This window comes from Solea senegalensis, linkage group LG5 (genome assembly GCF_019176455.1).
Source record: "Solea senegalensis isolate Sse05_10M linkage group LG5, IFAPA_SoseM_1, whole genome shotgun sequence".
Taxonomy (NCBI): domain Eukaryota; kingdom Metazoa; phylum Chordata; class Actinopteri; order Pleuronectiformes; family Soleidae; genus Solea; species Solea senegalensis.
In genome coordinates, this window is record NC_058025.1 from 27,401,812 (window position 1) to 27,527,977 (window position 126,166).

A 126,166-nucleotide genomic window follows, 5' to 3' on the forward strand; every position below is an offset into this window, starting at 1 on the left:
TGCAGAAACATGTAAGATCTCTCTCCAAATTCTAAGAGGGGAGTATGGGTCAAGGACTTTTCTTTAGATGGGTTTGGAGAGAGTTTGGCAAGGTTTGTGGCAATATTTGTAAACTTGCATTTTTTCCCCTTGACAGTATACAGAATACTCATAAAAACAGGTGATGAAAGAATGGACTGTGCTCCACAAACAGTTGAAACACACCAGTGAGCAAAAACCCAGTCCCAAGGATCATATGCTCTGGAGTGTCTGTAAACCACAGATGGGTGTAAGCTCATTAACACCAGCCTGGGTTAGTGCAGTTAAATCAAACCCTGGAGCAATTCTCCTTCAGTGTGGTTTGTTTGGATCCAAGTGGTCCAATACCTCTGATATGGACTAAACAACCAAACTCTGGTCCGCTGAAAAGAGATGGTCTCGAACAAGTGCAACTTCATGACTGGTGTGAACTCTATCCGCACCTTTCACTGGAAGCATATTTAAATGGTAAATGGTTTGTATTTGTATAGCACTTTTCTAGTCTTGATAAACACTCAAAGCTGATTTACACTCCAGGTTTTACATCCATTCACTCATGCTTACATACAGTGCATCTATGTTCGGTGCAGTTTCTAACACTCATCTTTCAAACCCACTCAGTTTCTCCAGTAAAAACTTAATATTAAACATTTAATATTTTATTTCATTCCATCTTATTGCCTATGGTCTTTGATGACCACTACACAAGCCATTCACCCATTCACACCGATTTACTCACACATTCATACAGTATCTATGTGCCATAGCATTGGCGGATCAGTGGTAGAGCAAGTCGTCTTTCAACTGGAAGGTTGTGGGTGCATGCCCAAGACATCTGAATGAGTATGAAAGATGTGTGATAGAAAATGTGCTGTACATAGATGCGCTTGATGAAAGGATGTGAATATGTGAATGGCAAAACTGTAATGAAGACGAGAAAAGCACAGTATAAATACAGCCCAATTACTTGTCTTGCCCAAGGACACATCTGCACATAGACCAGAGAAGCTGGGAATGGAACCCACAACCTTTCAGTTAAGAGACAACTTGCTCTATCATTGAGCCACTGTCGCTGTGATTGACTTATGAACTGGTTTTCACATCCTCATCCCTTCTTTTAGCACGGTCTATCATCTACAATCCTCCACAAACTCTGACATTGTCCAAAGCTGGTCACAATTGTTAAGGTCACGCGTGGATGCTGCATTTAACCTAAACAAACACAACGCATTCATTTTGCATTATTTTATTTTAATCCAAATATTTTATGCTCACAACTGCCTAAGTCGTCACTGTGTCAAACAGAGAGCCTTAAGTGAAATAAACACCAGTCTGTTCCTTTACAAGCAGTGACTGTTTTACACATGTGAATTCACTCCGCAGCAGCTGCACACAGTGATGGATTCTTATACGTGAGATATATTTAAGCGCAGGGAAGGTTGCATTTGAGTGTGGCCTTAACTAACAGTGTTTTCTTATTGTTGCACGAGCACAAAAGCCAATATCTGAAAGCAGCGCTGTCAAGAATAGGAACTGTTCAAAATCAGCCTTGTCAAGGCCAATAAGTGGTGGTAATTTATTTCTACCCGCCCCCCCCGTCCCCACACACATACACACACACACATCTGGACAATGAATTTAACCATTGGAGATGCATTGTGACAACATTGAACACAAGTGTAAATGCAACAAATCTCCACCCACAGTAACAACGTGAGCGAAAATATGTTTATGAAGGTATTTTGGTAGTAAAACTTCTGCCTATTCAAGTAAATATTCAATAATATTTGATTTGTAAATACAACACAGAAGTTGCAAGTTGACAAATTATTACAACCACACAAATCCCACACTACACCTCACTAATGAAAATCTTCCTACGTTGCTACATATACATATATACACACACACACATATGTTTATATACATAATTATACACACATATATATACATATACACATATATGTATATATATATATATATATATATATATATATATATATATATATATATATATATATATATATATATATATACACATACACACATACACACATACGTATAAAATTAAAGATTTGTGATAAAATTAAAAATAAGGCACCGATTTTAAAAATTGAGACATTGAGTACCTGAAGTACATGCAACAGTAACGTGACTGCTAATCACATTATCCGAGTTTGTCCCACTTTAAGAAGTTAGTGTGCTGGAGACCAAAGTTATTAACATCAACTGAAATGAAAATTAAAACTGGAGATACAAACCCCCCCCCGATAACTGAAACACGTATATAAAACTAACTAAAATGAATTAAAATGTAGCGAAAATGTGCTACGTTGTATCTAGAGCTTCCAGCTCTGTTCTTCAGACCACGTCTCCCTGGACGCAGTCATTTTCGAAGCCCACTTTGTCAGATGCAATCTTTTTTTCCTCGTCATGTAAACGCTCATGACATTTGAATGAATCAGGCTCAAATTGAATGAATTGCAGAAAGAGAATTTCACATTTATACGATTATTAGGATAGATGGTGTCACTTGCTGTACAGACTGTTAAGGCCTTCATGGCAAATTGTGTTTGTGATGTTGGGCTCCACAAAGACATTTGACTTGAATTTACCATTATTGTTAATAGTTGTAGTTCAGTGATGAAAAAGACAGTGGTATCTGTCACTCAGTGTTTAAGATGTACCAGCAGGGGGCATGAGTCAAACAAGTTAATGTTAGTGCTTTATTGTCCCCACTTCTTTCTGTGCAGTGTTAACAATTACCATCCGTTAAGCTGATTTGACTAATTATGCACAATTCTTTTAAAGGAATCATTAATTTGTGTCCTTGTCAGATGATTTTTTTTCCAAATAACTGAAACAGAAGGTATTCATTGTTAAGTTGTGTTCTGGGTTGCTTTTTGGGTTATTTTAGTTCTGACCTTGTAGGATGACACTAAGGAAAACCCCTGCCATGTCTGCTTTCTCGCACTGCTATTGTCGTTCTATTTAATTTCCCTTTTCTAAGTGGTTTGTTATGGTTGAGCCCTGGTTTGGTCAAGGACAGACATGAGGACACTGAATGCAGACTGTTAAGCACAAAATCGCCATTATTTATTTTTTAATTGTGAAACATGAAGAGCTCGTATCTCTCACCTGTTCGCGTCGCTCGCTCTTCTGTGCGTTTTAGATTAACCAATTAGTTCAATAAGAGGTTGTGAGTGTGTATCACAGGTGAAAGAAAGACACAGCATTGTTGAGGCTTTATCTTTTAATGGCTGAGACGAATAATGGTATTTTATAATGTATATCATATTAGCTGACATATGGAAAATAAAGTCTACAAAAATACACACACACATAAAGATTTGAATTGCAAGTTCTCTGTATTTGATAAAGGTTGATAAACAGATTTACGTAAAGCGTAAATTCTAAACATTGTACAGTGGCTGCCCATTAGTTTCATGACACTAACCTAACAATTACAAATATTAAAGGCGACATAGAATGCTTGTATCACACATATGTTAGTTATGGAGGTCTACTTACATATATTAACTTGTTTTCATGGTTAAAAACCTCCTAATCGCTGCAAACGAGCCGATCAAAATATCTCCTCACTGACGCTCTCGTCAGCCGTGCTGTTTCAGACCAAAACCACACCCCCAGAACGTGGACTGTGTTGTGATTGGCCAGCCAACGAGAGCTTTCCTATGGTCCTGTGATTGGCCAGGTACCTGGAAGTGACGTAATAGATAGGCCAGCTCTCAGATATACAGCTCCCCCTCTGGCACGGTGGATGCTCTGCATCTCAGCAGCTACAACGAGAGTAGTTCTTCTTCTGTGGTTGAATGTACGCAACCGGATGTGCCCAGACTAGTGCCCGCACCAGGAGGCGCTACGGTGGTGAGGATTTCTGATGACGAAATCAAATTAAGGAAGTGCCGATCCGCTTTGCAGAGCCCAGGAAAACAATAAAACACTATTTTCTCAGCAGTGGCTGAACTGTTGTCCTGAAACGTTAGGGTTTCATAAACGAGGTAATGACACAGATACACACACACAAACGCAGCGTTAATTGGAGCTTCCGGTCTATATTGCCTTTAAGGACTAAGAACGTCACCCATTTGGTCATTTTTCAAAAGTTTCCCGTAAACAGTGTTACACCGCGGCATAGTGGTAACCTGAGCATAACACAATAGTGTGCTCCCTTTTCCCCCAACTCCCACAGACCAAGACGACCAAATTTGCAGTCCAACATAAATTTATTTTTAACACGGTAGTTTAGGTTCAGGGTGAGGACAAAAGGACCAAATAACAAAAAAAAACAAAAAAAACTTAACTATCCACAAATAAATAGTAAAAGAAACTACAGAAATTGTACCTGCCTCTAACATAAAATAGGAGAAAAAAGTTCCCAAACAACAAAATGGTTACTCACCACTACATACCAGGACTGCACTAAATAATACACTTTCTTTGTTGACAAACTTTTAACAAAGATTCTCACCAATCAAAACAACATGTCACGATGCAGGTCAGCATGGTCAGAGGCAGAGAGTGAGACACCTGCAGCAGGAGTCCTTTTGAAGCTGGCCTGATCAGCATCTTCACTTACCACCTGCAAAAATCAAAAGGGAGACACAACACAACATGAGCAGCACCTCCCTCTGGCAGGGAGGATTAACTACATAAACACACTCAAAATACACATGATCATAACAACAGCATAGTTTGAAGAACTGTGTCCACCCACACGGCACAGAGGTCAGTGTGACACACTGATATTAACTGGACAATCCTGTAAAATGTGATATGTTTTTGTTTCAGTGCTGTTAGTTAGATGCAGATGGAAAGAAGTGATCTACACTGGTCCACTCTACATCAACGGGGTCTGTGTGGAAAGAGTAAACTCAGACAGACAGACAGACAGACGACTTTATTCCTCTTTCAAATTCTTGCGGGTGCACATCTCTGAAGACCTCTCCTGGACTGCTAACACCACGGCGGTGGTGAAGAAGGCCCAGCAGTGTCTCCACTTCCTGAGAGTGCTCAGGAAAAACAACCTGGAGGAGAAGCTGCTTGTCACCTTTTACCGAGCAACCGTCAAGAGCATCCTCTCATACTGCATTTCGGCGTGGTATGCCGGTTGCACAGCAGCAGACAGGAGAGTGCTGCAGAGAGTGATAAACACAGCCCAAAGGATCACAGGCTGCTCTCTGCCCAGCATGGACAACATCGCCAGCTCTCACTTCCTCAGCAGAGCTGCCAACATCATTACATCCCGGCCACCACCTGTTTGACCTGCTGCCCTCCGGCAGGCGCTACAGGTCATACAAAACACGGACAAACAGACTCAGGGATAGCTTCTTTCCTCGAGCTATCACCACAATAAACACGCACAAGAAGATCCACATAACAAATTGGTTGCTGTACTACAACTACTCTGCATACAAATCCCTGCAGAAGAATGATCACAATGTCAGCACCAACAACAATAAAAGCTACAAAGTGATTTTCAACGTGGAAATGGAGCAACTTCAGCAACCCTGACATGGGATTCCAAGATGACTGCCACCATACAAACACTGCTACTTTTATAGTTAATAGCAGTTCTATTGTATTTGTGTCAAATCAAATCAGCCGTACACGCAGTATTGTTTAAAGTTTAACTGTAGACATTTTGTTGTAGTTTGTGTGTGTAAAATACCATGTAGAGCATTGTTATTGACTGTTATTGCTAACAATGGCTAGCCCAAGATATGTTTTTATTCCCGACCTCTGGAACGGGGTGAATTCCAGGTCTAATTTCCGATGTAAATGGTAGGCAGCACAAACAAGAAACACAGTCAAACACAGTAATAGGTTGGAGCACGTATGAAACCAGTGTTTCTGTGCCCCAGAGAGCAGAAAGTTTAGGAAATTACAGTTTGCAGCTTCAATTCTCCATTATATTGCATCTTTTTATATTATCAAAGTTTTTTTTCTGTCTCAAATGACTCATGGCTTTTCTTTTTTTGTACAAATTCAAGTTATTTCATATGGAAAAAGCATAAAACATCAAAAAATATCCTTCTCCTTAACCTCAAACCAAATAAGTTGTATTTAACTTGTAGCAAGATTTAATCGACTGTGTTTCTTTATAGTTTAATTGATTATTATCATTTTCTTTTACTGGCATACTACCTAGTATCGCTGTGTATTCCTCATGAGGACAAGGATCAACAAGTTCATGATCTGAAATTATCTGCAAATGGTGCACAACACACAAACAGCGTCATACTGCTGCTTTTTACCCAGAGTGATTGCTTCACTATCTCCTTTTATCAATAGAGATCCTGCCATTCAAGCAGAAAATGTTTGTGGGCGGGAGGAGGGCACAACATATAACAAAATATAAATGATGAAGTCAAAACATGAGTGGGGCCCTGGTCCTTCCCCCTTTATTTATTGTACAAATATATCTGGGAGACAGAGCTTGTCTGACGCTGGGGCTCTGCTGACCTGTAGCCACAGCACACTTGCAAAACAAAACTGTGCCAGAGAAAAAACAGCAGATAGGCCATATTTCTCAGCCCTGGTGACAGTCGGGTTCCCCCTCCTCCAGACAGTCAGTCAGTCTGTCTTGTTTTCTGCTCTGTGCTCCCTAATAGTGAGCTGAGCAGACGTAGGCTAATCGAGGACCTTGCAATTACTCTGGGAGGTCAGGGGTGAAACAGATTGATAGATAGAAGCTATCTGCCTGTGTGAGCACCTTCTGCTGAGCAAACAGTCTGATGGCTCAGATTTGCTGTGTGTAGGTTTAACAGGACAGGAGTGTGAGTTCATGAAGATTACTAATCATTACATTAAAAACTGCTTTAAAGGTTCTACATCCAATATCATTTACGACCATGGTTCGAATTATAAGAGAAAATGAAGGGGAGCTTGTCTATCCTGAATAGGACACAAGCTCCCCTAAAAGTCTACTACCCATTTGCTTATGTGTCAGTGTCTCCACTACTAAACCTAATGCTATTCCTGTTGTTGCCAACCATGTGTGGCGGCAACTGCACCCAAATCACCTACATTTAATGTTGGAAAATGATTGTTAAGAGGGAAATGAGAGAAGAGAGTGCCATGACTCTCTTGAGCCCACAGAGGTTTTTCAACAGTTGAGGCTGAATTAAGTACCAAGACTCACAGTTTTCCTTCTGTAGTACTTTTGCTGAATATACTGTACATATTTATACATGTGTGTATATATATATATACTATAAATGCATATATACTCATATCTTCAGTCATCACCACCACAGCCCAGCAGCCTATTTCAGCAACACAGTAGCATTCTGTTCCTCTCTTGAAAGTGTTTATAGCAGAGGTCAGGATGGATAGAGGAGCACACATAGCACACTGATGTCAACACTATGGCCAGAATTCAGAATCAGAATACTTTTATTATCCTAAAGGAAATTGTTTATTTAGTCAACATTTTCCACGGTATGATTGTAAAATAGCAATGTTTCTATTCAGTAAACCCAGCCTCATGTAAGAAACACCTGATAAATGAGTGTTTTACTCTTGATGAGAATATTCCCATATTCTGGGAAGCTGAAGAACATTTATGGGACCTCATACTCATGGACAGCGAATGGTCTGGAAAGTCTTCCCCAGCTGATCATGAGGAAGGGGAGACTGGATCCAGTTCACTGTCCAAAGAGCAACATGACAACACTTGGATGTGAGTTCGCATTCATGTTTCCTGCCTTCAAATTTGTGCCGTGGCCCTCGGCTTTGTTCGCACGTGTCCACACAATGACCCTACAGGAGCCTTTACGGATCCAACAGCAGCCACCCACTGCTTCCTGCCTCACCTAACAATAGACACTCTGACGCTTCATATACGCTTACCAAGCAAAATTCCCTGCCACACTCAATTGTTATTAATGCCAATATGAGCAGGAATCACTGAGTATGCATGTACTGTACGTGCAGATAAATATAGAATTTCACAGAGTTTTTCCAGTCGGCTTAAAAATAAACCCAAAGAAAGTCTATGATAATCTAAACAATAGCTCTGTTCCAGATAGAATACTGGAATGAACACCAAATTACTATACTATTTATTTCCGATAATTGTAACTAATAATAAATAAATAACTTATAAATAGTTATATATACATAATCTGATGTGCACATATTGTCCTCAGGAGATGGTCAAACCCCTCCCACTTTGCCCTCTGTCTGGGTAATGTTAGAAAACTCACAAACGTTTGCTCAGTCATGGTGAAAATTTAATTCACACGGTTGGTGTAGTGGTTAGTACCTGGGTTAAGACCCGGGTCTCTGACCTGGTCAGAACAAATTACCTTTCTGCATGGAGTTTGCATGTTTTTCCCCGTGTGTGTGTGTGTGTGTGTGTGTGTGTGTTGGTTTTCTCCAGTCAAAAAACATGCAATATGGGGATTAGGGATAAGGGTAAAATTGGACCCTCTAAATTGACTGAGATCGGCACAGCACCCCCACAACCATCATGTGGAGGATACAGTGGTAGAAGATGAATGGATGAAGTGGTGTGGTGAAAAGGAATACTTTTGTGATGTGTTACATGAACAGAAATCGGTAATTTTTTTTGCTATTGTTTGCTGTTAAAAAAATAAAATACTTTATAAACTTTAAAACATTATATATATTAGCTATATGAAAACAACATGAATGAACTTCATTTGTTCATCATATTTCAGATGTGTTTATATGCAATTGATAGCATTTGTCCGATCAGCTTGCACACTCTAAATAACTGGACGTTATCATGCTAACTAGCTAAAGTGTTTTGTATTTGACTGTGTTAGCTAAACTCGTGTGCACACCTTAACTCTGGTTTGTGTTTTAAGTTATGTTTGATTTGAGGTGTAACATACTATTTCTCACCAGCTGGCAGTGATTGTGTGCATTATAACTGTGTATTGAGCAATTATGTTGGTTGTGTCACAATCCTGACTCCTCAGTAAGGAAAATAGCTATTGGCTGTTCTAAAAATCACTAGAAGTCGTTCAAAGACGCCATCACCCATTGCATAATTAAAGTGATGTGTATGTAATTGTAATTGTTGCTGTAGTAGAGAGGAATATGTAGAGAGTTTGATTCGTTTTGAATTGGTAAGTAATTTCCCAGAAACGTTTTGCTAAATTAATTTCAATTTCATTTTATGCCTGTTATTTAAACATAGACTAATAAAATCTTTAATAAAAGGTTGAGAATATTGTGACCCATCTGTGGGCCTCGACCCAGTATTTGGGAACCACTGTCACTAAACAAATCCATCATTTGTCTAGTCTAATGTACATTTGGTAGTCTGGATTAATTTAAACTAAATTAACAATTAAATAACTTTTTGTTTATTACATCTACTGAGTTTGATTCATTTTGAAATGCAATCATTTCCAAGAGATGTTTCCTAAATTCAATATAAATTAATTTTAGGCCTGTTATTACAAACATATATTCATAAACTCTGTACTAAAGGCTGGAAAATTCTGCAAAAAAACCGAGAGAGAGAAAGAGAAAGAGAGAGAGGGAGAGAGAGAGGGGGGGAGAGCGAGCGAGAGAGAGACCTCCATCACACACCGCTCACTGCTCCTCTTCAGTACAAGCATTTTTCAACAGAGGAAGCGGCCACGTCACTCGGCCTCCACCAATGGCAGCGCAGCCGCTTAACTTTAGTGATAAGAGATAAACCGTAAAGGGAGAGCGGACTGAAGGAGTTTCACTCGGATCTCCTCAGTGTTCACACACAGTGTCTGTCCAGGATTGGAGTGTTTTATTTCCATCACCTGGGCAGTTCATGCGAGGCTGCGGCAGCAGCAGCAGCAGCAGCAGCAGCAGCAGCAGTACCTCCAACACCACCACCACCTCCACCTGCTCCCCGCTCTCCTCATCACACTGCTGTCAGTGAGTGCGTTGCACTGCTGGTCAGATGTTGGGGGACAAGGCTCACGGTAAGTGTGTGCATCTTCATCTACTGCTCTCTATGCTCTCTACACTGTAGTATACAGCTCTTTAAAGCATTTATATATGTAAGGCACCCGCAGATCTTTAAAAAGTCTTAAAATCAAGATAATAATGTTATTTTCTGATTTGAAATGAAACTGAATGACAGTTTTGTGAATCAACAACTCAACTACAGGCATTTTGAAGAATAATTAAAACAAATCAAATGACACAAGAATCTCGAATTATTTGCTTTATTTTAAACGATAAAAAGTAGCGCCATATCGAGTATTTTAATTTTTTACTTATAACTTAATATCATTTCTAGCCTATATGGTGTTTTGAATACTGTAGAATACAAATAATAATAAACGGTTTTATTATTTAGGAATGTTAAGAAAAAAGAAAAAAAAACGAAAAACACGGGCGCGCATTAATTGTTGTAATAGATTTGTTTTCTTTTTATGTTTTCATGCACAGCTGTTTTGTAAATCGTGCGCGCGGCATCACTTGTTCATTCTCCGCTGCGAGGGCCCGTGGAACAAGCGCGTGTAAATCTTTGATTTGCGCCGAACTGTGATCGACATCGATTCATATATAAATATGTCATGAAAAATAAAATAAACATGGGGACTTAAAGAACATGGTATTAAAAATATAAGTAAAGGTATTTAAATAGGTTTTTTTCTGCCTACGGCGCATATATACATTAGCATTGTATGTCGTGTCATATCAAATCGTCACATATCTCGTGTGTATTTCTAAAACTATTATTATTATGTTATTAAATTGTCCCCTTTCATGAATAAAGCACGCACACAGAAACATTCCTTAAGGCTGTTACAGGCAGATCCACGTAGTTAAAATAGGCTTTTGAATTTAACTTAAATTTCACATTTCTTTTAATAAACTTTTATAAATTAATGATATTGATTACCTCTTCTTTTTCTTTTTTTTTTAAATATGATCATATAGTGAAATGTAATTCACGAGTGTTATTACCATGTAATCTATGAGGCCATATTATATTTTTATACATACATTCATCCTCTGAATTTATAAAAAAAAAGAAAAACGTTTAAATGTACAGGGACAGTTTCGAATCAGGGACAGTTAAATTAGAATGACTACATACATTATTGTTGTTGTTGTAGCATTGCTATATACATATATTATAAATATTCATTCGATTTTTGTGCATATTTGCTTGTGGTTGAGCACTGAAAAAAAAACAATTTAGACATAGTCGTTCATTTGAATTATAAAACATTAAATTATTTGTATAATTTACACTAATGCCATAATACATTGCATCGCAGTAAATATAATAAAAAAAAAATCAGGAATACAATCAAATAGCGAGAAGAATAAGAAAGAAATACTTCAATCACACCCAAATTTAATAACTCACAATATATGGCATGTGATTTATGCTTTGTGTGTGTGTGTGGCGTGTGTGTTAAGGTGTGACGCTGAAGGTGATGGAATACACATATGATGAGGACCTGGAAGAACTGTGTCCTGTGTGTGGAGACAAAGTGTCTGGATACCACTACGGTCTGCTCACCTGCGAGAGCTGCAAGGTATAATGACACGTGAATTTCCACTCAACAGTCAAACACAGACAGTCCCACCCCGCTATCTACTAATGATTGTTCCAAATAGAAAAAATACAATGATTCATATTATTATAAACTCTTCTGAGCCTCTGATGTGTGACTCGTGTGTTTCCAGGGCTTCTTCAAGAGAACAGTGCAGAACAACAAGAGGTACACGTGTGCAGAAAACCAAGAGTGTAAAATAGACAAGACCCAGAGGAAGAGGTGTCCATTCTGTCGCTTCCAGAAATGCCTCAATGTCGGGATGAGGCTAGAAGGTAAACATGGCTGCATGGACCAGTACTTCAACAATTTGCCCTCATGGGTTCATTTTTTCAGAATATTACAGTGCTGTCTCAAGCCTTTATGGAGGCCCTGAGCAAAATCGCCTCTGCAACCTATGCTTGACTATTATTGATAGAAATGTAACTATAAATTCAATTAATTATAGTTTTTATTTACACCAAACCTATGTCACTCTTGTTGTTTTTTGAGCCTTTTTCTTGTTGCACGTTCATATTCAAAGTGAGGTGACATTTAATTGAAAAATGACAAATAATATAACAACCGCAGATGTTGCATTTGCTGTAAACTAATAAATCAGTTTAATGTCTTTGGTTTTTCAAACTTGGAACACATGTACACATGTGCACTAAGTGTGGAATCTATACTCTAATACCAACATGCAGTTTATATGCATAATCAGAATAATCTTTACTATCATTATACTAAGTACAATGACATTTCTTGAGCTTTCTCCTCATGTCTTCAGTCCTTATTCACAGACAACAGCACACTAGAGAATAAAAGAGCAGCTATTTTTATATTTTAATCAATATATCTACATGATTACTGTAGTAAAAAACAAAAAAAAAAGTCTCAACATTTCTTGATTTGTGGCCTTGTGCATGGCTCTCATGCTGTTTCCATACACATGGGATGGTGGGATTAATTCCCAGACAGCAATGCAGGAAAACACCTGCTTCCGTAGCAGAGAGAGGACACATTCTTGACTTACTGATAAAACCCCGGAGCCTCCCCTGTTTTAAATCAAAAGCTCTATTTAGGCTACAAGAAGGAGTGGAGTTGCGCACGCTGTGGATTCTTCTCAAGCCTTAAAAAGGCAAGCTAAAAAAATATGACTCAACAAGTGTTCAGGGATAGTTTGGATTTCGTTGGGAAAACATGTAACATTGTGACAAAATGTTGGATGTCTGGTTGTGTATGGGAAATTCATGGCGTGCAAATCTGTTCTTTACCTCTTGTCCTCTGTGTGACAGCGGTGCGAGCAGACCGCATGCGTGGGGGAAGGAATAAATTTGGCCCCATGTACAAGAGAGACAGGGCCTTGAAGCAACAGAAGAAGGCTTTGATACGATCCAACGGCTTCAAGCTGGAGAGCGCCGCTGCCCCGCCGGCCTCACCGCTGCAGGCTGACTACAGCTTCACCGGCACTCTGCACACCCTGCCCGCCATCTCCAAAAGTCTGCTCCCCTCCACCCCGAGTTCCCTCACCCCTACAGACTACGAAGCCAACCTGTATGGACCCCCCTCCCTGGGTATGGCCATGCAGTCCCATGTGCCCCTCACCACACAGTACCAGTACACAGCCTTCCCCAGCAGGGCCATTAAAGCTGAGTGTCCTGACTACACCAGCTCCCCCGAGTCCCTCACAGGATACCCCTATCCAGACATGTACCCGTCCACCTCACCGCAGCCGCCCAACCTGCCGCCGCTCGTGCTGGAGCTGCTGCGCTGTGACCCGGACGAACTCGCGGTGCAGAACAAGATTGTTGCGCACCTGCAGCAGGAGCAGGGCGGCCGGGCCCGACTGGACAAGCCCAGCACCTTCAGCCTCATGTGTCGCATGGCGGACCAGACTCTCTTCTCCATAGTGGAGTGGGCTCGCAGCTGCATCTTCTTCAAGGAGCTCAGGGTGAGTAATAGCAAGGTCTTTATCGCGCGCGCGCGCACACACACACACACAGACGGACAGACAGGGATACTCATTTATTATACTCACATCAAGAGTATAAGGCATCAGCATGTCGCCCCCGACAAATGTTCACCAAATGTAATCTCTAAATGAAAAAAAAGTAGAAAAAAAAACTATTATACTATAATATACTAAACTATAAAACGATTTATGTACTATTAGATCTTAGGAAAACGTTGCTAATGTGATATTTGTTTGATTATTATTACATACATACTATTATTATTATTATTGTTATTATAATAATAATACTACTATTACTATTATTGATATCTTCATCTAACAAACAAACTGCTGCAACTTTTCATTGGGAGTGTTCAGCCTTCTCTTTTTATATTGGATATTCATTGAAATTATTTTTTTTATTCAATGTTTTCTTTTTTAAATCTCTAATTTTCACTCTCATTTAGTAAACCTTTCATATATTCAGACAATGAGCATTTTTGATGTATCATAGTTAGCTGTAAAATAGGATTTGGCACAGTTTAAGGACATAGTGATTGCCATAGATTACAGTTTTGTGTGGGTTATGAAGACCAAGCGTAATATTTATATCTATACTCTATATAGGCTAACTCTCTCTCTCTCTCTCTCTCTCTCCATATATATATATATATATATATATATATATATATATATATATATATGTATATACATATATATGTATATACATATATATTTATTTGTCCATCTTTTATACATATTCTAAAATATCACTATATTTTTTATATTACATTGTATAAAATCCATGTCTCTGAATGTTCATGTGCCAACACAGCAACTCACTATATTCAGTAATCATTTTTTTCTTTTGCTGCACTTCACTGAAAGAAGTAATGACATGAAATGAATGAATTGAATGAATGTTGCAAAGAAAGAAATGAGAGCCTGCTGCAACGTGCTTCTTTTTCCCCGATGTCATTGCCGTCAACATCAATCCCTCTGATTTTACTCATTAATAAGTCATATTTGAATAAATGAGCTGGCTCAGAACACAAAGCTCCGGAGACCTGAACACCGCATTCAGTGTTTCTGCTTTTTGTGAATGATAATGTCATCTCCTAATGTTTTTAGGGAAAGATTCACAAATTAAAACAGAAATCTGAAATATCAGAAATAGCACAAAGCCCAAAGAGAAACAACAGAGAATAAACACGTCTTCCATTTTTTTTTAGTCACATCTTCTAATAAACAACATATGGAAACAATATAACACATTTACCCATGCAAGAATACTGAAATCATCATAAATAATAACTTACTGGATAGATTTCTGATTTTGAACATCATGTTCTGCTATTTTGAAGATATTGTGGCTCTCCCATTGATTCAAGCTTTGGCAAGGACATGTCACCTCGCTCTCCTCTCCTTTTGTCAATGCACTTTTTTCTGTTTTTCATTTGCAAGTAACGTGTTAGGGTGCTAAAAATAAATGGAATTATATAACGTTTTGAAAATGTGCTTTTTAAGATGAGCTGGCTTGTTTTCAGATCTGGGATAATAGAGCTCACAGAGTTTTCAGTGGCAGTTAAGGTGGGGGAAAAAAGGCATTTTAAATAGTTGACTCATACACTCAGTGTTCACACATCACAGAGAATACATCTGAACCTGCCCACGTTAACACACACACACACACACGTTCCTGTGCAGCATTCGTAATGAGGACACTCATAGATATAATGCATAACCCTAACCCTCTAGCACCTTAACCTTAACTTTAACCGTCACAACTAAATGCCTAACGCTTAACCTAAACCTAACCCTAACCCAGTTCTAACCCAAACCCTAAAACCAGGTCTTAACCCTCCAAAAAGTCCAGACAAAAAGTCTTAATTTTCCAAAATGTCTTCACTCCCTCTGGTTTATATGTTGTTATTGTGTTGTTGTGTTGTTGTTTCTTGGGTCCTCACAGAGATACACATAGAAAAACACAGACACAAAACATGGTCTGTTTGAAAATAAGAATGCTTGAGTTTATTATATCTATTGCTGATATGTTAAATTAACCTTCATCATTTAATTTATGTAGATTTTTGAATGAAAAATATCTAAATATAATGGACAAATACAAATATGGCATATCATCCTGAAGGTCACTGTAATACTAAGTCATTTCCTTAACACTTGGGCTCTATGAGACAAGATATGCTCTTTTTTTTGGATATCATCATATTGCGATCTGTGAAGACTTTTCCTGGTTTAAAAGGCTGTTGCACTGGTAATCATCATATTTATTATATTGAATACCTTTCTGAAGTACAATAAATATTATACATATCCATTAAAAAATACATGGGATCGGCAAAATTATATTAAACAGAAAGTCACTTAAAAAATCTTAACTAACTACCTGTGTTTTGAATTTGACCACATTTCTAGTTAATTTCATTGTTTCTAACAAATGTAAATATCCTTCATTTAACATTAAAAAGCCAAAGTAATAAAGCAGGTATTATCTGAAGTGAAAGGTAATGACAGTATTTTAAGCATGTAATACAGATATTCAACAGTAGATATTATCTGGTATATAAATATATGCCTAAAAATATCCAGACATTACATATAAGCCATCGCTCAGCCTGAGTATATTCAGCCTTTTCTAAACCACTCCTTCTCCCCAGCATCAAAGAGAAAATAGTCTATAGAGAAAATCAACAATTTTAAACAGCATAAACCAGTTGTTGATCCAATGTGTTGTCATGCACTGTGTGTATGAATGATCAGTTGACTTTGTTGCTTAATGTTATGAAAATCATTACATTTAAACAACAACAGGGGGAAGGCAAACCAATGACCTTTGGCCCCTGAACTGAAGAGTCGTCTGCTCTCACCAAAGGGCTAAAAATGACAAGTGCATTCTTTATGTGAGAACATCAGCTAGGACTCCTTAAAGGATTCATATTTTCATTAGTTACTTTTCTTCCATCGCTTTCACACAAACAAAGGCCACATTGTTGTGACAGCATGCTGTTGCATCCAGCAATAACAAGTTATCAGCCTCAGTGAAAAGGATACTTAGTTCAAAACTTTCTCTCCATTACCTATAGAGGAGAGGGGAGCGCATCTTTAATTATCTTAAAACCACACTGAAGTTAATTTATACGGCTGGGTATCGCTACCCATTTCCTGAAACAGTTTCATTCACAAGGTCTCAATTCGATTCGATTCATAATTCAATTCAATTCAATTCAATTCAATTCCGATTTGATTTCAGTTACAATACCACTCTCAGTTGGTTGGAGAATTAATACTGTTAATTATACAAAGATTCCTCACAACTGGCACTTGTGTGTTTACATTAACAACAGAACGCAAAGCTGTTACTTTAATGTACTTTTTATTTAACATGACCAGCACACTGATCATGTGACATTCAGTGCTACCTTTAGTACCGAGGTAGAACACTTCATAAATTCCATTACCTGTATTTAACAAAATACATGTCACTAAATAAACGTGAGCCGCTGTCCAGTCCCTGAGAAACAGTAGAATTCCGAAAATGGAAATAAATGACATATTAACCAGCACATACATTTACAATAAGTAACAAACAGCAACTAGTCATCATTTGCGACTATTTCACATAGATCAGCCAATCAAAAAATAGTATTTGCTGTTGCTGGGTAAAGTCTGAAAATGGGTTTCCACTGCAGCATCAGTGTTAGTCTTGCAAGATTAATGAGATTAAGATAGTTTAATATCACATTTGAATTTACTGACGGATAAACAACTCTGGTGTGGAGAAAGAGTTTCACTAACTGTAGATTCCAGTCAGAAAATGCAGTCTGATGCACAAAAAAAGCTTTATAATAGTATAATTAATATTTTTAAGATATTAAAAATATGATTCTACAGAGACTATTGCAGAGTGATTTTATTAGGTGTGGCTGAAATATGTTTTTGACTGTGTCCCCATCAGCAGCCATGTTTTCAGTGATAGCCTGCCTTTGCATCTCAGTCATACAACAATTCAAAACTCTTCACTTTAAACTGATTCTGCCACATTCCTTTTTTTTTTATTTTTTTTATTAAAACGTAGTCCAAGTTGGCAGAGAAGGTCAGATATAACATAGGCTAACTTCTCTGTTAAATTAGGATCACAATGGCCCCCTATATGTCTGATTGCTGCAAGTACCAACACAAAATCACATATGAAAGTTGAATCATGCTGTCATTGCTGTGAGCTGACACTGTGTTGTAAAGGCTATATCTGATATATGAAGTCGATTTAAAGTTTCCTCATAATGTGGCTTCAACTCAAATACAATTACAAATTGTCTGACAGAGAAACCATTAACAGCAACATTTTGTGACTTTGTCATAATGTAAACATATTTTCAGGTTCACTTCATCAATGATGTCACTGTGAGTTATTTGATTCCATTAAAAGACGAGTTTGTGTTTGTGAGAAATGGAAGTGAATAGAAATGATGGTGAAAATTAACCTTGTACCCCATAAATTATTTTGACACACAACTAAACTGAATTCCTAACCAAGTTTCGTAGGGGACATATTTTCTGAATCAAAATCCAATCCACTTGATTTATAAATCAAATTTGAAAACTACATAGATGACGGAAGTGCTGTACCGTGATAAAGCAAATTCAGATACAACTAAGACAGGAGCTGAGGAAACGCTGTCTCACCAGTCTGCAGATGAAGAAGCACTAGAGGAAATAATAGGCAGTTAGAGAATTAAAAGTATGTGGTAAATGATCTAATCAAATACACAATGCTCAAATAAATAATTAAAAGTAAAATGAATAAATAAATACATAAATAAATAAATACCCAATACATGAATGAGCTTAAATAATTGAAAATGATGTCACTTATGTATACAAAATCGACATAAAACATATGAATCATTTCTGCAAAAGAATATAATGGAATTTCTTTTTCGAGCACAGGATGTACAAACATAAAACCCCCACACTATACTGCCAACACATTCATCACAGACTGTGATCAAACTGGATGTGTAGGTTACAAAATGATTTGATTTTGCAAACTGCAGACTTTTAGAAGATTTGTTCTCCCTGAGTGCTTTCTTAGAGAGAATTTTATTTGTGAAGACAGGAAATAAATATCTAAAAACCCTCAGGGATTGAGCAATTCAAAATTTTAATTTGCATAATTATTGTATGCAAATGACACTGTATATAATAATCTCTACGATATATTTATAGCACTCGTTTATATTTATACTCATATTTATACTAAGAGCATCCCATTAATCCTTCTTGCACTTTCTGCTTGTTGCACTTCTGGTGACACGCAAACCTCATTTCCTTACCCACAACTTATTTGATTAATGACAATAAAGTTGAATCTCATCTCATCTCTCATCTCATTACTTCTTGCATCAAATATACAGAGACAAGGAAACAGACTAAGAAAGCAATTAGCATTTAGTTTTAAAGTTTTACACGTTTTATACACCTGATGTTTCTGTATTTCTGCTGCCAGCTGCAATTTTACCTACAGTGGATGGCTAACATGCACAGTGAGAACAAAGCTGAGCATATTTTTGCCAAGAAAGCCTCCCTGCTGAAAGAGCCTTTTCCCTGGGCTGGATTATGACATTCCATGCAGACGATAACGGGGGAATGTCAATTCTTTCTCTCCACTGCAGCTCTGCACTGAGCTTGTCTACATTGTTATTAAATAGTGTGCAGAATGGAAGCTATTGATTGCTGCAGTCTCTCCCAGAGGTGGCCCTTTGTCGTGCCTCATGTTTGACCTTCCATTCATCTGCTGGATGTGTAAGCTGTTGGCACACAACAGACATCATAAATGTGCTGCTACTAGAGACAGCTCAGTGGATACCGTCATTAAATCTTCAAGTAGCATGTCCAAGAAGATTGTGAAGAGTTCCACTCAAATTAAATGGAACATATTCACTCAGCGCCATGAAACAGAGATGCACGATCTGAGACACATTTGAAGAAACAGTTTTCAAAAGAATGCACTTTTAATACACTTGGAAATTACGCAATGTTTTTTTTTTCCAAATATTTTTATTGAAAAAGATACCGTATTATACTTCAAAGAATCAAAGAACTACAATTACCTTTTCCTTTTTTTAAAAAAACATATGCATATGGACACAGTCACATATACACATCCAAAAATGAAAATAACAAAAAAACAAAAACACTGAACACTGACAAGCATGTAAGAGAAAATAACTAAATTAAAATACAGAATACAGTATAACAAACAATGAACAACCCTCCACCCACGCCCCACCCCAGCTCAACACGACCAACACACATATTAATAGTAATTTAAGCAATATGAAAGGTACAACAATAACAGGCACACATTCATTCGGGTAGTACCTCTAAATTAGTGAAATAAGAAATAAAAGGTTGCCATGGAAAAATTTGACTGTACATTCCCCATCGTAAATTTAATTTTCTCAAGTTTTTAAAAAAAAAAAAACATGATGTCTTTCAGCCACCGAGCGATAGAAGGATATTTAGCAGACTTCTAATGCAACAATAAGGAATGTCTGGCTAGTAAGGATGTGAAAGCTATTATGTCCTTTTGTGTAGAGTTAAGTGCAAGTGAGGGGTCAGGAATCCCAAATATAGCAATCAAAGGACAAGGTTGGAATGTACCCCAAGAACAGTGGACATAGTTGTAAAATAATCCGCCCAGAAACCTTCCAGATTAGGAGAAAGAAAAATCAGGTGGTTAAAATGACAAGGAGAACCGTGGCATTCACCACATTTAGCTTCCACTTCCGGATACAGTTTAGATATTCTAGACTTAGAGAAATGCACCCTAAATAAGACCTTAAATTAGATAAGTCCAAGACGAGCACAAGAGGTGGTAGATTGTATCCTCGCTATGGCCTGTTCCCAGGACCTCTCCCGTATTTGTATTCCCAGTTCCTCTTCCCATGTACACTTAAGTTTAGCATTTGAGTGGTTGCCAAAACCCAAGATAATATTGTACAACTTTGAAATTATTGCTCTTTGATGAGGGACAAATGATAGCATGGTTTCTCATCGCTGTTCTGGAGGTAAAGAGGGGAAATTAGGGAAACAGGTGAGTAACAGGGAGGGCATAGCGAGATGACAAATTGGAAAAACTATCAAAAACACCATCTACATACAAATGGTTGAATTGTGTAATACCGTTACACAGAAAATGTCAAGTCCGAAAGTGATGGAGGAAACAAATGGTTGTTATTTAAAGAACCCAAGGAAGATGCAGCTACAAATTTAAAATGCCATAAAATTGATACCAGATCTTGAGTGTGTTAAGAACCACCTGATTATCAGTATATAGAGAGGGTTTTGTAGGTAAAGAGGAATAAAGTAGAGCAGGAATAGAAGATCCTCTATGGGATGATAGTTCCAAATTACACCAAGAGGATTCAGGAGATGTTAACCAGTAGCAGAGTTTATGGATGTGAGCAGCCTAATAGTAAGAAGTTAGTTAGAAAATTAGGTAATGCAAGTCCTCCACTAAGTCTGCATCTCTGCCGTAAAGTTTTACGAATCCTAGGATATTTCCCACCCCAAATAAAAGAACAAATTATCTTGTCCAATGAGTCAAAAAATATTTTGGCAGAAAAAGAGGAATTGACTGGAATAAAAATTTTAATTTTGGTAAAATATTAATTTTAACAACATTAATTTAGCCAATTAATGAAAGGGGGAGGTTACTCCATCTCTGAATATCGGACGTAATCTTTGAGATAAGGGGAGTGAAATTAGCAGATGCAAGGGTAGGTAAAGAACAAGTCACGTTAATACTTAAGTATTTAAACCCTGATGGACAAAATTGAAAAGGTAAATCTGAATGTTGATGATGACAAGCTGCAGTATTAATGGGAAAACACTCACTTTTCCCCAAATTTAATTTATAACCTGAAAAGGTGCTGAAGTTCTCCAGAATACCTAAAACAGCAGGGATAGAACGTGTAGGATTAGTTATATAAAATAACAAATCATCCGCATATAATGCTAATTTATATTCAATTCCATTATGGGTGATTCCTTTGAATAAGGGGGAAGACCTTAATGTAATAGACAGAGGCTCTATAGCGATGGCAAAGAGCAAAGGTGACAAAGGACAACCTTGGCGACTTCCACGTTCAAGGGCAAAATAATCAGAATAAACATCGTTAGTATGGACACTGGCTTTAGGGGACTGATAAAGAAGGCAAATCCAAGAAATACATTTATCACCTAATCCAAATTTCAATTTTCACTGCAAACAACCCGTCAGGGCCTGGGGATTTGCTAGACTGCATAGCTTTAATTGCATTTACAACTTCTTCAAGGAAGAGTGGGGAGTCCAGTTGTCCGGCAGTATTAGTATCAATGACAGGATTCGAAAGGTTCTGAAGAAATGTGTTCATTTTAGTGTTAAATTACTCAATTTTAATTAATGACTAAATTACTCGAAATGTTCACAAAATCAGCAAGAGATCATATTCACATGGCCACACTGAATCCATTACATTTAATCTTTTCTAGGGACTTACACACACACACATTTACATCACACACTTTGTAGAAAGAACACTCATAATAGACAATATGAATTCCCGAGCCCCTTACCTTTACATCCATAACTATCACAAATAAACCTTAACCTAAATCTATTTCTAACCCTAACCCTCGAGTCATAACCTTCAACATGCCTTTTAACGGATGACAGAATGTGAGGACCAGCTAAAATGTCCTCACTCCCTATGGCTTATAAGTGTTTTGGTACTCAGTAACAGGCCAGCTGACAGTCTGTGGCATTCTCAGTCTATTAAGAAATAAATTAATATTTACCATTTACTCTATTCTGTTTCCTCCTCCACTCTGCTCCTTTGTGTTTTAGATTTTTGATTTTTCCTCCTTCCTTCTCTCATAAGGCCTTTTTTGATCTGCTATATATTATCCAGTCTCTATCGATTTTGTCCCATCCATTTTGGGAATATGTCAAATACATGGGTAAATTTGGCCTCTGCATCTGCTCTGAGAAATGTGTTTGTTTTGCCATCACACTTACGAGGTTCACTCTATCAGTGTCTGTCATTTTAGTTGGCCATAATCCCGAATCACTGAAATTAAGTGTCTTTGATCCATCCTCTGGGCTGTAAAATATTTGTTTCAAAATCAGAATCAGAAATCTTTAATCTCATTGTATGAGCACATTAACCAAATTAAAGGCAGTCACTCTCGAGGTATTCATAAAAACAAGCAACACACAACCTCTGTGTCTCATAGCCTAATTCAATAAAATGATGTATCAAAGAAACCAGATGTTTTTGCCTCCAAGTCATTTAAAAAACTTTTAAAGTGTCCAGTGAGACCACATCTTTCATTTTTGGAGACAGTTTTTTCGGAAGTGGGAGCATAACAGGTTTGTTGAAGAGGTGCAACACACGTCTTTGTTTGCCTATACAGTAGCACATGTGTCAAATTCAAGGGCCCGTGGTCCACATCCGGGCCGCAATGCAAGTGCATTCGGCCCACGAGATAATATGTTGTCTGTCCTCCTCCTCCACTGACTCGCTTATCAAGTTACCTCGCCCGTTAAAGAATTAAACATAAGAAATGTGGACTTTGAAAACATAGAGCCGGAACCAGAGGGTTATAAGTAGGCTCAGCCCCTGATTTATTTTTCTGCTCTTGTAGCTTTGTACATCGAGTTAAAATCATTGAGTACAGCAAATTATTGGCCTAGATACATGTGACTAGTGTTCTACTTAAATACAGCAGAGGACAAGCTTGATTTGTTCTGAATTATATATTATTTGACCTCATTTGGCCCTTGACTTGGACACAGTTTTTAATTCCGGCCCCCTCTGACATTGTTTGACAACCCTGGCCAAAAGCAAGTCTATACGTTTCCCACTGATCCCATGTGGTGAGTTTTAGTGTCAGGATGTTTTCAGCAGTTCACAGTGACCGACTGCAGCTGTTTCATGTGCTGTTTAACAACATCTACTGCTGCTTGACACTGTTGTGTCTGCATTAACATGATCATCCCTCTGACAACACTATAAACACAGACACCACTTCATATAAAACATGTAAAACTGTCAATTATCCAAATGAGGAAGCATGCTGAGTGTATAAATGGATTAAAATGGCTTTTCCTGGCTCTAATGAAGTCAGTGTTTTTAGGTCTGCAAAGGTATTATCATGATCAAATGTAACTTCTTTGTACGTCTTTAAGCAAATATTCATACCAAATCAGAATACTTTATTATTCCCCATGGAGAAATTGTGTGCGTTACATGTGCTCCTTCTGAATTAAAATGACACTTATGAATGAATGAATGAAGAACAGAAGGAATAAGATTAAGAAAACACATTAGCAGCAGATAAAACAGGAAATATAAACATGACATACTGTAGGTATTAAGTGACATTTACGTTGACAATAAATATACAGTAACTGAATAATAAATAGATTGTGTGAATATAAAGTATGTTGCAGGATAAGTAGTTGTTGAACATTTTATTCAAATCAACTCAGTGGAATTTATAATCCCGATGGCAAAATACCAGTGCCAACAACCCTAACCCTAACCCAGTGCAACAACAAGACTAAAATTAAAAATTGCTTATTTTGTCCAACTAAACGTTTTCTCAAAAATCATGGAAAAGTACAAAGAATAATTTGGGGCAGTGATATACACTGTATACATATACACTGACCACTACAATCTAACCCTTACTTTTTTCCTCTGTGCTCTAGCCATTCCACGTTTGCAACAACAGCAGACATGTTGAATGAACATGCCCCTTCCTTCCTTCCTCCTCCAGTGCTGTCAACAGCTGCTGTTTCATCTCTGAAGCAGGAAAATGATGCCTGCTTTTTTAATCCCACTGATCTGTAAGTCACAGCTGTGAGATACAATGTGGCTCTCGTGGGTAAATCATTACCACGACGTGTAGTATATAACCTGACACTGTGTGACACTTGGTCAACCCACTTCCATATACTCTGCTAATGACACAGACGGGCAGGAACAGTGAGGTCTAAAATTCTCTGGCAGCAGCTGAGTGTCCGACTCCTGCTGAAGAGGAAGTGAAGGAGGTCGCTGAGACCTCTTACTCCATACCCCTTCCTTTATCACTGCAAATCCAAACCCTACCAAGTCTCTCTCACTGTGTATGTGTCTTTGTGTGGTCACCAACACTGGAACACTCTCCTCATGCACTGATATATAGTTTCATTCAGACGCACAGTAATTCTGTCAGCTCCGTGTCAGACAAATGCGTTTGTGCCTATTAGCACCTGCGGAAAGAAAATTACTGATGGCTGCATGTCCTTCGGTTCACTGTGCGGACAATATTACACCCCCACCCCACCCCCATCCAGAGCAGAGCAGATGGGGGGGCATTATTGGGAGAGGTGAACAGGTCCCAGACGATGCTCATAAATACACAACATAGGACAGGACACACACACATGTGGGAAACACACACACACACACACAGACATAAACATACCTCCAAGCATCACTTCATTTGTCTCCTCTCTTCTTATCTTACAATAGTTTGAGAGTAGGGCGGCTTTGTGAGGCAAGACAGTTTTATTTATAAAACGTTTCTCATACATGGAGATAGATTCAAGCAAATATATTTAAAAGATACAAAGATAAAATAATACAAATAAAACAGATACAATTATATAATGGAAAAGATAAAACATCGTATGACCAAACACAAAAACAGGTTAAGAAAATGCATTGACAATTGTAAAATGATTAAAGTGAGCAGACTTATAGAACATAACACAAGAGATAATAGAAGCTGATGGAGACAGTGAGAGAGGAATAATCACAATTATTAACTGCTCTGAAAAAACATTGTCTTTCAGTGTTAAACCCTAACCCTCAACAAAACGAGGAGGGGGACATGTACGTGTATGTGAGTATGACTTTAAGATGAATCTGTTTTCACTTGTGTTCTCTCTCTGTGAAGGTCGGCGATCAAATGAAACTACTTCATAATTGCTGGTCAGAACTTCTGGTCCTGGATCACATTTTCAGACAAGTGCAGCATGGAAAGGAAGACAGTATCCTGTTGGTGACCGGCCAGGAGGTAACAACGCTCCATCAATACAGACACACACACACACACACACACACACACACACACACACACACATTTATAGCAGTACTAATATGTTCATACTCAGTGATTTGTGTTTGCGGACAAACTCTCAAGAGAATGAACATGTGTTGCTTTCTTCTTCTTTTTCTTTTGGCTTCTCCCTTTAGGGTTTGCCAAAGCAGATCATCTGCCTCCATCTTGTCCTCTCCCTTGTGTCCTCTTCTGTTACAACTCTCCTCATGTTGACCATGATGAGAGAGCAAATTATCTTATTTGGAATAAATCTGCCTCCTGCTGACTTTGCTCGGCCTATTTACACCTAATGGTGTTACTTTGAGAACTCAATATTTTCTCAGGTGGTACTTGGTATAAAAAGTTTGTTTATACAATATTAAGCTATGTCTTTCTGTTGATGCTATTGCTATTTTGAGCTTTTGTGTGTGTAAAATGTCCTTTTATTATTGCAAACCAATTTTGAGGACAAATTATTGGGGACAATTGATATTGGATTTCTGCTGATATTCAATATATTAGCCGTACAGCTGTCAAGTCAGTCTCTTCTGCAGTGGTAGTAGTCAAGTCTGTAGTGAAATTAACACAATATTTTTCATTCTTATATCTTAGCAGACAGATTTTCTTCATTGTGCAAAAAAAAATAAACATGAAAAAAACAAAAAAACAAAAAACAAAACAACAGATAGAGAAGGATGCAGCCACAAAAGCTTATTCAACCTACCAACATTACCAAAAACACAGAAGGGAGGAATTCACAACAACAATCTTCAAGTTTACAAACTGGGACGGAATTTCACGGAAGTGCTTCACGTGAGAGGGTTCACACCCAAGTCTTGTAAACACAGTAAAAAAAAAGTTAATGATAAATAACCGCGAGTCTGTGTTTTGCAGGTCGAGCTGTCATCCATCTTGTCCCAAGCCGAGGCGACTCTGTCGAGTCTGGTACAGAGAGGTCAGGAGCTGGTGACGAGGTTGCGGGCTCTGCAGGTTGACCGCAGGGAGATAGCGTGTCTAAAATTCCTCCTCCTCTTCAACCCTAGTGAGTTCACCTTAAGTTTACTCTCCACAGAAATACCGCCATCTTGTATCAAACATATCACAGGGTCAGTCAGGCTAAAACATTCAAATAAGGAAAACATAATTAATATTTCATATACAGCCTCTGTAATATTTTAAGTAAGACTGATCTATCCTTGACTGACCAATTAAAAACAAAATATGCTTTGAAAGGCGTGGGGCCTCTACATGTATGGGATGCTAAAAACCCATCAAGTCTGTGGTGCCGCTGCATGCGGGGGCATATTGATGCTGTCTTTTGGAAACATTTGAATAGCGACAGTGACATTTTAATGAAAAAAAATGTCACAGTTGCAGATTATCCGCAGTGGCAATTTATCTATAAGGTTACAAGCATTTTTCAAACTGGCCCTTTTTCACTCCAATAAATTCACTTAATTAAATTTCTAGGGTTGACAAAAGCCAATATTAACAAAGACATCCTCCTCCATTGTCCACTAATGGCATTCAAAGGAAGCGTAATGGATGGCTCTGTCACTCGATGGTGCGACCAACATTCATGTAGCGGCTTGTGCAGATGGAGAGAGCATAGATGTAGCTTGCCCAGATTCCCAGAAGTGTTTGCTGTTTAGTGCTGGCAGAGCAGGGAACAAAGAGCTTTTGAATTGTGAGAGCACTTGTCATAGGCAGAAAATATTTGCTGTCTTTGCTGGCAGCTTCTTTGCTCGCACTCTCCCTCTCCCTCAACCTCATCTTTAGAGTCAGGTTTGTTGGGGGGTAATTTAATTGCCCTTAAGCAGTTTGAAAAGATGATTCAGAACATTGATTCAAAACATTTAATTACTGTCTGAATGGATTCGCCAAGATGGGCTCAGCTGATGCTGAATGCCGGTCCATCCGAGGGCTTGCCTATTGTCTCACACATGCACACAAACACTCAGCCTCCCACACACCACAGAAGCATAGATACAACATACAGTATGTAGCTGGCATTTAGAACATTACTGAATGCAACTGTCAAACTGATTTCTTTCTTCTGTCTCATATATTTGCACATAGACCTTTTCTAAACATGTAATACTAGAACAAACCGTCTCTGAGAGAAATTGAATACTGAATATTTGCTCTGAACGGCCTGAGTGCAACTATATTGTCTGCTTGACCCCATTCTGACATTAAGCCTAACTAGTTTCCATTCAGAGGTACAACCAGACAAATCTACAAAAACAAACTGATCTTAACTCAAGGTTAGATCCAACTGTGGAGATTTCAATAGCTACTTATGCTCCGATATGATACTCAGTATCAGTATTGGTCAAATAATGGTCAAAACCACTGAATCGGATATCAGAAAAAGGAAAATGCTATTCCAAAAACCCTAAATGCATCACAAAGCACAGTCTATAAAAATGTTTATTTCTACTTTATGGAAACAGAACATTTGCTAAGCTTTAAGTTTTTCAAATGGCCAGGGAGGAACCAGGACACTCTAAAACTCACATATTAAATTAAATTGACCTTTTTGACAAACCAATCTAATATTTCAAGGAGCTGCCATGTGTAATTTTAGCTATGGGTTTCTTTTGATATTATTCTGCCTGTATTTGGTGTATGTCAACAGAAACAATGTAACTTTATTGCATGTGTGTGTGTGTGTAGATGTGAAGCTGCTGGAGAACCAGGCGTTCGTAGAGGGCGTCCAGGAGCAGGTGAACGGGGCTCTGCTGGAGTACACCCTGTCCAGCTACCCTCAGTTTCAAGAGAAGTTCAGCCAGCTGGTGGTGAGGCTGCCTGAGCTGCGCTCCCTCAGCACGCAGGCCGAGGACTATCTGTGCTACATGCACCTGAGTGGAGAGGTGCCCTGCAACAACCTGCTCATTGAGATGCTGCATGCCAAACGAGCATGCGTGTGAGAGAGGGACATGCTGTGCAGGATGTCAAGCCCACCCACCATCATGACGTGTTGTTTGTCTAGGTGAGACTGAGTTGGTGAGGGAAAGTTTGACTGAGATATGGTAAAAAATCTAAATGGTTGACAATGGGTTATCTTTGTTTGAATTGGAGAGGAAGAAATATTCTTTTGAGTTTTTTTTTGATATTTTATGTCCCACAGAACTGTCCTGTAAACCCAGCATCCTGCATTATGTGTTGCCATTGTACATTTCTACTAACCACACATTCATTTGAGCTCATGTCTCTCATTTACATGTCTACAGATGTACATACAGTATCAGTGTTTTCATAGAGAGTGAGAGTGTTTCCCAAACTTTCTCTATGGGGACCCACTTTTTACAGATGCCAATCATAACACAATATAAATCATGATATGAGCAGACATGTGCATCAGCCTAATAGCATAACATCAGCCTGAATATCATAATGAATCAGTAAACAAAGCGATCTTTGGTAAATACATTAAAACATATTTTTATGTGTGTTATTAAAAGCATATAGACCAAAATATTAGGAGATTGGGAACATTCTGCAAATTTATTTGGAGACCCCCCAAAAAATCTCCTGCAACCCATGTTTGAGTTCCAACCCACTCTTTGGGAATCACTGGGATACGAGCATACCAGTCCCTTCAGTGCTCAAACTCGCGGTCCCCAAATTGATTTCATGTGGTCCGCCACTCAATATCAAGTTATAATGGCTGAGTTTCTTATTTAAAGAGGAATTCTTCATCATAAATATATTTTTTATCGTGAACCATGTAGTTCCAAATCAAAACAAGTTATTTAATTGTGGAATTCTGTGGAATATTGTCATGATATCATTATTGAGATTGGGATATGGAATACTGGGATATCATTTTAAGTTCATATCACTCACTCCTTCTGAACAGTTATTTTTTCCCCGAAAACCTTTTAAGTTTTATTTTAACTTGACGTGCCCCCTCCTGACCACACTAGACAGTCATTGCCCCCAGGTCATTTAAGTTTGACACCACTGCTTCAGTGGAATGATTGTTACACCAGCACCAGCAACTGCCTACTGCCTAGGCTATAGTAAAGATAACCTCCTGCCATGTGTTGTGTATGAAATGAGTCTCTGCGTGTTCATGTGATGATCGCAGCTCAGGACAGAGTGGCAATCACCCAAACATATTTAAATAATAGCAGTCAGAGAGCACAATTGTGCACTTTTTCTTGTGATTCTGCTCACACAGCCTTTTTAAAACATGCACATAATCAGTACCAACTGAACTTTGTAGATGTCTTGAAGATGTTTCACTTCTCATCCAAGATGATTCTTCAGTTTTTAAAGTTAGTGGTGTGAAATGTGGGCAGTGCACACTGTAAATCCAGTGTGTCCTAATGACTGAAACTGCCCTTGAGAGTCAACTACAGTCGGTGGAGAGCTACAGGTTGTTAACAATGTGCTCTTTTGCAGAATGGTGAAATAGCAACATTTTCTGGAAGGCCACGTTTGCCCTGCAAAATATTTGACTTAGGTCAAGAGTCCACCAGTGCAGAATCACAACATGGGCTGTCCATAGCTGCTACCTGCATACAAAAGTGATAGGAATTTTAATGCTATATCTGGTCCTCAGTGGGCTGACTTTCCTGTCAAAGCACAGAATGTGACTATTTGCATGGGAACATCAGTTGTGTAGTTGCCAGGTGAGCTATTGTGCACTTTTCATTTTCAGATGAAAACAAAGTTTAGGGTAAAGATTGATAATTTGTTGGTGCAAACATCAGATGCAAAACAATGACTCCAAGATTATCATTATTTTAATTATTATCTATGTACTATTTAGATGAAGACAGACAACACACTGTGGCCTGAACTAGCTCTGCTTGTATCCCTGCACTTCTTTTTCTAAACGTTCACCATAAAAGAAAATACAAGAAAAAAATAAAAAACAGAGCAACGCCAGAGATGCATCTGTTGACATTTATTTTCAAGTGTCTTTAGAGAAGAAAACAAAGGTGCCATGTCACTCTGACATTTGTGTCACTTTTCAACACATTTTCAACAGTGGTCTGGTCATTACTGCTGCAGAGACAGTGTTGTTCTTTGTTCTTGTCAGGGGGATTCATATAACCATCACTGGCCACTGACATATTGAATAGATTTTATATGAAGCTTCATCAGACCTAGGCCTTTACCAACCCTACACACCTGATACCAAACCTGAAGTTACTGGTGCCTTCAAATGAGGTGTTGTTTACCGTGATCACATGATGAGTACAATTAAATACTTCCCTTATGTCATATTCATAACATTTAACGTAGGACGTTTTTGAGTTGTGGCTTTTTCTTTAAAACCTTCTTTTCCAGTGTGCCCAGAGGCTACTGGCTCATATTCTGTCCCAGCTCATGCCTATCCCTAGTTGACGATTCTCATTTGAAGGCACCCAATACAACTACACTGCACTGTGATTTTTTTTTAGCAGTCAGTGTTTATCTATGGCTGCAATGAGAAGTAGCATCAGTGTATTTTGTCCCCACATGTATGAAATCCCTTTGTAAAGGCTTTTCGCCTCCTCCTGATGATGACAATGATGTTCAATGCCACTGGACAAACTGTGACAATATTGTGCACACTGTGGACATTTCTATGCTCATCCATCAACCTTGGCACATTTAGACCATCATTTGAAGGTTTCGTAGACAATCACTCCACTGGCCTTAAATTAATGTCTGTGTCTCTCTGTCAGACACACAGTTGAGAGAGCTATGTTATCACTCTGTACAGTATATTTATGTTGTGAAGTGAATATCTACTGCAAGACGAAGATACATTTCAACCCACAAAAAAGTTCTCCGCTTTCTGTCGAGGTCAAAGTGCTACTGTATGGAACTGATTCTCTTGATATTGCCTTTGTTTTTGTTCACCTTTTTTCCTTCCTGTAAGTTTACAGTATGTCCAATCTTAACCTGACGTGAAGAGACAGTGACCAAGCTTTTTTGTTTTCTTTAAATATATTTTATTGTAATAGCATCAAACCAATAAAACTCAAAGAAATAAAGCTTCACATGTGTCAGCAGTTATTACTTGACAATTAATAACCTTACAAAAGTTAACTTTGAATTCTCTGGAGCAGCAGGAACATTCACTTATCAGTTTACATTGTCTCATTCTTATTTAGTTGTGTCCAAATCTGTGCTACTTTAGCTTCGCTTTGACAATGACAGGGGATAAAATTGAGGAGAAACAGGTGGAACAGGTGAAAGCAATCAGGGGCGGGGCAGACAATCACAATGGTGTGAAGGAGGTCAGTCTCTGAAACGTGTGGGAAAGGTGAATACAAAATAAAGAGGAAGTGCATATAAAAACAAAACATGAGTGAGTAAACTTAACAAACTTAACAAAAATAAAATATCTTCATGGACGCAGAGCCATCAAATCAAATCAAAAATCTAAATTGGTATGACAATTTTTTTCCGTCCATTTCTTACACTCATTTGACAGAGTTCCACAGCCCAGTATAAATCAGGATTGATAATGTGAACATACACTGAACAACAGCTGAAATCAAAGATCTAAAACATTTTCTATTTACACAAAATCACCATTTCTCTTAAATATTGTTCACAAATCTGTCTAAATCTGTGTTAATGAGCACGAGATAATCCATCTCACCTCACAGGTGTGGCATATCAAGATGCTGATTAGACAGCAGTCAGCATACTGACTGCAGGAATGTCCACCAGAGCTGTTGCCGGTGAATCGAATGTTGCCATAAGCTATCTCCAAAGGCATTTCAGAGAATTTGGCAGAACATCCACCACATCACAACTGCAGACCACACGGACAACTGCTGCAACAATCGCTTTGAAGAACCAAATAATTTCTACACAAACTGTCAAAAACCATCTCAGGGAAGCTCATCTGCATGCTTGTCGTCCTCATCAGGGTCTCGACATGACTACAGTTTGTCGTTGTAACTGACTTGAGAGAGCAAATGCTCACATTCAATGGCGTCTGGCACATTGGAGAGGTGTTCTATTCACGGATTAATCCCAGTTTCCAGTGTTCAGGGCAGCACAACATTCCACAGGCCACAATCAACAACCTGATCAAGTCTATGCGAAGGAGATGTGTTGCACTGCGTGAGGCAAATGGTGGTCACACCACATACTGACTGGTTTTCTATCTCATGCTCACTAACACAAATTTAGACAGATTTGTGAACAATATTTGAGCGAAATGGATTCATTGTGTATATAGAAAATGTTTTAGATCTTTCTTTGAGTTCAGCTCATGAAAAATGGGATCAAAACAAAAGTGTTGTGTTTATATTTTTGTTCAGTGTATATGATTCTGAGCTCATAGTAAGACGATATAAATAAAGATTCAGCACAGTTATGCAATGTCACGTCAAGTTTGTTAAGTTTAGACACTCATGTCTTGTTTACTTATGCACCTTCTGTTTTATTTTGTATTCACCTTTACCCTCTCGTTTCAGAACCTGACTTCCTTCCCTTGTTTGATTTCCCGCCACGGTGATTGTCTGCCCCGCCCCTGATTGTATTCACCTGTTACCACTGCTTAAATAGTCCTGGTCTTCCTGTCATGTTGCCAGTTCGTCTTGTTTGGTTGTTGTTACGTTGTCAAGTTTGTTCATAGCTAGTTGTTCATGTTTCCCTGGTTTAATTTACTCGAGTCGAGATTTGTTTGACCCTCCTTGTGAGCGTTTTTTGTTTATATTCTTATGAAATAAACTTTTGTTAAACTTATCAATGACTTTGAGTCGTGCATTTGAGTCCTCCAGCCTCGTGCCTAAAAGCATAACAAGTTAGTGACTGTACTGCTGCAACTCAGTCACCAGGATCATAATGTATGTTAGATATAGATGCATGTGAGCTCATTTTTCGGGACAAAAAAAAAGGTTATTCATATGTGTAAAATCAATATGATTGGGGCAGAATTCCTAGAAAATGAGAATTATGATAACCATTGACTGGGAAGGTTCAGGCATATGCAGATTAGAGTTAGGAAACAATCCTGTTTTTTCTCTCATAGTATCGCAATCTAACGTCCAGAAAAACACTGTACTCAACAATTTGATCTTTACGGTGGTTCATTGCTTGGCAGACATCTCACATTAATGATTGTTGCCATCACCAACCAATATACAGCAGATGAGAATTTGGTCTCAAATACAAAAGTGTTGATATGCATGTTATTGTGCACATAATGTACATAATAAGATTTGCAGAAAAGCAAAATAGCAGAAAACAACAAACAGGCTGAATGTTATCTATAAGTTGGAACAATGAACCCATTGCATTTTCATATCATTCACAGACAAACAATTGTGTCACAGAAATTATTCCCAACAGCCTTGAACGTGGTATATAAAACAGCTGTCTAGGTAGCTATCAATTGGCTGTTTTGTTTAGTCTGACTTTAGCAACATCACAAATGTAAAAACATGTTGATATGACACATGTGCAACTATCTTCCAGAACTTGTGATTCAATCATTTTATTTGGTACATAATGTACAGAAATATTTTGCAGATAAGTAAAACAGCAACATTTGTTTTCTGGCAGACTACCAGCGTTCAGGTAGAGCAACAATGAACTCAACTTTCCATGTTCATACCATACATTGCAATATAATACAATTCATCCATTGTAGCTAAGAACTCGAGCTTAGCCTTCAACAGGTTTTATAAAAGACCTAGCTAGCTAGCTAGCTATCATTCAGCCATTTTTTTTAGCCGTGTCTGACTTTAACAACACTGTAGGAGATCAGTGTATGTTTTTTTCTTTACACATCATCACTTCATGCGTGCAGCAGAGGCACAGAGACGTATGTACTGCTGTTTTGCTGAGTTTAACACAGGGCTTTTACAACAAGAAAAGCAAAGCAATTGCCTCGGTCTATGAGCTGAATAACCCACAACCATCACACTCACACCTATGAATAGTGTCCAGTTAACTCAGTTGTCCAGTTAACCTAATCCCCATCTGCAGGTTTTTGGGCTGAGAGAGGAAGCCGGGGTGCCCATGCGCATACATGGAGAAACAAAACATGCAAACTCCATACAAAAAGGCCTGGTGACCTTCTTGAGAGTCAAAGACGCTTTCCAGTAAGGCCTAAAATCTAAACGATGACTATAGGACAATATGTCATTAACCATTAGTTTGAAAGCATGAGGTCAGAAGAAAGAGAAAGAAGACTAATATTAAAATGAGTTAAGTGTTTTATAGACAAATCCAGCTGCAAATTATTCCCTTTATCTAATGGCTTGTGGCTCTCTACAAATACATTTGGGAGAGCATTATTCAAAAGTTACAGAAAACATATCACATTTAGCAGAAAATACAAAAAAGGGGACACTTAAACGGCACTGCAATTCAATAAATAAAGTACTATGCCATAAACTGATGTGGTTGTAACTTATTAGCTTGCTGACAGAAGAGTGTAATTGATGTTACAGAGCAGATACAATATACAGTAGATTAAAAAATGATGAACATGCTGCTTCTCACTGGTGAACTGTCCTACGTGTACCATGATGCCTTTGGCTCCAGCTCCCTCTATCACCTTCATGTGGAGGATAAAGAGGAAGGAAATGGATAGATGGATGGAAGGACGCTGGTTTTTGCTGACCCAGGAACTTGTCATTCAAAGACATTCTTTATAAAGTAAAGGTTTGTGTTTTTCTTCTACAACAAAAATTGATTTTATCGCTACTGTTGGAGCAGGAGATAAGGGAACAACATGAAAAGGTAAAGTGTTCATTCAAATCGCATAGAGAAGCCAGTAATTGCAGGGATGGCTGTATTGCTGGCTTGTGTATTGTGGTACTTTGCTGGATTCATCTATATGTGCTGATAAGATCATGTTTAATGGATATCTATCAACTTCTGTCCTTAGTGGGTGCATGTGAGCAATAATAGTTACTGCAATAATAATGAAAAGTACACATACATCTACGCTGACAGACTCAGTGTGCGTAGAGTGTAGTTTTATTGAAGCACATACACTGTACCTCAAAATGCATTTCCTGACTACAAAGAGTAATCTACTGAGTATACTTTTAATGGAAATAGCTCTAGTCTACTGTACAGGCTCCAATGCAACCAGTTCACAGTGAGGTCTGTGGATGTACACAGAACAGTACACAGAATGATGGTATAGGTTTTTTGAAGTGTGGTTCGACTGTGTTCACCCCCTGCACCAAAAAACAGACCAAGACACTGTTGCTCACTCTCAGTGAAAGCATGGCACACCGAAAACATTCACTTCTGCTTGAGAATATATTCACCACTTTTTCTCGCCATTAGACAACTTTGTCCAAGAGGAAACCAAAGTTTCAGCAAATTGTAAACCTGCACCAAAGTCCATACCGAAAATGAGTGATTTTACATGTACATACATTACACAGCATACATAAGCTGTTGATCCACTGCTGCTACCTTTGGTAAAATCAAATGTGCTACTTTGTGACTTCAGTGTTTGAAATCCTTCATTCAGATTTACCTCACACAAACTTACCAAACAAGACAGCAGAATCCAGCAGCACCTGTGTCCCTGTGAGCTAAAACACTGCTTTACTCTATGGACTTTGGTGTGCAAACTGTTGTATAATGAGTAAATAAAACACATTCTCAAGATACCATAGAGTGTTGAGTGATTAAAATGTTTTTGTGCGTTTGTGTCCCCACTGGCAGCCATGTTTTATGTGAGCATCCATGTCTCAAGTTAGGTGTCCCTCACAGTGTAACCACACTTCATAAAACCTGAACTATCCCTATAAAAATGACATTGATTTGTACTGACTGCCCAGCACAGTGGGTGTGTCGGTCATTCACTTCCTCAGGTGGGATTTGTGGATTGTGTGTGTCCAGTTCTTCCTTCTCTCCAAGCTGAGTAACATGATCCACCTCCACTGGCAGTTCAACAGCCTGCAGTTAAATAAAGGGAAAGCCATTAGCTATGACTCTGGTTTTAATCTGATGTGTGATGTTTTCTTTTACATCACAGAGTATTTGTGTTTGAAGGAGGAAAAACAAGATGGAAGGGAGGGCGAGAGTGAGAGAGCAGGTGTTGGAGTGCTTAATGGCTGATAGCATGAATAGGCAGCTCTGTCGATTCCTGATTAAGGGAATGAACTTCCCCTTTGTCTTGGTGGTCAACAATGACCACCCAGCAGCAGCAGCACTCAGCACATAGACGTCTCTCAGGCGTTTGTCGCAGATGGAAAAACGTTCAACGAGTGTGTTTTCAAACTTTTCTCTTGCAAATGCCAGGCAATTTAGAGCCAGTGACAGTGACTTAACCCTATGGAAATATGGGGGACCATCTGTTGTGTTCGCCTGCACATTCAATTCAACAAAAGACACTGGGGGCAGTTTTTCACACTGGCCTAATGCTGCATTTTACACAGGTAAAAGGAGACAATCAATGAAATCTACTGCTGCTTTAGTTTTTTTTTTGTTTTTTTTTGCTCTGACCAATTCCCTTCTTATACTTGTGTGCACAAGTTCTTTTTGTTTAGACTGAGCCCGTGAATGGACAATATGTTCTACAAACATTGACAGCCTTAAAGAAATATCCAAGAATTACTCTAACAATGTGTGGAAACACGATCCATCATCTTCCATGTCACTAAGAAATATATGTCATTCATTTTGTTTGGTTTAATGTTTTATTTTATATGCTTTGTTAGTCTGTGTTTTCCCTTCATAATTTAAAATCAGATTTTAAAAAAGAGAAAGAGAGAGGTGGGTCACACGGTTACATGGTGGCTAGTATTGTTGCCTCACAGCATAAGGGTCACCAGTTTGAATCCCTGTTTGACCAAGGGATTTACTGTGAGGAGTTTCATGCGGAAGAAGACATTCCCCAAAATCATGCCTTGTCTATTTCAAAAAGTCAAAGAAAAACATTGTTTATGTTCTGTTTCCGTGTGAATAGGGCCTTAGTCTCTTTCCTTTTTTAAGCCAAGTTTCTTCAGTTGATTCAGTGTTCTTATGCTGCAACCATTTATGGAATAATGGTTTTTATCAATATCGCCGCCCAAACAATTCCCACCTACCGTACCCTTAATATTGCTCGACAACATAGTCAATTATCTTTTTACACAAAACTATCCAGTGAAACCATGATCATTCTTTTCATAACCAGGTGCTTTCTGCGCTTAATCACAACCAGGAAATGGTTATTATTACATATATATATATATTATTATTACCCTATTATATAGTTCTTTCTTTATAGGTATAACTTGTTTCTATTTCTTTCAACTATGTTGAAAACCAAATAGCATAATGATTACATCCTTATTATTCCCTCCCCATTTCATTGTCTATGAGTGGCTTCAGTTATTAATAATAATAATAATAATAATAATAATAATAATAATGATAATAATATGTTTTAATAGACCTATATAGTGTATTATCTAATCATTGTTGCAGCATTCTGTCACAAAGCGGCAGTTATGTTAGTTTAGTTGGTGTGGGTAGTTAGGATTTTTCGGTTTTGTTATGTCACTTCCTGTTTTATTTTGGTGATGGGTTTCCTCTGTCTGTGTTCACTGTCTCTGTCCTCACCACACCCTGTTGATTAGTAATCACTTGCACCTGGTGATAATTACCCCTGCACCTTTAAAAAGCTTCACTCTCCCCTCGTCAGTTGTCAGTAATGAGTATTCAGAGAAGACCAAGTTACTGATTCCAGCATTTGTGCCTCGTAGTTTCCCCGTTCATGCTAGTATCGCGGCAAGGCTGTCGTTTTGTTTTCAGTTTTTCACAGCAAGGCTGTAGTTTTATTTTTTGTGTTTTTGAGTAGTTTTTTGAGCCTGTTTGCTCCCTCCCTGAGTTTTGTTTTGACCTCTGGTCAACTTTTCATTTTGCTTATCCAAGCAAATAAACCTTGTTGAAACCTGCTTCTGTTCTCCTGCAATTGAGTCCAAAAATCCTGACTCATTCTTCATAATACAAATGTTGTGACTGGGTGTGGGAGGGGCAGCAGCAGCAGCAACTCTGATTCACCTGCACAGCTGCACCTGATTTTGGTTAATTGAGCTGCTACTATTTAAGTGCACCTGTTGCTCCAGACTGGGTCGGATCTTTTGTTTGTGTAGAGAGAAAGTGCCACTCTATTTGTTCCCTGGTGAAAAGATTATCTAGTCTTCCGTGTGGTTATTTTGTGATCAAGTTTTATCGGGCAAGTGCCTCGCTTTTGGTTTTGTTCTTATTGCAGTGTCCAGACCTGCTCAACCCAGACTTTTTCCCTGGTGTCTTTTGTGGCTTTCGTAAGCCTGTTTATGTTATTTTGTTAGCACCTCTGGTGTGGGAATAAATCCTTTTTTTTTTTTTTCACTTTTACCTGGCTGTCTGAGTTTACATTTTTGGGGTCCCATTTTTTTTGGGGTCACAAATCTGACACAGTGGTATCCTTTTAAATAATTATAAGTTGTTTCTCCTCTCTCCTGTTTATGTGTGTATGCATGGGTCACAGTTTCCTTTAAGGACAGCAACTTTTCTGCTGTTGGGTTTTTATAAATCTTAAACTTTGCATAGAAATTGTGTTTCACTTATTTTGTGTGCAAGAGAGTTGAGGTTGAGATGGTTTGGTCACGTGCAGAGGAGCGATAGTGATTCTATTGAACAAAGGATGTTAAAGATGAAGCTGCTGGGTGGGAGGAAAGAGAACAGAGAAAGTCACAGAGAAAGTCCATAGATGTTGTGAAGGAGGACATGAGGACATTTGGTGTGACAGAAGACTACACAAAGGAGAGGACAAGATGGAGGTAGATGATCTACTATGGCGACCCCTAAAGGGAGAAGCCAAAAGAAGAAAAAAAAACTTTGTACCTGATGGTTTGAATGCAGTCAGCTGCACCACCTTTTTAAAAAAACAAAGAGTCTGAGTATGATGTATGGCAACACACTCTACGGTGACAAAGCAACAACTGTACATGTTCCTTACTTGGTTCCCTGATGCAGGTTTAAGAGAGAAACTCACAAAGCTGTCCTTTCTGAAACTCTCTGAAAGACAAAAACAAACAAGGTTGTTTAAGGACCTAAGACATTTGTTTGAGACAAGCAACAGTAAAAAAACAATACAAAGAAAATGTTATACAAAAAAGAAGTACATACAAAAACAAACATTGTGAATTATATGAATTCGGAATATGAAACTTTAATTCTCTGCCTTTGTTCAGCTTCATCACCTCACGATTCACAGTCATGGAGGACCGCGCGAGTGGCAGAAACAGTAGTATCATTATTATAGAATTATAATATAATAAACATATTGTAGAATGGAATATCCATTTAAGTGATTGATCAGGTTGTCTGGGGGTACTGACACATTCCATGGTGTGAGTGCCCTCTGGACCAAGAACCAGCCTGAGACAGAATAAAACCGCCACCACTTAACTGGGGTCCTTTTTTTTCTATTTAGAAACTATGCCTGATTGAGTCTACAATATCTTATCTCACTGTAACAGACTTTTTCCATTCGAAACTGATGTCTGTAAACTCTTTCCTCTCCCACACAAAAGTCCATAAAGATGTCAATTTTTGTAAATATTTCATATAATACTGGAGTCAATGTGATGTGTCTTATACTGAGACAAACATGGAAAGACAAACTATTTTCCTTAAATATTACAAACCTGGAATATGATTTTAATTTGTCAAATAAGATATTATTTCTACAACAATAGTTGCAACAATGTAAGAAGTGGTTTCTTAAAATTTCTCTTTAATCCACAAAAATAATAATGAAATAATATGAAGAATTACCTGAGATTACTTGGATAAAAAGCTTCAAAATTACATCTAATAAAATTATAATTCTATTTTATTTATTTAGTATTGTTTGCATTTGTGTTGGGTTTACAATTATCCAGGCTCCACCAAACCTGTTCTCATGTTGTTTTAATAAAGTTTTACAACTTTATTAAAGTTGTAAAACTTCCTTTAAAACTTTAATAATGTTCTCAAATGCGCATGAAAATGAGTCGACAATTTGTGTGGCAGGGTCTCGGAGCACCTGGAGATCCCCAGTCAGAGTGAGATGATGTGGCCAGAGAAAGGGAAGTCTGGGGCTCCATGCTAGAGCTGCTACCCCCACGACCCAACCTCGGATAAGCGGTTGATAATGATGGATGGATGGACATCAGGTAAATTCCTGACTAGACTTTTTTGATTTTCACATAACATACAATTTCACTGTGTGGGAATTAAGCATTGGACTCATTCCTCAGACTCAGACTCATTGTTTACTTTGGTTCCACTTTAAATAAGCTTCAAAACAGCAAGCTAACACTCGCCAGTTTCTGTTCCCGCACAACTATGGAGGTACATGGTATGTATTTATAGTGCCTTTCTAATGACCACTCATAGTGTTTTACACAGACTTGCATTCAGTTTCTACAGTGCAGTTTTTACCTTTTCATACATTCACATTCAAGTGTATCTACAGTATATACAGCACTATTTTCTGTCACACACCCATCACCAGAGAGCAATTTAGGGGTTTAGTGTTTTGCCCAAGGACACTTGAGCACACAGTATAAAGCAGCCACTGATCAAACTGATGATGACCTGCTCTATCTACTAAGCCACAATAATTTTCAACACAAAGTCTTATTTTTCTACCTGGAAAAGATTCCAGACCATTTTTTGTGATATAATGTATCATGTATCGTGACCTTTACTCCAAATTCCAGTTTTTATTAAGTTTATTTCTTAGAACAGATGGAAATGAAATACATGTAACATTCAGATAGATTCAGTTTGTCATCTACACTCAGTGGGAATTTCATTAGTTACACCTATTCAACTGCATGCTGACACAAATATCTAATCAGCCAATCACAGGGGACGGTTGACAAGATAAGAAAACTATGATATTTTATTTATATTGTCCTGTCCTAAACAGGTGCTTTTTCACTTAAGCTTAACCACATTCATAAGCAGGAAATGGTTATTATCACCATTTTATAAAAAAAGGACCCCAGTTAAGTGGTGGACCCCATGACCTCACCTGTATCACTGGTGTGCAGAAATGTACAATGGCAACATGTGATCCTGTTGTTGCTGTTTTGAAAAGCAAAACCTTTTCACCCTGGCTTTTGCCTTCATGAACTCTTCTTCCTTCATTTTAGGAACCAACACCAAACATTTTTATTCTAACCTTAAGTCTCTTTTTCTGTTCGTAATTTCTATTATACGATTCATTTTATTTGACCATGCTCTAGTTTATCTTATCCTCCATTGCTTATAGTACTACTTTTATTTATTTGCTTTCTTACTTTTATGTATAGATTTACTACGTTCCATTTTATCTGTTTATCTTTTAGTACAATTTTATAGGGCTTTTCCATTATGCAGTTTTAGCAGTAGTCGGTCCCACTCGACTTGAGTCTCGACAACTTATTTTTGCTTTTCCATTAGGAATAGTACCTGGTACCTGATGCTTTTTTGGTACCTGCTCTGGCGAGGTTCCAAGTGAGCTGAAACAATACTAAAATGTGACATCAACAGACTGCCGGCCACTGATTAGCAGATAGTGTTGTTGTCACTGGAAGAGTCATGAGCATGACTATTCACACAAGTATTAAACTCGGCATTTTTAATAACTGACAAGAGCGTTACAGCAAGCATACATGGCTCATGTTCACAAAAAGCAGCAAGTACACCATCACCTCACTGTTCTCCATGTGAGGGCACTCAATCTTCCAGCTCTGTGAGAGTGGTGGGAGAATCAACTCACTGCAATCAGGTGTGTGGCACTGATTGGCGTTGATTAAGCCCAGGTGTGGGGAGTGTTCATATACCCTCTGTGTCGACTCATTGTCACCACCTTCAGAGGTAGTGAGAGGTTCTCCCTGTGGCGTCTTAAGTTGTTGGAGTATCTATAAACTCAGGACTTTGTGTAACTTGTGGTGCTGCAGTTTGTTGTGACTTCAGCCTTTTGGGTTATCAAAGGTCTTTGCCTTTCGTTTCGTGTTTTCTGGGTCTCCTGGACAGTTCTGGTTTTGAGTCAGCCGCTTGGCGGTGGTGGATTAGCTAATCATTTTATTGCCTTATTTCATTAAGGAACCCTGTAGTGGCTCTATACAGTTTTGTTGCCTTTTTTTCCTATCTATCACTATTGCGATTTTGTGGTTATCCCTCTGGGATAACTTTGAGACACTCCTGTGTCCGCACCAGCTGTCAGTGACATCTGATATCTGTTAGCCCACAGGACATAAACTATTGTAGCAGTTTGAGCAATGTTTATCAATAAAAGGTCTAGGCACCCTGAGGGTTCCCGAAGAAAAATAAAACGAAATATGAATTTACATTTCATAAAAATGAAAAACAAGAAAGTTAATATACTTAAGAGTTAGAAGGATCATATATATATATATATATATATATATTCCTAATATCAAATCAAATACATTTAAGTGGCTCTGTGATGTAGTGTGGATGAATCAGTCTATTACTGAATGAGCTGATGATGTGCTAACTCTCAGCTAGTTGCTAAATCATTAGCATCACAGTCAGTACTTCATACACAAAGCTATGTCACTCACTCATTATTCAAGCACATCAGGTTGGATTGTTATTCATATTAATCTATGGTCACATGCTCCTGTTACATACGATCATCTCATTGAAATGATGTGCACATCATTTGCATTTTAGCACTTGAACTTGATATCACCACACCCCAACTTGGAATCGAATCACAGTGAACAAACATGTTGTGTACATATTGGATAAAGTGGTAGATAGTGGATGTACAATTACTGGAATCATACAGAAAATAAATATACAGACAAGAGGACACATTTATTTTGTGTTATGACTATTTTTTTACCTTTCATGATGACAGGTGAGGCTCTGACCTCACGTCCCTGCTTATAAATAACGTTTGATTGATTGATATTAACTTGAACATTACAAGTCAGATATAGCTGACTTGTAATGTTCAAGTTAATATCAATGAGCATTGGTCATGAAGCCCTACCATTCTTGATGACCAAAGAGGCAGATGTTGAACTGGGGGGTCCGGAGGTCTCGCTGGTCTCAGGGCTGGAGGTTGGGTGACTGCGGCACCAGGAGGAAGTTATTGGTGCCCTTTGGGAAGGCAGGAAGCTGGTTGGCTGGGAACAGTTCTGAAAATAAATCACAACTCAATTGTGAAATTGACTAATATCCTGAAAAAAAATAAAATGCATGAAGGAAAAGTTTCAATAAAATATATATGTGGGTTGTATTATGTTGAATTATATTTTCTGCATGGACCTGATCCATGTGTGCTTCTTCCTCACCGTGAAAGATAAGGCCTTTCTCTTCTCTTTGATCCTCTTTATAGCATTCCTCACCTAAATTAGAAGCAGTGTTTACACCCATTGGTTTGTCTAAAAGGCTGGAAGCCTCACGTACTGCAGAAAGTTACATTCTAATATTCTGCCACAGTAGTGACAGAGCTGAATGCCTTCTTACCTCACTGTTGTAAACAGCATACACTAAGAAGATGTACAGGCCCTGCAGAGAGGAGACACAAACAAACAAACACAACAAAAGCATGAATGTGAAGGAAAAACAAATAGCACTCTTAATGCATTCTGCTTTTAGTGACAATATAAATCTTCACCAAGTCCATTTGGTGCTTTGCTCTGACATCTGAGACTAACAAAATAGTTTATATAAAAAGAGAACCACATATTGCAAAAATTCCCTCTTATACTCTCTATCTGTGTGGGTTTTCTACTCCCTTCTGGCACAGACTTCAGTTAGATGCAGCAGGGAGTGGCACTCAAACATCAGCCAAACTCAGAATGCTGTATATCCAAACTGGATGAGGAAAAATCAGTCTTCATTGTCTGTTTTAACATGCAGTCTGCAGTAGGAATTGGATACAGTTGAATACTGTAGGTCAAATGGCACCACAATAGATGCAAATCTCATTTAAACTGAAATTTGTGTCACTTTTAAACCACTCATTTTTCCCATATCAAACATCTTGGCACACACGAGTTATTCATCCACAGTTGCCTCCATGTGTAATTCAGTGACGTGATTTGAGGTTCATGACTGGGGAGGTACTCGTTGGATGTACAATATGAACCTAACATAGAAGCTTATGTTTCAGTTTTGAGCCTAATTGAAACATTAAGTTGTTTTAAAAGCTCTTAATTATGCTTTAATAAATTCCACACTGTTTAACAATATAATAGTAAGAGAAACTAAAGAACATTTATTAAAATAATATTTCATTTGTTTTGTTTTGGATAATCTCCCTTTTGTAATTTAAAAACTCTTACCTTTATATGTGTATATATATTGTAAATCCATGCGCCTAATCCTTCAAAATATCTAACCCTAACCCTCAGAGTGTTTATCATGATAGCAGCAATGCTTAACAAATTCATGTCAGTACCTCATACAACCTCACTTTAAAACCTAAACTACCACCAAAAGGTCATCCCGGTAATCGAAGAGAAAACCTTCATCAAGACCATATAGAGACATTATATATAAGTACATAAGTCACTGAGTGCAGAACTGAGCCGCTTTCAGCAGAACTTGTACATTTATTTTCATTGTGTTGAGAGAGTAGTGGCCCGTCACATTAACAGAAAAGCTGTTCTATTGATTTGTTCCTGTTACACAGAAAACTGAGGGCTCAAAGCAGCACAATAAAATGGTGTTCTAAACATATAAAACACCATATATAATTTACTGATAAACCTCTTTTATAAGCACATTTATAAACCAGGTACAGATTTGAAAACAATCTGACATTTTCAAGGTTCCTTAAATGACAATACATTCCTGTACCATTCACCTTTTCATCACCTTTTCACCCAATCCCAGCTAACACAGGGTGAGAAGTTGGGTAAATCCTTAACAGAGTGCCAGACCATCGCAGGTTCAACACACAGACACAAACAACCATTCACACCTATGGTCAATTTACAGAGACCAATGAACCTCTGGATTTTTTTGGACTGTGGGAGGAAACTGGAGAACGCAGAGAAAACCCCCACACACAGGAACATGCAAACTCCATGCAGAAATGTCCTCTGTGTTTTTGTGCAAGCAAGTGGTAGCAGTGGTAGCCACTACTCTGCTATGTGGCCTTGGGTTGCCAAATAAATTTCCAAAATATTGGCCAGCCTCTTGCTTAGGATTTATTAAATAACTTTTAAAAAATTAATTTGCAATTCACCTCTCAAACACGAATATCTCGGAAAAGTCTGGCATATTTATTCAAAATCATATTAACTATTGCACAAAATGGCAGTCAAAAATGTCTGAATATTTAAATATGTATATTTTTTGCTCTTGACTCTCTTGTCATGATTTTTATAAATAAAATAAGTCACGGTAATTTGTCCTATTTAAGAAAAGGGTCCCAATATGACACAAATATTTTTGTGGAGTATGGATGTTTATTTTTTATATGCAAAGTGCCTTGAGATGATAACATAGCTTGTGATTTGGTGCTATAAAAATAAAATAGATTTTATTGGTTTGTATATGTTTAAAATCTAAAGGGGTGACTGAACGGGGCAGCCCGTGTCCAAGTGGAAAGGGAACTTGACTCGTAACCAGAGGGTCGCCGGTGGCAGCCCACTGCTCCTAATTCTAGGATGGGTCAAAATGCAGAGGAATACTTTCCCTAAGGGGATTAATAAAAACTAACTTTAACTAGGTGAAGGTTGTTTTGTGTGAGCATTTTGTTAGAATACATGGCTAAGATCCGTTTTTCTTTGTGTTCCTCACTGGCAGCCGTGGGTGAGCGTCCGTGTTTCAGACTGGTTTCTGGTAAGGTGGCAAAGTCAGCATCGACTGATGCCACAACAATAAAAGCAAAAAAAAACAAACATTGACTATCCCTTTAATTGCACCTGTTACAGCCTCTGGCCTGCTCTCTCTGTAAGCTTTAAGCCTGTGATTTGATTAGAGAGTAAAAACAAAGTGGGCTTTGTGGTTTCCCACTTGTCATTGGACCAGGTGGGTGGAGTCAAACCTCCAGTGATCTAACCAAGTGAAGGAAGCTACAGGAAGTGAGTCTGAGAGTCAGAGATTTGTGCTGAGCAGCACTTTGTTGTATTCTGAGAGGTGAGGAAATTGAGCACAGGTTTATAGAAGAACTGATCCTGTCTATGCACCATGGTACTGTACAGACCTGACTTCAAGACTCGGTCCCATCGAGGGTCTTTTTATTTGGAGTTTGGTGGACTGGTGTGGCTACGCAACCCTCATGTGCAGGATAAAGTGGTAGACAATGAATGAATTATCATCATGAGTGTATCAAAAGGACGTCACCTTATACCAGTGTCAAAATGTTTGTTTACTTCTCTTGACTTAATAATTTTTTTAATTAATTGTAGCTAAGTAAACACAAGAGAAGCATATTTTATTCATGTTCTTAACTATGAACCTGTGATGTGTTATGTTTGTCATAAAAGAAAAAAAAAACATTTCTGCTCTTTTATGAAATATGTACTTGATGGTAAGCAGTGATAGATTTGCACTCAGACTCTGACTTCATGGCCCACAGACGTACAGTACCTGCACTGTAATAAGGTAAATATAGTATATGTCAATTGTATAAAATATACTTGATTATTGTAGTCAGCCAAGGAATTACAAAGTAATGGGTACATTATACACATACTACCTATTTATTAAGAGTAACAACTGTTTATAGAAAAATAGGGTAAAATATACCCAGAAGCTCTGAGTCCTGTGCTCCAAATTGTGCATGCGTCAGACGGTTTGACTGAGCGGGACATAGGGAAATCTCAACCGCCAACTTCCTCCGGCTGCCGGCATCTGTCGAACTTCGTGGGGAAAGGTAAGCTATTTGCATAAGCCTACTGATGTGTATAATAGCGCAAATGCAAGCTATATTTTATGAAATTATGAGATATTCCACGTCACTTGTATTCGGCGTGCATCTGTGTTATTACGTGGCATTACTTGAACTTAAAATTTGAACTACCTGCATGCTTGCGTACTGCTCACGTGTGTCTGTTAAAGTTTAGCATTACTTCTTGAGTTTCATTTTTATAATCGGTACATAATCATGTAAACTAGGTATGCACTGATTAATCGGCCGGTGACCGGAATTGGCCGTTTTTCACGTGGTCGCCCGTGACTGGTGACCGGTGATATGCTGATTTTATGCCGGTCAAAAGTTAGTAATTATTTATCTGTTAACCTGTTCCATTTCTTTTACAGACATTACATGACTGAAAAATTAGTTGTATCTACTATGTTAGAATTTTATGTTAAAGAAAAGACAGACAAAATAAATCTCTCCCTGTGCTGTAAAGTGGTTTGAAAAAATGAAATTCATGCCAATTGGTATTGGCAGGTCAAACTTCATGAATAATCGGAAATAGGAATCGTCCCAAAAAATGGCAATTGGTGCATCCCTAACGTAAACATAGTGCACATCTTTTCCAGTCAATCGTCATGAAAACATAATGCTTATCCAGTTGTGCTGAGTTTTGACAGAGAAGTTGGTTTGGACCAGAGTGAAAACAAACATGTGTACAAGCTGTGAGATGAAATGAAGTATCACTGTATCCCACCAGTATGTGTGAAAACAGCCACTGTGGCTGCACTGTGCTTAAGTTTTTAAAGGAATTGTTTTTTATAGGCCAGTCAGATACAGGCCTGTATGTTATTCATGAGTTGGGTCAAGTAAAACAATACATATTTTCATAATTTTCTAATAGATTTATTCTTTTAAGCATGAATATTAATTTATGCAACTGCAATGCCTTTATTTTAGTGAATAAAGTGTCATGTATAACGGGTTGTTTCTGGGGGACGCTGCTCTGAGTTTAAAGAAAACATATGCAGGATATTTACCTTATGTTTAATTTCTATCTTCATTAAATAGCTTCAGACTAATTGCAATGTTTGATAAATGCCTTGTAACAGAGCCTCTGACAGATATGACAACACAAATACACACATCGTAACATGTAATTGTAATTTATAAATCGATATAAGTCGTGTTTTGATAAACATTATATTTCCAATTAATTATTTAACTTGTAAGCCATGTAATAAGCGGGATAATGTATAGTTAGTTGGTTGTTATTATTATTTCTCCATAACAACTTCCGTACTGTATTTGTCTGCCTCGATACATGTCTGATAATTTTTCTTGTGTAATATCTTAGTGTTTTTGTTCTTTCAGTTATTGGTCACACATAAAAAGAGTCACTTTTTTTGTGGACCCTCTCTAATGTTTGTCCTCTCTTCAGGTCCTCTCGTCTGTCCTACCCCAAGTCTGATAGATCACTATAAGACCCACCCACCCACTTGCTGTATCCTGTACATTGACTTTGGTATGTTTTCTAAATAAAATAAATCACATTGACCTTAAAGGTGTATTTACCTTAATCAAAGGCCCCAGTTATGGAAAAATGAACTGGAAATGCAAGTTGTGTAACTTCACAACATTAAAAAGATCAGACCTGTTGAAGCACAGCAGACTAATACATGGGCATTTCGGTCAAGTCCAATCCATACCCTGTCTCTATGCTGATTGTGCTTGCACCTTCAGGACATGGGGTGCATTAAGGACACATTTGTCAAGGCATCATTCCCAAGCAACCAAGCCAGGCAACATCCTTTCCTATATGTGCATAGTCTGTAACTTGTGCTCTTCTGACAATGAGAGACAATATTTTAAACATATTGGCAGCCATCTAAAACATTTTGAAACTGTGCCTTGTGTTTTTGAGGGTTGTGATTACAAGACCAACATATATACAACATTTCACAGCCATAAGAGTAGAAAACACAACCCACATACATTGAAAGATTTTAAGACCACTGTTTTTGTCAACACCAAAACAAGTCGTACGAAGAAAGTGAATTTGTTGAGGATGAAAATAACTATGGCTCTGTCCTTGAAGGGGAGGATGACTTGAAAAAAGACATTACTAAGAGAGTGGGGTTGCTCCTCCTGAAAATGGAGAGCTTTTTCAATGTCTCCAATGCATGCATAAATGAAATAGTGGAGGAACTTCATTTTCTTACAGCATCTGCATCTGGCCCTATTAGTAAAGAGATTATACTGAGCACTTTGACAAAACATGGCTGTACCTTTCAAGATTTAGTGATATCAGAACTGGTCAAAGACCTTTGCCAGCTAAGCCCTGTCTGTGCTGCTTTACGAGTGGATGGGCCTTTAAGCAGTCAGTTCAAGAGAGAGCAATTTAGAAAGGAGCATCTCTCACCAACTGAACCAGTTGAATACATACTTCATAGTACTGAGAAAAAAACATTTCAGTATGTACCAATCCTCCATTATTATCTCAACTTGTGAACAACAAATCCATTCAAGACACAATACTACAGAACAAAAGCCATCTGATGTCTCGACTGGATACAAATCATTTCATGATGGATCCTTACTAAGCGAAAATAGCTTTTTGTGTGAAGGTGAACTCCCACAAAGATGACTTTGAAGTATGCAACCCTCTGGGAACATCCCGCAAGAAGCATAAAGTCACAGCTGTGTACTGGCTGTTTGCAGACATACCTGCCACATTGAGATCTCCACTGACTTCCATCTACTTAACCATTTTGTGCAAGGCAAATGATGTCAACCAGTATGGCTACACAAACGTTTTCGACCTCTTGCTCAAAGATTTGAAGATAATGGTATTTTTGTTTCAAGTCTGGGCAAAGTGGTCAAGGGCACTGTACTTGCTGTAGTCGCTGACAATCTTGGTGCTCACTCAATAGCTGGGTTTGTTGAAAGCTTTTCAGCCTCACATTTCTGTCGCTTTTGCATTGGAGAACGGTCACAGATCCAGGAGCATGAAGTAACAGAAGGACTATTTCCTCCACGGACTAAGTCCAGCTTTGAAATGCATGGCAAAGCAGCAGTGTCTGATCCTGCAGAAGCTCATCACTGTGGAGTTAAAAGACAGTGTCCCATCTCAGACAGACTCAGTCACGTTCATGCTACATCAGGTTATCCCCCTGATGCTTTGCATTATTTACTTGAAGGGATTGTACCTGTTGAAATAGCACTCTGCCTTGATGTGTTAATCAGGAAGAAGTACATCTCTCTTCAGGACCTCAACCATTCCATCCGTTGCTTTTCTTACAAGTGGAGTGACAAAACAAACTGTCCACCACCCATTTCACCAAATTTCACATCAAGAAAAAGTGTTGGAGGTAATACACACGAAAAGTGGTGCTTGTTGAGAATGATACCCCTCATGATTGGTGACAAAGTCCCAGAAGATGAGCCTGCTTGGGAGGTTTTGATGTCACTAAAAGATGTTGTTGAGCTTGTCATGGCTCCCCTCCACACAGATGAAACAATAGGGTACATGCAGAGTAAGATTTCAGAGCACCGTTACAGATATTTGGATCTGTTCCCACAGGAGAAAGTGAGACCAAAACACCACTTTCTTGAGCACTACCCTTTGCTTGCAACTGTTTATGGGCCACTTGTACATTTCTAGACCATGCGTTTTGAAGCCAAACACCGGTTCTTTAAAAGGATTGTGAGGCAGACTGGGTGTTCTAGAAACATACTCATGACAATGGCAAGAAAACACCAATCGATAATTGCGTATCATACCCATGATTGCAACAATCAAAGGCCAGCACTGTCAGTGTCCCAGAAGACTCAAGTGGCAGTCGATGTTCTAAAAGACAACATTAAGGACTCCTTTGCAAGGAAGTTCCCTGCGGAAGTGTTTGTGAACATGACAAATAAAGCAACCGTTTTAGGCACAGACTATAAGGTTGGAGTAATTTTGCCCTTTGGATCAACAGGAGGCCTACCTGACTTTGGAGAAATCCAGCTAATCATCATTGTGCATGAAACACCTGTCTTTGTGCTGAAGTTGTTTAGTGGCTGGTATTGTGAACACCTGAGGAGTTTCAAAATACAGCCAACAGGAGAGACAGAAATCCTTAAACATTCTGAACTGAAAGAAACATACCCCTTGGCTGCATATAATACAGCAAATTGTCGTATGGTGTCCCTTAAACACTTTTTTGCACATCAGAGTAAATGTAATGAGTTGATTATTTCTGTTATATCAAATGTGTGTTCAAGTACAGTTACTGAAAAAAACAGTTACTTCACAAAAAACACTAAGTTTTAAGGGCTGCCCACACCAACAACTATATGACCAGGCATCCTGTTTTATTTATTACAGGTTTTATATTGTTGTACACCTTGTTTGTATGAATGATGAGAATGTTATGATTTAAGCTTGCTCCCCCCTTTCCTCAATGCTCTCTTCTTGTCTCCTTTCACCTCTTCTCTCCGCTCCTCTATCTTCTCTTCTACTCTCCTCTCTTTCTTTCCTCCTCTCCCTCTTCTTAAATTAATAATTACCATCAAAAATTATTTATTTAAATTTCCACAGAACAATATCTCTTAGCTCTTACTTACTTCTAGCTCTTATTTGTACCCAAATGTTTAAATGCACTTTTGTAAGTCGCTTTGGATAAAGCGTCTGCTAAATGACATGTAATGTAATGTAATGTAATATCTCCATTAATTTTTTGGGTGGAAGAAACTTGAAGCAAACCTGTAAGCATGTAAGTAAGCTCATCAACTATTAATAACTTGTCTGAATTTCTTTTCTTTCTCTGTCTCTACAGCTGAGAAAACAGATCCCAAACAACAATTCAAAAGTTGACACTTTCAACAGGAATTCCTGATCGAGTGGAAGATCTTGTTTCCATATTGAGAGGAACTTTCCAACTGTATGGGGAAATTGGACTGCTATACCAAGACTTTGACAATCAGTTTTTCTGTCTCACATCAACTGCTGACTTACATGACAAGGCCACTGTTAAAGTGATCCAAAAAGAGCCGGTCATCACCCTTGACCTGCACCCAGTATATGAATCAGAACCATCATCTACATTGAGTTCTCCGAGTTCAGTGAACACCCATTCTGCAAGAAATACTGAAACTGACATCTCTCCTGCAGATGATGATGCATCCTCGCAGGTGTCCGATCATCAAGTTCCAAGGACACCATTATTCTCCCTGATTCATGTCAACAAGCTGCATGGCTAGTGCCATTTCAAGTACCTCAGTTTTCCCAAGACATAGAACTAATCCTCGCAGACGCAAACAGAACCTATCATGCCACTGGAAGACACTTCAGGGATGCCAGTGTTAAATCAGCAATAATGCAAGACCTTTCAAAAGTGATTTTTTCCTACTCTGCCTATCCATCAAGTCAGCAGGTTCTCTCAGTGACTGAAGCTCTGGTTGCCAAGTTTCCATGTCTCAGGGAGCCAGGATCGTTTGCAGGGTTATATGGCTGGCAACAGTGCATAAAAAATAAGATGCACAATTACCGTGCCAAACTAAAATCTCGAAAATATGCTTACCCGGAAATTGAAATTAACGCATTGAAGAGGAAGCATCCGGCTGATGCAGGCCCATCAAAAACTGTGAAAAAGCCTAAAAAAGCTGAGGTTAATTACCTCCCTCCACACCCTGTTGGTGAAAGCGAAGACACACTGGAGAAGGAGATGCTTGAATTACTTGATGATGTGAAAAAGAAAAACAATGCAAAGATAATCGCAGATAAAATGAGTAAAACCTTCTCAAGTCGAAGTGGTGACCCTCAGCCCCTCTGTGAATGTGTTTAAAGAAAGGTGGCCGGCATTATTCAGTGTGGCTCAGGTGAGAATATTTGATAATTATCCTTCCCACCAAGAAACATTAATGTTGTTACTTTGTGATCTGGTCTGTCCTTTAATATTTCCTTTTTTCCCCCTTTACTTACTCACTAGATCAAGGAAGAGTTCTGGTGTACAACAACAGTTTCCTTGGAGGAAACGTTCATGCTGAAGCTTGATGAGTACACACCAGGTCTTTTGCAGCTTATGCGTGCTAAAGGAGGAGCTGTTGGTTCCAAAATACGCCCTCTGCTGGATACTGTAAATGACGCAAGCTGTTTCACTTTTCTCACAAATATATAATAATTGATTTATTTTGCACAAAGTTGAGCTCCTAACCAGTTTAACAAACTGCAGTTCAACGACAATCTGTGAAATGTTTAAAAATGTTTTAGTTTATAGGGATTCAGTCTTGGTGTATGTAAATCGCTGAGTTCCATTAACAATTTTTTGACTAAATTGTATTTCCCTACAGTCACAGAGCATTGAGAAAAAAAGGGATGTAGTTGTCAACAAAACAAAGCAATGAAAGTGATCGTCATGCACAGTGTCATGGCCAAGGAGGATCCATCAGATGTGTGTATTGTGATTGAGGGAAACACAGTGATGCAAGGATGTGGAAGTCGAACAAAAGCCTGCATTCTGCTGATGGGACTTATATGCACTCAACCTTGAATATCCAAAGCAGCTGAAGAACACATTTGAAGCCTTTTCAAAAACTTTTTTTGGAGCTTGATGGGGCAAAACTGCTGAAGAAGGTCCACAGCCTCAAAAATAAGCTCATGCAATAGGCACAGAGGATCTTTTGTCCAAAAACAGCTAGATGGAGTTGTGAAGGTTTGTCATTTTTATTTTTCATCTCTTCATCTCTTCTGCTGCTCTGTCAAACCCCCCACACCGCCACCGCCAAACCCCCCCCACAGACACTCACCACATTCACATACTGATTCTCCAGACTGTCAGGGGTCTCGCCTAGCAACTGCTGGTCTGTTAACAGGCTTGAACCTCCCCATTACCACTTTTATATACACACACGCACACACACACACAGACACACACACACAAACACAAACAAACCTTTTTCAGCTGCAGTTCCTTGACACCAGCCTGTGAGTTAATAGCCTTCCATGAAAGTACAGTGTCCATTGTTGGGGCGCTCATTTGTTTAGTTATTTATTCCATTTTCCACTCTGCTTTTTTACATCTGTTCAGTGATGTAGAAGTTAATAATAACTTACTTGAGTTTGTATTACTTTAGTTTATGTTATTGTGTTTAGTTTATATTAAACTGAGAAATTCAATATTTCATGGAATAAAATCATTTATGATCACCATCTGAAAGGTTTTTTGGGGGTAATCTTAAATTCTCTGAATAAGTAATGGTAGCCAACTGATATTAATTATTTTTGAATAGTAATTATTTGGGGTAAATCTTACCTTCTCTCAATAAGCAATAGTTACTAAATGCTATTAATTAACTTTGAATAGTAATTTTTAGGTATAACCTACTTTGCAATCAATAGTTAAATTTACCCAATTTTATTGAGTAAGTAGTTGTTAAATATATAAAGAAATGTTAGATAAATATAACCCAATTTATTTTAGTAGTCCATAGTTTTTTATTTCAGTTATTTTATACTCAAAATATGGAATTAAATCTACCCAAAAAAAGTAGATGCAAATTGTTACCTCAGATTTATTGGGTAAATTCTATATGTTAGTTTTTACAGTGTGTATGATATCAAGCTGGCCCACAGAGTCACCCTCTTAACTGCATAAGGAACTCCTACTGTAGTGTTATCTGCCCTCAGCTGGACACTGGCAGTAAATCTAAATTAACAAGCAGCTCTCTAGGGGTCACCCAGGGGCTAACCTGTTTTGATTCATTAAATTCTGCATAAGAGCATGGAGGGGTGAGCAGGGAAATGACATACCTATACTGAGAGAGAGAGAAAGAGAGAGAAGTATTTGTGATCGCTGTTTATTCTCTAGACTTTTTTGTGTTGTTACTTTGGGTTTAATTTTATCAGGCAGCTGCCTCGCTTTTTTTCCTCTTGTGTCCAAACCCACTCAGCCCAGACTTTTTCCCTGGCGCTTTTTGTTACCTTTTTGTCAACCTGTTTTTGTTATTTGCTTAGCACCTCTGGTGCGGGAATATTGACCGTTTTAACCAGGCTGTCTGAGTTCTGTTTTTTGGGTCCCATTCCCTGCGACGCAATGACATGTCGATTATATATCGTCATGATAGGTCAAATATATTGAATTAAACTGTTTGTAATTACAGCGAGAGAGAGAGAGAGAGAGAGGAGAAAGAAGAAAGAAAAAAGAAAAAAGAAAAAAGAAGAATGAAGAATGAAGAATGAGTGGATGGTAAAACATAACTGTATAAAGAGAAGGGTGTAGTAAGAGAAGGGTGTGTGAGAGAGAGGAAGTGAGTGCTGTGTGTTATCAGGGGAGGAATGCTAGAGGTCGATGTGGCACACACACACAGGTTCACGCAGCTATACTTTTAAGGACTCACATTGACCTTCATTTGTCAGGACATTTGTCATTTTGAGCTGGTAGAGTTTTATCAGTAACAGAAACACTGCATTACTCATACAATAACAGGATTGCTTCATAGTCCCAATACAACTGTATTGTTTATAAAAAAATATATAAAATTAACATTAATAAAATGAAAATCAATCAAACTACAGAGCCTGTAATGTAAAAAAAAAAAGTCAATTTTAGGCCTACATTAATCCATGGAAATTATTTTCAAATATTAGGCAAAAAAAACAACACGTTTTGCACACTTAGCATAACCAGCTTTGACCCACCAAGATGTGGGCTTTAAGCGTTGGCTTAAAATAGCAACTGAATGACTTCCCTTCTTTTGTGGGATTTGAAGTGTCAAATTAAATTTCACCTAGTGGTGTTGGTGTCAGGTTTGTACACAAGGCTGCAAAAGCAGACACCCAATGTTTTCCATGTTTCAAAAACAAATTCAGTAACATTAACCTAACCCTAACCCTCCTAATATTCTTCACAATACCATTTAGCAGCCAAGGCTACTAATCATTTTTGTAGCTTTTATTTTATGGTACAAATAAACACACACAAAAAAAAAGAATTCTACATTTCAAATTATTTAGAGCCAGACATTGACGTTCACCCTTCATTCAGTTGGGGCATTTGAAAAATAATACACAAGTGATGAATAGCTGAATCTTATGTCAGAGTATATATGTATATATGTATATTATATATTACATTCAACCAAATTAGTTCACACAATTCTGATGAAGTCTATCAGCTCCACTCCACACAAGTCTCTTTCTCTCTGTGTTTCTTAGGTCTCATGTCACCTGGTGGCATTCCTTACTTTTCTGTCAAGACTGATGGAGATGTGCAGAGGCACAGCACCTACATAGTGCTAAAAACGTGAGATGACTGCAAACATTTGAATTACAGCTGAAAACGGCAAGAAATGCCCACAAAAAATGTTGTTTTCTTAAAAATAAAACTGTACGTTCATTACGTTCAACCAATACTGCTTATCATGCCATCTCTAAACAAATGCCCCCATATTCCAAACACAACTGCTGCTGTTACTTGCACCATGCGGCTCTTAGTTTCCTGGATGCAGTCTGAAGTAACGTTATGTTAAAACCCAGATATACAACACATAAATGACCAAAGCACCATAGAAACAAAACATTAGCCTTTAGCCATCAACACATCTATAGTTTGTCCATTGTGGGGCTATGTAAAAACATGAAGTAGAGCTGACACAGCTCCTGATATAAAAAATAAATAAAGGGCCGTTATCCATAGTTACTGCAATTCTGAACATCTCCCTTATTCTTAAAAATGGGCACCATCACACTTCTTCTCCATTCCTCAGGCATCCCCTCACTCTCCTCCCCTCACAAGATCCTGTTGGATAGTTTAAACAGAAACTCAACTGCCTCCTCTCCAAGACACTTCCATACCTCCACAGGTATATCATCAGGACCAACTGCCTTTCCATTCTTCATCCTCTTCAATGCCCCCCTCACTTCATCTTTACTAATCTCTGCTACTTCATGGTTCACAGTAGTTACCTCTTCTACCCTTTGCTCTCTTTCATTAGCTCTTCAAAGTACTCTTTCCATCTTCCCATTACTTCTGTCACCTGTCAACACATGTCCCTCTCTATCCTTAATCACCCGAACCTGCTGGACGTCTTTCCCATCTCTATCTCTCTCTTTTGCCAACCTGTATAAATCATTCTCTCCCTCCTTACTTTCCAGCCTAGCATACCAGTCATCATACACCCTTTGTTTGGCCTTTGCCACCTCTACCTTTACCTTGTGCTGCATCTCCCTGTACTCCTGTCTGCTCTCTTCAGTCTCCTCAGTGTCCCACTTTTTCTTTGCTAACCTCTTTCTCTTTATATACTCCTGCATTTCCCCATTCCACCACCAAGTCTCCTTATCTACTTTCCTTCCAGACGACACACCAAGTACTCTCCTACCTGTCTCCCTGGTTACATTAGCTGTAGTTGTCCAGTCATCTGGGAGCTCTCCCTGACCACCCAGATTCTTTCTCAACTCCTCCCTGAAAATCATAGAACTGTCCTCTCTTTTCAGCTTCCTCCACTTTGTCCTTTTTTCTGCCTTTGTCCTCTTCGTCTTCCTTGTCACCAGATTCATCCTACAAACCACCATCCTATGCTGACTTGCTACACTCTCACCCACCACTACTTTGCAGTCACTGATCTCCTTCAGATTACATCATCTATACAAGATGTAGTCTACCTGTGTGCTCCTACCTCCACTCTTGTAAGTCACCCTATGCTCATGCCTCTTCTGGAAAAAAGTATTCACTAAATCCATCCTTTTGGCAAAGTCTACCACCATCTGTCCCTCTGCTTGGGACCAGCTCAAAAAGACACTGGCTTGTGACCTCCTAAGGCTGCATTTCATCCTGAGGTGAGTCTGTTAAAGTAATATCACTTGATCAAGCCTATTCTAACATTCCACACTACAAAATAAGTCAATAAAGTATGTATGAATTGTGCTGATATTGTATCGGATCAATATCAGCATCGGCCAATACTCAAGGCTGCAATATCTGTATCATATCGGAAGTGAAAAAGTTGTATCGGGACATCCCTAATTATTACCCAAACTAAGCTTATTCATTCAGATTAATTTTATTCCGTGGATATTTACTAAATCAGCAGCTGGATAAATGCAAAAGAGAGGATTAATTAGATGATAATTAAACGAAAAAAATAAAAATGTGTTACACAGGAAAGTAATGAGAAATCCAGGAGGATTACCAGGTCTATGTGACAAAACCAGTCCAATGACAACAAACTAAATATATAAATAAATTGCCCAACACCACTACTTTAAATGTATACCACTGTCACACTGATTTTAATGTCCAACAGCAATACCATCATTAGAATTTGTTTTATTTGCACACACACTGGTTAGTGATAGTGAAAAAAAAGTATGTTTATTTACCTGGAAGGCGTTAAGGGCGATGAAAACATAGGCAACAACAACAGACAGATGGACCAACACTCCACACAGCCAGGTGAGACCCAGCACAGGAAGCAGGATGAGCACAGGACGAGTCACAGCCCTGCAAACATGAACATATCACACACATGAAGCAGAATGTATATGCAGCAAGATATGTATCTTTAAATATTCATGTCATATTAAAGAAAGTATGATGACATTCAGTTCAGTTTTATTTATATAACCAGTGCAAGGTCAGTACCTTACAATTATTACAGAGAATCCCAACAGGAGCACAATGAGCTTGAAGCTTTCAAAAACAAATCCCTCCCTTTTAACAGGAAGAAATCTCTGACAGAACCAGACTCAAAGCGAACACCTGCCTTGACCAATTGGGGTAGAAGAGAGAAGAGAAAGGAGGGGGAGGGGAAGGAGGTTAGTGAAGGAGAGGAGGTTGAAAAGAAGAGTGGAAATGAGATAAGAAGATAGAGATGAGATAGAAACCAGGAGCATTTAAAAAATCAATAACATTCATTACAATTATCATCATCACTGTCATCTTCATCATCTCTCGCCCCATCATTTTAACAGGCCAACATAACCAAACAGTGGACGGTAGAGTATTTTTAGTTTAATTTATAATTAAAGTTGTATGCAGCAATATTGAATATCCCTCACTTCACCCTTCCCTCCCAAGTGTGCTGGAGAATGTATACTGTATGTAGCCCTCAGTTAACAAGATGTTTTGTTTGTTCATTGTTGGCTATTGAAACATGTAATGTGACAAATAACATACAGTGGCAAATAGCTCATGCTATATTTCTCTGTCTCTCTCTGAAGTTATCGCTGTCCGACTGGAAATGCAATGGTTCCATTATTTAGGTTGCTGCAGGTATGCTCTGTGGCAAACCTGCAGCAAACTCAATTACAGAACCGTATCTGGTAGATACAGAACTACTGCTTTGTTGCTCTCTATGCTCTGTGGTAACAGTTGGTTCATATGCCACGTCCACAAGATCATGGATGGTAAAAATAGCAAGGGTGGTGTTGAAAAGGCAGAGAGAGGATGCAGGTAAGTTATTGGTGCCAGATCATGATATGACATGACAAGCTTCATAAAACACAACATATCCTATGTTCAAACCCCATTCAAGTTGATAAAATCAAGTCAGTTCATCTGTAATATAGGCAAATGTATATATGTTGGAAATATATTACAACAATCACTAAGTGATACACTGCCGTGAAGCCCCTTACAAGCAGCAGCCCCTCACCCAGTTAGCTGCTGACAGATGTTATTCGGTGGCCACCGTGTCGGACAAAAGTTGCTAGAATGTTGCTTCTCTGGTGTCATCGCATGAATCTGCCTCTAGCGCACCAGGCGTTTGGAATAAGTTCACCTTTTTTTTAGGAGATTTTGAAGTTGGCCGATACGGTGTCCTTTTCAGACGTGTTTGCAGAGCGAAATAAAATCACTGGCAGACTCGGCTGGGTTCAAACAGGCTACAAATGCACCATCAAAGCCTGGCAGTTATCACTGATTTATTGAAACAGGTTCAGATCTGCCACTTCCTCAGATATATAGAATGTGCATGAATTTAACTGATGCTCGAAAAATCTGAGAAACATTTGCTGAAACCAAACTTCACACAGTGTTTTGAGAAGTGAGAAATGCCAGTATAGGTAGAGAAGGACACACTGAAGTGAAGTTTTCAAGGTATTTCAATAACATTTATTGAATATTTCCTCTTTGAATCCACACCAAACATCTCTGCACAGCTATAGATTTTACTGCCTACAACAGTCACACTCCTGTTACTTTGCAATCATGCTCTGAATGATCCTGGTGCTTATACAGCCAATAACCATTTCATGGGGCAAGGCAGAAAAGGTTGCCTTTGTTCAAAGCACCATTGTTGTCACACCACTGCACCTGGGCAGAGAGATTGAGTTTTCAGATTCCACTGTGTCTGCAAGGACAAAGCCGGCACTCAAAATAAAAAGGAAGAGAAGGCTCTTCCCTTTTATTTTTGAAAGTCGTTTTCTCTCTAATCTCCTGAATTCACATCACACTCTTGAGCTGCGGCAGACATTTTACTTTCAGTGTGTTTGTGAGTGAATGAAGAGACATGGTGAGAGGGGAGAAGGCACTGTGGAATTTTCATCAGACTAAGACAAATATGTGAAAAGAAATTCTGGATGTTGGGTTGAAGGACTTTTTTTTACCTGAATATGAAAAGAGATTGTGGTCTCTCTTCAGCCATAAGACATATTAATGACACCTACTAATTCTACTGTACTGACCTGTGTATTAACCTCTGAAAGAGCACAGTACTGACAGAATAATGCACCATAGACTTCTTATACTCCATTTACTTACAATCCTCAGATTGTAGGTTTAGATGATGTTATGCTGTGCATGTAGCGTCAGGGTGAATCATCTAATCACAGGAGGTATTCAACACATTCAAAGCATTTTTTTTTGTTATGCAAACCTAATTTCTCACTTTCCTCCTGTGGTATCTAATTACAGATAGTTTTGGATGATTTGTAGAGGACAATTTTGCTACTACTCAACTATAATACAAGTGCATGTATGGAGCCCTGGAAGGGACATGACCACCATCACCTCTAAGAGAAAGGGTTTCTAAAAAACAACATTATGCATGTAAATGGAGACATGGTGGCCAAAGAATGAATTCATTCCTTCACTGCTTTATCCTCCACATCACACGATGTGATCGCATATAGTTAGTTCAGTAACATAATGTCCGCCGATGTAAATGGACACTCTAATGACTGTAGTGTCAACGTAAGAGTGAATATTTGTATGCTAACCTTGTGATGGACTGGTGTCATGTCCAGGGAGTGACCCCGCTTTTCGCTATGTCTATGTCAGCTGTGATTGGCTCTAGGAACCCCCCATGTGGAGAATAAAGTGGTAGAACATTAATGAATAAATAAGTCAACCCTGTAACAACACAGAGTAGTATTGTCTTTTCAAATGCCTCGCACTTTTATGAAAACAGTGTTTACTGGCAAAAAATTAATCAATGTCTTTACATTTAAGGCCAATGCCAAAATTAAACTCTACAATTCCATTACTGTTTGTTTTCAGTTCCCATGGAAGTACATTAACCTAAATTAATGCTACGTCTCACAAAAGTAATGCGTTGAAGTCATTTTTGAATAGAATGATAGAATGAAGGTTTCTGTTGTGAAAATAAAATCAGCATCACGTCTAAAATCAGTTGTTGGCACTGCTGTGGACCCTCCAAAGACCTGGCTGTCAATGCTTTTCACCAGGAGCATTCATCCCATAGAAATCTGCTCACACCGAGGTCTATGGCTTGTCAATGTGTTCTTTGCTAATATAGGTGAACCAGCCCTTTCATGTCAATGCACATGTATATGTTTTCATAGAAATCCTTCTGCAGTACCACAGTAAGCATATGTGGCTCTGCTCCTTGAAATGACACTTGCAAGTGAATGTTGTTGTAGCAGAAAATACTGTCACCATAGCAACATAAACAGCCCCAAACAAAATGAGGATGGAAATTGTGATTTCTATTCCAACGGTAACTGGCTGTCGTACAATATGTAAAACAAACATTTCAAGTTTTCTTTCAAATATTGGGTATGTATTTGTCATACTTAGTTTAAAATTGTATTCCACTCAACCACAGAGCAACACAATTTTCTATTAAAAAAATAATAATACATGTGCCAAATTGGTGGACAATTCCTTTCTTCACTATCATAGACACACACTGTGTATTTTGACTCAAACCACCAACTGAATATAAATAATAGATGTAGTCTAAAGTTTTGGAGAGTGAAGCCATTGTAGAGGTGAATGAAACCAATAGTCACCTATGTGTCACTTCTGGCAGTGTATTTTTTCAGTGCTTACTTTTCTATCACTTGTAGTTGAAGTTGTATCAAGTAGTAGAGGATAGTTCAGACATACTCACTATCTAAGCATGGCTATTCGTAGGGACACAAGGGCATTTTCACAACTTATAAAGGTTCACCTCATATAAGAAATGTTTGCTGCATTTTCTTATTATTAGATGTCATTTCTGACTGGATTACTGAAGTCTGTGAACTGCTACCCTTCTGCAACAATGTCCATAGACATAATTAGCAATTTTACATCACTGGGATATAAGAGCTGGTGATTTACTGCTGCCTCCATTGGTAAGTTTTGTTATAATAGTGTTTGAAATGCCTTTGTTAGCATTAGCTAAACAACACAAACTTACCAAATGAGGCAGCAGTCGACCAGCTGCTCCTGTGTGAAAAACACAAATATTCTCTGTGGGCTTTGGTGTGGGAGAGTGTGCAGTAGGCAGAAATGTCTGAAACCAATATTCTCACAGGCCAAAGCCAAGATCTCTACATCAACCTTATTTCATTAAGTCTACTGTACACATATTATTGTATGTATAATGTCAAATATCGCCACATCTGGGGTGGGGAGATGGTTAAGCCCACTTTTTCCTTGTTTTCTGTTACTCTCTTTCTCTTTCTGCATGAGAGAAAAACTTTCTGATCACATTACCACTTTAGATGATATCACCATGGCTTCCAGTTCCACTGTCGGGAACCTTGGAGTTTTTGACCAGGATTTGTCATTTGACTCACACATAAAGCTGATTTCCAGAACAGCCTTCTTCAGCCTGCGGAACATTATGGAAATAAGGAGAAAAACATTTTCTCCTTAAAGAACGCTGAAAAACTAGTTCATGCTTTTGTTACATCTAGCTTGGACTAAAGTAATTCATTACTATCAGAATGTTCCAATAAGTCTGTTAAAACCCTCCAGTGCTGCAGCACGAGTTCTGACTAGGAACTAGAAAGAGAGACCATATAACTCCAGTGTTAGCTTCTCTACACTGGCTCCTGTACATTTTAGAATCCAATTTAAAATCCTCCTCCTCACGTACAAAGCATTTAATGATCAGGCCCATTATACCTTAATAACCTAGTTTTACCATATAATCCCAACAGCACACAAAATGCAGCCATACTTGTGGTTCCCAGAGTCTCTAAGAGTAGAATGGGTGTCACGATCCCACTTTCCTCCACCGTTATTATTGTTGTGGTTTTCCTCCGTGCTGCGCTCTCTCTCTCTCTCCCTTCTCTGCACGAGGCGTGGCTGACCTACTTCCACTAATGACACTGGTGATCAGCAACACCTGCGGCGGCTCCTCCTCACCTGCTCCTGATGAGCAATCAGGAGTCCCCGTTCCCTTTCTGGGTTTCATCGTTGAGTGAAGCCAGCTCTCTCCTGACCCCACAAAGATCAGCACCGTAAGGGACTGGCCCACCCCTTCCACTCGTAAACAGCTCAAGCGTTTCCTAGGCTTCGCAAACTTTTATCGCAATCAGGAGCCATTGGAACTTCCCCTGTCTCCATTCACCACTGTGAGGCTGTTCCATTCAGGATTCCCCTCCTCACTGACTCTCACCCTGGGCTCTCGCCATTTTCCCGGCACAGCTGCATTGGCCGTCTCGTTCCCCTCATTGTCGGGTCCTCTTAGTAGTTAAACCGCTCTTATTAGAGAGCGTAACACAGAGACTTCAGTTACCAAGCTCCACTCCTGTGGAACCAGCTTCCAGTGTCGGTTCAGGAGGTGGACACACTCTCTGTATTGAAAGTTACACTTCCTTTTTGATATCTCTTGCTGGGGGGAATTCTGTGGTGCACTCACACTCACTCTCTCACACTCTGGGTATAAAAGACTTTATCTTGTTCTTTCCCTCCCTAGTTTGTACCTTTCCTTCTTGTCCTCTCTCTCTCTTTCTCTCTCTCTCCAAATCCAAATCCAGTTTCAAGGCTATTATTATCCCTGGCAGAAGTATTATTGTATTATTATTATTATTATTATTAGTAGTAGTAGTAGTAGTATTATACTACAGTTAAAGTTGATATATATATATATATATATATATATATATATATATATATATATATATATATTATAAACAATCTCTGCTGCCGCCTGTATGAATGTATAAATGACATCATAGTTCTATAAACATGTCAGAACTGATTCAGAAAGGTCCTGTCTTAACCTATATCCTTGCACTTTATAACCCTGCACTTTGAGTTGCCCTGTGTATGAATAGTGAAATACAAATAACCTTGCCTTGCCTATAACCTGACACAACTGCTATATATCTGCTCCTGATCTCTATCTTCAGTCTCTACCTTGCATCCCTCTTTCACTTTATCTTCCCCTTTCCTGTCCCCCACCTCTCCTCTGTCCTCCATTTTTCTTTCTACCTCAGATGGCTGCACACTTTTGGGTCTGTCAGATATTTCTTCCTGTTAAAAGGGAGTTTTTTTGCTCTTCACTGATGCCTAGTGCTTGTTCATTGTGTGAACTGTTTCTCTTATCCCTATAATATAGTCAAGGTTTTTGCCTTACTATGTAAAGTGCCTTGAGATATGTTGTGATTTGGCACTATACAAATAAAATGTAAGTTCTGTGCATATTTTAAATAATCCGATATTGATATCGGATCGGGACGATATCAATATCGGTCCTATATCAGCCAAAAAACGCATATCGGATCATATCGGAATGCCTCTCAAATCTCTGATATAAGCACTCGGATACAACAGTCCATTCTGCTCCAGCTCTTCTATGCAGAAGTGCCCGTTGTGATCATGTGGCCTCTGCGTATTGGATGCATGTGGATCACGTGTCCACCGTGCCTGCCATAGATCACAACAGCGTGTGTGTGCTACTGATATTTCAGAGGTTAAATATTTTTCTTTAACCTCTGAAATCTCAGAGGCTATGAAGCCGCACAGTCAATGTTGGCTGCTAAACCAACATTAATTCATAAACCAGCACCACTTGTCGACTTTCAACAGCCCCCGTTTGTTAATCATACCCCAAAAACCAGCCATGCCAAGAGCTTTGTGTGTTTTAAATGTGTCCGGATGCTCCACACACAGACCTAAGTATGTCTGTGGGGCTGGTCCCCGGGCTCCGGGTTTACCTGCGGGACGAGTCACTCACTGTGTGGGTTGGGCTAATCCAAAATAGTGAAAACTATTTGGGGGTGTTCTCTGAAGACACGCTGTTACGTGTGAAACACAGGTGCTCTGAAAACACCCCCATGAGCACTTGGTACTTTCCTCCTGATGAAATGAACCATATACTGTATGAAATGAACATGGAAAAACATCCAATATTCTTATGCTGAAGGTTAAATTTGATGTAACCCATTGGTTAATAAATGGGTCAGTTTTTCCTCATACCTACTGTTGCTTCTTTGTTTAAGTAATATCCCTTGATCAAGCCTAGTCTAACATTCCATACTACAAAATAAGTCATTGAAGTATATATGATTCATGCTGATATTATATCGGATCAATATCGGTATCGGCCAATACTCAAGGCTCCAATATCGGTATCATATCAGAAGTGAAGTGATAGTCGTATCCCATCCCTACTATGTATCAATGACCATCAACAGTGACTTTACTACACTACATCCATAAGACTACATTTTTATTTGAGAATGGTGTTTTCAGTTAAATAAAAATGTCCAGATGAGCGTTTCTTTCTTAGCAGAAGAAATCTGCAGCCATACACACAGAAAAAATGAGTCCAGTCCAGTTCCTCATTAATTATGTTCTTGTCACAGTCTGCTCTGTGCCCCTCCTGCTCTGCTGCTTTGCCACACCCCTCATCAGCTAACTGCTTCCACCTGCTGCTCTCACCTGCTCATCATCTCCAATCAAGCCAGTATATATGCAGCTCTCCACTCACTCTTTGCCAGATCATTCCCGCACTGCTTACCTGGTATCAACCTGATCTGCCCCTGACTTTTGCTTCACGCCTCAGCCCCGGTAAACCCACCCACCTGCCTTCTGCCCCTGACTACAAGCTCTGCCTGCCGCTTTCCTGCTATTCGTCTGTAGCTGCTCACGAGTCCCAGATTTCCTGCCTACCCTGTGGCCCTCTGCTAACCTGCTATACTCTGCTGTTTCATTTGTTTAGTGTCAAATAAAGACTGTCAAAGTAAACCTGCTTGTTTGTACTGCTATTGGGTCCAGCCAATACCCGTTACAGTTCTGCTTCATTAGAACCAGGTTTTGGACTCCATGAGCACTTTTGGTTAGTGTTAATGACAGAGATTGTTCTAAAGTAACAAATACAAGAACACACACACATCCTCTCTCTCTCACATGCACATACACACACGACTCCTCAGGTCGAGCGAGTACAATAGTCAATAGAGAGAGAATGGGAGTTAAGGTTCATGAGCCTGTTGTGGGAGTTGTAAGGACTTATCATTTTAACACCTGGTCCAAACGTGCGTGTGTGTGTGTGTGTGTGTGTGTGTGTGTGTGTGTGTGCGTGTGCGTGCGTGCGTGTGTACTACATACCACTCTGTGAGTACCAAAAAACTGATAAACCACAGGAAGGACATTTTGTATAAAGTGAGAACAATTTGGTGCCATCACACCTTAAAAGTGATTTTTGAGAGTTCAGACTTGGTTTTAGGGTTAGGGTTAGAATTATGTTTAGTTTAAGGTTAAAATTAGATATTTTGTTGTGAAATTGTGTCTTTGTGTGTGTTTTCCAGGTATTCCTTATGTTGTGGGGACCTATGTCTGTTTACGCAGTCACATTATGCGCATTTGTTCTTATGGGGACAAAAAGCAAGTCCCCACAACGTACATTTTTTGAACGAAGTAATGCTTGTCTGCTCAACCCTCGCTTTTTGAGAACTACGCTGGCTTTCACCGATCAAAATGCCATCTTTGCCTTCTACGTTCCCATTTAAACGTACAACTTTTACTTGTGTATATTGTGATTTTTTAGATCATAGCCGCGTACGATAACAAACATATTTTTATTTTTCCATATTTTGTTAGCATGTGATCACTAACTGCTATTATCAAAGTAAGTGTAAAAAAAGCTAGTGATAATTGACTTTTCTGTAAAGGTTCAGTCTGAATAAAAGAGAGAGAGAGCAGTGTGTCTGCATGTGTGGAGAGAAGCAACATGCGAGGGAAGGAGAGCGGCTGCCTCCACACAAGAGAGAGAAGAGAAGCCCCTCACACTCTGAAGACAAGTAACAGAGATTTGTACTGATAATGTATGATGTATTTTATTACCTGATCTGTTCAATAACAGCAGAACTTAAAAAGGTATTTATATAACATTAACATCTCTGCATCTTAATACTGTAAATAACAGTGTAATCTACAACATAGGTTTGATGTGTTATTATGACAAATATTTATGCACAGATCAATTATGTTCTATACTGTTATGTCATTGTAATACTGAGTAGCCTATAAACTACAACATGTCTTAACAGGTGAATAGTTTAGTACAGTTGTGTAAAACAGCCATTATTTACCTGAAGTTCAGACAACATTTTGTCAGTTATGAATTTATTTATTATTAACTGTGATTGTAAAGTGATTATAGTCTGGCTGATAATATACTTTACACTGTGATCGGTAGAAGCTGCTACTCATCAGAGCTGTCATCCTTCTCAACATCATCTTATGTTTGAACGTGAGGGGTATCCTCATCTGCCCAAACATTTCTGTAAACAGCACATAAACCAAAGGATATATTCAGAGAACTGTAGCTGTTAAACAAGTGGAACAAATTAAAATTTCAACTGACATTGTTTACAGGATATTCAACATAAAATACTTGAATATAAAACATAAACACATAAATGAAAGAGAAGAGATTTTTTTTTCTGTAGCTTGGTTTGACTGATTTGAATTTTGAATAAGAATTTTGTTTTGTCTGTAACCCATTTCAAGGGACTTTGAGGCCCCAGCTAAAGAGAACAGGGTAACAAATCCTCGTAGTCCACATTAGCTGCTAAAGTGGTGGAGGGTTTGTTCACATACACAGACCCACCTGGAATACAAGACTAGGTCGAAAGCAACAATCATTAATGTTATTATGTCAGAGTAGAATATTTCAGGAGTTTACAATGTTTCCATTCAAACAAAGTTGAAGCAGTTCACGTAATGTGCATTAGCAACTATACCCATGAAATACAAACACAAACACTGCTCTGTGTTCTAGTTACAGATATAATATTACACAGAACATTGAGATACGTATGTGAAATTACCTGTTCAGTGGAAAACGTTTGTCCCTCATCAGTGATTCCACTCGGTAAAGACAACACAAACATGTTTCCGGGCACCGTGTTTTCTTTTCTTTGCAGCCATAGATTCAGGTGCTGGAGCTATTTATTGTTGCGACTTTGGAGTAGCGGCTCATGACTGTGTTAGCTGTGAAATGATAAACTAGCCCCAGAAATACTACACACTATTACTTTAAGGTGAAAACATGATATGTAGTAGTTATGGTTAAGGTTAGAGTAAATCCAATGATTTAATTCAGTGTAATGTCCTCAGAAGTGATGAAAACTGTGTGTGAGTGAACGAGAGAAAAAGAGCACAGAAAGCAGAAGGAAAGAGAGAGTGCATGAGAGAAAGGCTGAGGAAACATTTTATCTCACCAGGTGAGGTCAAAGGTCTGCAACTTTGATGCCGAGCTTGGACTGAGCATCTTAGCGCGGCGATGCGCACTGGAAACAGTCACCATGACAACCCGACACAGCACGACTGCATTGACCTGCAGGCAGAGGACAACACCATCAACATGGCCTCCTTAAAGTCAACATGAGACATGCTGCCACAGATTAACTTGCCCCTTCAGCTTCAGTGCAGAGGAAGCATTTACCCTCATGCTCAGAAAGAAGGAAATCACAACACAGAAAACACTATTCACTCATTTACTAATTCATTCTTTGCTGACTGAGAAAAGACAGACTGCAAAACACACAGAAAATAAAGGAAGTTTTCAAGTATTTTCTTTTTCTGTGGTTTGGTTTGACTGATTTAAATTGTGTTTTGTCTGTAACCCTGACCCCAGCTAAAGAGGTCTAAAAGCATCTGACTCTTTTTTCTGTCTTTTTCTCTTTCTGACACAATTTGTAAACCGCTCATTCTCCCGCACCAATGTCCATAGAGAAAATCAACAATTGTATATGGCTTTGGATCTTTGGAGCTGTTGATCCACTGCCTCCATCATTAACGTCAAATTATTAAAGCCATTATTTTGTGATTGCAAATCCCTTTCTTAGATTGACCTAAATTATAAACACTTACCAAGCAGCAGTTGACCAGCAGCTCCAGTGTCCCTGTGAAAAAACACACATTTTCTCTATGGACTTTGGTGTGGAAGAGTGACAAGACAAGTTGTCAAACTTCAGTTTCCAGCCTATTTAGACAAAACAAGAGGCTCAGTGTATAATTTTGTAATTTTGAGTGCATATCATATAAATGTAAATATACAAATACAAATATAAATGAATGCACGGTACATAATTCTCACTGTTTTTCAATATAGTCAATATGACATTCCCACACTGCACGCAAAGTGATGTATTTAATGTGATGATTAATGGAGGAAAGGTGGAAGCACAATAGCTATTCGGAGCTTTGTGTAGTCGTCCACTTTTTTTACATTTTGCTAACAGCTTCTCTATTCCTCGGCATGCTTGCCCACTCAAGTACAGTAAGTGTGGATCTGTGGAGCAATATAAAAACAATGCTGGTGCTTGTGCAAGAGCAGGTGCCAATCTGTGTGTTACTGTGCAATAAAACAAAGTGGATGCTGCTGCTGTGGCCCTGACAATGCAATTCAGCTTAAGAAAACATGTATGTGAAGGCACACAACACAAGCAGATTTAGAGAAGACTTCAAACTGACAGCACATAATAACACAACCACATACACAAACTTATCAATATATTTACCGGAAAATGTGTGTGTGGCTCTGTTGGAGCACCTATGTTGATCGAGTTTGTATGTGTGTGTAAATCCTTTAGTTTGCTTGTGTTTTGTCTATTTTCTCAGGATGAATGTTGTTCCACTAGTTTGTGGTTGTTGTTTATTCTCTAGAAGTTTTTGTGTTGTTACTTTGGGTTTAGTTTTATCAGGCAGCTGCCTCGCTTTTTTTTGTCTTGTGTCCAAACCCACTCAGCCCAGACTTTTTCCCTGGCGCCTTTTGTTACCTTTTTGTCAACCCGTTTTTGGTATTTGCTTAGCACCTCTGGTGCGGGAATATTACTGTTTTAACCTGGCTGTCTGAGTTCTGTTTTTTGGGTCCCATTCCCGACAACGCCATGACATGTCCATTATATTACTGTTTGGTACATAAGTGATATTTGTTGACATGCTCACTCAATGTTGTATGTCATGATAGGTCAAATATATTGAATTAAAATGTTTGTAATTACAGTTTCAGGTTTCTGTAGAAGAAACTGTTTCCGAGTTCAAATCTAAGCGTCAGAATGACCCGCCAGCAGGTTTACATTGAAGTCAAGTGAAAGCTTGATGTGTGTGTCTCTTTTAGATGCTGGGGCTGAGTCCTGCATGGGTAATACGGCCATACCGTAACGGACCGCCAATATGTCTAATGCAATACCACATCCGCCCGTAACCATTAATAAAAGCCGACCGTGCACTCAAAAATATAACAAAGCCTCTGAGAACAAATGACATGTAATGAAAATGTAAAAGTAAAAAGTACACCTGACACACAAACCGCTGTAGTATTCCACATTCAGATATATAAGTCATTTAGCCTTGATAACAGTGACTATTGCTTGAGTAGGTCATACACTCAGTAGTCGCACAACATATAACATTTTTGTTGAGGAAAAAATAGACCTTCTGGTTGACAATCTTCACAAAATCTCTATCCAAAGCTGGCTACAATCACAGAATGCAAACAAAAATATTTATTTGTGAAAGAAGAACAGAGAGAATCCTCTGATTTTTCAATCATGTATTTACCAGTATGAGAAAAAAACATCCACACCATCTTACTGTACAGGTGGTATCTTTTTATTGTTAGTAATATCAGTGGTACAAAAAATTAAATAAAAATGTTCAATCAACATAATTAGTCGTCACAAAAGTTCTAATAAAAAAAATAAAAAGACATGTTATGTCCGAATGTAAACAGTGTGGTCAGGATCTAAAAAGGCACATGGTAAGTGTATTATTCCAAGAATTGGGTGAGAACAGGGGAGTGGGTTAGTGAATGACTTATGGACCACTTCTATTATACCTTTTACTACAACTGTTCACGCCAAGACATCACAGCCTGGGTCATTCTAACAGCTGTATGTGTAGGAAGGTGTGTATTATCAGATATGTCATGAGTAAAATGAGTGAGACGATTAACACTAATTTTAGAGTGAGAGAATGGCGGATGGATTCAGGCTTTCTGTTCTGTAAAGGAAAGAGGATTAGAGGGATATAATATGTGTGTGTGTGTGTGTGTTACTCAATTGTTAATCTCAGCATCTTAAATGAAGTCCCACTCAAAGCCCCGTCAAGGTGGACTGGATCCCCCTCACTTGGACATGGCCCTCAAGGCTGACCATTCAACACTGATTACAGCTTCCTGCTGTTTCACATGAAACAGGTCATGTCCAGATAGAAACGGCACAAAACGTAAACAATGTTTTTATTTGCCATTTTCTAAAAGTTCCATGTAAGGATGGCATTACATTACATGTCATTTAGCAGATGCTTTTATCCAAATCGACTTACAATGGAATTGAGTACAATCAGCCAGGGGTGAAGTCGAACTTGCAACCATTGCGACCATGATGTCTTTCGCACACAGGGTACCGGTCTTAATCACTGAGCCACTCCACCCCCATCATTTCAGGAAATATCTCTGTCCACACGTAACCCCCTGAAATGACTCAAAACATTAGACATAATAACAGAGACAGAATGAACCAAGCCAGGGGAAGAAATGGAAATAATGTCTGTTTGTTTAGTTCACGGTTCTTTCATTTCCATGTGCATATTTAACGACTTCACAGACCCTGGTGACTTTTTTTTTAAGCGACTAGCGAGTATGTGCAATTCTGTGTGTGAGTGAGATCCATCTAATTGGAGATACACACACACACAGAAACAGTCACAGACCAGAACAATCGACAGTGTGTGTTTCAACACTATTTTTAACCCCCTTAAGTGAAATCTTGAAATTACTTGTTATAGTGTTATACCCGACCAGGAACCTGTGCTAGTACCACCCCACCTGTTCACACCCACTCGGCTATTGTCTCTCCGCCTGTTGATAGGCAGAGTACTGGATGTGTTACCAGCCCTCCTCCGCAGCCTCAACAACCTAACCGTAGAACTAATGTCAGTTTTGCTCGACCTCCAACCCTCACTAGTATGCCAGGACTTCACACTACTCCCATCCACTTCAGCATGGGACGAAAGACCACTGTGCCCACCAGCAACTTCGGTACATTCACGGGGGTAGGAGACAGCTCTCAGTGGGCCCAAACCAAAGCAAAGATAACACTGATAAGCTGTTCTCCGGGAACAGGAAGGCTGATTGGGAAAGTATCCAGGCACAAGCAGGTCCCACAGAGTCCTTTGAAGTGGAGCAGAAGAAACTGAAGGGTCAAGTGACAGAGTTACAGGAAGTCAATGTCAAAAAGGTAGAGGAACAGAGTAAACTGAGGGTTAGGTTCCGCTTAGCAAGGAGCTGAACTCTGTAAAGAACCAGACTGCGAAGCTGCAAGAGACCTTGGTGCAAAGCCAAGAACATCTCACTAAGCTTCAGCCTGACTTAAGATAAGATAAGATAACTTTATTTATCTCACAGTGGAGAGAAAACGGTGTTACAGCAGCTCAACTATAGATAATAAACAAACAAATAAACAATATACAAGTAAGTAAGAAATTATTTACATATATATATATAAATATAGATATACATTTGTAATAAGGTGCAGTTTCTCTATATATACAATATACAATGAATGTAAACATGGCATTATGGCAGACCAAAAATTAAACATGATAACAACAGGGACATAAACATCGTTATATTATTTATACACTGTTGTAGAGTACTGCAGTAGGAATGAATGACCTGCAGAGGCGCTCTGTCCTGCACTTAGGGTGCATCAGTCTCTGACTGAAGGAGCTGCATAAGGCCCCAACAGTCTTGTGTAGAGGGTGTGAGGTGTTGTCCATGATGGCCGATAGTTTGGCCAGGGCCCTCCTCTCATGGATGACCTGAATGAAGTCCAAAGGACAGCCACAGACCGAGTCGGCTTTATTTATGATTTGGTTCAGTCTGTTTTTGTCCTGCACAGAACACCCCCCTCCCCAACACACCACAGCAAACAGGGCTACTGACACGACCACAGTGTCATAGAATGTCCTCAGTAGTTTCCTGCACACCCCAAAGGAACACAGTCTCTGCAGGAGATACAGACGGCACTGTCCCCTCTTGTAGAGTGAGTCAGAGTTGTCAGACCAGTCCAGTTTGTTGTTTAGGTGAACACCCGGGTACTTGTATGTCCTCACCCTCTCGATGTCCAGTCCCTGGATGTTCACTGGTGCAGTGATTGTGGGTTTCTTGCTGAAGTCGACCACCATTTCCTTCATCTTGCTGGCGTTCACTTGAAGGTGATTTAGCTCGCACCAGCTGACAAAGTCCATGATGGTCTGCCTATACTCCAGATTGTATAGCAGACCAGATGGGGGTGAGGGTGGGAGTGATGGTGAAGGACCCAGTGGTGTTGGTGATGGTGACGGGGAAGGGGAGGGGACAGGAAGACAAGGGGAGCTGGGTTTTTGCAAGTCAGTGCAAAGGCCGGAGGGGGAGGGGGTGTGAGTGGCGTTGAATCTATTGAAGAACAGATTCAGGTTGTTGGCCCAGTCTCTGTCTTCAGGAGCAGGTCCCTCGTCCTGACCTTGCTCTGCCCCAACATGGCTTTAAGTTCCCTCCAGACCTCCTTCGCGTTGTTCTGCTGCACGTGGTCTTCCATCTGCTTCCTGTAGTTGGCCTTGCACTCCCTGGTCTTCCTTCTCAGGTCCCTCTGCACTCTCCTCAGTTCCTCTCGGTCTCCAGATCTGAAGCCTCTCCTCTTTTCCAGCAGCAGAGCTCTCATTTCTGAAGTCACCCAGGGCTTGTTGTTGGAGTAACACCACACCATCTTGGTGGGCACGTAAGTCTCCTCACTGAAGTTCAGGTAATCTGTGAAGCGTCCCAGGACACTGATGAAGCCACCATTACCCTGTGGGTCACAGACCACCTTCCATTTTGTGGTGTCAAAACAGTTCCTGAGCACTTCACTCGTCTCCTCAGACCACAGCTTCACACTTCTTTTGGTGGGGGGAAGTTGTTTCACCATGGGAGTGTAAACAGGACGGAGGTGGACAAGGTTGTGGTCTGAACGATCCAGCGGGGGGAGGGGGAGGAGGAGGAGGTGTAGGCACCTGCTGTGTTTGCATACAGCAGGTCCAGGGTTTTATTGTCTCTGGTGGGGCAGTCCACGTAATGCTGAAAGTTGGGGAGAGTGGCAGACAGGGAAACGTGGTTAAAATCCCAAGAGATGATGAAAAAGGCTGGGGGGTTGGCTGTCTGTAGCTGCGACACAACACCGTGTAGAAGCTCGCAGGCAGCAGCGGCATTGGCCGAGGGAGGGATGTACACAGTCAAAGCAATAACATGTGAAAACTCCCTCAGCAGATAGTACGGCCGCATGCTAACTGCTAATAACTCAATGTCCCTTGTACACCGTTGCTCCTTCACGTTAATGCGTCCAGGGTGGCACCACTTGTTGTTGACAAACATCGCCAATCCCCCACCCTTCTTCTTACCTCTCCCGTGTGTCTCTGTCGGCTCTCACAAGTTGAAAACCATCCAGCTGTACCAGTGAGTCCGGGGTGAGATCGGTCAGCCAGGTCTCCGTGAAATGAATGAGACTGCCCTCTTGGTACTCCTGCTGTAGCCTTGTTAGCGCCGCCACTCTTCCGACTTGTTCTGGAGAGACCACACATTCCCCATGACAACAGATGGAAGGCATGGTTTGTACCGTCTTCTCCTTTCACAACGTTTAACTCCGGCTCTGCATCCCCTCCGTCTCCTCCGAAGTTCTGCGGGGATGTCCAGTCTCTCCTCGGGTATTAGCCTAGCGTTGCTAAGCGCTAACAGCTGATCCCGGGTGTAAACAACAGCACCGTGTCTGAGCGTGTTCGCCGTCACGGAGTTTAAAGGTCCGCCAAAACATAATGAAAACAATAACAAAAGTCTCACCAGCGTCACGTCCAGACGTACACAGATCGATTACTGAACATAAATAAACAATAAAAAAGCGCTAGACGTGCACATAGTTCACTTCTAGTTAGAAGAAAGTATGGAGCTGCTGCAGCAGGCTGCCACTCAGGCGGCGCCATCATACAATGTACAGCATTCTACAGCAAAGAGTCAGGAAAAGACCCAGACTGCAGAGCTGCAGAAGACCTTGGTGCAAAATCAGGAGAAGCAAGTCACTAAGCTTCAGTCAAACTTCTAACAGAAAGAGTCAGAAGTTTCTGCTCAGCGTCAAGACCTCAAGGCACCAGAAGAAAAGCTGAGCTTAGCACAGGAGGACTTGGCTGCTAACCACACCACTGCTAACTCCAAACTAGATCCTTGCCTTTCCTGAAAGGCCAGAAGTCATTACTCACAAGAGTGGAGCTTTTGAAGTCCAGCAAGCCAAACCCCACTTACACTTCTTAGAGACCCAGCTACCATGAGAAGCTGGTTGACTGGAGGAGGATCCTAGAGGGGGTGGAAAAGATCCTGAAAGCAGGAGGCTTCTACCTCAAGCCCGGTCAAAGTGGGAGGAAGGACGAGGCAAAGCCCAACCAAATGACTCTGGTGTTGCCCAACTAGCAAAGGAAGTAAGACAACAAAGCTTTGGGGGTGGGCTACCTTGTGCAAGAAGACAAGCTCTTTGAGATGGCTTCTATTAACTTCTCTAAAAGAAGGAAGAAAATGCGATTTTTTTAAGTTACAAAACCATCTTTCCAGGCTATATAAAAATCCTCTAGGTTATTGGAACGCCATTTTCTTTCTAATCCACGTAACGCCTGTTTAAGAGCACGAGTATGTATTGGCGTTAAACCATGATACTCGTCTCATCTGATTCACCACTTTCTTTTTCAGAGGGGCAACGCAATCTAATGTAGTCCACAGTGTGGCTGCTGTACTATCAATAAGGTTATCTATGAGGGCGGGGGTAAAATCACAAAAGGCACCTTCAGATGTACTGATATATGGCACCGAGTTAAATGAAGGTTGCACTGTCTCTTTGAATGTATTAATATTATTATCGCACAGGCACTGGCTGTAGCTGTATTTCTTATTTATGTTATTGCAGTTCATGTGAGTAAATAATGATCAGTAAGGAGAGGGTTTTGAGGAACTATGTTTAAGTTATCAATAACAATACCATAAGTTAAAACAAGATCGAGGGTGTGACTAAGGCAATGAGTTGAAACAAATCAATCGATTCCAACAGCGAGTTAAATGCGCAGCTAAGACTATCACGGTCAACATCTACATGGATGTTGAAATCCCCTACAAATATGATTTTATCTGTCTTAAGCACTAACTCGCATAAGAACTTAGAGAACTCTGATAGGATCTCTGAATAAGGTGCAGGTGGACAATAAACTGTAACTATCATAATTGGTTTCTGTGATTTCCAACTAGGATGAGATAGATTAGGAATAAGGCTTTCAAACGATGAATATCCTGGTTAGGGTTTGGGATTGATTAATAATCTAGTATTAAAAATGGCTGCTACACCTCCTCCTCGGCTTGAGCTTCTAGGAATATAGGTATTAGCATGAGTGGGTGGAGTTGACTCATTTAAACTAACGTAATATTGTGTAACTGTAACCAAGTTGCAGTTACACAGACTAAATCATTACAATTGTCAGAAATTAGATCATTTATTAAAACATATTTTGAGGAGAGTGACCTTATATTTAGTAGTCCACATTTAAAAGTGGTATTACTTTATTCTATTGTATTGTTGGTATTCATCTTTATTAAGTTAGAATGTCTAACTCCTCTTCTGTTTGTTATTGATTTATTTACTTTAGTTTTTACTTTAGTAGGTCGAGGGCTAGAAACATTCTCTATGGGGTTTTTGTGACACAATATGTTACCGCCCTCCAACTTTGGGACCAACTTTGTTGGCGCCAGTGTTCAAGGAACTCTACGAATTCCTAAGCAACATCGACAAGGATCAAGTCCAAAAGAAAGCAGCTGCCGCTGGGACATGGGTGTTTCACCCAGCAGACTCTCCTCACTGAAATGGAGCAGCTGAAGCTGCGGTCCGTACACTTTGGAGAGCATTGAGCAACATCGGGGTGGAAAGTAACCTGACAGCACTGGAGTTCCAGACTCTCCTCTACCTGGCCACTAATCTGTCAAACAAAAGACCATTCAGCAGAGAGCCCAGGTACAAGACGAGAGTGTCGGAGTCATCACTCCCAACTCACTTCTGCTTGGCTGTGCTGGACCTAGCGGGGACACCTGAGGGTTTGAGTATCTGACTCACCCCGTTGTGCGTCTGAGAGTGGTCCAGATTGAGGTTGTCATGTTCTGGAAGCGGTGGAGCCAACTGGCGGTCCCGGGCCTCTTCATTTGACAGAAGTGGCACGCACCCGCGTGTCACAGTGGGAGACTTCGTGTGGTTGGCTGACCAGAATGCACTGAGAGTCCAGTTTAGGCTCGGTTGAGTCATGGAAGCTCATCCTGATGTGAAAGGCGTAGTATGAGACGTGAGAGTGAGGACATGCCAAAGTAGTCCAGTTTCCAGTGGACAGAGTAAGAAAGGCAAAGAAATGGAAAACTGCCCCTCCACCATCCTTCACAGAGATTTCAGGAGGCTGGTGTTTCTGTTACCTGTGGAGGAACAGGAATTGATTCCCCACAACATGGTGTTTTCCGGATGGATCCCCATCACGTGGTGTGTTTCGGTAAAGGATCAAGACGTCAGGAGGTTGGTGGTGTGTTTCGGTAAAGGATGCCACTATGTCATCAACATAACATGTTCATACATGTTCCGCCTTCAACACGGTCATCCCCTACAAACTCACCCACAAGCTGTCCACCCTTGGCATTCACCCCACCCTCTGCGACTGGCTCCTTGACTTCCTGACTGGCAGACCCCAGACTGTCAGGATTGGCAATAAAACATCAGCCAGCATCATCACAAACATTGGCACTCCACAAGGATGTGTCCTCAGCCCCATCCTCTACACCCTGTTCACACATGACTGTGTCGCCTCCCATAAAGACAACATCATCCTGAAGTTTGCTGACGACACTGCAGTGATAGGATGCATCACTGCGGCGGACGAAGCGGCCTACAGGACGGAGGTGGACAGTCTGGTTTCTTGGTGCGAGGACAACAACCTCACCCTAAACACAGACAAGACGAAGGAGATGATAGTGGACATGAGGAAGGAGAGGAGACCTCACCAACCACTGTTTATCCGGGATCTTGAAGTGGAGCGGGTGAGCAGCTTTAAGTACCTCGGGGTCCACATCACTGAGGACTTCACATGGACCACCAACACAACACAGCTGCTCAAGAAAGCACAGCAACGGTTGTATTTTCTGAGGAGGCTGAGGAAGTTTGGCATGTCGACAAAGATCCTCAGCAACTTCTACAGCTGTGTCGTGGAGAGCAGTCTGACCAACTGCATCAGCGCGTGGTACGGCAGCACTACAGCCATGGACCGCAAACGCCTGCAGAGAGTGGTAAAGACAGCTGAGAGGATCACCAGGTCCCCACTGCCCTCACTGCACAGCATCTACCACCGCAGAGTCCACAGGAGAGCTGCCACCATCATCAAAGACAGCACCCACCCACAACATGGACTGTTTACACTCCTGCCCTCAGGACGGAGGTACAGGAGTGCCAAATGCAGGACAACACGTCTAAAGAACTCTTTTTACCCCACTGCCATCAGAATCCTCAACAGCTGAACGGGACTACAATAATCCTGTCACCTGGTTACACTGTCACTTTAATCTGTTACTGTCACTTTAAAACCTGAAACATGCCACTTTAAATCTGTGTTCACTTTATGTACAGTTCTTATTTTTACACTTATTTTATGCATATATGTTATTTTAGTCTCTTTGTAATATTTATATTTTTCTTATGTATATTTATACTTTTTTTTTTACAAAAGCATCTCCTTTTTACTTTTTACTTTATGCTGGTGTTTTTGAGTGGACAGCAAAGTAAGAATTTCATTGTACAGGGAAACGTGTTTCTTTACTGTGCATATGACAATAAACACTTTGAATCTTGAATTGAAATCATACCCAAGAATGTAGCTTAATGTACCCAGTTGTGGGTGAATATTACTTTTGCAAGGTAAAATTCAGTTAGTTGCCTACTTGAATCTAAGTGGCCTACTTAGATTCAGGAATCAGTAGGCCAAGTGGGAGGTGTAGAACTTTCTAGCAGGCAAAACTATCATTCTCTTTATTGTTATAATTGGTATTAAAGCACTGTTGCCTTTTAACATATTATTAAAGCGCATATATAAGACAGTCGAGTTGTTCGCCGTACTTGTTCTGGTTGCCCCTTCCAGAAGGGATTATTGAGCTGAAAGGATCAGTCAGTAAAAATCTGGACAATAATGAATGACAACACAAGAGAGAGTTGGTAATATGACGTCATCGTATTCGCCATCTACATGGAAACGCAAGGCCGGCACTTTCCCACTCTGGGAGGCAAAAACGCTGTCTCCGTGTGGATGGCCCCTTAGAAAAATGTTCAAATGTCCAATTGAAAATGTGTAGTTGCAAGTATTGTGATAAAACATTTGCTATGCTATTAGCCCAAATGAGTTGTGTTGTGTTGTGAAAAAGTTGGCCTTGTGTAGTACTGGTCGAGAACCCTTTTTTAATCCATTATGAATAGCATTTTTGTTTGTTGTTTAATTGTTTAAATTGTGTCATATAAAAAAAACAGGCAAGTACTTACTATGATTGGTGGGCCAGCAGTAGAATTGTCTGTTGCATCTGTAATGTCAGACAGACATGTCAAAAAAAAATAAAAAATTTAAAATACAACTGACCAGTCCGAGTGAAATGATGCCCAAAGCAATAGTTCAGCTAATACCTACAGCTTCTGCCTCTGTGGCCTTTACTGCATTATGAACATGTCACCAAGCGAACGCATGTTTATGTAATTAATATTGTCAATTAAAAATTTAGAAAAACAGCGATATTTATACCGATTTGAAGCCACAGTAAGATATAGCAAAGCAAATATTTTATATTAACTGTTGAAGGCTCACGTTTTACACTATCATAACTTATTTTGCTTCATGAATTCACTGGTAAAAATGTGTCCACATGTTAACCAAAGATGTAGAAATTAAAATAAGTCTCTTGTGATTAAATGCTTGCTAGCTGCTAAATCCTTCAGTCATGACATGCATATATTCAAACAAACTGAAAACACCTCTGATAGACTTTGTGCCAATTTATCAATTAAAATGCTACTCACCAAATAACTAATCCTTCCGATGGGGGTGGATGAAGAAAAGTTAGATCCAGCTTCACATGTGTAGCTCAGATGCTTTTCGCTGTTGCCTTGTGGCACTTAACGGCAATTTGACGTATTTTAGGAATACATTATAGTTATGTTAAAACACAGTCAATGGAGCATGATTTAACATATGTTCTTGTATATTCATAGTAAAGTGTAAAGGTTAATACAATTCAAATCCTGCTGTAAATGTTTACAGTGATAGTTTTATTGTGAAAATTCTAAATATTTTGTTACCACCCACTGCCCGCTTAAGTTTAGTTCATTTTCACCATTTTCACCAAACTTGTGAATCTATTATGTATATTTTTTCACCCAGCCTTTTTGTGGGTCACCCATTGTATACCCGACCTGGTGCAGAACTCTGTGCTGAGGGATGTGACAGAGTGGCGGTAAATATTGCTCTCGGGATGAGATCGAGCTGGGTCTCCTCTTCACCCTCTCACTATTAAGTTTCACAATAAACAGAAAATATATTTGCACTTTTCAGGGCTTATATGATGATTTGAAACCCTTTGGGATAAAGTTAACAAGTTAGCTTGTTTTACCTGGTGCATGCAGTGTAAGCAAACAGACCCATAATTTGGCCAATATGGAAACAAATGTTATCAAATGTTTTTTTTTTTTTCTATCAATACATTTTGATATATATCACAACATCATCAAAAAAACTTTCTGTCAAGCTTAACATTTCCCTATTATGCTGGAATGTAAAGATGGGAATATGTTAACTGTAGCAAATTGTGCAAATTCCTTTCAAATAAATAAATAAATCAGATATATAGTAAGTAAAATATTTATAGTGACAGGTCCAAACCTTGACGTTTTACAGGAGAACAGATTAAATTATTTGGTCAGTTCTAAATAAATTAGGTATTATTACAAAATATCAGGAACTGCCTTTAAAATCTGATATATCTGATTAGTGTATTTTCATAAATGTATTCAATCAAGATTATCAATGCAACAATCAGGTACACCGATACTTTATCACGATATGACAATATCCAAAATTTAAGACCATATCTTGTCTCATGTCAGGATATTGGATTGGGCAATATATCAACAAAACATTAATATATTGCCCAACCCTACTAGACACACACACGTACAGCAGACACAGATTACATACCATCAAGACAAATATAACAGGTCCCACAAAGGCCCAGATGGTGTCAGTCTTCACATTTAGCCAACAGTGATCATCTGCCTTGTAATTATCCACTGATACAGCCAATGTTACACCAACTATTAGTACAGGAAGTCCTGAAAAACAATTCAATCAAACAAAACTAAAGTTATGCTTCATTTCTACAAATGTTCATGGAGCACTGACAGCTGCACCATGAATTGAAGATAATATTTAGTCTTCTCTGTTCTCTTGGCATATTTAGTCTGAAGGGAAACATTCAGCACATCTGCATAGACAACTCAGTGTTTGTGCTATTTATTCACACAATGTTCCCAACTTGTGACAACACTCACAGATGGATTTGGGAACATGAACAGCACCAGCTACAGGAGAGTTCTTCTGTTTGAACTAGGTTAAGTAGAACATAAAATCACACTGCAGAGATGTAAGGTTTACCCCAGCCAATGATGTAGTAGAGCTTCATCCTGCGATCCTCACTGATATTGACTGATACAACTTTGCTCCAAAGCAGCAAGCCCTCCACCAGCATCCAAGAGAAGGAGGCCATGAAGAAGAGGTGAAGAAGTGCGGTCACCATGAAGCATGCTGCCTGCACAATTACAAATTAACAACACTGACTGAGTACCTCATTAGCAATGGCATTGACTTCACAGTAAATAGTAAATTTAAAAAAAATAATAATTGATTGTGTTGCCTGATAAAGGACCTGCTTTTAGATTGCACCCCTGATAGTGTTTCATTTTTCATTTAGTTTGACTCATGTTCACAAAGAGAAATCTAAGACAAACTATAAATTGTTAAAGGGGACATATTATGCAAAATCAACTTTTTAACCATTTCAATACTTATATTTGGGACACTGGAGGCCCTACCAGTCGCCAAAGTGTGGAAAAAGAATTCTGGGTCATGTTTTCGTGGTCCCGCTTAGTGTAAGTATAGGCAATAAAACACTCGATGTTGAATTCTCTGCGCTTATGACGGCAGCTTGTGCATTTCACCACGAAATGTTACCGCCCCACCAGTACGTTTACTTCGAGAGCTCCACCTTAGCTCCACCTTGTCCCTGCGAGAGTGCAGGCGAGGGAGGAAGAGCGGTATTATGTCAACGCGGAGGGACAAGTGTGCTGTTGGTGGCTGCACAGTGGAGCACAGTGTTTTACAGAGGATTTTATATATGAAGCTAATGTGCCAGATAAAGTCAGCAAACGTGTGTTGTGTGTTCGACCGCTTCACATCAGACTGCGGCCAGCGGTTGCCGTATTTAGTCAGGGGACGTATTTCACCGACGTACAAACACACACATTGTTAAGAAAAGGTCACATAGAGCTCATAACCATTGACCATTCTGACACATCCTAATTAAAAATATTTGTTCAGTACGTCCTCCATAACCGGAGCACAGACTCAGTCTGATACACTTACATATACAGCGGCAGTTTATGCAGCTCGCCGCTGACGATCAGCACATAGGGACAGCGGCAGGCTGAATAAAATAGCCTGCCGCTGTCCCTATGCGCTGATCGTCAGCGGCGCTGTTCATAAGTGTTTTTAACTGATTTACAGTTCGGCAGTGTTCGGCTCGATCCTTATGTAGGACGTCTCTCCCTGTGACGGCACTCTCGCTGTTTTCTGCGCACGCTGCCATGTTGATTTTGTCAGAGAACTAGTGGAGGGAGGGGGAGACGAATAGAGCTGTAAAGCGCTGTAAAGAGGACAAATCAGAAACCCCCTGGAAGAAGTGGGTGTGTGTTTGCCTGTGTCTCATTTGCATATAAAGGGACCATGCACAAAACCGAGCGTTCTGAAAGGGGTGGGTTTAGCAGGGTTATTGAACTGCTATGATTCTTCATCCTTATGGTATTTTGACCAAAGCATGTCACTGACATGTTCATTAGGACACCAGGGAACTATTTTAATGGGGGAAATAGGGTATAATATGTCCCCTTTAACAAAAGTCATGTGATCAGAAACACTGCTCGGTTGTTATGTACTTGTCATAGGTCCTCTATACTACGTTCACACTGACCTGAATGAACCGTATTCAGGGCGTAAATGCACCAGGATTTGATTCAGCAGCACTAAACAAGGCTAGTGTTAACACACCATAGTAAACAATTAGGGATGTGTGTGCAGTGTATAAAAATGTATATAATAACCCTTCTATCTTGTCTTGTCATTTTCATTGTTAATGTATGTGTTAGTTTATGAGGACTCTACACAAAACACTTGTACAAAGAATGTGTAGAATTTCACCTCGTTAGCAGTTGCCCACTCGCTGCACATCAACAGCAGCTCAGCGATGCCCAGAGAGACGATCAGGTTCTTATGGACAGTGGTGCGGTCTGATTTAGGGACACTAGTGAGGTGAACACACATGCACAAAATTTTGGTCATCACAAGTGATTTGAGCTAACTTTAGTCAATGTACTGCTCACGGTTCATCTTTCTCAGAGCATTAGAAGTAACATTTATTGACAGCCAATAACAAACAGTTCACATCAGGTAGAAATAATCTTATTTGACACCTTTTCTCAATATTTCTCATTTGATATAGCCATGCAGAATTAATTATGTGGTACCCTTATGTGGCAGCTTTCTTTCTCAGTTGTTACAATGTAGTTGTGTATCAGAGAGACTATCAGTCAGAAAAGTTATATTTTTGCTAACAATAGAAGACACTTGTTACACTATGTGCACATGCTGTTAGTTTAGGTCCTGACTCGCCAGGTGAGTTACATTAATCAATAGGGTTCTTGGTCTGAGTATACTATATCCCAATTCAATTCAATTCAACAGCTTTATTTATTCCCGCAGGGCAATTCAGTTTGCAGCCTCAGTCACATAAACGTACAACAAACTGACAACAAAACAACAACACATACAGCAACTACTCAGTACCACAGGTGGGCATGGGCAGTCAAAGCAATTTAAAATTTAAGAAATAGATAAAATAAACATATGACATAGAGAATAAACATACACATTAAGACTCAAGTTAAAAAATACCTGGCCTGTGTTCTTTTAGCTGTCAGCCACATTTAAAAGCCTGATGGCCAAAGGAATGAATGAATTTGCAAATGTGTTTGTCTTCGGCGTTACCTTGCCCCCCCGAGGGCATCAAACAGAATTCCTGACTGAGGATGTGGTCAGGATGACTAATGATCTTCCTAGCTTTTTGGATGACCCTTTTTTTCCAGATAGAACTTAAGTCCTTTAGCTGGACTCTGATGATCTTGGAACAGACTTTAGAGATGCTGCTGAGACAGTTCTTCTCCTTCACAGATAGACCATAAAACCAGCAAATAAAAGAAAACGTCAACAGACTTTCAATAAAGGAATGATAAAAGTTGCATAAAATGCTCTTTGACACATTAAAAGAATTCAGCTTCCGCAGTAGATGGATACGTTGTTTGCCCCATTTAACTATAGACTCTGTGCTTTTGTCAAACTTGAGTCTGGAGTCAAATATTGTACCTAAATACTTGTATGACTCCACGATGTCAACATTTACTCCATATATAGAGCATGCAGCAGGATCAGAACAGTTCCTCCTAAAATCAATGATCAACTCCTTGGTTTTTGTCATGTTTAAGTCCAGGTAGTTATCATCGCACCACTTCACAAATGAGGGAAATGCACAGCCATGATCTGATTGGGCCCCCTGGAGGAGTGACAGTAGGGCTGTGTCATCAGAAAATTTCACCAGATGGCTGTCCACTTGGGAGGACCTGCAGCTGTCAGTATACATAATAAATAGCAAAGGAGAAAGGACACAGCCCTGTGGAGAGCCTGTGTTGGAAGTTATGGAGGCGTACATATGACCATTGACAAATACTCGCTGAATTCTGTCTGTTAAAAAATTTAAGAGCAACAATAAAACCTGATCAGGTAGATAAAAGTTGGAAGCAAGACGTTCAATTAAAATATGAGGCTACATCTTATTAAAAGCTGAGGTTAGCAAATAAAAGCCTTGCATGTGCACTGGGTTTCTGAAAGTTTTTATCTAACCTGTCTAATATAAAAATCTTAGCATTATCCACACTTTTCCCAGGCTGATACGCAAATTGCAATGGGTCTAGTTTGCCATTTATAAGGGATACAATTTCATCCTTCAGTATTCTCACAAGAACCTTCATTACAAGAGACGCTAGGGCGACTGGCCTAAATTCATTCAGTTCCCTTGGATTACTAGCTTTAGGAATAGGAATTATGGTAGATGTCTTCCACATAGTCGGTATCTGGCCATTCTCAACACAAATAAACGTGTGAACACTTCACTGAGCTGGTCAGCACAATGTCGCAAAGTGTGACCGCAGATGGAGTCAGGGCCAGCAGCCTTATCTGTATTTACCCTTTTAAGAAGATTTGTGACATTTTCCTGTGATATCATAATATCATTCTGTGGGGACAAAGACTCCCGCAACATGGAGATATTATTTATAAAACCAGACCTTTCAAACCGAGAGAAATATGAATTAAAACAGTTTGCCAACTTGTTATCATCCACACCATTTACTCGGATGAGCCTGGTCTCGCAAGCTGACTGATTAATTGATGCCATACATTTTATTCCTTTCCAGGCAGCTCTAAGATCTCCACTACTATACTGACTTTCAATTTTATTCCTATATTTTATTTTGGACTGTTGAGTCCCTGTGTTGTGAAATTTAACACTGCATTAATGAAGGAGCATGTACCTCTGTGGTAGGAGGCTATGTTAAAACATTGTCTGATCGGGAGGACAAACAGTGGGCACATGAGATAAACTTAGGGCAGAGGTGACAAACTCAAAAGACCTGGGGAACAATAAGCGTGGATAAGAGGGGGCCAGTCGAGAGAAAACTGTTCAGTAGCAGAGGGGCAATACGAGCTTAAAATGACGACAAAATATTTCATCATGGTATTGCAATAAAGATATTTATGATGGAATATGTTTTGATATGTTTCTCCTCTTTACACATTATACCTGAAAACATGTGAAAAAAAAAAAGAACAATTCAAATTTGGTAAGGAGGTTAGGAATATTTTAAATAAAAATCCTCATTCCATCCTGTCGTTAACACATAGATTACATGCATTTAAATGCATATAATCACACACAGTTTATAGTGTATGAATGAAGATCGCAGAGCAATTCTCAGTATTTATCAAAACTGCAACACTGTGAGAGAGCACAATGTTCTGTCTTTTTTTCCCATTTATTGCTGTGAATTCAGCAGAGATGTATGACATGGTTTTCGCCCTCGGTGCTTTACAGAGTGCACTCGCCGATGTTTGTGACTTACCCCACAGCGATGAAGAGGATGAAGGTGAAGAGGAGGCCACACAGAGACACTCCACAGCCGATGAACGTCAGCACCTGTAGAGCTTTTTCATTCTCGGGGCTCCTCTGACACACACACACACACACACACACAGGCACACACAAATACCCACCATTTGAGCCATAAATAGCAGCAAAAATTTAAGATGAAAGCCTAAATAACATACACAGTGATAATTCAAGAGCGGAATGTTACCTGGGCTTCATAAACTTGCAGGAGCAGTGCAAAATTGGTGGTATGGTTGCAATGACACACAGTGTATCCATACTCTTTAGACACTACCTCACAGCCTTTGGTATTCCACCACCCACCTGCCTCGGGACTAGTCAGACACAAACAGCACATACTTACATATCTACATACACATAGGAATGACAAGAATGACAATATTTTTTTTACTGCATTTATCACATATTTTTAATGAATCAGGTAAGATAACTGTGGCATTGCAAAGAATGTAAGACCTCCAAATTGCCTGTGCTTTAAACAAATAAAAATACATTCCATTAATACTTACATAAGATCAAAATCCCAGAAGGCACATACTGGATCATACAGAGTACCAGGCAGATTCTGTAGGGGAATATGTATATAATAGTAAAATAAATGTTGGTGATAGAATGTTAAAGAGCACAGTTTTGAGAAATCTTGCTGACCTGTACTCTGTTCTGGAGTTGGAAGCGAACTGCCGTGCTAACCGGCTGGTCATCACCCAGCACTGTGGTGGATATGATAGAGGAGCCCAAGACAGTGCCCAAGTACCTGGTTATGTGTGTATTTCAACAATGGACACAGACAAAAAAAGAAATAATAAATGGGGAGATGCATTTATCCAAAAATACAGACATGTGTGTTGGTGATAGATTTACTGAATTCTTCAATTAAAAACTAGTATTTCCAATTTGTTTTCAAGATCTGTAGTAGTGTTGTCTTATTGCTTTGTTATTGTTGTGTTTTGTGGTTAATACAATTAAAGAAAAAATATAACAACAAGCTAGCAACAAATGGAGGAAGAATATGGTGAGCACATTTTATTCATTCATTCATTTTCTTCAAATTATCTTTGATCAGGCCACAGAAGCTTGACCTCGCCTGGCATGTTTGGATATTATTTTACTTCTGTGTTTTATGGTGTTTTTAGCTGTGTGTGCTAAACTAAACTAATTCATCCACTGGGTTCTGACTCCCTATGGTCTCTATCCAGTGGGCGGTGCTCAGAAGTCCTCCCAAGGGAGACATCCAGGAAACCTCCTGGCCACCAACCAGAACCTTCTCAGCTGCTCCTCAAGCAATTCAAAGACGCAAAGGTTCTAGTCTGAATTCCTTTCCCTAGAGCTGAGCCTCATCTCAACTGCAATCTCATTATATCAACCACTACTACGTTCATTCATGTCAGTGTGTCATGGATGTCTTCATCTGCCCATGTCTATGGTGATGTGTCCAGGCGCTATGTGGACATGCACAAGCACCCCTAACCCTAACCCACCCCTGACCGCACAGTCTCTAGGCACCAGAAACATAATGGTCTCTGTGGACACAGAATGTGGAGAGTATGAAGGGAGTGCCACATCTGTCTTTGGCCCTGTTCCTTCCTCTTCATGTTGCTGTCAAAATGATTAGTATCATTTTTCAGAAATGGGAGACAAATGTTTAATTTTATTTTTGTTGAAGGGAACGTTCTCATGTAGTAATTGTAGTTGTTGCCTAGAGTTTTAAATGTTATGAAACTCTAGGCAACATTGATATTCCAGCAGCCTCGTCTTTTCCATCTGTTATATATAATATAATGTAAATCTTGCATCAACATTATTTGTCTGCTAGCCTGTTAACTTGTTAGCCTCTGTGGACATTAACTTCTATGTTCTCTGAAGCTCTCTGCTGACCTAGACACATGTTTAGTAGCATTTACTGTCCAACTTTCCTTTTTTTTAAGACTCTCTTTTAGGTTAATTGCAACATAGGTAGTTCTTTCCAGAGCTGCAGTTGTGGTCTTTTCATTGAAAGGACCTGTACGCAGAGTGGTTGTAATAAAACGGCCAATAGGAACAGACCTCCTAGAGCAGTCCAAAGCCCAGAAAATTGGGGAGGCTTGCATCAAGAACCTTTGTCAAATAAAATGTGCAAATCACTGAAAACAATACTGCCTGATCCACTGTGGTGAGTCTAGCAACCCTTACATTGAGAAGGCAATATGGGAAGAAGGAAGATCTTGTTTTGTGGCCTATTTTGTATTCATATTTTGTATTTGTCACTTTTCTACCTATTTGACTCATCTTCCACCCTCCCCCACAACCGTCAAAGAATAACAGTTATAGATGTTTGCTATTTCATTAACCATTGAGCAAGTCAAATATAAAAACAATTCCAAAATAATTTTTTGTGTGTATGAACTTTCAGCTGTGAAAGCGACTGTGTGTTACCTCTGGCTGCCGTCTGTGACTGTAGGAACCAAGGTGATGTTCTGCTCAGGACTGAAAGGAGGCAGCGGAGAGCCATACCATGTGTTGACCAATGTGAGCTTGTGGAAGCCTAAACATTCAACACAACAGAAAGATGAAGCTTTCTGACAGCCAAACAAAACAGTGTGAAGAAAAATTGAGGTGATTTTGTATCACTTATTGTTTAGTTTGTTGTTGTTGTTGTTGGAAAACCAAACAATGTGCCTCCCTCTGCACTTCACAGTGAGACCTTGGAGGTTTAATTTGGTGAATGCATACTAAACATTCACAACTCTATTGTTGGTACATTGTCTAATGCTTTCATTAGCAAAACTAGGGTGGGTTAATAAAATGTCTTATCTCTCAGTTTTGACAGAGAGAAGTTTGAATAGGTGACTGTTCTAAGTGCAAATTGAGAAAGATGATTTGACCAAGCAGCATTTATTTACCATTATCATGAAGATCCAGTATCTTCTGATGTGAAACTGAAATACAGTCCATATTGGTGTGTTTCGCTGTCTCAGGCCCACAGAAACTTGATGCTCTGAATTCTTCACGCAGTGACTGTTGCTGGACCTCCAATTCTTAAAAAAACGAGACACAATTTAATTACCTTTCAATTTATCTGCATAAAGTTCAAATCCAGTCTCGACGTAGAATGTTTCCTTTGTACATTTCTGTAAACCAAAGATACGAGTTAGCTCATGCTTCTGAACCAAGATGATGTTACGTATTTACAATCCACATTTCCAGAAAAGTTGAGATGCTGTCTAAAATTATATCCAGGTGATGAATTGATAACAGGGAATGATTGTTCATCTCTGTATGTTTGCAAGTCATCAGTGTCCAGTGTGTACCCTGGGTCAGCTGGGATTAGCTCCAGTGACCCACTATCCTCATGTGGAGGACAAACAGGTAGACAACAAATGAATGTCTTTTATCAAGGTTCTAACACGGTGGCCTCAGTGTGTGCCAACCATTATGGCCTACCTTCCCTGACCCCAATAAAAGTGATGCTAGGGTAAGGGATTGGGTTAAGGTGTGTTAATGTTAGGTTTGGGTAAAGGGGGTAAGGGAAAGAGGATGAGGAGAAAAAAGTACTCACAAATCAATACAAAGATATACATGGGTGAGTAATCAAGCTAAATTAGTAATGTAACACATTGGTCATACATTGGAAATACATTGTGTCTATGAGTGGTAACTGGTCTGTATTTATATAGCTTTGATGACCTTGTCTTGATGACATGGTACTTTTTGAGGCTTGATGACCACTCAAAGCTGTTTGACTACCATTTTTGCCATTTGACCATTCACTCACACATTCATACTATGCATCCATGTGCAGTGTATTTTCTATCACACATCTATTATACCATTCACATGCTGCCAGCAAAGCCATCAGGAGCAACGTGGGGTTAAGTGTCTTGTTTAAGGTCACATCGGCATGTAGACTAGCCGGAAATCAATTCCCCAACCTTTCAGTTGAAAGACAACTCGCTCTTACACTGAACCACCAGCACCCCAATGTGTGCTCACTAAGAATGCTGTACACGAATGTGTTTGTGTGTGTGTGGAGAGAGAGAGGGGGACTCACTGATGTTGGGACTCTGTATGGTCAGGTGATCAGTCTCCGCCATCAAGCGAGGGCTAAAGCTGGTCACCATTCGGTCAATACTCTTGACCACATCCATGGGGCCATTCACCACCTAGCACACAGAGCACACAGATGTGTCAGCAGCTGCTCTGTTCATCAAAGCTAAAGGGCTACATTTCAAAATTACCATTCATACGCTACACAATGGGGACATACTTTTAGTGCCATAAACTGTTTGCCAGAGTCTTTGCACAGTTTGGCTGAAGAGGGAGATAGATCTATAATGAACGATGCAGTCATGGATTTTTCATTTTTTTTTCCATTGTCTGTTTTAAAACCCTTGCGTTCTGGATTTAGTATGCCCATTTAAGAGCGGAGCCTTGGGAGGCGGTGAACACGATGAGAGATGTTTCTGTGTGTGTGTGTTTGTGTGCTTGAGTACAGCCACAGTTTTTCAGAGTGCTGCTCATTCACTGAGTCTGGACTGAGGTGGCCTTGGAGTGTTGAGAGGCTGGGGGTGTGGGGGATGTTGGAGATTGCTGAGAGACACACAGCACTCACAAGGCAGACGACGCATGGATCCATACTCAGCACATGTTTCAGTGCAGAGGCAGACGTGACGAAATGAAGAAAGAAGACACAATGTATTTATTAATGACAAAATGAAGAAAGAAGACAAAAAATAATTAATTAATGAATTAAAGATTTGGAGAGATATAGTTTGGAGAGAAAACATTGTCCTGTGAACTGTGAAGGTGCTTCATGTTAGTCATGTTTTATTCGGAAACTGAAATCAAAAATCAGCTGCTCATCGTCTAACTCAAGCTCAGTGTTTGTCACAGATTCTTGTAGATAACTTCTTCATTCTAATGCCAAAGAAGACATCTTGCAGTAGTACATATTTATAGAGGCATATTGTCCTCTAGTGCTGGAGAGTTGAAACAGCAGTCTGTCATCATGTCCAACGAAAGGTTAACGTTAGAACTGCTTCATTCTGCAGTATGTATTTATTTATTTTTTTAAAAGGCCAATTATTTTAATAACTTACAAAACAGGCAAGGAAGAGCCAGGAATCAACCCCGACCTTCAAGTTGAAAGATGACTAGTCCTACCACTGAATCACCATCACTCATTTATTGTCTTTATATTCAGTTCTTATTTGTCCCTGATCTACTCTAAGCATGCTAATGTAGCTTACTTTATATTGAATTTAATTTTGGAAAAAGTTGCTATATAATGGTTATTTTTGAAGGGGCTATATGTGAGATATTAATTAAAGGGTTAGAGTTAGGATTTTGTTGTAAAGATGTTAAATGAACATGTTTTCTTTCAAGGACATCTAATAGATTTCTTACATACAACTCCTTTAACTTGTTTTTAAATTAACCCTTAATGTCTTTTATTGTTTTACATTTGAATTTTTATATCTTCATAATGATTGTTTTTATAATTGCCCTGTAATTGTTTTATTTGACCTTTGTCATTTTATTGGTAATAGTGATGTTGCATTAGCCAGTTTGGATGCAGACTCAGGGCAATGCTGTAAAAAAGAGCTCATACTCAGTTGATTTCCCTGAATAAACAACAGTTAAGAAAATAAGAAAATAAAACCTATTCCTTGAGTGTCCTTGACAAATGGCCTGAGTGGTTTCCTATCTTTTATCTTTGATATGCTATAAAATAGATGAGAATCACACAAGCATTCATGCATCCACCACACAGACAACAGTCATGACGAGGGGTTACCTCTCTGATGGCCTGCCACTTGAGGGTGTTGTCTTCACTGATGATGCTGTCAGCCACACTAATGAAGTGCTGGCTCAGCTTCTGGACACTCTCCTGGCTATGGTTAACAGAGTCAGGTGGCTGTGCTGGGATGTCGGCAACCAGAGACAGTAGCTGGATGAGGGACACCATGTCCATTGGCTGCAGTCCCTCTTGCTGTGTGTCCTCCAAGGCCTGGACAGAGATGTCCAGCAGGGACGACGCCTGGGCCACACTGCTCAGACCTGATAACTGCTGCCCCAGCACTGGCTGGCAGTAGAGACACAGAGTGATGTGATATAAATACTGTATTTCAATTCAGTCTTCTTCATGTCATATATCATATCTCTGATATGAAATTAATATACCAGTTTTTCCTGTTTTTGTTTTTTAATATTGTTGTTTAATTTGTCAGCCAGTTTTAACAAACTAACTTCACTTCCCCAATTGTTTGTTGTTTTGCAACACATATCATGGAGGTTGGCATAGGAGTGAATAAAATTTTGGTTGACACACTTACAAATGCAGTAAATTTCTGGAATGCATATTGTATCTTCAGTTCATTCATTTTAAAACTTGAATTATTTTTCCTTTTTTGACAAAAAACACAGAATACATATTTTAACTAGACAGTTTAAAATCAAAATCTTTAAAGACGTAGGAAAAGAAGGGTCAGTGATGATGTACTGTATTTGATATCTACCTGGGTTTGATTGGAAATCTTCATTAGATGGTTCATAAAGGTAGTAGGCTGAGAGTTGCGAGAGTCGCTCATCTGCTTCATCTTCAGGTAACACTCTTTGCCAAATACAATGAGAAATCAGGGTGAACAGTGGAATCACTGATTAGATCTGCTGAGGGCATTTCACTCACTGTAGCATCCGACAATAACCCTGACCTCCTTGTTTTCTCTTCCACCAAGCTAAGATATTTAAATTTAGCAGGCATTTCTGCAAAGATTCATAAGTTCAAACATTTTTTTTACTTGAAACTAAAAGGTTTCTACTTGCATTACCACCACAGTGAAAAAGCAGGGCCATATACAAATAGTCTCTAAGCTATAAAAGGATTTTAGAGGGTTAACACTTGATTTTGGCATTTAGTTATAATGGTTAAGTAAGTACACTGTGATAATATATATAATATAATAAACATTAAACAAAATATATGTACATATGTACATATATTTTGACACATGTCTCTTTTTTTTTCCAAACAATGAAAAGATTTAAATAGGTATACAAATCTGAGAATCTTGCCTAACCAGTGCCAAGCCAGTGATAATAAATCTACAGAGGTTATTTTTTGTTTGTTGTTTTTTTTTTTTTTGGCTAGGGAATTGTATGGCAGTGTAAGAAAAATCACCTCTGCTGCTCGTGCAGATGAATGGTAGGTGATCAGAGCAGTCGGTCAGGCCAAACACTGGCAGCTGCTCTGACCAGCTCTTCAGCATCCTGCAGCCCTGCAGCTCCATCTGTTGGTTTACTGCTGCTTGCACGTTTATGAGATCACACATCAACATGCAAAAACGTAACACACAAGAAGACAAGAGTGAGCTTGTGCACATTTCCAAGACCTAGTATAAAATCAAAACTGATGACAGAGGTCAGTTATACTCATAAGACTGCACATCAAAAATGAGGAAAAGTTCTCTATACATCCATCCTTCCCTCCCGCTCCCCCTACCTCCTTCTCCTCTGTCTCATTTCACCACTCATCCTCTACCTGTTTCTGGGAAAGTCTCTGTCCTGGGCTGTTCACACTCATATCTGTCTATGTGCATGCAGGACAGTATAGGGAGGCACTCATCCATGATGACAAATGTCTTATCCCCACAGAAACAGAACTTTAATCATTTTATTTTCTTCCTTTGTCTTTTTTTTCATAAAACTACTCTTACTGCTGTAGTACAGTACATATACCAGGCCAGTGTGTGGTGCTAACCCAGATTTCTTTATTTAAATGAGTATAAATAACGATGTATACAATCACAGAAACAGAGAAAGAATGAAGAAAGCCAGGGTGACTAAAGAAAGGAAATAAAGATTATCAAAAACAAACAAACTCCAAGCAAGAAAAGAGGAAAATGACAAAGACAGTAAAAGCAAAGCATTATTGTTGTCTACACAAGAACAAAAAAAATGAGTGTCATTTCCCACTCTTGTTTTCCAAAATTAGTATTTCAATGCTCTCAAAATGCTGGTTCCCTATGGATAAAAATGTCTATCAATTGGAAGGCTGTTGGTTACACAACCACACAATGGAAGACATTGGGACACTGAGAGGAACTCAGATAAGAATAGATAAAAATTGCTGCTTTGTAATGATCCAATATGAGGATGCAAGATAGAGAATCAAAACTAAGAAAAAAATCTATATCACAACCTCAAGTAGTGTAGTGATACTGATATCAATTTCATATGTTGTTTTCCCTTTAAAAAAAAAAACAAAAATAAATAAATAAACAAAACATAGCTGCACCACAATGATACAACTAACCATTTCTAATCACAATACTCCAACTGCCTAGCAGATATTTGTAGCCCTCACTGTCATCCTTGTCACATGATGGTGGTGGCAGACATCTCTCTTTACAGCATGCTGCCTCTGTTCAGTGAATTATTTACAGTTTACAGATCATATCAGGTTTTAATTTTTCTATTATCCATCCATTGATTTTGTCCAGTATAGGACCATTAGTACAAAGCCATTACAGTACATAGCCAGTCAAAAAATTGAAGGTCCTTCTAATAAAATTGTCACTGCTGTAAAACTGCTGGCTTGCTGCCCCCTCACTGAGAGGTTAGCAGAGGCATTCACAGAACTTTAGACTGTTCGCTGTCATAGCTCCCAAATGGTGGCACAAGCTCCCCATCGACATCTGGACAGCAAATCACCAACTAAAAACACATTTCTTTCGACTCTACCTCGACTAAGACGACAACGACAACACTTACTTATAAATCACACTTATGACTAGCACCTTATAGTTTGGCTTACTTGAAGCACTTACTTACTTCTTGCTCTTGTTTGTACCCAAATGTTTAAATGCACTTATTTTAAGTCGCTTTGGATAAAAGTGTCTGCTTAATGGCATGTAATGTAATGTAATGTAAATAATGTTCTCTCGATGATGGACTGAATTCATTATCTCTCAACTCAAAGAATTCAATATTTTCAAAGTGCATGGATGGTAGGAAGACTTGAAATAATACTTGACATCATATTAACATATTTGCCACCTTAATCAAACTTCATCCCAAAAATGGAGTTGACGCCACTGTTTGTATACAGGTTTGATTCAACAGTTCTGCAAATAAAGCAAGAAGCACAAGCAGTTCAAGGATCAGACAGAATTTAAATAAACTAACAGACTGTAGTTACCTTCTAAGCTGTTTTGTTTTTGTTTTTTGGAGGATCAAACTGAAAGTGATCAAACCTGAAATATTGAGGTCAAACCTTGTTCCCCTCAGGTCAAAGGTGCTCTAAAGTATAAAGTATAATAAAGACTGTGGGTTATAGTAGAATCAGGAAGTGAGCCTGGGAATTGTGATGAATGCTTACAACACAGACAGAATTAAAAGTTGATGCAGTGTTGTTTATCTACCAAATGGTTTTGCCTACCCTGGAGATTCTTTTACAGCAACTGACCGGTTGAATGGCCCTTTTACGCTTCATTGCAACACTGATGAGGTGTTGTAAATTTTAGTCATTAATACAGTGTGTAATATCATCTAACTATTAGAATCGATTGTAGATAAAACTGTGGCCTTCAGAAGCCTAAGTACAGGAGATCCCTGAGCTGTCCATCCTACTGAGACAGTCTTTGTAGGATTTACCACTTCAGAATGTTATGTTTCTAACTCCACAGACATAACATTTTATTGAAATCTTATTTAAATATTTAACTGTGCATGGAAACATACTGACAGAATGTGATCTTACCTGGGCAAAAAAGAAGTGCCTGCACCTCTTTCACTGATTGGTGGCTGCTTAAGTGGTGTGGGTTCCAGCTGAAAAGCATTTCCTGGGTCATGGATGTACATGTATTAAGGGCTCGTATTTGCCTCGCTTCAAGAGACGTATTCCAAACATTCAGGTCAGTGAGGGTTCCAAAAAAGGGCTCTGTAAAATTCCCTCCAAAGGAGTCCTGGTCCTGACCCAGGATGAGAATCCCATCTCCATGAATGTCCCTGGAAGTGTCTGTGTCTGAACCCATGTCCTTCCTGATGCCGTCCACATAAATAGCCCAGTTGCCACTAACGCGGTGCCATGTTACACAGATGTGATGCCAAGCGCCATCATTGGGGAAGGATGCCTTATACGGTAGGTGCTTTCCATGGATGATGAGTGCAAGGAGGATGCGTTCTTGCATGTCCACTTGGCCTCGTAGCTGGAACTCATTGGTGAAGATAGGCGCAGCGTAGGAGAATATGGTTGAAACCTCATTCCATACTATGTCCCATTGGACTCGTACACACACGCTGACAGACGACAGGGAAGGGAAGGACATGTTGACACGAGCGAAGCCCTCACGGGATTCCTTTTGAAACTTTAAAGCTGAGAACTGGACATCTAAATCAGAACAAAGGAACAAGCACATTTCAGTTTTGTTTTCAACCTTATGCAGGGATGCACAATATTGGAATTTCTTTTGCCAATAACTATGTTGATATATCAAAAGTGCCAATCAATATCGGCCTGTACCCAATTGCAGAAGCCATTTTGGTCTTTTTACACTATTGAAGTTAACATAATATGTTGCATACTCAGGTTTCACCAGATGTAGATATACATTTTCTTCATTGTGCAAAATAAATTAATATAAGATACAGAATTGTTGTGGAGGACGTGAGCATATAAATCAAGGCTGTAGCAGCCTATTCAGGCTACTGTTTTAGCCAGTTGTTATATTGCAGTCTTGGCATGTTTGTCAATATCCAAGGTATTAAAAATGATTATTATTTAAGCTATATTTCACTCACACTGCTTGGTGAGGGCCACAGGCTTGGATGCTGCTTTGCTAGGGTTGCTGACCCAGATAGGTGAGTGAAGTCCAGCCTGTTGAAGTAGCTCAAAAGCTCCCTCTAGGTCCTCCTCCTGGTCCAGGCTGGAGAGGAAGCTGAACTGGCCTCTGCAAAAACTCTCAGCCCTGGAAAAGGCCAGAGAGTCATTGACCAGCTGGAAGGCAAAGTTGGACGTTAGATGGACCAGTTTGGACTCTCCTGGCGTTTCTGAAATAAATAAGCACAACAGGACTTTATGGATACAAAATTTTGTCTACTACCAATGAGAACATCTGAAAGGAGTTGTTGATGTACTGAGACTGAAACTTCATGGTCACTGTATGGTCCTTGTGTTTCACAGTGTCTCACCATGTGAGCCTCTCACTCTATCTGTCCCAGCATTTGTTGGCTCACTTTCACATCCCACCTACAGGAGAAATAGTCAACCTCATTATTGTAAATACTCCTTTGCTCAGACATTTAACATCATCAAAAGTTAGTGTATATTTGCCATTTGCCACAGTTTGTATAATGTATATTACATGTTGTGGAATCCCAGTGTAACTGCATATAAAATGTTTTAATGCAGAATATAGAATGAGAAGATTTACCATCAATGCAAAGAGTATGAGTCCCATATGCAAAGCTCCAGTCATCTCAAAACCGTTGAAGTGTCCAGCTGAAATAAACCTCTCAGCTTACCTTGGCAAAAAAGATGTCCCCTATATCCAGCTGTACTTCTCTCTGGAGAAAGGTAAATACCAAACAATGTAACAATTATGGGTATTTAAGCCAGTGGAATCTTAAATGAAGATTTGAGTGTGGCATGGCAAAGCAAGTCATGTTTTAATATCTTGACCTTGCTGATTTCCGTGTCCTGCTTCTCTCTAATCTAGATTTTTCCATTGTCATCCAAAGCAGAAGTAGGTCTGGAAATGAACTCTACTCATGAGGGACAAACAAGCCCAAATCCCAACTCCTCATCTAGAACATCAAGCACAATCTTTAGCATATCCAACAGTGTGTCAGACAGCCAGCGATCCTTCTGCATCTGTCCCACCAGTTCCAGTTCGCCCCCTGCCTTCCCTCATACCCCCTTTCCTTCCATTCAGACCCCTCCCTTCTTCCTCAGCACCCTGAAGCCATTTGCCATTCTCATGCAAATTAGGTCATTTTTTAAAAGAACCTAATTTACGCAAGCAGTGTCAAGCGTTTGGAATTGGGTTTGTCTAGATTAGCAGGGCGTTTTTGCCACAAAACACTTTTTTATGCCTTCAGACTCCCAGAAGTTATTTAGAACATCTGTTTTATTGCTGTACTCCATAGTTTGTAAAAGGTTAGTAGTACAAATGTAAATAATGTACATTCAAATAAATTCAACAGTGTGTCTTGCTGGGCAGCTATCATTGGTACGTTTGCAGTGTGGTTAAAAGGCATCTGTTTAACAAATGCATCTGCATTCACGATTAACAAACTCTCACACTCTCTTGAATAGGTCTAGAAATGCTTTTTTTACACTATCATGTAATTTGTTTTTCTTTCATGATAACAATATTTTTTTCAAATCTACTCCATCCCACCACTCATTTTTGATTATCTGACCAAAGTAGACTTTTTTGATAATGACATAACATGCAAATTATTTATTATTTATTAAATACTGTTAGTTTCATGCACACGTTATACCTTTTTTGTGGTATAATGCTTCTGGCTTGGTTTTGTTTGAAAACTCAAGGGCAGCAGGCTATGCTTTTGAAAAACAATGGCAGTTATCCTCATTTACTGCCTGACTAGTTCTTATCAGCCACAATTGCCTATAGAGCTCCAGTAGCTGACGACACACAACCAAAATGCCCTCTGCTCACATGTATAGAGGTATAGTATATACTAGACAACACATACATCAGGCATTATGTCAGACAACTTGTCTCTCTGCAGGCTATTTTCATCATAAATGTGAAGATGTATCAAAACACAGATCCAAAGAGAAGGTTGAGGTTAATCACTGTCAATAAATCTGCTCACAGCAAGCAGAAGAGGACGGAGTGATAGGAACTAAAACAAGCAAATCATTTCCTGGTTAGCTCTTGGTAAATCATGGACTTAGACTAGATTTACCAAAAGCTAGTTTGTCATTTCTGTTGCATCTTAGGCTGCCAGCATGGCCAGCATGGCCAGCATTCATAGATACCGCAGCTCCATAAGCTGAGACAGAAAGGTCCATCAATAAAGACGTCCATATTCTGACTTTTCACTACAGTTGTTTCTTTCTAGTATTGTTTAAAACTATCCAAACATCTGCAGATGGCCACATGAGAATACATTTTCAAATGTGTGTTTTGATGCACATTACTACTGTGAAAGAGCTGAAACTCTCAGCTCTGTTTGAAAATAAGGGAAAACAGTATAGAGAGTATGGCAGTAGATAGAGACTGGATTGAAGCAACATCTTCCCTAACATGCCCAGAATTTTGACAAAGCATGGTTAAGACAAAGTCTCCCATTAGTATTCTACATCGGAGTCCAGCATAGACTGTGGTCTCCTTTCACAGTCTCACAAATTGGACAAGAGACTGCAGCAGTGAACATTCCTGGACATCACTCAATATTGAGTCCTGCTCCTGTCTCCTATTCATCTAAACTGACTTCAGTTCTTACAAGAATAGGGATGGATTACTTTCAGCTAAAGAAAATAAGTGGTTAGTGTTAGTGGTTTCTGCAAATTATATGCAGTTAAGATTTGCACTGTGCTGTTGTGTCTCTATAATTCTCTAAACATATTAGAAGAGTTCACATAGAGCAAATGGAGACTGTCCATCAGTTTATGATATAGGTGCTTTACTCTTCAGGTCATAAAACATGTTTGTAAAATTGTGCCTGAAATTGTGTAGAGTGAACTAGGCTTACATGGTGGGTAGCTCAAAGGTAGACCACTTTACAGGTACAAAATATTTACATATTTTTTCAGGAAAACAATATAATACATAAAACGTGTTTGTATATTATTTTACTTGATACATAAATATTTAATAAATATAAATATAAAACATAATTATTTACATATTTTTTTCAGGAAAACAATATAATACATAAAACATGTTTGTATATTATTATATTTGATACACAAGTATGGCCACACGGCTGAATAGTGGCTGGTATTGTATGCTTGCAGCAAAAAGATGCGGGTCCGCAACCCAGTCTGACCAAGGGTCCATTGTGTGGAAGTACAAAATACCTCCTAAACTTGACAGCTGGTGAAAACAAGGAGGCACTGGAGTGACTCACCTACAATCCATTGAGCTGGGTCATTAAATCAGTGGCAGTTAACAGAAATTCAGGGCACGGGATGCTCAGGCATTTCATCGTGCATCCCAGAGCAACACGTTCACCATAACATGAACGTGAAACAGCCCTGACCTACTTAAATACATTCAGCATGTCTGTTGCCAGAGGCTGAATTTACCCAGGGTCCATCTTTAGCCATGATGTCAACACTAAAACTCTCATAGACATCTTTTATCATTTGTACAGACATAATAGCAACAAATATGGAGTCTGGAGTGAAGGTTAGGGCACATTCAGAGCATTCAGTGTGCTAACAACAGTTTGGTGCTTTTTTAGTGGCTGCAGGTCAATGGAACAACCCTAACCCAGCATTCGGGAGAGCACATTCAGGAGCATTTGACACATTCAGCGAGGCCACGTAAATCTGACCCATGTGTTTCTGACCACACTAAAGAGGCTCCTGTGTAAGAAACAGAGCTCTTGTTTTACTAAGTTTTCTCAGTCCCTGAGGTTGACAGAAGTCGTTGGTCAGAGCTTTCTTAATCAAGAGACTGGGCACAGCCGGCAGAAGCTCACAAAAGACACCAGGCTAATTGACCTCCTCCTTTTGCTCACTCCTTCCCATCCGCTGTAACGCTGCTGCCCCTGCCACCCAGTGTATTTCCATGGCAACCTGGGTATTGTAAGAGCGGTATGGAAACGTCAAACACTCGGTGGGCTCACATCATTGCACACAAAAGGCCAATGACCTGCATGTGGAGCGAGGATGAGGGTTTTTTCCCAGAAGAACAGGGCATGTGTGTTAGAGAACAGTACAGAAACACAGTGACAGTCTCTCTGTCTTTTGCTCTTTTATTCTCAGCTGCTCATTTGTAGATCTGACCTGATATTACTCCGTAAACCTGTCAGGAGTTAGATGTTTCATGTTGATGTCACAGGACAGTAACACAATCTGACAACAGAGCAGCAGTAAAGGTGAAAAAATCTCCTGTGACCAATCTGTTAGTCCCGACTGAGTCTAAGGGAATCACTACTTCTGATAGAGTTCAGGGTTTTGTTTTTGAGATCTTTTCTTTTTCTTTATGACACCTGCAACCTTTTTTTTTCCACTTGGTAATTTTCATTGACAGAAAAGCATAAATAAATAAACATCAAAGAGTGCAAATGTCCCCTTTTTCTCCCATTTTCCCATTTGTGTGACCTGTTATTAAAGCAATGCAAAGGTGCATTGGTTGTTCAGCAAAATTCCACACAGAAAACATAACTGATGTACTATAGTAATAATAACAGCTACATACTGTACATAATTCTAATAATTACAGTCCATGAACACTCTCATCATGATTAAACCATTTATCACTACAAAACACCATTAGACTTAGCGGTTATGCAGACCGTAGCTCAGTGGTAGAGTGAGTTGTCTTTCAACTCAAAGGTTGGGGCTCCGCTATGTGCCAATGTATCCTTGTGCAAGGCAGTAAACACCACGTTGCTCCTGACAGCTGTCCCGACAGTGTGTGAACGGGTATGAAAGATGACTGATATAAAATGCGCTTCATGCGATGGTATGAAAATGTAAGTGAATGGGTAAAGCAGCTTTGAGTGGTCATCAATACTAGAAGATTCTATATAAGTACAGACCATTTACCATTTAATTGCGTCAGGGATAAAAAAAGCAAGACCGTTCATCCAACCCTCTAAGACAGGGTGCTCAAACTCAAATGATCTGAGAGCCACTGAGTCAAATGTTTTGGGAAAAAGCAACTGTTCAGTCAGGATATGTGAAAAGAGTTTTGGGAGAGGGTTCCCCTTTGTATGGAATTGTTGCAAAGTGTCTGGGAGAGGAACATTGCTATTATATACATGGGATAGACATTCTATATTACATACATATAAATTGCCAGGCATAAAATGGCGGAATGCTCCCTTGTAAACAAACATTCCAGGCTGGTCAGCATTCAGGGGCTATGTTTGTCTGGCCTAATCTGGCTACAGCAGATAGTCTTTATGGCCACCTCTTGGCCATCAATCAGGTTGCTGAAGAGCCAGCTGACAACAGCAGGGGTCAGACCGTCACCACGGAGACCAGCCATAAAAATGGTACATATGAGACAAAGAGAGGGAGAAGGACAGAGGGAAGGAGGGACCGGCCAGTAGTGTTAGCCGTGTCATCGGACAGAATAAGTCTGCAGTTTGCATGAAAAAATACTGAGCTGAGTCAGCCTGATCCTCTTGAGGAAGAGTTTATACATACTTTTAAACATTTCACTTTAGACTAATGAGATGTATCATAAACATTTTTCAGACTTTCAGCAGAATTGTCTGTTTTGGAAATATAGAGTATATATGTAATGCTGGTGTGAATTGTAAATTGTCATTTAGATCTGCACTGTATGTCAATAGTGTCGGCCACATAATAATAATAATAATAATAATAATAATATTGCATTTTATTTGTAATGCACTTTATATTGAACAAACAATCTCAAAGTGCTACATACATAAAAAAAAATGGAGAGAGAATGTCTCCAATTAAACTTAAAAAGCTTTCTTAAAAATGTGGGTTTTTAGGCCTTTTTTAAAAGTGTCTAGGGTCAGTGGTGCTCTCAGCTCTTTTCCAGTCTTTGTGAGGATCTGGGCAGCACAGTTTTGTATGTGTTAAAGCTTCTGAATGTTTTTGTTTGTGATCCCGACAAGAAGACCATTACAGTAGTCCAGCCTTTTGGAGATAAAGGCATGGATAAGTTTCTCTGCATCTGGAAGTGAGAGAGAGGAGTGGAGTTTTGCAATATTTTTTTAGGTGGTAAAAAGAGTTTTTGCAAAGCTGTTTGATGTGAAGTCCAAAGGTCAAGTGAGGGTCCATTACTACACCAAGGTTGGTGACTGATGAAGAGAGGTGGATGTCGGGGCCGGCGAAGGTGATATTGGTAATGGTGGGTGACCGGGTCTGATGTGGGGTTAGGATGTTGAAGATGGATCTTCCAGGCAGGAGACAGTCAACAGAGAAGGTTTTGTATTCTATCAAATACCTGGAATTTTGTATGCAGAAATACTTCCTGTTTCATTTTGAGTTTATAGAATTTATTTGTTGTTTTAATTTAATTGTTTCCACACACACCAATTGGTGATAGTGGATTTGTCTTCTGCATTCAACCCATAATTTTTACACATACTGTGGAGACAAATGCAGTTCAAACCACTTAGCATCAACTAATGAAAGCATCTGCTCACATAAGAGAAGCAAGCAGTCAAGGATATATATGTGTCAACTGTAGACAAGGGATATACTGATGTTGTGATGCTGTTTTTCTTCTTTAGAGGAGCATAATATTGGCCCTTTTAAACCTTTGACACCTAATCCTCAAAATGTCCGTCTGGACATTTTCTTTGCTTAAAGGCGACATAGACCGGAAGTTCCAATTAATACTGCGTTTGTGTGTGTATCTGCGTCATTACCTTGTTTATGAAACCCTAAAGTTTCATAACAAACAGTTCAGTCAGTGCTGAGAAAATAGGGTTTTATTGTTTTGGCTCTGCAAAGCGGATCGGCACTTCCGTATGTTGCTGTTGTCATCAGTATACCTCACCACTCCTCTCACCACCGTAGTGCCTCCTGGTGCGGGCACTAGTCCGGGCACATCCGGTTGCGTACATTCAACCGCAAAAGAAGAAGAACTACTCTTGTTGTAGCTGCTGAGATGCAGAGTATCTGAGAGCTGGCCTACCAATTACGTCACTTCCAGGTACCTGGCCAATCACAGGATAGTGGGAAAGCTCATGTTGGCTGGCCAATAACAACACAGTCCACGTTCTGGGGGTGTGACGCGCTCGGCTGACGAGCGTATCAGTGAGGAGATATATTGATTGGCTCGTTTGCAGCGACTAGGAGGTTTTTAACCATGAAAACAAGTTAATATATGTAAGTAGACGTCCATAACTGACATATATGTGCAATATAAGCATTCAATGTCACCTTTAATTTAACCATATAAGGACCAGAGAATGTGTACTTGAATTTGTAGTATTGATATCAGACATAAAAAATTAGAAATTAAACACCCTAAATTACCACAAATTAAATCAACCTTATACTAATTTTACTTTGAATGTCTCCATATGGTGGACAAACATAATTTTTTTATTTTTTTATTTTTTCAAATATTGTAGCACCTGAGAGATATGAGTATATAAATAGCAAACAAATGTTACTCTGTCCTTGTCAACCTGAACAACTTACATTTGCTATTACACATCCATACAACTCCATCACAGGTAAACACTGCCACCTACTGGCCTGTATTTTTTTCTGAAAAAAAAAAATTGTTGATGGTTTGTTTCCCAATTACAATTGATCACTATATAATTCATACTCACAGATTAAACATGGAGGAACATTTACAATCACATCAATCATCACACAAAACTGTAGGATCAAGTATTTGCATACATAAAAGTGTAAAACACATACACATTACACATTATTATTATTGTTGTATTGAGTTTTCTCTCACTATTGAACTAAAAACACCATCTGACATAAAAGCACAAGTTGTCCTTTAACATCCGTGCAAGTGTGACGTTGATGTAAAATGTTCTTTTTTGTCAACTGCAACCACAAACTGTCTCTTATTAATAAACTTTATAGTTTTAACAATGTTTACGACACAACTTTGAAACCTGGGTTAACATAAAGCATATTTTAAAGCTATTAAAACTGTTGTATTATAACCACTGACACATTGTTTTATGTCTTATATTAACCTATGTGTTTATTTTATTAGGGTTCGAGCAACAAGGGTTGCAAGAACCTCACAGATTTCTGCGTCCGCATCGATCATGGTGTAAATTTACGTCTGAAAAAGGTTCGGGGAACGTATGTCGAAAGTTGGATGTGGGAGGGGCCAATACGTGCAGTGCCACCTGTCCAAATTCACCATGAACAACACAATTATCGCACATGCACAAAAATCGGTACACGTGTAGAAGATCGGGATGAAGAAAAAAAGAAAAAATTACATTATGACCATGATCCAAACCCAACAGGAAGTCCGCCATCTTGGGTTGATCCGCCATTTTTGGGCGATTTTGGCGAATTCGCACCAATGGTGTTTCAACTAACTTGTCCTAGAGTTTTCGTGTGATCACCTTCAAACTTGGTGAGGTCACTGTAGACCATTTGAGGAGCTTAAGTTTTTTTTAAATGTTGCATGGCGCACGAGATAGGGGTCGGCAAAGTTTGCGAAGATTCTGATCTTTTCGCATCAGAAAAACTCAACTCTTATAACGGAATAATAATGGAAGGTCCGATCCAAACCAAATTTGCTATGATTGATAATGGGTCATGGCTGAAGACGTCTATGCAAAAACGGTCAATTTTGAAAACAGAAAATACACAAAAAAAAGTATATTGAATATGACGACAAATTGTTTAGCGGTGTTGCCATGGCAACGATGAAAAGTCAGATTTTTGCGACAAAAAAACAAACTGCTACAACTTTGCAAATCCTGGTCCGATCTGAACCAAACTTGCTAGGATTGATGATAGTCCGGCCCTGAACACGTCTATATGAAAATATTAATTTTCGAAAATAGCGCCCCCTGGAGACAGCAGACAATATGACAGCCAGTATTTCAATTAACTCGTCCTAGAGCTTTTGTGCAATTTTAGTTACATTTTAAAGATCACCGCAAAAGCTCAGATTTATCAAATAGTGAAGGTGCTGTCAACGTCAAAACAGCCGATGTTGAACTGGAGGACACATCTAAAGCTACATAGTCTACTATCCTATAGCTGTAACTATACGCACTCGCATACTATAACATGGGGAAGAAGTGGCAACCTTCTGCGTCTCTTTTCATGCCTAGCAGGTTAAATGAGTCCTCCAACTGAAACGTAACTATGGGTTGTTTTTTTCAACCCTTGAATACAGCCTAAAGGTATGTTTTTACTACACTGATGTTGTATTTTTCAACTGGAATACACACAGGCGTTACTGAGGTTAGGGTTAGGGCAAAAAAGACAGGTTTGGGCAGTTAACATTAAAAAAATATATATTAAAAAGGTGGCATAGTTAGGGAGTCGAACCATTGTCGACCACACTCGGGCGCAGTGCTCTATCCACTGAGTGGACTGCCAGTGGCGACCTCAGCGAAGCTACTAGATACCACTTCAAGGTACCAGGTTGCTGTCATGTATACAACCGCTAGGGGCGCTGGTTTTGAAAACGTAAACATAGACCGTAATTCCTGCATACGACCTATATGTACGTTTCATTGGAGGACAGTGATGACACAGCTTTAGTTTCATATCATTTCTGAAGCAAGAACAGTGTTAGAAGTAAGATGTAGCCTACCCATTACATTACATTACATATGAGCTGCAACTAATGTTTATTTTCATAATCGATTAATCTGTCGATTATTTTCTCGATTAATCGCTTGGTCCATAAAATATTAGAAAACCTTAAAAAATGTTTATCGGTGTTCGTCACGGAAAAAACTTCAAACCATTTATCAAAATAGTTGTTGATTAGTTTTGTAATCGATTAATTGTTTCAGCTCTAATTACATGTCATTGAGCAGACGCTTTTATCCAAAGGGAATTTTGGCGCTGGCGATCAGTGGTGCTGTCCCCAAGTGTTTTTAACTGATTTACAATTCGGCACTGTTCGGCACGATCCTTATGTAGGACGTCTCTTCCTGTGACGGCACTCTCGCTGTTTTCTGCGCACGCTGCCATGTTGATATTGTCAGAGAACTAGTGGAGGGAGGGGGAGAGGAATGGAGCAGAGGGAACAGGAGCTGAGCGAGTGAGCGCTGTAAAGAAGACAAATCATAAACCCCCTGGAAGAAGTGGGTGTGTGTTTGCCTGTGACTCATTTGCATATAAAGGGACCATGCACGAAAACCGAGCGTTCTGAAAGGGGCGGGTTTAGCAGGGTTATTGAACTGCTATGGTGCTTCATCCTTATGGTATTTTGGCCAAAGCATGTCACTGACATGTTCATTAGGACACAAGGGAACTATTTCAATCGGGGAAATAGGGTATAATATGTCCACTTTAAGGGCTGTGCCCCACCAGAAGGGTGCTGCTTTGCAGGGGAGGATTGTAAGCTTTTATGTTTTCCTGTGTCAAAAATGTCATGGTGCACAAGTTAATAATACATTTAACGTTGTCCCCAAAGAAATGTCAGCAGTTTCCATTTGATGAACGCAATTTCCACTGTAGACACCCTCTGTTTCCGGTAGTGGGGTCCGGCCGAGATATTCTCCCTGCAGTGTTGTGTACTGCAGAACTGCTGCACATGGATGCGTGTGTACAGTGAATTGAATACAACTTGCCGGGGGTGGAGTTGAACTTGCAACCATAAAGTGTTTGGCACACAGGGTACCAGTCTTAACCACTGAGCCACTCCAATGGTTTAATCAAATGGTTTAAGTATTGTCACGTGTGTTTGTTTGTAATGAGTTCATACAACTACAAATCGTTTCCTCAAATGAAGTAAGTAGCCACAACAAAGTTTGAAGTTGTCCGAACTAGAATGTAATAATTTGATTTAATAGAAAGAAAAGATTGAATTCAACTTAAGTATTAACATTTGTATAAAGAAGATAATTGAAGTCCAGATAAATGCTGCATACTAGTGTCACATACATACTAGTTTTGAGTCCTAGTAACTGAATGGAATTAGTACAATTAATTTTATCGAAGTTACTTTAACAATAAATACATGAGTTACTTTTACTCGAATCAAATACTTTTTATGCTTAAATTGTTTGAGTTATAAACTAATAAACTTTCCTTAAAGGGTTTAAGTTGAACTAACTCATCAGGTTTTACAGTGCAATTGTGACACTTCCCTAACTAACCCTAACCCAACCAGGTTGACACTTGCTGGTTTTTGTCTCGTATGGATATAAATGGGTTACATCCATAATCCTATCTCTGTGGAATTCCCAACTTTCTGATTTCAAATTTCAAGCCATTTAAAAATCAGCAGTAGGTGCTTAAACTCATGGAACAACATGTGGCTGTTAGCTGTACAAAGACAAAAGAGGTTTAGTAAAAACATGTTCCACGTTCTCTAGTTCACCACAGTTCGGCACAGTTCAGCACCATCTGTGCCATGTGAGATTTCTCAGGTACCAAATTATTAAGCTATTGAATTTTAAAACCAAACAAAATGATTATTTTTCTCGAACATTTTCTGAAAATTGCAGACACAATAAAACTCTAATAAGTAATAATAAAATAAAAAATAGCAAGAATTGCTTAAAAGTTTTAAGATAATTTGAGGTGAGAAATTAGTTATTTAGAATTCAAACGTGGTTTGTGTATTAAGATCTGACATATTTATAGTTTGTCAATAGTGGTGCAACGGATCATCATTCAGCGAAAAGATTGTGCCCGACTTTTTTTTGCTGATCCAAAAAATGATCCGATCCGTGACTCTGATCCACGGAACGATCCGATCCGTGAATTTTTTGATCCGTTGCACCCCTATTTGTCAGCGACAATGTTATATAAAAATTAAAACAATATATATACATATAAATGTTATAGAAAAATACAAAATTATTAAAAACAATGGTCTAAAGTGACCATTTGCCCCCGGAAATCTTTTCATTATCAAATCTGACCCTGCTCACATGAAATGTCACATTTGTCCATTGGAGGGCATAAAGTGTGAATTGATTCAGTACCCATGATGTCTGTGGAAAACATAGAAGGGAAGAAAACAGTGTCTAATGTCCAAATGAATGATAATTTGACTCTCAAACATGAATCAAACTATCCTCTACACCAGGCTGCTTTTATGATTTGCTTTGGAACCGGAGCCACATGTTTGAAACCCACCTCTGACTTCAGAATATTTTCTTTCTTTTCATTTTTTCACTCCTTGTATTTTGAACAATCTATTTATTTTAAGTCAGTTTCAACACTTTTTTCTTTTCTTTTTTCCAGGGTTCGTACAGAGCCTTGAAAGTCTGGAAAATGCATGATTTTAAATATAGTGTTTAAATATAGTGTTTTCAAGGTTTGAAATGTGCTTTATGCTTTCATTCAAAATGAGCGAGACTGGTGACATCTGAAGTGACTCTAATGCTGCCATGAACATCAATATATTTGTTACTTACTGGAGCAGCAATGGAGAGCAGGACTGTCTCACACACATGCAGCGGAGCGTCAGACATCATCATACGACAAACTCCATCTACATGATGAAGTGAAAGAGGATTTGACTGTGGCTTTAACAGCACATAAAGGAAAAGCAGATGATTGACCTGTGAAAGGAGAGCTGTCTGAGCTTCATATGATATGCGAGGGTTAAACTCATGCTGTTTGTCTTCTTTAGAGGAGCATAATATTTGCCCTTTGAACCCTCAAAATGTCCGTCTGTACTTTTCTTTGCTTCATTTCACCATAAAAGGACCAGAGAATGTCCTGTAACTAAATGCTTTTGTCCATTTGTCCCGAACATTCTCCAATATCTGTCAGTCATTTATAATTTACTGCTTGTCAAAATACTGTTTCAACAATTTAAGATGAAGAAAAACAAAAACACTGCAGTTGTACCTGAGCATGTTAGATTTGAAATTGGAACAGTATGAAACATATTGACACTGACACTTGTGAGTGTTTTTCTCTCAATGTGCAAAAACTATGTCCAGGTGTTCTTCCCACTCTCTCGTCTCTGCTGACAAACAACTCATTCCTTATCTGCCTGTCCAAGTGCTACATGTGTTCAAATAAAGACTGCAACTTACCACCATTCCTGCATCTGGGTTCAGTTCTGTTCTGTTGACTTTAACGTGCCACTTCTAAGCTTCCAAACTGTGGTGTAACTACGGGATTGCAAAGTGTGCTTGTGCTAGCGTGTGGTCAGAGATACGCTCAGTGTTTAAGAGTTAAAAGATGTGATTGATTCTGGTCAGAGCCAACAAAAAGACACCCTTAAACACCCTTACAGTCATTTGACTTTGTCTCCATCTGGTGGACAAAAAATAATATTGTAGCAACTGAGACACATAAGAGTATATAAACAGCAAATATCTAACTATATATGATTTTTGTCAAGTGCTTAATGAATATATCACCATTATATCTTTTGTCTTTTTGTAAAATGTTACTCTGTCCTCGTCAACCTGTAAACAAAGATGTACAGCTCACATTTGCTATTACACATCCATACAACACCATCATAGGTTAACACTGCCACCTACTGTCCTGTAGTTTTGTCTGAAAAATTAAACTGTTGATGGTTTGTTTCCCAATTGCAATTGATCACTTCAGCACATGCATTGTTTTTGGTGGGTCTGTGTGTTTTTAATGAGTTTGTAACAGCTGTGAACTTTATAAACCTTCACAATGAGTGAGAGGATATTTTGTCAACAGGAGAAATTACAGAAATAATAGGTTCAGTTTCTATGGTAACCGTTAACAACCACATGAAGAGACAGAGAGAGAGGTGATCTGAGGTGATCACTCTACATTTATTGTATAATGTAGTAAGATGTGTGTGTGTCTATTAGTGTGTGTGAGTGCGCATTGGTTGTTATTTGACCCAGAGGACCCCCCCAAAAATGCAATGTTTGTAGAATGTTTTAAATAAAGTTATGGTTAAAAAAAAGTCAGTCACAGTGCACCTGTATTCAATAATAAGCCCCGCCCCAAACATTTCAAGCTTTCACACCTGATTGGCTGACCATTTGTGCCAATATTCAAACTCCTGTGTTGACGGCCGCTCCAGAGGGAGAGGAGATGCCGACGGATCACAGACATAAGTTTGACGTTACTTTGTTTCCTCACTGACATAAGTCTTCTTCTCATATCTTGTCTTTAATGAAACAATCACAGTCGCGTGTTTGTGTCTCACTCTCTGTTTGCAGCAACAATGCAAACCTGCTACAAAACCCGGACTGGATTTCATGGACGGACTCAGTTTCGGTGGATTCAGTTTGCTGGCGTGAGTATAACAGAAACTCAACACAACCAAACAGAAACAAACACACTTAACACTTAAATGTAAGTGTACAGTCAAACTTTAACACGTTTTTATCATATGACATTTAAATTAATATTTAATGAAACATTTAGCTTGGAATGAGTATCAAGTAAAACCGAAAGTGGAGCGCCCCTGAATATTATTAATATTGTCATCATCATTGTTATTAGGGACCGAGCACTCACACAGTGTGCGAGGACCTATTGAAATTCTAGCAACATGGACCGAGCACTAACAAAGCAGTGTGCAAGGACCTAGGACCGTGCACAAACACAGTAGTGTGCAAGGACCGAGGACCGGGCACGCACACAGTTTATTCTAGGAATTATTATTAGGGTTCGAGCAACAAGGTTGCAAGAACCCTATTGAAATGCAAAAGATTATTATTATTATTATTAGGGTTCGAGCAACAAGGTTGCAAGAACCATATTGAAACTGGAAGGATTATTATTATTATTATTATTATTATTATTATTATTATTATTCCCCCAAATGAATCGCATTTTTGAGGCCTTTCCCATACCCCAAAACTCACACGGTTCGGGGAATGTGCGTCGAAAATTGAATGTGGGAGGGGCCAATAAGTGCGGCGCCACCTGTCCAAATTCACCATGACCAACACAAATATCGCACATGCACGAAATTCGGTACACATGTGTAGTGGGTCAGGATGAAGAAAAAATTACATTATGACCATGATCCAAACCCAACAGGAAATCCGCCATCTTGGGTTGACTGGCCATTTTTTGGCGATTTTGGCGAATTCGCAGCAATGGTATTTGAACTAACTCCTCCTAGAGTTTTCGTGCGATCACCTTCAAACTTGGTGAGGTCCCTGTGGACCAGTTGAGGAGCTTACAGTATCAAAATTTTTTTCAAATGTCGCATGGCGCGCGAGATAGGGGGCGGCAAAGTTCGTGATGATTCTGATGTTTCGCATCAGAAAAACAAAACTCTTATAACTTTGCGATGGAAGGTCCGATCCGAACCAAACTTGCTACCATTGATGATGGGCCATGGCTGAAGACATGTATGAAAAACGGGGAAGTTTGAAAACAGCGCCTCCTTGTGGTCAAAGAAAATACACCAAAAAAACATTTTTTTACGATTTCGGGAATAACTTTTACACAGATAATCGTACCGCACTCAAAATTGGTGCCAACAGTCAAAACACATGGTAGATGATGCGTGATCAATATGACAACAAATCGTTTAACGGTGTTGCCATGGCAACGACGCAAAGTCGGATTTTTGGGACAAAAAATCAAACTGCTACAACTTCGCGAATCCTGGTCCGATCTGAACCAAACTTGCTAGGATTGATGACAGTCCGGCCCTAAAGACGTCTATATGAAAATATTCAATTTCGAAAACAGCGCCCCCTGGTGACAGCAGACAATATGACAGCTTGTATTTCAATTATCTCCTCCTAGAGCTTTTGTGCGATCACCTTCAAACTTGGTGAGATCCATGTGGACGAATTGAGCATCAAAAGTTATCAAAAACTTTTTAAAATATTGTATGGCGTACGAGATAGGGGGCGCCAAAATTGGAGATAATAATAATTTTTCACAACAGACATTGAAACTCTTATAACTTTGCGATGGAAGGTCTGATCCCAACCAAACTTGCTATAGTTGATGATGGTTAGTTGCTGAAGACGACTGTGTTGCTGAAACGGTACATTTTGAAAACAGCGCCTCCTGGTGGTGATAGAAAATTCTAAAAAAACAAACTGTTACAACTTTGCCAATCCTGGTCCGATCTGAACCAAACTTGCAAGGATTGATGACAGTCCGGCCCTGAACACGTCTATATGAAAATATTAATTTTGAAATACAGCGCCCCCTGGTGACAGCAGACAGAATTACATTTATAGTTTTTGATGCTGCTCCAACAGGGATTGTTGTATCCACTTGAAACTTAGTATGTGCGACCCCAGACCCTTCCTCAACATGTCCGTAAAAGGTCACCTCCCTACAGGAAGTGGAACGCCCGAAACAGGAAGTAAAGTCTTACATTGTCTGATTGACACGAAACTAAGGCCGTTTCTCAATACTCAAGTTAGCAAGTATGTACTTGCTTACTTGGGAAGTATATACTTGAGAAGTAAGCTGGGAGTATATACTTGCCAAGTACGGGAGTACACAAGTATGTGGTTGTTTCTCAATACTCAAGTATGCAAGTATGTATGTATTGTTCTGCTGTTTGAATGGTGCCTGGCGCCAAGTGCTGCAGCCTCATTACCGCCACCTACGGTGTTGATCAATGAACATATGAAATACTTTTAATAAATGCATATATATGTTGTTATTATTTTTACATTTTAAATATTTAACTTCATTTATTAATTTATTTCTATTAAAATATACAATACAAATAATACAATGTGGAAAATAGATAGAGTACAGCATTGAATAGTGTAGTGTAGTGTAGTGTAGTGTATGTATATATATATATATATATATATATATAAATATATATATACATATATATGATGTGTACAAATATATACTACTCTACATAGCTAATATTTACATATTATAGTACAGATACAATGACCGTGCAACTTTAATATAAATCTAACATTCAAAGTTGAAATTTAAAAAAAATTAATAATATACAAACTTTCAAACCGTCAGGTCAAAATGTTTCCATTCAAATCAAAATAACACATCAACAACAAATCTATGGATCACACCGAGCATGTAATGACAGCGACGTCTGAGCCAGCGGATCATTTCATCAGGACAGGCCGAGATAACGCTGCTCTGTGCCGGGCACAGTGAGCGCCGAGCGCCCACAGAGGTGGAGCTGATCACCTCCGACAAACGTCGCTGCCAAACTATAAATACGTCATATCTTCATACACAAACCACATATTTGAATTCTAAAAGACTAATTTCTCGCCTCAAATGATCTTAAAACTTTGTTCCAGGACACAGAAAAATATTTATTTCAGATTTATATTTCTATTATCTGCTGCTATGCTCCGCCGAAATGTATTCTGGGATACATGGCCATCCCAAGTACGCTTAAGTCACCTCCGATGCATACTTGGTAAACATGGGCGGAGCGAGAACACTTCCGGGTTTGAGAACCGTCCTCGCTGTTCGCTTACTTGAGAATTGGAACAGCACTTGGACTGAGGCTGATGACGTTTTCACAAGTACAGGAGTACGCAAGTACGCACAAGTATGGATATTGAGAAACGGCCTAGATATGTGAGTTACGGGACCTTCCCTGAACATGTTTCCGGAGATGAACAGGAAGTCGGCCATTTTAAACAGGAAGTGCCCTCTAACTTTGCCGTACGTTGTCCGATTTGCACGAAACCTTATATGTGAGTTACGGGACCTTCCCTGAACATGTTTACGGAGACGCCGTTGACCGAACAGGAAGTCGGCCATTTTAAACAGGAAGTGCCCTCTAACAAATTGACCGATTGGCCCAAAACTTGATATGTGAGACCATGTGCCCGCCCTGAACACATATGCAAGACATCACCTGCACACAGGAAGTAGATCCTCTGAAACAGGAAGTGCCCTTTAACTCCGCCAAATATTGACCAATCGGCCCGAAACTTGATATGTGTGACCAAGGGCCCGCCCTGAACACGTCTGCAAAGTATGACCTGCACACAGGAAGTAGGTCGCCCGAAACAGGAAGTGCCAGGCCATTTGCCCGTACATTGACCAATTGACATTTAGTTTCACCGAATTTCCCGAAATTTGGTGGGGTGATTGTTCAGCGCAAGCCAAACAAAAAATCCTTTTGACACCATGACCTCAACTCAACAGGAAGTCGGCCATCTTGGATTTGGCGTCCACCATGGCGTTTTACAAGATTCGTAACTGAACTAACTTGTCTGAGGGCGTTCATCGTAGCAACACGGAAAATGCGTCAAATTGTTCCAGACCCATCCAAGATCAAAAGTTATAGGAAGCTTTCGCAGATTCAAAGGGGTGTGGCCACGGCAGCCATCGGAATTTTGGCGAATTTCGGCGGTTCGCCACGAAACAAGATGTGTGCTAACAGGAAGTAGGTCTTCCCAGACAGGAAGTGACCCATAACATTGCCATACGTCAACCAATCTGCACTAAACTTCACATGCGAGATAAGTAACCCAGCCAGAGCCCATGTTATACATGACACTTGGTCATCATCTTCAAAAAGAATGAAGACCCTGTCCTCCTTCTTGGCCCAGGGAGACACAATGTTGCCTCTGATGATTTTCTATAAATACATTATAGGTGTTTAGCTTGGGTATTCATATATAAATACATAAATACCACACAAAATGCCATTGTCACTCACCTTAAGGTATTGCAGCATGCCTTCATCCTGAGTAATGACATTAATTAACAGACAACTGGACTCACAGCGTTGCTGTTTGGCTTGTTGGGCCTTTCCTAAATTAAACGATACAACGCATAAATATGTAAAAGTGAATACATGTGATGAAGTACTTTGAATAAGACATTTTCTTTCCTTGATCATTTGCACTTCCTTACGTAGCACAAGACACTTTGAAGACGTGTCATCTTGTCTGGCCACAATAACATCACTGCTCTAAATGGACACACACATAAGCCTGACTGAGAGAGTAAGGATTCCCTTCCCACCCTCACTGAAGCCTGCTCCCCTCCCCCTCCCAGCACATCCCCACCCAGGCAGCACAGCGGAACCTTCCCCTCCTCCTCCCCTCCTGCGAACACAGCCACCCCCCAACCTGCCCCCCCACTCCCACCTCTCTCTGACACCAGCCATCCTCCCCCCCTTCCCTCCTCTCAGCCACCTCCCTGCTTCACAGCTGATCAGGTGAAGGGAGAACTGAGGAAGCTCCGGCCCCGGAAAGCAGCAGGACCAGCCAGGTGTGTCCACGGCTCCTCAAAACCTGTGCTGCGGAACTCGGAGAGCCACTCCAACGGGTCTTCAACCTGAGCCTACAACTCGGGAGAGTGCCCACCCTCTGGAAGACATCATGCATCGTTCCAGTTCCAGAGAAGAACCGGCCCAGCGAGCGGAATGACTTCAGACCGGTGGCACTTACTTCACATCTGATGAAGACTCTGGATCGGCTCTTCCTCAACCTCCTCAGGCCTCAGGTACAGCACGCTGAGGACACTCTACAGTTTGCCTATCGGGCAGAGGTCAGTGTCGAGGATACCATTCTCTACCTCCTACACCGAGCCCACTCGCATCTGGACAAGGGAAGTGGGACAGTCAGGATCCTCTTTTTGGACTTTTCGAGTGCCTTCAACACCATCCAGCCCCTTGTACTAAAAGAAAAACTCACCAGAATGCGAGTGGACCCCTGCCTGGTTGCTTGGATTTCCAGCTACCTCACAGACAGACCACAGTATGTCAGGCTGAAGGACATCACGTCTGACACTGTGGTCAGCAACATCGGAGCTCCTCAGGGGTCTGTGCTGTCTCTTCACTCTGTACACTGCGGACTTCTGCTACAACTCTGAAGCGTGTCACATCCAGAAGTTTGCAGACGACACGGCCATCATGGGGTGTATCAGAGACAATGAAGAGGAAGAGGAATATAGGAGCCTGGTGAGGAACTTTGTTGTCTGGTGCCACATTAATAACCTGCAGCTCAACACCTCAAAGACCAAGGAACTGGTCATCGACTTCAGGAGGGACAGACCCAGTTCGAGACCAGTTCTAATAGGAGCAGAGGAGGTGGAGGTCATTCAGACCTACAAATATCTTGGGCTGTGGCTGGACAACAAGCTGGACTGGACAAGCAACGCAAGGCATCTGTACAAGAAGGCCCAGAGCAGGTTGTACTTCCTGAGGAGGCTACGATCGTTTAACATCTGCAAGAAGCTCCTGTGGATGTTCTTCCAGTCTGTGGTTGCCGGTGTTCTCTCCTACGCTGTGGTGTGCTGGGGCGGGAGCACAACTAAGGCAGACTTCCACAGACTGGAAAAACTCATCAGGCGGGCCGGCTCTGTGGTAGGAATGAGGCTGGACCCTCTGGTGACAGTGGCAGAGAGAAAAACTGTGGACAAACTGCTGAGCATCCTGGACAATGCCAGCCACCCTCTGCACACTGTCATCAGCAGCCAGAGGAGCCACAGAAGCCTCAGCAACAGGCTGATCCTCCCAAAGTACAGGACCAACAGGCTGGGGGACTTGTTTGTCCCCCGGGCCATCAAACTGTACAACTCCTCAATGGGGGGGAGGAGGGCAAAGAAAACAAACAGTACAAACTAAACAAACAACTGTCCATAATCACAACTCACTGAAATGTGCAATAACCACAACAATAACAACATAATAACATGTGCAATAAAACCTTATAGACAGTGCAATAAAACCCTGGGCAATACGGGGTAACTGTAGGTGTGTGTGTACCTGTGTGTGTATGTATGTGCATATATGTATATATGTGTGTATATGTGTGTATATGTATGTATGTATGTACATATATATATATATATATATATATTGTAACACTCTCTAGTGACGAGGAGACGTGTTCTTTCTTTCGCCGTTCCCGGCTAGATTTATTCATAACTCCTTTTTGCAGCCACAGCACATGTCTCTCACACACCGCTCTTCACTTCCGGCTTAACCAACGTAAAAACACTGGATGGGGGCGTGCTCTTAAACGTAGCTACGCTACACTACCCCCTCCCAACAAAACCCCTCGCCCCGAGGGACAACCAAAAAACAAAAGAACATGGGTGCTAACCCACCCGAACTCACACACATGCACACGCAGGTACACCCAGTACAAGTTCCCGTTTTTTTTTTGTTTTTTTTTTAAACAACATCTTTATTCACAAGCACACATCAACTTTCCCTCCCACCAGTCCCCTAACCCCATTGAGACCACTTGTAATCCCCCAAATACCTAGGGGCTCTCCTCACCCTCCCGGGCGCAGGAGTCACAGGGACCGACAAGCCTTCCCCCACCCCAGACGGACCCGGGGTCACTGCTGCAACTGCAGAGGCCCCCTCATCACCTGCAGCAGCAGAAAGCCTAACTGGGCTCTCCGTACCCGGAGTCACAGAACCCCTGTACGGAGCCAACCTGTCTCGGTGCAGCACCACTTTCCTCCTCCTAGGTGCTGGCAACCGCACCCTGTAGACCACCTCGCCCACCTTTGCTAGCACCTCACAGGGCCCTCGCCAGTGACTGTCCAGTTTGGGGATGCGGCCCTTCTTGCGTCTAGGCTCATACACCCAAACCAATTCCCCTGGCACAAAATCCCGCCCCCGCGACCTGATGTCGTGGTTTCGCTTCTGACGCCTCTCAGCCGCCTGCATCTGCTCCCTAGCAAACTGATGTGTGGTCTCCAGGCGGTCCTGGAGGCGCCTGGCGTACTCCGGACCAGGAGGAACCCCTGGAGCATCCGGTGGCTGGCCAAACGCCACCACCACCGGAGTGCGAAGCTCGTTCCCAAGCATCAGTAGGGCTGGGGAGCACCCCGTGGACTCCTGCACCGCCGACCTACACGCCATGAGCACCAACGGCAAGTGCCTGTCCCAGTCCCGCTGATGCTCAGACACATGAAGAGCCAGTTGCTCCCCAAGGGTTCGGTTGAATCTCTCAACCAATCCGTCACTCTGTGGGTGCAACGGTGTGGTGCGGGTCTTATGAATTCCCAGGCGCTCGCACATCGCGGCGAACACCCTGGACTCAAAGTTACGGCCCTGGTCACTATGCAGCGATTCGGGCACCCCAAAACGACAAAACATGCCCTCAACCAGCGCGTCTGCGACTGTCTCCGCCTCCACATCAGCAATGGGGTACGCTTCCGGCCATTTGCTAAAATAATCCATGGCCGTCAGGATGTAACGGTTGCCCCTGTCAGTGATGGGTAACGGGCCCACGATGTCCACCGCAACTCTTTCCAAAGGGGCCCCCGCACGGAGCTGCTGGAGCGGGGCTTGTGAACGCCCGGTGGGGCCCTTGCAGGCCGTACACTCATCGCACCTCCGGCAAAAGTCCGCCACATCCCTCTGATAGTTACCCCAGTAAAAACCTTGTCGGAGACGACGCAGGGTCTTGGTGGCCCCAAAGTGCCCTGACCCCAAGGCACCATGCATGGCCTCCAACACAGCCCCCTGCCTGCTCCGGGGAACCACCAACTGCCACGTTTTGCCTCCCCCCGGTGCCACCCAGGCCCGTTGCAGCAACCCCTGGCGCAACCTCAACTCCCCAAACTTGGCCCAGAGCCCTTTGGTGCTCCGAGACAGCGCCCCCACATCCTCCCACGGTGGACGCTCCTGAGCCTCTACCCACTGCAGCACTGGCTGCAGATCAGAGTCCTGCTCCTGTTCTCGCCGCCACTCATCCGGCCCAATGGTCTGCAACTCCCCGCAGAAAACCTCCCTCACCTGGCCTACCGCCCTGAACTCCTCCCTCTCTTCCTGCAAACCCTGCTCCCTGCCCTCTGCACGGTCACAGAAATTACACCCTACCTCAGCGCAGGGCCGGCGCGACAAAGCGTCTGCGTTGGTGTGCCAGGTCCCTGGTCGATGCTCAATCTCAAAATCGTACGCCTGCAGTTCCTCCAACCACCTGGCGATCTGGCCTTCCGGTTCCCGGAACGACATCAGCCACTGTAGCGCAGCATGGTCGGTCCGGACTACGAAAGGCAGCCCGCACAGGTAGTACTTAAAATGTCACACAGACCGCAGCACAGCCAACAGCTCACGACGCGTGACGCAGTAATTCCGCTCTGGCTTCTCCAACGCCTTGCTAAAGTAGGCCACCACCCTCTCACCCTCAGGCCACACCTGAGAAAGTACACCCCCCACCCCCTCACTGCTCGCGTCGGTGTCGAGGACAAAAGCTAGCGAGGGGCTGGGCGGTGCCAGCACTGGGGCCTCACACAATGCGCGCTGCAGATGCTGAAAAGCCGCCTGACACGCCTCAGTCCAGCCATAGGACCGGTCCTTCTCCAACAGCCAGTGTAGGGGCGCTGCAATGGTAGCGAAACCCTGCACGAACCTCCTATAATACGAGGCTAGCCCAATGAAACTCTTTAGCTGTCTCCGATTTGCAGGAGTAGGCCAGTTCCGCACCATCCCTACCTTGTCAGCCATGGTGCTGATCCCCTCCCCGGTCACCCTGTGCCCCAAGAATGAAACCTCCCTCTTCATAAAATGGCACTTATCGGGGTGCAACTTCAAGCCCGCAGCCCGGATCCTTTCCAGGACCCGTCTGAGGGCCTCCAACGCAGACTCAAAGGAGCCCCCATGTGCCAAAATGTCGTCCAGGTACACTAGACACTGTTCCCGGGGAACATCAGCCAGCACTTTATCCATCAACCGCGCAAAGGTGGCGGGTGCATTGCACAGCCCGAAGCACATCACCTTAAACTGCCACAACCCTCGCCCGGTGCAGAACGCGGTTTTTGGACGGGACTCTGGTGCAAGCGGAACCTGATAGTACCCGCTGCGGAGATCCAGAGAGGAGAACCACACAGACCCTGAGATGAGGTCCAAGGACTCATCAATGCGAGGAAGGGGGTACGAGTCCTTGATTGTCACCTTATTAAGAGGCCTGTAATCAGCGCAGAGTCTCCACCCCCCAGTCTTCTTCGGTACCATGACCACCCCCGACGCCCAGGGGCTATCTGAGGGCTCAATAATACCGGCCTCCAGCATTTCTGTAACCGCCTTGTGACAGGCCTCCTGCCGAACCAGGGGCAGGCGGCGCGGGTGACACTTAATGGGCCTAGCCTCCCCCGTCTCGATCATGTGTGTCGCTAAGTGAGTCCGCCCAACCTCCCCCTCACACTTTGCAAAACACTCCTCAAATTCCCCCAACAACTGGTAGAGTTGTCCCCTCTGTTGTTCATTCAGGTCACTCCCACACTCTCCCCACCTCCCCTCCTCCGTGGGTTGCCCCCCCCCACCCAAGCTTGGGCACTGGTCTAGAACAGGTGAGGAAAAAGTACCGGGCACGCCACTGGCTTCCGCAACCGGCGTGAAAGTTTGTACATGGGGTGACAAGTGGTGAGGTGCCACAGAGAGCCCCGGAACAGCAGCTGGGGCTAAGTACACTGGGGCCGCAACCGGGGGTCCCGGCAGCACAGCACTGGTCCCGCAGGGACAAGGAGAGGCCTGCAAGGGGGCATCTACCCTGTCCCTGTAGGTCACACAACCACCTGGGAAACTAAGTGTACCCCTCCCCATGTCCAAAACCCCCCCATTATCGACCATAAAATCCAACCCCAGGATGCAAGAATCCTGGATATCTGCCACCCACACCCTATAACACACATTGAGCCCTGCAACACACATATGCAACAACCCCACCCCCACCATAGGAGACAGTTCACCTGTGACGGTGCGAAGCTGCACCTCAGTCCGCTGCAGTGGAGTCCCGCTGGGCAGAAGGTCGGGTCGCACCAGTGTCACAGAGGATCCCGTGTCCACCACACCCAAGCACGACACCCCCTGTACGGACACACACACTTGGAATGGGCGCTCTCCACCAGAGCCTCTGTTGACCCAGCCAACTGCCACCGGCAGCTGGGCAGCGACCCCATCTGCTTCTGGGGGGGGTTGGAGCCCCACCCCCCGGTCCATAGTGCTGGGCTCCATGGGCTATGGGCTGGACACTGACGGGGAACAGACAGTCTCAGTATCTCCGCTGACCTGAACCCGGAGGCATCCCGACTGCTCCTGGCGGCTGGGACAGTCCCTCAGTAGGTGACCCACCTGGCCACACCCCCAACATGAACCCGCTGGGCCACGAGGCGGACGCCTGGTTGATGATTGCTGGGGTGCAGGGCTGCGGAGCTGGCCAACCTGCGTGGTGAGCGTCCTCATCAGGCCGGTCAGATCGTCCACCCACTCAGGCTTAGTCTCCGGCACACGCACCTCCCGGGCTGCTCTCACTGCGTTGGCTCCGCCCCCTTGGTCTCTGGCATGCGACCACACTGCCTCTCGCTCCACTGCCAGTCTCAACGCCTCTTCAATGGAGGAAGGATGAGCCAACTGCACCGCACAACGTAATTCCGGAGGATACAGAGCCCCTACAAAACAGTCCCTGGCCATCTGACTACGCACTTGTAGGGGCATGTCAGCATATGCACGCTGTGTCAAAGTCTTGATGTCGCCATACAGTGCATTAAGCGACTCACCAGTGCGTCTGTGCCTCCCGCTGAGTTCAGCCTGCAACGTCCACGGCCCCATGTCTGCTCCAAAACGTTGGCTCAAAGCGGCCACCAGCTTGCCATAATCCCCCCTCTCCTCCGGGCTCAACATGGTTATGCACATCAGTGCGTCCTCCGATAACTTTGACGCCAGGAAAAACGCCATGTCTGACGGCGACCACTCCATCCTCCCTGCAATCAGCTCAAACTGGGCTCTATATGCCTCCCAGTCAGTCTTCCCATTGTACACCGGGAGCTGTATCTGTACCGGGCTGTACCGCAGCTTCCAAGCGGGGGAAGAAAGCGACGGCTCCAGCACACGCTCCGAGTCTCCGCCGCCACCCGCACTCGCGGGGCTCCTCTCCTGAGGCTCCATCCGGACACGCTGCTGCAGCGCCGGCAAAGCCGCCGCCTCCGCTGTCTGCACCGATCGGTCGTGCACGGCTCGAGTGGCAGACGAGCCCACCGCAGGCCGACTCACCCCCCGGAACAACCATCCGCGGCCCGCCGTCCTCCTCCAAGCCTCCGCAGGTACGCCATCCTCCTCCGGCTCCCGCTTCACATACACGCTCTTGTCCATGGCCGCACGATCGCACACAAAAGAGAGAAAAAAAAAAAAAAACGCAGCGTGGATTCGATCACGATTCTGACACCAGTGTAACACTCTCTAGTGACGAGGAGACGTGTTCTTTCTTTCGCCGTTCCCGGCTAGATTTATTCATAACTCCTTTTTGCAGCCACAGCACATGTCTCTCACACACCGCTCTTCACTTCCGGCTTAACCAACGTAAAAACACTGGATGGGGGCGTGCTCTTAAACGTAGCTACGCTACAATATATATACACATATACATATATATGTGTATATATATGTATGTGTGTATGTATATGTATATATATATATATGTGTGTTGTGTGTATGTATGTATACATACATATATATATATAGCATGGGTCATTTACGTTTGTATTTTTATATTTTTATTTTATCTTTATTTTTCTCTTTCCAGTCTCCTGTAAAGTGTGACTCTAATCTTAACAGCGCTGTGTGTTGATGTTGGAGCTGTTAATTTCCCCGAGGGAACCTCCCAAAGGGATCAATAAAGTCGTCTGTCCATCTGTCTGTCTGTCTGTCTGTCTGATCTGTGTGGTTGATGATGTGTGAAAGAAATGCTGAGACTCACCAAGTCTTTGCTGTAGGGATGGTCTTCAGTGTCCTCTGGCACCTGTAGAACATCATCACAATCACAATTGTTACATAATGTCTCAAATGCATGTCAACAATTTCCAAAAGAGATCCATGTTGAATTCAGAATGACACAGTACCATAGTAAACAGATATGTTTCTTTTTCTGATGGTCTGCTGTGGACGCTGCAGTCACCGTGGACGCTGGAGTCACCGTGGACGCCACAGTTGCAGTAATATTTGTGGTTGCTGTCTTGCAGCAGGGTTTAAACTGACGGACAAAACATTTTTCACAAAGCCACAGTGATAATGGCTTTGCACACAGTCAAGGAGGCATTTGTATACACTGTATCCGAAAAGACAGACAGGAAAAGTGATTCAGAAGTTTCAAGAAACACACAAAACAATCATTTTTTAAAACCCTGTCTGAGAGGCCAATTGTTCAATTTCTTCTTAATGAAGAGGTTCAAATAACAATCACTATTATCATATAAAAATGCAGGAATCCTGAAACTTTTTCTCAAAATCTAAATTCTCAACAAGAGTGAAAATAAAATACACATGGATTAAATATTCACATAGATGACATGGCTCCAGCATTAGTTAAGTTTTCTTATTGTGAGTGTCTGATGTTCAAAGGGATGAGAGTCTGATGGTCACAGTTATCCATGGTCAGGACAAACAGACATAACATCATATTTCATAACATGTAAGGCTCATGGCGAAATGAAGGCCTTTCAGCATTGAAATGAAAAAAATATTTGACAATATAGACGGATTTACCGCTGTCCCTGCAGATGAGCCACAAGCTCCCCTTTGTTTGGTACAATCGCATCTCCTCAGTTCAGGGCCTTCTCCATTACTGAACGTAGTGTTGCTCTATAAGAGAAAATGTCAAATAAAATTGTATTTTGCATTTTTAACATGGGAACATTTTTAATCCAGAATCAAGTAGTAATGAACTGGACTGCAT

The 126,166-nt window shown here is 40.4% G+C and overlaps 2 protein-coding genes across 7 annotated transcripts; one reads left to right on the forward strand and one right to left on the reverse strand.

Moving 5' to 3' along the window:
* The first annotated feature begins 9,660 nt into the window (after positions 1-9,660).
* LOC122769525 (nuclear receptor subfamily 5 group A member 2-like) lies at positions 9,661-28,954 on the forward strand. The gene is made up of 7 exons (XM_044026088.1): positions 9,661-9,980; positions 11,437-11,555; positions 11,707-11,848; positions 12,851-13,506; positions 25,522-25,641; positions 26,560-26,707; positions 28,345-28,954. Exons 1-7 carry the CDS (start codon positions 9,959-9,961, stop codon positions 28,596-28,598), a joined length of 1,461 nt encoding a protein of 486 aa, XP_043882023.1. The 5' UTR covers positions 9,661-9,958; the 3' UTR covers positions 28,599-28,954.
* Positions 28,955-34,110: 5,156 nt separating this feature from the next.
* On the reverse strand, positions 34,111-99,617 carry adgrd2 (adhesion G protein-coupled receptor D2). 6 transcript variants are annotated; one of them, XM_044026090.1, is made up of 26 exons: positions 99,441-99,617; positions 99,193-99,325; positions 98,951-99,008; positions 98,561-98,809; positions 97,521-98,150; positions 94,941-95,063; positions 94,279-94,373; positions 93,558-93,845; positions 91,812-91,923; positions 90,664-90,798; positions 90,197-90,305; positions 88,433-88,538; positions 88,294-88,349; positions 87,972-88,098; positions 87,738-87,841; positions 84,706-84,808; positions 82,888-83,041; positions 82,432-82,565; positions 69,348-69,463; positions 58,818-58,938; positions 44,110-44,151; positions 43,935-43,988; positions 43,631-43,778; positions 39,590-39,648; positions 39,475-39,505; positions 34,111-36,558 (listed from the first exon to the last, which is right to left on the reverse strand). In XM_044026090.1, the coding sequence occupies exons 2-26, from the start codon at positions 99,235-99,237 to the stop codon at positions 36,551-36,553; spliced, it is 3,207 nt and encodes a 1,068-aa protein (XP_043882025.1). In that variant the 5' UTR covers positions 99,238-99,325; positions 99,441-99,617; the 3' UTR covers positions 34,111-36,550. The 6 variants fall into 6 exon arrangements, 4 of the variants coding, with proteins under 4 accessions (XP_043882025.1, XP_043882024.1, XP_043882026.1 ...); XM_044026089.1 differs by having other exon boundaries at positions 99,193-99,617; XM_044026091.1 differs by lacking the exon at positions 43,935-43,988 and having other exon boundaries at positions 99,193-99,617.
* Positions 99,618-126,166: the final 26,549 nt, after the last annotated feature.

Excerpts from the sequence above, each read along its gene's own strand:
- LOC122769525 (XM_044026088.1), top strand. The coding sequence starts at position 9,959 with ATGTTGGGGGACAAGGCTCACG. Across the intron at positions 13,507-25,521 it reads TCTTCTTCAAGGAGCTCAGG|GTCGGCGATCAAATGAAACT; the intron begins GTGAGTAATAGC and ends CTCTCTGTGAAG. Across the intron at positions 26,708-28,344 it reads CCTCCTCCTCTTCAACCCTA|ATGTGAAGCTGCTGGAGAAC; the intron begins GTGAGTTCACCT and ends GTGTGTGTGTAG.
- adgrd2 (XM_044026090.1), bottom strand. The coding sequence starts at position 99,237 with ATGACTGGAGCTTTGCATATGGGACTCATACTCTTTGCATTGATG. Across the intron at positions 94,374-94,940 it reads CATCTGCACGAGCAGCAGAG|AGTGTTACCTGAAGATGAAG; the intron begins GTGATTTTTCTT and ends TATTTGGCAAAG. Across the intron at positions 43,779-43,934 it reads GAAAGGCCTTATCTTTCACG|AACTGTTCCCAGCCAACCAG; the intron begins GTGAGGAAGAAG and ends ATTTATTTTCAG.